General features: G+C 34.7%; 1 protein-coding gene across 1 annotated transcript; it reads right to left on the bottom strand.

Annotated features, from left to right (window-relative positions):
• Window positions 1-55428: 55428 nt before the first annotated feature.
• Window positions 55429-105027, bottom strand: EMC2 (ER membrane protein complex subunit 2). The gene is made up of 11 exons (XM_069466093.1): window positions 104978-105027; window positions 91780-91893; window positions 90218-90282; window positions 88175-88260; window positions 85389-85446; window positions 73270-73355; window positions 73059-73118; window positions 67434-67515; window positions 66484-66594; window positions 64262-64366; window positions 55429-55920 (listed from the first exon to the last, which is right to left on the bottom strand). Exons 1-11 carry the CDS (start codon window positions 105015-105017, stop codon window positions 55834-55836), a joined length of 894 nt encoding a protein of 297 aa, XP_069322194.1. The 5' UTR covers window positions 105018-105027; the 3' UTR covers window positions 55429-55833.
• Window positions 105028-144179: the final 39152 nt, after the last annotated feature.

A 144179-nucleotide genomic window follows, 5' to 3' on the forward strand; every position in this document is an offset into this window, starting at 1 on the left:
ACCAAGTAACAATGAGATTTTATTACACAAGAAAAGGTCCAGAACAGCTGTTCACATATTTGTAACAGAGTTTGGAAATACTTTATTACTAAGGCTTAGTCTGAGTCTTCTTTGGAATCCAAACGCTTCATGTGTTTGCTGGACTATAATAGCTCTGCCATTAATCCTACTTTGCTTTTGCCTTCCACCTACTTTTCCAGTCATCCACATAGGAGCAGTTAGGAGTTTGTTTGCCTGATCTTGAAATGAGGGAATTAGCAGGAAGCAGATAATTTGTGGGATGGGTAATGGTAGCAACCCACTAGATGAGGTCCAAACGGAATCTTCCTCCTATCACGCAATTGGGTAGGGGCCTTGTAGCTTGCGTGTGGTCAAACCCTTAGGAGGGGCTCTTCCAGGAAATCTAGGTTTCACTCGTAAGAATAAAACCTCAAGGCACTCTGTCTTCATTGCTAACAGTCTCCCTTTGGGTGAACTTTCTGTGCTTCACCAGGGTGGTCTTCTTGGCCTCCTTTATGTCTCTTTCTTACTCGGCCGTTACGGGAGCAGTTCTCATCATGCAATTATTACATTTACTGAATTGTAGATTGCTATGAGATGTGAACTCTTCCAACTTGTACCGAATTCAAATGAGTTGAACAATAGCTGCGATTCCTATAAAAGAATACAGTGCAAAGAGGCACAGAATTAATTATAGAAAACAGAGCCCAAAGAACCTCTCTCTCACAGTCCTATGACAGATATTGAAAAACTTTCAGTAAACATAGACAAAGCCCTCTATGTTTCAGAGTTAATGAAGTAAAGTAGCATTTCTGCTGCTCATTCCAAGATGACAATAACACCCTAGTAACAGTTGCAGATACAGAAACCCCAGGCTTCCATGGAGCCTTGAGCCATGCTTGTGAAGCTAGGCTAAAAAAAAAAAAAAAAAAAAGTATATAGCTGAAATACTGATCATTATATTCAATGGTAAAAATAGAAAGCTTATTGAAAATATTCAAAGTTAATTCAAAGAGATTTTCACTTTAAGTTTTCTATCTTGGACAATAGTACCATTGGAGTAAGATAAATATCCTTATTCTGGAAGTAGACAGCTAAGTGGATTGGCACCAAATTTTGTACATGAATCTCTACTATGTACAGGAAAGAGATTCAATATAACTCATGGTTTTCAAACTGAGTTTTTAAGAAACGCAAGAGTCCAATGGGCATATTTCCCAGTTTCTCTAAATGTTTGAATAGAACTTAATTTTATAAACATAATTTATACAATTTTTTAGATTGTAGTAAAAATCTATTGTTTATATATCAGATTTTGAAACATTGGAGGCCAGCAGTCCTAAACTTGCTAGATTAATTATAGTCAAAGTAGAATTCTTTCATAGGACATTTTTTCATGGAAAGAGCTTTCACTGAATGACTTGATTTGTGCTATAGAATCTTTACATCATTGTAATAGCTAACATTTGCGGAGTATTTACTGAGTGCCTGATACTTGAGCTAGTCATTTTACATGAGATGATTTAATGCCCACCATAACCCTATGACATAGACACTATTTTGTGATGGAGTAAATGAAGCTTAAGATAGAACAGACAATGGGCCTAAAGTAAATAATGAAGCCAAGATTGGCACCTAAAGAGTCTGACTTCAGGGGCCAAGCCCTTAGCCACTACCCCAGACTGCCCCTAAAGATACCTATATGACAAAATTCAGCAAATCTGGCACAGACTAAATGAATATCACAAATTCTTATAGTCTGTGGTAATAGAGGGATTTTTTTCACCCTAATTTATCTACTTGTAATTAGATTGGCTAAAGAACCTTGGTATTTTTCACATAATAAATCACTTTTCATCCTCAGAGATGGCCAGAGCACTCTGCCTCTCATGCATAATGCATGATTACGAAGAAAGTAGAGGAATTATTTTAAGATATCATTCTTTGTACTTCTTCATTCATTAGCTGAACATTATTAATTTTCATATTATTTATGCTCATGATATTGTTTTCATTGCTGAAAAAAATGAGCCATTTTGTGATTGTACTCAACTGCAAGATCCAGTAAGGAATGTTCTTGATATAATAACAACATGGAAATTATATTTTTAAAAATAAAATACAATAGCCCATGTTTTTTAGGCTGCCTAGGCTAATGAAAATGCCTTGATTTTAGTCCAGCCAGGCTATATCACTGGCAGCTCTAGAATTAGTTTACCTTTTTCCTCAGAAGCTTTAACTTATCACTTTCTGCAATCTACTATCTGGGGAGTCAAGAATACAAACTGCATTTCATATCCCTTACACCTCAAGTTTATCTCTGCCATTTAGATGATGTGATATTCTGCCAAAATTGCAGAATTTAAACACATTCAGCAGCCCAGGTTCAAGTAGCTAATTTTCTCTAAGAGGTTCTTTTTTTTTTTTTTTGCATTTTTTTTTTGTGCTTTTTTTTTTTTTAACATCAGACATCAGCAAGACATCGTTGTACAAACATAAACTGTTAAAGAGAGTTTTCAGATTTCAATGACATCATTTTTATGCACCACTTAGAAGGTTTTGTTTATTTTTAAAAATCATTTTACTTGTATTCTGATAACCAATCATGTGGTTTTAAGTACCCAGTTCAGAGTCTAAAATGGACAATACTTATTAAATGTTTTATTCACATAAAACTAGATCTTTAAAGGATTTATTTGTCTATGAATAGGATTTCTTTGTGTCCTTACCTTGGAAAGGTGGTAAGAGTATCCCTAAAAATTCTAGTTTTCATTTACTTTGAGTTCCACAAAATTTCCAGAAACCAGAAACTTCAAAATGTGATCTTTGAATTATTAACCCACAATAGGAAGAAATGTGGTTTTTGAGTAGACATAAGGCCCATAAGAGCAAAGCCATTGTAGGACTTGAAGTTTATTTTCTCTAAAGACCTAACAAAACTCAAAATTACATAAACATAGCCTTTTTTAAGAGCTGACGGTATTGTTTTAACTTCAGCATCAGCGCCAATACTTACTAAGTGCACTAACCATTTCTTTCTTGTGCTCTTCTCTTTGCCCTTCCTGTTTTCTGACCCTCATCTGACAACTGATATCAGATCTCTTATCCTGCAACAAATTCCCTCAGTACATTGTACTAACCCAAGACAAGCGGATCCGCCAATTGTTTCCTGTGCTTGGTACCAGACAAAGCATAGTCTTTTGATTCAAGTGAGAAAAGTAAAAGCTTTTTGCAAAATGAATTTCCCTTTCAAACTAATTTCAAAGAAATTTTACAACAGTCTAATGCTAAAGAGAAAATGTATTTTGATGTTTAGTGAGTAAGAAAACTCAGATCCAGTTAGGGTGGAATGAAACCCCATTGCTCTTTTCTCTACCTCTCCTCCTACCAATTGATCCCAAAGGCAGGTCCATTCATGAGAAGTGGGCAGCAAAGCAAGTTAAATAAAGCCCCACTTTTCCAGCCAGAAGACCAGCAATGGGAACTCACCCTCAACTTGCATGTGCCTGGATTGGATCTTAAACAGCATAACAAATACTGTGAGACTGGCCATTGGGTTTTGTGTTCGTAGGACAGATCAGAACAGAACTGCAAAGACTCTGAAAATGAGACTGATATTGAAACCACAATACACAGAAGGCTGAACAAAAATTGTGAGTTAAATCCAATTGGGTCAACTGCCTGCTAAAACAAAAATATCAACATTCTCCATACAATTTAAAAAAAAACCAAGAGTCTCATAATGTAACATTCAAAATATCCAGGATATAATCTAAAATTATTTGGTATATAAAGAACTGGGAAATCTCAACCTTCATGGAAAAAAGACAAATAATAGACACCAACACTGGAATGACACAGATATTGAAATTATCTGACGAAGTCTTTATAGCAGCTATTATAAAAATGTTCCAACAAATAAGAGAGAGCACGCTAGAAATGAAAACAGAGACAAAATTCTCAGCAGAAAAGAGGAAGTTACTGGGAAACAATAACAGAAGCTCAGGGTTTTATAGTGATATACTAAAAGATCTAATCCTTGTGCCATTGTAATACCAAAGAAGAAGAGAAAGAATCCAGTGCTAAAAAAATTTTTGAAGATATAATGGCTGAAAACTTTCAAAACATGGTAAACTACATAGACATACACATTCAAGAAGCTTAGTGAACGTGAACCCCAAAAAAGAGAAACTCAGAGAAATCCATGCTTAGGAACCTCATAAGCAAACTGCTGAAAATTAAACCAAAGAAAACTTTTGAAAGCAATCAGAGTAAATGACACATTATGTATAAGGAAACAATTCAAATTAATCAGAAACCATAGTTGAAGAACATTTTTAAAGAGCTAAAAGAAAAGCACCATTAACCCAGGACACTATACTGTATATAGTGAATATAGCCTTCAGGAATATTCACTTCAGAACATACTTTCTCAGCAGGAGGAAAACTAAGAGAATACATTGTCAGCAAACCTGCTCCAAAGTAATTGATAAGGGATATTTTACTGATGGAAAAGAAAAGGATAGCAGAAGGAAATTTGGAACATCAGGAATAAAGGAAAAGTATTAGAAATGATAAATATCTATGTAAATATATTATTCTCAGTAAATATGTTGTTCTTTCCTCTCATGTTTTTTAATTATTATTGTAGGCAGCCTTCTCAAATGGCTCCAAATGTGGTCCCTCCTTCCTGGAATTCATGCCCTTGTGTGATTCCCTCTCCTTGAATGTGGGTTAGATCTGGTAACTTGATTCTAACAAACACAGATTAAGTATCTGTAATTTGGAAATTCAAAATCTGAAATGCTCCAAAATTTAGAACTTTTTAAGCATAGACATGATGCCACAAGTGGAAAATTCTACACCTGACCTCATGTGATGGGTTGCAGTCAAAACATTGTTTCATGAACAAAATTATTTAAAATATTGCATAAAACTACCTTCAGGCTATGTGTATAAGGTATATATGAAATATAAATGAATTTCAGATTTGACTTGGGTCCCATCCCCAAGAAATCTCATTATGTATACGTGAGTATTCCAAAATCTGAAAAAATCTGAAATCTGAAGCACTGGTACTCCCAAGCATTTCAGATAAGGGATACTCAATCTATAGAATACTGCAAAACTGTCACTTCCATGGTTAGATTGTTAAAGGTTGTGACCCCCATCTTTTTTTCACCCAGCTGTATCATTTTGCATTCCCACTAGCAATATGGGAGAGTTCCAGTTGCTCCACATCTTTGTCAGCACTTGAAATTATCAGTATTTTAAATATTAGCTATTCTATAATAATAGGTGTGTATCTCACTTTGATTTTAAAACAAAGATACAAAGTACAGCTGCTCTGTAAAAGTTTGGCAATGTCTTATAAAATTAAATATACACTTACAGTATGGCCTAGTGATCCTACTCCTGTCTATTTACTTTAAAGAAAGAAAACATCTGTTCACACAAAAACCTATATACAAATTCTAATAGTAGTTCTATCCATAGTTGCCAATAATTGGAAACAATTGTTATCCTTGAACAAGTGAATGGGTAAACAAATTGTGATACATTTATATAATGGAATATTATTCAGTAATAAAAGGAATGAATTATTTAAATATGCAATGATATAGATGAATTTCAAAGGTGCTATTATCAGTAAAAGAAGCCAGTCTTGAAAAGTGACATACTCTGTGATTCCATTTACATGGCCATCTCAAATACTAGTGGCAGAGAACATATCAGTGGTCATGAGGGGTTAGTGGGAAGAGGGTGCAACTAGCATGAGGAAGAGTCTTGGGATGAGAGAATGTTCTGCGTCCGGATTGCAGTGGTAGTTACAGAATCTACACGTGTTAAATTTATAGAACTACATACCAAAAGAAAGTCAACATTACTGTATGTTAAGTCACAAAATATTATTTTTAAAAACTTAAAAAGTATGATCTTTGTCTCAAAAAGCTTATAGGCAGGAAGACATTAAAGAATACCCAAAACACTAGTAAAATGCTTTCTACCAAGTCGGTGCTCAAAAACTAATCAAGGGGAAACATTATACATGCCTTTAACGCAAACAAAATTACTTATTTCCACTCTGCTAAGAAAGAGAATTTTTATGCTCTTCTTCTTTGCGCCAGGGATCTTCCTGCTCCAACTCCTACTCCCTCCACACTCTTTAAATTAGGCATTGGTCTCCGTTACCCCAAGGAAAGGGAAATCCCATCAGAAATAGAAAGAAAAATAGGTTAATTATTGGTTTGGGAGCATCAAGAACTCAAGCTCTGACACTGAAGAAATTTCTGGGGTAATTTAACTAAACTAGATTTTTATCTTGCCACCACATAACAACACTGTCCTCCATCTCTGCCCCTCTCCAAGAAAGAAAATCCCCCTGTACTGACCTGGAACAGCTCCACAGTGCATATTTCAGTTCCCAATCTCTAAGTGGAAGAATCAGGCTACCTTTTAAATAGTTATGAAGATTTCCCCTTGGCTTTAACTTGGTTCTCTTTTCTTCTTTTTCTTTTCTTTTTTTGTTGGGGTGTAAGAAAGAATTTCTCCTAAAAATGGCAATGTTTTGCTTTTCCTAATTAGACAAGAAGGAAGGAAGGAAGGAAGGCAGGCAGGCAGGGAGGAAAGAGAAGAGAAAAACTAACTGCTTTTCTCAGGTTCTAAAACTTCTAACTAAACTTCTCAAGAGGTTTCTTTGTTGTTTTGTTTGGTTGGGTTTTTTCTACATGTTGTTTCAATTCCTCATTTCCTATTTATTCTTCTAACCTCTTAAATTCAGTTTCTACCTTCATCACTTCACCAAAAGAGCTTTTGCTAAGGTCACCAAATTCATTCCCTGCTACAAAAACTGTGGATGTGTTTCGGTCCTCACCTACTACCACATGTGTTAATCATCTCTTCTTTTGAAATGTTGTCTTACCACAGTCACTGGTTTTGCTCATCTATCTCTGGTCTTTCCTTTGCAGGTACATGCTATTCCACCCAGCCAGCTATCAAAGGTTGGACTTCCCCAAGCCTGGGTAATAGACAATGTTTTTGTCTCACACTCTACGTTTTTCCAAGAAAATGACATTCATGTCCATAGCTTTCATCACCATGTATACAAGTCTATGATCACTCTACCAAATTTATATCTCTAGCCTAGGACTATTCTCTGAACTTTATATCTTTATTTTCAACTTCCTATCCTATATATCTATTTGGAAATCTCAAACTCAGCATATCCAAACTTGGCATATCCAAGTTGAGCATATACAAAAACCAGTGTATTGATCTATCCCTAAAATATGATTCTACTTCTGTTTCCCCCATCTCAGTGAAACTTACAGAGCTAAGAGTTCTTTTTGAACCTTCTTCACCTTATGACTCATACCCAGTTCATCACAAAGTTCCACTGACTTTTCACCCTCTTGATTGTTACTGGTCTACTCTAAGAATAACCAATTTTTACCTGGACTACTGCAATAACTTCCTAACTGATCTCCCTATATTCATCTATCTGGCCTTTTTCTAATCTGTTCTCTGTACTAGAGTAACTGTGATTTTTTTCAAAATGGAACTGTAGTTATTTTCTGCCCACCATTCCAAGCTATCCTCATTCCATCTAGCTGAGCCCAGGGTTGCCAATGGACACATACTGGTCCAGGTGACTGTGATTGCATATATATGTAAGTGAAAATACATAAGAAAGACCTACATGAGTAAGTCTGAGAATGTGTCTGATGATATATCCCTAATCATGTTTCAAAGCCCCCCAAAAAGCTCCTAGGCTTGTTCACTATTTGAAATCATTTGTGCCTTTTCATAGGAAATGTCACTTGTGTGACATTCTTTCCATTCATCACTTTCCATTCTTATTTTTATCTTTCTGTGGTACACAGAAGTCTTGAATTACAGAGGACTTTGCCTTTTGAGAGCAGCATGGTAGAGCACGAAGAGCTCAGATCAGGGAGTCAAACAGATATGGATTTAAAGCACAGCTTTGCAATTAATTATTATTATCATTTTAGCCTCTATTTCCTTTTAAAATGAACACATCTCATAAATTTCTTTTGAGAATTTGGTAAGTACTATGCAAAGACTCTAACATGTCATCTGACATGCAGTAGGTGGCCAGTGAATGTTTTTTCCTTCCTACCTGGATGGATGGTGCCAAAGTATTCTATGCCAAAGAAAACCTCAAAATCATTTGCAAATTTCTCCATAGCTTAAGTTTGCTTCACAGACACTTGGAAGTGAGTGTTGAGTGAAAATTTTATTTGTGTTGCTTCTTTTTAGCTAGCATATATTGAGTACTTCCTATGTGCTAGGCTTCATGCTATGCAATTTACATTTATTATTTAATCACTGCAAATCCTGTATGATATATTATACTATCCCATTTTACAGCTAAAACTGCCAGAGCTAAAATTTTGAACACAGGCCAACTGACACCAGAGCTTATAATTTTATCTGTAGGATTCTGACCTCTATCATTGAGAGACCCAATCCAGAAAACTAAGAGGAGAACTGGTGCCTTTGATCACATAAGTTTCATCAGGGACCTATAGAATACTTTACTTCATTTTACTAAAATCCAGAGCCAGGAAACTTGACCACATGAACTTCTTTGCATGAAGCAACTTCACTTTACTACACTACATGGCAGTTCTATGCTTAGAAACCAAAAACGTGCTTTATTTGTCAATGTTTGATAGTACTCAAATAATCTTTCTGAAAGTATAGCATTTAATACCTCTTTCTGACAGTATTAAACACCAATACTCTAAAGGATTATTCCTGCAATATTACAGACAGGAATTTGGCAAGAAGAAAGAATTTTAATTGTGATCTTTATAAAATCAAGAATAGTTTAGGGACCTTATTTTGACAGCACCATGTAAGAAAGTATGTAAGCCTCTATCTTTGACAATACTAAATAGATTTCCAAATAAACTATCTCTGAAAGGAAAGTTTGAACTGCAGAAAATATTCAACATGTATAGGGGACCGTGCATCCGTAATAGTTATGCAATATGATATGTACTAAGTTCACATATAGGGAAACATTTATTTTTCCCCAAGGCTGACTAAGGGTTGAAATCAATCCCAGAAGGGAGCTCTATAGCAGTACCCAAAGAAAAACACATGTTTGTCTGACAGCCTACAAAGAAATCCGTAGGAAAATATAAGAGATATATCTGGAACATCAGCTTACAAATCTGACTGCATTTCATAGAATTGATAAAGGTTTAGATTCACAAACAATATGAAAACTACAGGGTACCTATAGTTAAATAGAATTGCTGCTTTGCTGTATTGGTTCTTGCTAACCCTGGACTGCAGTTCTGTGAAATATAATAAATATGGGTGGAATCTACTAATGTTTTGTGTAAGTGTACCCAGAGGGAGTAATCTGAGGGCAATGGTTTTGCTAGCTTAAATGACATCATTTTATCATTTGAAATAGTGAAGATGTATTAAATTATACTTAATAAGCTTGTATAATGCTAAATATATGGTAGGTGCTCGGTGGAACTGAGTCAATTGACCAATGTTTCTTACAGTGCTAATGACGTTTTTAAGAGGGCAGAGTTTAGCTAATGAACTTCTCCGTCTTTCTGCTTTATGCTTTCAAATGACCAACTTTCATCTTCAAAACAACCTTCAGCTAAAATATAATCAAATCCATTTTTAAAAGACAATTAAGAGTACAATAAAATGCCAAGATTGATGGACTTTAAATAAAAGAGCTATTATTTCTAAATATATCAGTCACACCAAAACTTTTTAATAAAATACCTTTGTATCTAACTTTGACATAATTAGAGCTTGTGAAGAGAGTTAGAGCTTCTTAATTCAATTCCTACATACTACAAAGGCCCTCTCTCACAACATAAAATGATATAACCATGCATTGATGTGGTAGACACATCCTAAGGTGATCCCCAGTGGGTCATGCCTTTGAATAATCCTTTCCCATTCCAGGTGGGGGGAATCTGTAAACTTGCTTCTAACCAATAGAAGCCAGCAGATTTTCCCTTCATTTGGTTACTATTATCTGCTGAAGGTAATGGGATGTTTTTCTCATGATTGTATTATGTTATTAAATCCATTTCCCAGGACTGATGCAACAAAGTTTCACAAATTTGACCTTTTAAAAAAAACCAGAAATTTATTCTCTCACAATTTTGGAGGCAAGAAATCTGAAATCAAGGTGTCTATGGGTCCATGCTCTCCCTGAAGGCTCTAGAGAAAAAATCCTTCCTTACCTCTTCTAGCTTCTGGTGGTTGCCAACAATCCTTAGTGTTCCTCGGCTTGCACTAGCCTAACTCCAATCTCTGCCTCCATTGCCATATGGCTATCTTCCCTCTGTGTGTTTGTGTGTATCTGTTTTCTTTTCTTATAAGGGCACCAGCACCAGTCATTGGATTAGGGCCTACCCTACTCCAGTAGGACCTCATCTTAACTAATTCCGTCTGCAAAGACCCTGTTTCCAAATATAGTCAGATTGGTTCCAGGTGGACATGAATTGGGTGGGGAGAGGCACTGTTCAACCCAGTATGGTTATATAAGGCTACATAAGTTATATAAAGGAGAGACTATCCCTTGTTGAGTTACAAGAAGTAAGCTTCTAGGCTTTGAGAGGACTTGTGAGGGGACCACATAGCAAGAAATTTTAGGTCACCTCTAAGAGCCGAAAGCTGCCTGCTCCTGGCTGACAGCCAGCAAGAAAATGAGGGCCTCTGTTCTACAACAACAGGAAAATGAATTCTGCCAACAACCTGAGCTTGAAAAAGACCAAGCTCCAGCAAGGAATGCAACACACTGACACCTTGACTGTGGCTTTGTGAGACCCTGAGCAGAGGACCCAGCTCAACCATGGTTGGGACTCCTTACCCCACAGAAGCCATGAGGTAACAAATGTGCAGTATTGTGTGGTACGAAATTTGTGGAATTTTGTTATACAACATAGAAAATCTAATATAATTGGTATAGTGTTTTAAAAGTTTCAATCACTGTACCTCATTTATACTTTCCAAAGCCAAATCCAAAGGTATTTCTTCAGCTCTGAGTTAGCATTTTAGTGTAGTCACATGGACTATTGGGAATAACCAATAAAACATGAGTGTGCTTAGCAAAATCATAGAATTATAGTACTCAGAAGAACCTCAGAGATCATATATTCCAATCCTCCATTATACAAATAAAGAAACTGAACCATGGATATAGAAACTGATTCTCTTGATCAGAGAGATAGCAAGTAGACAAGGCAAACATAGGTTTCCTGGGATCCAGTCCTACATTTTTTCAATATTGTAGATCCTCATCAACACACTGGGTCACTTTGAGATCCCTAATGCAAAATTACAGAAAAGCTGAAAATAAATCACTGACTTTTAAAAATGCATATAAGTTATACAGCTTAATAAATGTCAATATGCACAATTAGCACTAATTAGCTCCTAGAAAAGTGCTGGTCACATTTCATTTACCAACTAAATGTTTGATAAATAAAAAAATAATATAATGTTTTCATATGCGATCACCATTATGAAACCTAAAAGACAGAAGCCCTTCCCCATGTATCTTGATCTGAAGGCAGCACAGCCCTGTGGGCAAAAGCCATGGCCATGCAGTCAGTACCCCCTGAGTTTGGAAGCAAGCTCTAACATTTATTCACTTATAAACTTGAGAGATTTCCTCAAAATGAAGGTGATAAAAATGAGCTCCCATTGTTCTGTTTAGGTTCAAACAAAATAACAGAGGTAAAATGCCCGGCATTTACAAGGTGCTCAATAAATGTTAATCTATTTCCATTTGCTGATGAATTTGTTTTGAAATGGAGAACAGATTTTCCACTATTCAGATGTTTCTCTGACTATAATCTGTGTTATGGGCATTTAATACAAATCTACCTTTAATTCTACATTAAGTGAAATTTTCTTTGAAAACAATTTTCTTTTGTAAGGATTAATCTTCTTGGTTCTAACTATTCATCCTTCATCCCCTCAAAAATCTCAGGAGAAAAAAAAAAAAGCCCAAAAAGTCTAGGGAAGAAAAAATTTCATTTAACTAGGCCTGAATTTATTGACACTTAGGAACCACACACACATGCAGAAAAATCAGCAGCTTGAAGATTCTTAAATTAATCATTGATTAGGAGTTTACATAATTTAGAGGTAGTAATCTAAAACCTGTTTCAAATTAGATGAGAGCAGAAAAGTGATGTGGAAGTAGTTACTGCTAAACTGGAATTCTTCTGATTGCACTATTTATCAGGTAGTATTTCAGATAATTAAATAAAACTATGAGTAACATGAAAGATTATAGTTATGGTTCATTTTTGCATGAGTCTGTTGATACTTAGAAATTATGTGCAGGCAGAGTTGGAAAAATTCCAACATGGACCATAGTGAATTAGGCAACAGCTGGTGAAGAAGGTTTAGTTTATAGGGACTGTCCTGACAGCTGGAGAAAAGTGATATGTGGTTCTTACTAAATGTTACATTAAAAATTAGCAGTAAAATAATTACAAGTTAATTAGAAATTTAATGTCTTGATTTTAAAGCTTAAACAATCTTTCTTGGAGCCATTTTGAGGCCATTGTAAAGTTCTTTAATCTCTGCTCAAGAAAATTTATTTTCTAGCAGGTGTGCCTTAAAGCTAAAAAAGTAGACATAACTTAAAATCAGTTCCATGAGTTTCAAGCACTTCCACATGTTTTAAAAAATAGTCATTTCAACGTTGCTTGAAACCCAAGAAAGGTCATGGGGAGAGGAGCTGTGAATACCTTAATCCTGCAAATCGCATGACACATGGCATGATGCAATGGGGTTTGAAGCCAGAAGGCTTGGGTTCAAGCCTCTGCTCTGCTAATTACTAACTAGTAGGTTTAGGGCAGAATTCATACCCCTTTTCAAACTTTATTTTCGTAACCAGCTTGAGAATCATAGCACCTACCTTCCAAACTATTGAAAAGTGATCTATGTATAGTACCTAGGTAAACAGACTCGTAGTTCCCAAACTGTGCACCAAGGCACCCCAGTGCACTGCAGTATACTTACAGGGGTACCATGGGATATTTTAAAGTTTTAAAGGAAATACAGCAATACTCAAAATCTGTCAGCCATTCTGCAATCTACTAGCTGAAGGTAGTTTGCAGCTTCAACATTAGATCATATAACATTCCTTTTGGTGATGTCACATTGTTGCAAAGCTGAGTTTTGGTGGTTGCTGAATAAAAAGCAAATAAGCATGAAAATCAGTGTAGAACAGGAACTGAGGGTGGTTATATCCAACCTGATTCCAGGGTCTGAGAGGTGCATGCGTGGTGCCCAAGAGGCCCACACATCTCAATAATGAAGTAAATAACTGTGCTTAAGCCTAAAATAAACATATTTTTTTAAATTATTTTTATTTTTTTTAAACATCTACTAAGTTGTCAGTATATAAATACATTTTAAGACCTAGTTTAGACCTAGTTGCTGAATCCACAGCATTGTTAATTAATATTTATTTTGACCTAGGAATCCATTCTAAAAGCACTGAGATATTAAGAGTGCCATGAATTGAAAAAGTTTGGGAACTTTGGCAGAAGGGAATAAATATTAGTTTCCTCTCAGACTTGATGTTCTTTGTCATGATTGACCCTTGCCTTCAAAATTCACTGGCAATGCTCACTGCTATTCTTAGCCTATGCAGTTTGGCAGGACCATGTGATTAGCTCTGGCCAGTAGGATTTGAAGATGTAATGAACTCTCTGTTCACTCATTCTCCTACCAAGGTGTCTTACTGATGTGAGGAGATGAGGGAGCCACAGGACCTAAGTAGCCTCAATGGTCAAGTTATCATATGGAAAACATGTTTTTCTGGAGAGTCACCTGGACCCACTGAGTTAAGCCAAAGAGATTTGGAGGTCTGTTTGCTCTGAATCACATAGGCTCATCCTATCTTGACTAATACTCAAACTTGTTTCTTTCTACTGTCCTCTCCACCATTCTCCTAAATATGATTTTCTTACTTTGATTATGGCTGGTTCTAAAACATAATTAGGAAATAACCAGTATTGTAGAAAATGTGGCCTGCATAATAGACACCTGAATGGTGAAAAACTCAAAGAATAGTTATGAACAGCATCAACTGAAACAAGCTGATCACAGTGTGATGCCCCATATCACAAATTAGAGTCAACAGCACACTCATGCAGTCAATGCTGAGCCGTGGTTTACATCTTAAGGTTAAAAAGAAAATTGCAAATGTTTTAACAGGATAAGGAATATATACAGTAAGGTAAAGCCACTATTATATAAAATGTAGGAACTAAGGGTTCAATAACAAGGTATTTTCTATATTCATGGAAATTTTGCCTTACATTTTAAATAGGAAAGCAATTCTAACATGCATGCATTTCCACGGTGGGGAGACTTCTGATTGGGCTAGAGGGTGTAGAGGAAATCGTCTCTTCCAGTGGTTATAGAATGAGATTAGAAGGAGGAAGATTTAAAAAAAAAAAAGTAGACATACTTTGAAAGGAAAATTTTTAAAAATTCCTCCACACTTCAGATATTAAAAAAAAAGATAAGACTAACTAGGAGGAAATCAAGAAAAGGAGAACTGAATTCATTGATTACTCAATGTTTATTGTATATCTCAATGTGCTTTCCATAAAAGCTACCAGGTAACTGGAATTTGGTATCTACTGAGCAAGTGGCATCTGTTGCCTATTATCAGGAGTAGAAATCCAAGCACTTCTGCCCATTGTATGTTGGTATTAGAGTCTCCAAGGAAAATACAACGAAGTCAAGCACTACATGGAACAATAGTCTCCTTGCATAGAGAAAAGACAGAGCAAGATCAGCTTCAGTAGTGGATGTCAGTCCCCCATGGCCAGTTGGTCCCTCCCAGCAGCTGACACAAGGAAATTAACCTGCATGCACCCCACTTGTGCTGCAGCAGAAAAACATCATCCCCTCCCTGCATGGGACAGATGTAATAGTGAGGTTGGCCAAGTGCCATACGACAACACATGCTTGAGCAGAACAAAGGAGAGCACATTAAGTCTGAAACAGGAAAGTTATTCCCATACCAGGTGACAAGACCAGCACATTATCTCTTGGTGAGGTAGTGTTCCAGTTCCAAAGACCACGCTTATGTAAGGAGAGTGGATTGAAAGACTGTCCTCAGGATGATAGAGCATAGTATCTTAGCAGAATGCATAATATATCTGAGTAGCTGGAGTATAGACTACTTTTTAAAGAATGAAACAGTGGGAGGTATAGGACATGAGGAGGAATGTTGGGAAGAGGAAAATAAATCCATAGAATTGAGCTGGGATTAGATTATTGATTAGAGAAAAAATATATAGAATAGTTAGTCTTTGTTTCCAATATTTATCCAGTCTTAGACTTATGGTAGGTATCCATTATGTTAATTGAATGAATTAACCTCCTTTGTCTTGTAAACTGGGTAGCCATCATAATTTTAAATGAAGAGGCATTTAATGATCATATCCAAAAGCAGTGACAAAGCATTACTACTGAAAGAGAACAATTTAGTCACATTGCCTACAGTTAGTAGACAGGTTAGGGGAGGTGACGGTCTAAACTAACTATTAACTCACAAATTTTAAGAAAACAGTAGGAGCAGAAGTCAGATTATAGACAAAAATACAACTTTTTAAACTCATGACCGAAAGGAGAGACAACTTCAATTAGCTTGGCATCAGCTTATGAGGTATGATTTAAGAGATGCTAGGAAAGCACTTTTCCAACTATATACCTTAAAAAGAAATTTCCAAATGGCACCCATAGGTCATTATCTAAGATCCCCTCTGCTATGCATTGCTACTTTGAGTCATAAACGTTTTTCCTTTTCAAGGATCTACCTAATAAAATGCAATTACTCCTGAAAATAGTAATACCTTAAACTCTCTCTGAAGTGTTAGTTGACAAGGATTTAACAGAGAAATGTTCTTGCTTAATGAAACACCAGAAGAGTCTTGGTGTTCTACAAGTAGAATAACAAAGGAAAGGGACTATTAAATGGAGACCTAAGAGGCCTCAAAGAAATAAGCCTCCTATTTGATGGTTAGAGTGTTGCTAGGCTGTCTTTCTGTTGGCTGCCTCTGCCAAAACTTTTTTTTTTTTTTAACTATTTCAGGAAATAGGATAGTTAAAAAATATGTAAGTATGTAGAAGTGGATTGTGGATTTCTTAAAAGTACATAGTAACTGTTGTAAAGTTTCTGAGATGTTAATAGTTGCTTATTGCTATCCAGAATATCAGTAAAATCTTAAGCTACTGCCTTCACTTTGATTACATCAAACATGCTTTTCTGGCACCAACAAAGAGTACTTTTTACACATCTACTACTCTTCACAGCAGGACAGATCCATAATGAGGCTCTTCAACCGATTAACAGCTGTTTTCCAGGTTAACAAATTAATTCATCATTTACTGAGCACTTACTATGTATCTAGCATATAGCAAAATAGTGTTTGAGGTAAGAAAAAGAAGAATCAGAGTTAGGTATTATTTTCATTAAAATGTAAGTCTGTGACATGGAAACATGTGACAAGTGATTGTATTAAACACAAACTAGTTTGGCTCCAAGTCTGCCATAACATTCAGCTCATTAGAAACAAAAATGCCACAGAGGGAATAAAAATTCTCTGGCAGGCAATACACTAAGATAGTTTCTCCACCAAGGCAAATTCTCATGAATATCAACTAGGGAAGAGAAAGAGAGAATACAATAAATGTATCATCTGTTTTGTTTATTTTTTTAAATCTGTCACAAAGTTTCATTTAGCTTCACTATGATGTCTTTACATTTCGGAAGCAAATGAGAATATGCTTATGTTTGAGGCTACTACAAAATGATAGTTCCTTATTCTAAGCACTTTCAACTATTAATCAATTATAATATTACTTTATAAAAGATTTAAAAAAACAATAATTTTCTTTTACTTCATAAGTACATATCTACTTATATCTCTGATTTTTCTTTTTCTTTTCATCTTTCCTCTTTTTTTATAATTATAAAATGCTTGAATTAAGCTATGAAGCTAAAAGTGCTCTAAAAAACCAAGTTCATTTAAATTTTTTTAAATACCTGAAGGCAGGGATTATGTTTTTTCATGGCTAGCAAACGTATTTGTTGGATGGATGGATAAATGGAGAGTTTTATTCTATCACATTATCAATAAAGTGGAGAATCTGATAAATCTATATCTACCACTGATTTAAAAAATGGAATCTTAATTCAAATTTCACAATTCCAAATTTTAAGTCTAATATCTTGTACAAGAGAAGTAACTGGCCCAGTGATTATTTACAAGCTTCTTTACACCATCAGAAAGAATCACCACTAACAAACTTGGAGAAAGGAACACATGCAGTGTGGAGATCCTATATACAACCTGCATGGAGCTCCTTGAATATCAGCTATACTGCAAAACAAACAAACAAACAAACAAAAAAAACGAAAAAACCTTGAATTGCTGTCATGTACAATGTGGTAATGCCTAGAAAAATTTAAGACTTTTTATTATTCTTTGTCCCAGAAATTCTACTTCTAGGAAGTTATCCTAATAAAGTAGTCGTGGATGTGAGCAAAGATGTATTTACAATCATAGTCATTACAGTAATGTCTACTGAAAAGTTGAAAACTCAAATGTCCATCAATAGGGTATGATTCAATACACTATTATATCCTCACATGGGTGAACATTATATGTCCAACAAAAATTAATATGGAAAAATATTAAGTGATGAAAATATTCACAACAAATTGTGAAGTTAAAAAATCCAAAAGTTTAAACAGTATATATGGTATAACAAATTTTCTTTAAAGAAATATAGCTATAGATAGAGGCATAGATAGATATGAGCAGAATAAAGACTTGAAGGACCACCCTAGTCACAGTTATCATTCATCTGTTCCATTGTAATCACCTCCTAACTGTTCTTCATCTACCCTTGACTTCTAAAAATCCTTTTTCCTCTAGACTACAATCATATAGTTTCAAAATGCAAATCCTATCATGTCAATCCTATCATGTTTAACCCCAGTTAAAAACACTTAAAAGTAGCTGGGCACAGTGGTGCACGCCAGTAATTCCAGCTACTCATGAGGCTGAGGTAGGAAGATCACTTGAGCCCAGGAGTTCAAGACAAACCTAGGCAACATAATGAAATCCCATCACACGCACACACACACACACACACACACACAAAACAAAAAAAAAAACTAAAAACAAACTTAAAAGTGTCTTCTACTTTAAAGAACGATCTCCTTCTTGCAAATTATTCTTTGCCTTGTTCCTGTTTTCTCTCTCTCTCTCTCTTTCTCCCTCTCTCCCTCTCCATTGTCTGCCTTCCTAACAACTGCATCTGAAAATTCAGTTCAAGTAGACACAAGTGAGGTATTCTTATCTTCCTGGAACTTGGCATTGGCTTCATCATCCCTAACTGTACAGTAAAAGAAACTCCAAAAATCCATTCTTCAGGAGGAATTTATATTTTTTATCACTTTAAGAAACAGGCAAAGGGCTTTTCAATCATCCCTGAAGCAAGGTCTTGGCTAGAGAATAAACAAAAACTCACAAATGCAGTTGGCCTCTCTCTGAAGGGTTTCTCTGTCAAGCTGTTCAGCCTACCAGAACAAGAGCAGGGCTGCCACCCTTCAGGTATAGAAAGTGGAGGGTCTCCCTTTTGGTATCTATCCCTGAATCAGGGTCATAGAAGAATGTTGCTAATTAGCAACACTCACAGCCTTTCCTTAGCACATCCATCACTCACACCAACTGTGTGTCTGTGGGAAAGTCCTTTAACTTATCAGTACCTCAGTTTTCTGTGCTATTAAATGAAAGTTGAATTCAGTCATCTATTTCGACATTTCGCCCTGACAGCTGTACCTCTAAGACTTGCTAGCCTTGATGTTTACCTTAATTTGGTTTCACTTGTGTACAAAATTGGAAGTGAAAGCTACACCTTGGTTTGTCCTAAAAACAGATTTGTCCAATAGATGCCAGAAAGAAAAGATTGTTGTGAGAAATATACACCACATGGCATTGACAGACAAGGCAAAGCATTTAGCCAAACACATTTAAATCCACAGGCCAAATCGAGGCAGCTCAAATGTTTCATGAATTTCAGTGGCTGGATGAAACTCTGAACTTGTAAGGGCTATGTGTATGTGTGAATGTGTGTGCATAAACTTCTTGCAAAGGAAACCCCCAAAAGCACAAACAATCCCCCTTGTTTGCCCAAGGCCTAGACTGAATATGGCTTTAGGGAGATAACTTCAACAAGCTGTGGAATGGGGCAACTCAGGAGGCTGATAGGCTAATAGACCCTAATCCTCACAATACCCCACATTAAAATTCCATTGAAAAGGCACTCATAAAAGGGAAATAACACATCCTGCAGGGAGAAACCAAGGTAGACAGTGAACTCTTTCCCCCATAATTTTTCTTACTAGTCTCTCTGATTTTACAGCATGATATGTTCTGAACCTTTTAGCAAAATGGTGGTTTCTCATTTCAGCCTAACTGCTGCTAATCTGTTCCAAATGTTAACGTTGCAAGTAAGGTCTGGTAACCATCGCTGTATTGAGTTGATAATAGGAATAGAGCTGATCACCATCTGGTTTGGTTCAGAGTACAACTTGCTGCCTAATATTGCAGAATTTGAGTTGGAAGTCCCCTGCATTTCATGAATGCCGCAAAAAAGAATTTAAACAAACAGCACTCCCCAATAGGCATGTGTCCTTATTTATTGCTCTATAGGTTTGCTAAATATGGAATATCACATTACTAATTTTGGCAAATTCCAGGGTACATAAACAGGCCAAAACCTCTTAACATAAATTATGCCAGAGCTGCCTAATGATAATTTAAAAAATTCATGGTGCTGGTTTTCCAGAGTTATGACAGAAAACCATTTTAGAAATAAGGAACAAAATTTGAAACTGGTTTCTTGTTGCATGCCTTCCTTACCAGTGCTGCTGTTGCAGATCTATGAAAATATACTCTATTCTACCACATTATGAATAAATTGGAAAATCTGATTTCTCTAGAACTACCAGTGATTTTTAAAATGGATTCTTGACTCAAAAGGAAACATTTCACAAGTCCTTTCCAATTCCAAAATTCTCTCAAGTATTACAATAATTCTGACAAAAATCTAACTTTTTACAAAGGAACTTTCTTCTAATTATATTAAATTATTACTGGATACAACATTCTCTAAAGAGCTTAGGAGTCCAGACAACGAATATTTAATGACAAGGACCATGTTGATCACATTCTCATTATATTACCAGTGCTTTAAATTATTCCTGGCACATAGTAGGTATTTATTTAATGAATGACGCCCAAGAGACCTATATGGAAAGTAACAAGGCTTTGGATAACAATTTCCTATTTGCTTGAAAGTTCTACTCTTTAACCAGGAGCATTTGTAAAAGGTAATCAGAGACTGTGAAGGTTCCATAAACATTGTAGTAGCATGCAATGCCTTTTCAAGTATAACTTCTGTACTGGCAGGAGACCGCAATTTCCTGAATATTAGTTGTTCATTTATTTAGGGATGCATGCCCAAAATACAAAAGCATGCAGAGGCATAGTAAGGGATCTAGCCCTCCTTGACAGACTTTTTCATGTAGTTGTCAGTATATAGATTACCTCAAGGCACCCCCTCTACTGCAAGGAAACAATATAATTTAGGCATGTCTTTCTCAATTAAGAAAGCCTTCAGGAATTCTTTCTGACACTTTTGCTCTAGGCTACAATTTTTAACTATATTAATAATTGTGAAATTTTAGTTTGACAAAGTATACTTTCTAATGTGTCCCTATTCAGTACTTGTAAATATCTAAAGGCCAATTCCTTTGGGTTAAATAACTTAAATGTAAACACAGATTTGCAAGGCTGGAGTAGCAGTTATCTAATCCAACTCTCTGCATCCATTCGTAGGCAGAACTGTGAGAAAAAGTGTCAAAGAAGACACAGATTTATTGCTCTTGGTTTTAAAGACCTCCCAACTAGATTTTAAGGATATCCACTGAATGACCTTCCAAGAATCCTCTCGGAATCAGGCAGTTCTTTAAACTCCATTTTCCTTCTACACCTTCTGGCCTCCCTGTCTGCTACAAGAACAGCTCTCATCTCCTAGCCAAAAAGCTAATGTCTGTGAACTACGAATGGCTTTTTTTTTTTTAACAGTATGATTTCCAAGGTTGAGACAAAAGAGCAAATTTATCTCCCTGTTCCTTTCTCTCCCCTTCCTTTTCAATCTTCACACTCTCTTCTTTTCAGGTTCTTACATCAGATTTCAGAAGCCTATTATATGTTTGCCTTGTCACCCATCTGATATAACTCTGCAGAGAGAAAAAAGGTGCCTCTGTGGCACAATATAACTTGTGCCAATAAATCCCCACAGTATCAAGAAAATTCCTTTGTACCGTGATGAAGACGCCTTCTAACAGCCAAGAAAGGAAACACCAATCCGCATGTGTACCTTAAAAGAAACTTCATGTACTTTGTTTTTCCTTTCCATCTGACAGCCCTGCAAATTGGGAAGCTAAGCAGAATTGGGTTTCCTTAGTACTTGGAAAGGAGACAGTTTGAGAATACCCAGTACTGTAAGTTTTCTCTCCTCCCACCACCATTACCCTCACCGCACCTGTCCAGAGCAGTGTGGTGGTAGAGAAAGCATATTAAATTCCAGAACTTTCTATGAATTACAAACCCTCACTGGGCTCAATTCTCAGGACATATTTTTTAAGTCTCTTTCCAGCTTTAAAAATCTAAAATTGATTTTCATAATAAATGTCTATTTAGCCATAATGGTTGGAAATCGGTTACTAAATTTGAAGAAGTAAAGTTAAATGTATGCTACATTGAAAATACTCTGAACTTAACATTTTGCTTTTTTCCCTTGCATTATTTTGCTCTGCTACTCCAATGACCAAATTGTTTTTTCCCTCCATTCTGTTTACATAAGTTCTATTTCATCCTCATGACCTAACTCAAGTCTAACATTCTGCTTGAAGCCTAATTATTACAACCCCCATTAAACTCTCTATCCTCTGAATATTGTACTCATAGTTCCTACAGTACCATTCTGGGTTTAATTATTCTCTATTTTTTGTGTGTGTTAGTCTTACCCTCCCAACGAGATTGTCAACACCTTAAAAAAAGTTAAACTACTCCGAATTTTGGTACTACTTCTTCTTTCGTCATTTACTAGCTGATCTTGAGCAGGTTCTTGAAATTTACTGAACCTGAATTTCCTTATCTCTAAAACCGAGCTAAAAATGCCAAGCTTACTTGGTTGTTGGGACAGCATGGATAATCAATAAATTAAACTTGTTAGCAGATCAATAGTTCCTTAATGGTCTGTATAGTATTTTTAAGTACTTCAGGATCATCACTACAAAAATCAGTTTCCACTGGACAGCATTTTAGACCTAAGGATAGAATAGTAAGATGATTTAGTACTGACCTTACTTTAGATGTTGATTAAAAAAAAAATCCCTATTAACAGTTACTCTTGCTTTTTCTCTGTTCCTCTTAAATAAAAGGAGAGGACCAAAGAGAAATATGTGTGAGCTTTCATGGTTGTTTTTATTCAAAATAAAGTGGAATTTCCTATATCTTCATTTTATGAATTGAATATGTTTCCTGAAAATCCAGAAGAGGCAAAGAAGGCAATTGAGAGAATCTGCTATAGACAAGGGTTTAGCCCTCAGCCTTTTGATAAACCGTTCAAAGCAGGGTGAGCAGTAGCATCCTAAATATTGCCAAATAAACATTTTTAGAGCAGGCCAAAATATCACTCATGTTACCTATCTTTCTGCCTCATATAGTTTAGAATAGCCCCTTTGGGGGTTATGGGCTTTGCTCACTAGAAAATTTTTCCCATTTTTTCTTCTGAGAGTAACAGAACAAAAGCCATGGCAAGAAAGCTTAGTAAAAACCTGCTTATCTTTAAAGGCTAACAATAAGCTTTAAAGAAAAAGCATACAGGCTGAAAGGGTATTTTTATTTTTTTATTTATAAGCATATGAATTAAATCATTTTGGTGGCTAATGAAGGTTAACCCCCTCAGTATGTTCCTGTAGGAAGACCACAAAATAATCAGGCACTTTGTTGTTACCATCTCACATATACTACGCTGAAAGGACAACAGGTAACAAAACCAGGGACAGTTAGGGTGATTCTTCTTGAAGTACACCCCACAAGATTCAAGCCCTGAGTCAAGGAACTAAGTGCTTCTGTGACTCAGCAAGCACAGGAGGAAAGAGTGGGTAATGTGAGGAAATGACTCCGGAGGAACGATTTGTCAAGAATATGCTGGAAAAGTAATTCTCCAAAAAGGCTTAGCTTGGATCTGAATTTAGCTTGCATCTGAAAGGAGAAATTGCCCAGCATTTTCTGAATGCTAGCTCTGCTCCACTCGCAGTGCCAGCCTTCCTGTCTACACACCGTAGCTCAGGTTGGGGAAGACGGTCTTGAAAAAGTCATTCCTGCTCCTTTGATTTCATGTGGAAGCCTGGAGTCTAGAGCTCACTTAAAACAAAAAAATTCAGATCACCTGACCCTTGATTAGGAAGGGGATTAAAGGCACAGACAATCCAAAACTGTGATAGGGCAAAGGTCACTCATTGTTGGTACTTGCCAATGTGATCTTTCTTTAAACTCTGCCCCCTGTTCAACAACTTTCAATGGTTCCTTATGGCTAATGGATAACATCAAAATTTGGTAACATGATACATAAAACCTTTCACGATTTTCTTGCTGCCTAGTTTTCCAATTTCAGCTTTCACCACTTTCGCTCATATAACCTGCAATCTAGCCACACCCAAGTACCCGTACTTATCTGAACTCACCTACTCTTTTATATCTTTATCCTTTTTCTTAGAATATTCTATCTTTATACCACCATACTCTTCCTGAATTTGGCAGAGCTAATTTGCAATAAGACTCTCTCCTCCCCCCAAAAAGAATATAGCATATTTTATATATAACATAAAATAACATAAATTTATCCTTCTTTTATACATAAAACAACACACATCTATTATCTCTCTCATCAACAATCCAGAGGTAGGGTTGGCAGGACAGCTTTCTCATTCACAACACATAGCTCCCATGGTTCCGGGGCCAAGACAACTGTTCCAGTTTTCATCAAGTCGCAGCCAGTGGCAAATAGGAAAGAGGATATGAAGGTTGTCAGCTTCCCTTTTTAAGGGAGTGACTCAGAAGTTGCATAAATTAGTTCTAATATACGAGTGGTCAAAATTTAGTCACATGGATATCTCTAGTTGTGAGGGAAATTGGGAAATGTAGTCTCTAGCTAGGCCTCTTTGTGACCTCCTAAAAGTCTGGGGGTTTTGTTCCCAAAAGAAAAAAAACGATGAATTGAGGGGTAAAGAGCTGGATCTGCCACACTTCCTTGAAGACTGAGCACCATATTATGATTCATGTGAAGCCTTCAACCATCTAGGCAATTAAGACTGTGCGCATAACCACTGCAACCAGTAAATTGAATAGGAAAGATTTAGAGTACAACATCAAAAAGAATCCCCCACTATCCTTCAGTTCAGTGCGAGGGGGTGGAAAGAGGAAGGATTTAATACTTTCTTTATTCAGGATAAAAACCTGGATAGTACCTTCATGTTTATGTCTTCTGAACTCTTTTTGGAAATGGAATGTCATAGGCTTAAGGCTCAACTAACACAAACTTGGTTTAGAAGTAACAAGTGTCAGGTCAATATATTCACCAAACGCTTGTCTTCATCCAAGGTAAGAATTTCTGCCCACCTTCTCTATTTAGCCTTGGCTGCAGAGAGCATGTAGAAAAGGGGGCATAGCAAGCTTCCTATCCCATTCTTGCTCATTCTCTACACAACTCACCAGCTGTTTTTCCTGAGTCTACATCACAAATGCTGTCTTAATGTTTCATCTATTTCCTCTTTGAATTATGAAACCAATTTTTAGATATTTTATTTTATATCTTTATCTTGGTCTAGAAATTCATTTGGAATTTTATATCTACTATAGCTATTTTTAAAATATGTTGGTCTTCTCTGCTAGACCTGGAGCTCCCTGAGCTTCACTACTGTACCTCTAGTGACTAGCAAAGGATTTTTTTGAATGAATTCTCTGAACCTTCCAATATAGGTTTGGTTGTTCTTTCTGTGTATTTCTTAATACCTGGATATACTTACACCCATTGTAGCCTTTACTTCTGTATATTCTAATTGCCTGTTTACATGTCTTTCCCTCCCAAGCTTTATGAGGGCTGGTATTATCTTTTTGCATGTGCCTGGCACTTATAGTGCTCAATAAGTATTAATGAATAAACATAACTTCCTTATAAGAGGCATAGCTAAAAACTATCAGGCTGGGTGCCTCTCCTTAAGGAGTACCTTTTTATCGAAAAGACACTTTCCTTTTTAACTTCCTTCCTTAATCTTCAACCCTAGTATATGGCAATTTCACTATTGGCCTATTTAAAACTATAATCCTAGCATGGTAGATAACCGAAATGAATCATTATTAAAGCCTTCATTTCACCTTGAGAATTATACATCAAAGTATTAATCTAACATATGTAAAATGCTGCTGTCATATAATTTTCTACTATAGAATCATTTATACTAGCAAGAAGGGAGAGATATGGTTCACAGGATTATACAACAATAAATTTCAACTTATTAGGCAGCCTTTTAAAATAATGGTTATAAATGCTCTGCAATAGCATATGAAGTAACTTAAACATTTTTTTTAAGCACAGCAAAAAATTGAATATACACTAGAATCACAGCTATGCAAATATACATATATAGAGAAATAATTAGGAAAAAAACACAAATAATAATGGAAATTCTGTGACAACAGCATGATTGTGGGTAATCTTTACTTTGCTGGCAAACTTTCTGTAGTACTGCTAAATTAGTAATGTGTTATCGATTTGCTATTTTTAAAATTGCCTTTGAGAAAGATATTCAGCTGTCTATCTTTTGAGGTAACTATTTCAAGGTGAATAGAGCTTAAAAAGAGAATAGAAGTTGGAATGTTTGCATTTTCTTTCATTCAATACTTTGTTAGGTACTGAAGATTTGAGGATGAATTAGATATGGCCCCAACCTTTGAGGATGTTCAAATGTATAAGGGTCAAAGGCCTTTCAAATATACAGTTAATGATACAGTGTCATGAACCTAATTGTTAGTATCAATATGCAATATGACATTTTGAAAAGAGAGTGATTACGTTAAATCAGTCAAGGAAACCTTACTGAAGAGGTAGCATTTAAATAGGGCTTCGAAGAACAAGTGATGAACAAGTTCATCAGATAGAGGAGGGAAAACACAAGCAGATAGATGGAATCTGAAAACTCATAGCATATTACATTAGGCAATAGGTGTGGTGGTTGAAGTGATGGGAAACAAAAATGATAACTAGCGTATTAAGTGCTTGCCACGTGCTGAGTGCTTTACACAGATTATAGCTCTTTTAATCACCACAAAAGTTCTAGGAAACATAAATTATTATTGTTCTCATCATTACCATTTTATGAATATGGAAACTAATGTTAGTAAAGTTAGGAAACTTGTCTGAGCGAGTCGCACAGGAAGTGGTGAAGATGGAATTTGCATCCAGGCCTGTGTGACCCTAAAGCCCTATCCTTAACTACTAGCAATAACAGTACTGAGGCTAGAAAAGGCCTCAATGGCCCTATTAATAAAGTTAGACTTAATTCCATAATGCAAAATAATTAAAGATTCCTAGTACAAAATAATCAATGCAAAATAACCAAAGTTACCAGAAGTTACACTGGGAGGCTAGAGAGAGTGGAAGACCATTTGGGAGCATAACACAAAGGCTTAGTAAAGCTCCGAATCAAAAAAATGAGAAATGAATGGAGAAGAGAAATTCAAGAAGCATTTCAGAGGGAGAACTGCAGAACTTAATGACCATTAAAGAAAGAAAGGAGTCCAAAGTTTATACTTTGTTGACTGAAGGATAGTAAATCAATTAACCAAAAAAGGGAACACGGGTATGAGGGAATTTGATTGGGACAACTTGAATTTAAGATATTAGGAGTATATCCCCGTGAATATATTCAATAGGTGATTGTGGAGTGATGTCAGCAAGATGGCAGAATAGGTAGCAAAAGCTCTCATCCCTCCACAGAAACACCGATTTAACAATAATATATGGGCCAAACACTTTTATGAGAGTTCCAGAATCTAGTTAAGGAGTTGCAGTACCCAAGAAAAGCACAAAACCAAAAATAGCTGTAAACAGGTAGGGAGAGTAATTTTACTTTTCCTGCATGAACCCTTTCCCTAGCTGGCACAGCTAAGAACCAAAAGAGATCACCTGAGTTCACAATATGTCCCTCAGGGAGAAAGAGGAATGTATATCCAACAATCCAGGCCTTTCGGTGTGCTTCCCCAGGGACCAGTTTCTATCTTGCCTCACATGAAGTGCTGATAGAAGTGGCATAGTTTGAAAGTCTGAGGGCAGCTAAGAACAAATAAAAAGGGCAGGTAGCTTACTGTGGCCAACAAGGCTCTGCAAAATTGGGAGAAAGTGCACAACGTCAATTCTTCTCCCCCAGAAGGGACAGAGAGGAGTGGAGCGTACACATCCTTAGAAAAAGTTTGAGAGGGGCCACTGGATTTCCCCCAAATTTATCCTCCCTTACTTTCCCTCTTTTCTTCTCCCCTTAGGTTTCCTCAGACCTGTAACCAGCTTTCTCTTACTTTTTCCTTTGCTCTCTTTTAAACCATGCATTATAACTTTGCAACTAAAAAAAAAAAAAAAAAAAAGAGAGAGAAAAGAAAAGAAAAGGAAAAGGTTTGAGAGGTTTTTAGAATCTCTAGCTGAGCTGATTTGTGAAGGTATTTCCCTGTCAAAATCAGTCCAGAAAGACTAGGAGAGGTGGCTGATCCTTCAAATGTGCAGACATCCATGGAATATGGTGACTCAGGAAAATATGACATCACCAAAGGACCAAAATATATCTCCATAACTGACCCTAAAGAAGTGGAGATTGGCTGGGCATGGGGCTCATGCTCATAATCCCAGCACTTTGGGAGGCTGAGGTGAGAGGATTGATTCAGGCCAGGAATTCAAGACCAGTGTGAGCAACATAGCAAGACCCCATCTCTACAAAAAAAATTTTAGAAAAATTATCCAGGTATGGTGGCACCAGACTATAGTCCTAGCTACTTGGGAGGCTGAGATGGGAGGATAGCTTGAGCCCAGGAGTTTGAGGCTGTTTATAGTAATTTTTGATGAAGAGAAGTTCTTAATTTAATCTTGGGATTTATTAGGTCATTAAATATGAAATGTTTGATTTTGAATCAACAGTGTAGTTTATTATATCTCAAACAAGAAGCAGTACAATTAAGCAAAGTATGCATCTAAATTATCAACACAGTTTTGCCATCTTAATGGTAGCTTGTTTCTGCCATCAGCGAAGAAGCCTGGAGAGCAAGCGATGATGAAATTGCAAACAGCATGTTCCACAGCTTGTTGAGAATTGAATATTTTTCCTTGCAAGAAGTGGTCCAAAGCCTGGAAGAAGTAGTAGTCAGTTGGTGCAAGGTCTGGTGACTATGGTGGATGACAGTTTCCAAGTCCAACTGCCGTAGTTTGAGCAGTGTTGTTTTTGCAACATGTGGTCAGTGTTGTCTTACAAGAGAATTGGCCTGTCTCTATTGACCAATCTCAGCTACTTAATTGCATGCATCCTCATAATTTCATTCAATTGGTTGCAGTAGACATCTGCTGTAATCTATTGACCAGGTTTCAGAAAACTGTAGTGCATAATACCAGCTATAGACCACCAAACAGACACCGTCAGCTTTTTTTGATGAATATTCGATTTTGGACTGTGTTTTGGCACTTCGTCTTTATCCAACCATTGTGCTGAATGCTTGCAATTGTCAAAAAGAATCTATTTTTCATCACATATAACAATATGGTGTATAAATGGTTCACCTTTATGTCATGACAGCAAAGAAAGGCAATACTTCGAGATGATTTTTCTTCTGATGTTCATTTAATTCATGTGGAACCCATATATCCAGCTTCTTTACCTTGCCAATTTGTTTCAAATGGTCCAACATTGTTGAAATAGTAATGTTAAACCTTGCTGCTAACTCATACATAGGTTGAGATGGATTTGCTTCCACTACAGCTTTCAGCTCATCATTAACCTCTGTGGTCTCAGGCTGCCCATATGGCTCATTTTCAAGATAAAATCACCAGAACATTTAATAGTGAGTACAAGTAGTGTTTGTTTTTCCATTCTTGTGACTCAAATGGTACAAAAGCAATTCATGTAACCAAAATGTCTGTACCCCCATAACACTCTGAAATTAAAAAAAATAATAATAATTAAGTAAACTGCAAAAAAAAAAAAAAAAAAAATCACCAGAATGGAACTTCTCAAACCATTGATGTACTATATGTTCATTAGTCACATCCTTCCCAAACACTTCATTGATATATCAAGCTGTCTGTGCTGCATTGGTACCATGACAGAACTCATATTTGAAAATAATACAAATTTTGACTTATCCATGGTTTCACAAAAATTGCTCTAAAAAAATATGAAAGATAATCACAAGCCAAGATGTGCACTTGAAAGATTGAGGATGTGCCTTCACAACAAAAATAAAACAAGAAGTGTCAAAGTGAAATGTCAGAGATAGCAACTGTCAAACTTAGCACTTAAGGAAATTGGACCTTTCATACTTACTAACCTAATATTTGTCTTTCTTGATCTAAGATAAAGTTCTTCAATAATTCTGGGGGATTCTTTTCAAATACTGTCTTTTTCCCATTTGTTCTATAATTTCCTTCTAGAACTCTGTTAATTTTTTTTTTTATTTCAAAAAATTTAGAGGGTACAAGTGTTTTCCGTTACATGGATAAGTTGTAGCATGCTGAAGTCAGGGCTTTCAGTGTACCAATCACCAAAATCGTGTACATTGTTCTTGACAGGTAGATTTTTATCCCTTAGCCCTCACCCACTCCTCCTTCTTAGTTTCCAATGTCCATTATTGCTCTTTACCATATATATCCTTCATTTAGCTCCCACTTATAAGTGAGAACATATGGTATCTGTTTTGCTATTCCTGAGAGACTTCACTTAGCATAATAGTCTCCAGTTCCATCCAAGTTGCTGCAAATGACATTGTTTCATTCCTTTTTATGGCTGAGTGGTACTCCATGGTGTATATATACCACATTTTCTTTATAAACTCATCAGTTGATGGGCACTTAGTTTGATTCCATACATTTGCTATTGTGAATTGTGCTACAATAAACATTTGGGAGCATGTGTCTTTTTTATAAAATGACTTTTCCTTTGGGTAGATACCTAGTAGTGTAACTCTGGGTTGAATAATAGGTCTACTTTTAGTTCTTTGAAGAATCTCCGTACTGCCTTCCATAGCAGTTGTACAAGTTTACATTTCCACCAACAGCATATAGATGTACCTTTTTCACAGCCACCACAGCAACATCTATTGTTTTTTGACATGTTAATAATGGCGATTCTGACAGGAGTAAGGTGGTTTTAATTTGCATTTCCCTGATAATTAATGATGTTGAGCCTTTGGCCATACGTTTCTTGGCCATTTGTCCACCTTCTTTTGAGAAGAGTCTGTTCATATCATTTGCTCACTTTTTGATGGGGTTATTTGTTTTTTCTTGCTGATTTGTTTGAGTTCTCTGTAGATTATGGATATTAGCCCTTTGTTTAATATAGAGGTTATGAATATTTTCTCCCGTTTTGTAGGTTGATTATTTACTCTGTTGATTATTTTGTTTGCTGTGCAGAAATGTTTTAGTTTAAGTCCCATTTATTAATATTTATTTTTGTTATTGCTATATTTCCTTTTGGGATCTTACTCATAAATTCTTTGCATAGGCCAATGTCTAGGAGAGTTTTTCTTACATTTTCTTCTAGAATTTTTATGGTTTCACATCTTACATTTAAATCTTTAATACATCTTGAGTTAATTTTTGTATATGGTGAGAGATAGGGACCTAGTTTCATTCTTTTGCCTGCATGTGGCTATCCAATTTTCCCAGTATCATTATTGAACAGGATATCCTTTCCTCAGTGTATGTTTTTGTCCACTTTGTCAAAAATCAGTTGATCGTAGCTATATGTTTTTATTTCTGGGTCTCTATTCTGCTCCACTGGTCTATGTGTCTACCTTTATGCCAGTACCATCCTGTTTTGGTTACCATAGCCTTGCAGTATAATTTGAAGTCAGGTAATATGATATTTCAAGATTTGTTCTTTTTGCTTAGGATGAGTTTGTCTATTCAGGGTTTTTTTTTCTTTTTGTTCCATATGAAGTTTTGGATTATTTTTTCTAGATCCATGAGAAATGATGTTGGAATTTTTATAGAAATTGTGTTGAATCTGTAAATCACTTTGGGCAGTATGGACACTTTAACAATGTTGATTCTTCCAATCCATGAGCATGGAATGTTTTTCCATTTGTTTGTATCATCTATGACTTCATCTTTTGTAGTTCTCCTTGTAGAGATCTTCCACCTCCTTGATTTTAAGTATATTCCTAGGTATTTTATCTTCTTTGTAGCTACTGTAAATGGTATTGAGTTCTTGATTTGACTCTCAGTTTGACTGTTATTAGTATATAGAAATGTTAATGACTTGTACACATTAATTTCATAATCTGAAATTTTACTGAATTTATTTGTCAATTCTAGGAGTCTTTTGCTGCAGTTTTTAGGGTGTTCTAGGTATAAGATCATATCATTGGCAAATAGGGACAGCTAGACCTCCTCTTTCCTGATTTGGATGCCCTTTATTTCTCTTGCCTGATTGCTCTGGCTAAGACTTCCTGTACTATGTTGAATAGAAGTGACAACAGTGATCATCCTTGTCTTATTCCACTTCTTAGGGGGAATGCTTTCATCTCTTCTCCATTCAGTATGATGTTGACTGTGTGTTTGTCATATATGGCTTTTATTATTTTGAGATATGTTCCTTCTATGCCTGGTTTGCCAAGGGTTTTCATCATGAAAGGATGCTGGATTTTATTGAATGCTTTTTCTGCATCTATTGAGATGATCATATGGTCTTTATTTTTGCTTCTGTTTATGTGGTGAGTCACATTTATTGATTTACATATGTTGAACCATCCTTGCATCCCTTGGATGAAACGCTCTTAATCATGGTGAATTATCTTTTTGATGTGCTGCTGAATTTGATTTGCTAGTATTTTGTTGAGGATTTTTGCATCTATATTCCCAAGGGATATTGGTCTGTATTTTCCTTTTTGTTGTGTCCTTTCCAGGCTTAGGTATTAAGGTGATGTTGGTTTCATAGAATGAGTTAGGGAGAAATCCCTCCTTCTCAGTGTTACGGAATAATTTCTGTAGGATAGGTGCCAATTCTTCATTGTGGGTCTGGTAGAACTCAGGTATGAATTCATCTGGTCTGCGTCTTTCCTTGGTTAGGAGATTTTTTACTACTGTCTCAATCTTGTTGATAGTTACTGGTCTGTTCAGGGTTTCTATTTCTTCCTGATTCAGGCTTGGGAGATTGTGTGTTTCCAGGAATTTATCCATATCCTCTAGGATTTCTAGTTTTCATGAGCAAAGATTTTTTTGTAGTATTCATGAATTATATTTTGTATTTCTGTGGTATCAGTTGTAATGTCTTTTTTTCATTTCTGATTAAGGTTATTTGAGTCTTTTCTCTTCTATTTCTGATTAATCTGGGTAGTGGTCTATCAATTTTGTTTATCTTTTCAAAGAACCAACTTTTCATTCTGTTGATCCTTTGTATTGTTTTCTTGGTTTCCATTTCATTTAATTCTGCTCTGAGCTTCGTTATTTCTTTTCTTCTGCTGGTTTTGAGTTTGGTTTGTTCTTCTTTTTCTAGTTCAAATTGATAATTTGTGATCTTTCTGACTTTTTGCCGTAAACATTTAAGGCTATGAATTTTCCCCTTAGCCCTGCCTTTTCTGTATCCCATAGATTTTTAAAGCTTGTGTCCCCTTTGTTGTTTAGTTTGAAGAATCTTTTGATTTCCTTCTTGATTTCATCATTGACCCAATGATCACTCAGCTTCAGGTTAATTCCCATGACTTTGAGCAGGAACACCCAGGCCACAGCAGTGAGTTCAGGACCCATGGTCTACTGCTTTGCCCAGGTTCCCCCTGTAGCAGCGGCAGCAGGGGTGCATGTTACCTGCCCACTGTGTGCACACAAGTGCCAGGATTACTCTCTCCCTCCCCACACAGCAGGGGTAAGGGAGAGACAGCAGTCACAAATCTGCCCCCTGAGCAGAAGTAGCATTCTAGGGTTGAGATGTTGCAATGGCACCAGCTGCAGCACCCAGGGCTTGCAAACCAGCCATTCCTTCTCTTCAGAACATTGTAGCTGAACAGGCTCCAGTCAAGTCTCTGTATCAGTCCAGAGGCCTGCTGTGGTGGAGGGGCCCTTCCATTGCTCCAGTTGCAATATCCTCAGTAGAAGCATGCAGTCCAGGATTCTCTTCTCTGTCCCCTTCTCACATGTGGGAACCTTCCCTAATTACCTCCAGTCCTGCTCAACAGGTCATGCCATTTCTATCTTCTTTGCTTTACTCCCACCTCCTTTCCATGGATCCCCAGTGCTCTCTCTCATGTGATTGATCCAAACATGGGAATCTATTCACCACTTTCAATCCTCTCTGCATGAGCAGCATTATGCAGGCTGCTTCTAGTCTGCCATCTTGGCCCTACTCAAAAAGTATTTGAGACCACCTCCTTCCATTCTCCAGAACTATTAACTTCTCTATCAAAGGCTCATTGGTCTCTCTGGACTGTGTTTGGGATAATTTCTTTAGAAATTACTTCACCAATTCTCTTCTGCTATATCCAACCTTCTTGCTAATCTTCCCATTTGAGTTTTGAATTTGAATTATTAGTTTCTAGAAGTTCTATTAGTTATTCTTAGTATCCACTTGTTACTTATGTTTTTGAGGTTTTCTTTTATTTCTTAAATCTATTAAGTATGGCTATATATTGTCTGATAACTTCAATGTTTATCATTTTGGGGTCTATTGCTTTGGTTGATTCTTACGTGATGTCGTATTTCCTCTGGTGTTTTATGATTTTTGACTGCAAGTGTTCATTTTCCTTGGAATTCTATCTGTAGTGTGTGGTCGAGGCGTAAATTGAAACTGAATTCCTCCAAATGATTTTTATTTGTTTTTGCCAGTCCTCTGAGCACACTGTCATCCAGGAACATTCTAGGCTAAATTTTCTACTTGAAGTCCTCTTCAAATTCATTGAGGGCCAACTTGTGCTTATATATTTTCAAGGATGTTTTTAACTTTTTTTTCACATTCCTTGTCCTATTATTAATACAGGTAAATTTCCTTGGTGTTTCCTTCTTTGTTTCACTCTTACACATCTCAGCTTTATGTAGGGGTATCCTATTAGGTTTCCTACCATAAGTGGACTGGCAAAATGGAAACCCAGTATTTCAGGATTCAGCAGAAGTCCTCAGAACAAAAACTAGATTTGACAATCCTCTGTTATGGTTCCTGGTTTACTTTATTTTTAGAAATGGCTTTTTTTTTGCCAACTCATTATGTATTTAAAAATATGTTGATATGAATGTTTTATTTTATCCAGTATTTTTTATCCATTCAAAGGGTAACTTAGGGTATCTAATCTACAAAAATATACATCTAGATATCCATCTTCCTTTAGTGGTCAACACAACTTTCTTGCTTCCCACATTGTGGAAAACCTTCTGTTTTAACTCTGTTCTACTGCTTTAGGATCTCTAATGTACAGTCTACAGTTCTCTACTGTAGCTTAGTGTGCTTCTTTCCTATAGTAAAAAGCTAAAATTATTTACTTAAATACACGTAGTTAAAATGGGCTTATGTGGCTAGTCTGGCTCTACATGTGTACAGAAGTATTGTTTCCAGTTTTTTAAAAATGTGGTAAAAACACAGTAAATAGCTTCCAATAAACCAAAGATTGCTATATTTAGTTGGAACAAAAGGATTTTCAGGGTCTTTGAAGTACATAATGCTTTTCTTTATTTCCTGTGTGTTTTTTCAGATGCTCAATGTTGTTGGAAGACTGATTTTGGGATTTAAAAAATTACTGTACATTAGAAGCAATTTCAAACACTAGGGTTCTGTACATAGTTTTCATAAAAAGGTTTATTTATTTGAAATCAGATGCATTGGTTTAATCATAATAACTGATGTTTAGCAGTAAACACACGTATACATGTCCAAAGGTATGTATGAATTTCTGGTGACTGTTATTTCATTAAAGGAACTAAGTTCAGTCAACAACATGTTGTTGCTTCCTGTAATTAAGGCAAGGTTAAAGGTTAGGGAGATGGGAGGAAATTAAAATAAGAAAGAGGGAAAGTGAGGAGATGACCTGCCACTTGAAATGAGAAATACGATGTGGTTCTTCATGCCACTGAAAGCAGCAGTAATTCACCACGAATGTGATAGTAACTCTATCAACATGGGTACGGAGATGCTTTGTTTTTTGTGCAGAGTAAGGTTGGATGATTTTCCCAAATTTGGAGTATTACAGTAAAGAATTACTTTAAACATCACCAAAGGCTTTATATTCAGGTAGGATCACCAACAAATTCAAAACATTAAAAGCAAAACAATAATTTACATGTCTAGCCTAAAATTTTAGGTCAGAAAAAATATTTGTTCTTAATCCAGCTAGCTAGTAGATATTTCTCATCATTCTTATATTTTGAGATGAATAAAATAGTAGTGTGAAACTAAGAAATAACTTTTAAGTTCAATCAATAAAAACATGAGCTAAAAGTTCAAATGAACTGCCGAAGAGAACACACTTTTGTAGACTAGCTCAGACTCTACAAAGGAAAATTTATTATTACTTATATCATGCATTTAAAGTAAAGTTAGAAAGCTAATAAATTCATGGGTGTTAAAGCAATGAAGCAGAAATGCAACTGAAGGAAGAACTCTGCCACTATTCAAAAGATTACAGAAATTGATAATATGCTCCAATTTTTCTACTCTCTGAATAATTAGATAATGTAATTTTGCTCATCGTAGATCCACATGAACACGAACTTGTGCATTTAAGTACCACTGAGCTTCATCTTTGGCAAAAACTTTGGATTGGGCCATAGCTTTCTTCCCCCGAATAAATGTTTCTCCCTCAGTTAATCGTAAGAAAAAGAAAATGTAGAACTAGCCAGATGCTTCAATGATTAAGGAAATTGTTTTGGTGTAATCCAAAGAGGAAAAAAGCCAGGAAATTTGCAAACCTCAGGCCATTTTTAGACCACACCCAGTCTGCTTCATGTAGGCGGTGTGACTCCTGTTTGGCAACTTCTAAAACAGCTACATGCACCACGTAGGTTCAGCACTTCAGTCTTAAATATGTGTGGCCTGAGTTGGCTTGCACCAGCTGACTATCTTATTTCATGAAATCCAAATCAGCCATAATGTTAAACATCCTTCTAACTAAATCAAACTGAGTGCAAAACTGCCAGGCAAGCAAATGGCAGGAGAACAGGACTCCTAGCTTTAAAGATGCAAGAACTAGTTACTGATTCACGTTAAAGAAAAAACTGGATTTGTAATAAGTCTTCACTTGATTAAAGGGAAGCTGAATAATCCTGAGAATTTAGCAAACACCATAGCAAATCGGAGATGTGCTTACTGATTTAGGAAGAGGAAAATAATCAGTAACACTTAAAACACTTGGTAAGCTAGGAAGGTCATCTTTCACCATAGGTACAAATCAGATTCTACCTTGTATCTCAGGTTCAAAGGATTTTGGTACTGTTGAATTTCTTTCCTACTAATATGTTTGTTCATTGTGATTAACATTATGAAAAATATAGTGCTTTGTGGTATAAAATGTCTTCTATAAGCACTATAATTTCTGTTACAGAACAAAATATTTTATTTTTGCCATATGAGAAAGTATCCATGATTTGGGTTTGGGTTTTCTCCTCTACTTAGTGTACTTTGGAGTTGTTCTAACCTAAAAAGGTTTTTTTCCCTGCTGCTTTTGAAAGGCTTTGGGTATATGTAGAAGTGAAAGACTAGTATTTTTGAACATATGATAATTCAGGCCCTAAAAGACATTTACCTGTTCCAAAATCCCTTTGATATAATTTAGTGCTTTAGATTACTTGAATTTTTATGCAAAAAGAAAGTTTTAAATTAAAGTATCAAGAGAAGACAACAGAAAGGGGTACTAGTGCCTGCTCCCACTCAATAAAAATCCAGATCTTATTTTATATGTTCTTTAAAAACGAAGGTCTAATAAGTATAAAATAATATTTTCTATGGTAATATATTGACTACTTTTATTCAGTTTTAAAATCAAGACTCTGATGGAACACTATTTCTAACTTTTTCACTCCCCTGGCATATAACCAACTTGCTATTTTCCAAATGATACTTTGTTTCAGGGATCTGTTGCAATGTTAATAATCTTATTCATTTGAAACCATATAGAACTCAGGAAAATCAGCAAGAAAAATATCAAACAACCCTATCAAAAAGTGGGCAAAGGACATGAAAAGAAACTTTTCAAAAGAAAATAGACTAATGGCCAACAAACATATGAAAAAATGTCCAACATTTCTAATCATTAGGGAAATGCAAATCAAAACCACAATGAGATATCACTTACCTCCAGTGAGAATGGCCTTTATCAAAAAGTCCCAAAACAATAAATGTTGGTGTGGATGGGGAGAGATAGGAACACTCATACACTGCTGGTGGGACTGCAAACTAGTACAACCTCTATGGGAAGTAATATGGAGACACCTCAGAGAGCTACAAGTAGAACTACCATTTGATTCGGCAATCCCATTACTGGGCATCTACTCAAAAGAACGAAAGACATTCTATAAAAAAGACATCTGCACTAGAATATTTATAGTAGCACAATTTACAATTGCAAAGATGTGGAAACAACCCAAGTGCCCATCAATACATGAGTGAATTAATAAAATGTGGTATATGCATACCATGGAGTACTATTTAGGCACAAGAAATAGTGGTGACCTCTTCTTGTATTATCCTGGATAGAGCTGGAGCCCATTCTAATTGAAGTATCACAAGAATGGAAAAACAAGCACCACATGTACTCACCATCAAATTGGTATTAACCGATCAACACTTAAGTGCACATATAGTAGTAACATTCATCGAGTGTCAGGCAGATGGGGGGGGAGGAGAGGGTAGGTATATATACATTTAATGGGTGCAGTGTGCACCATCTGGGGGATGGACATGCTTGAAGCTCTGACTCGGATGGGGCAAAGGCAACATACGTAACCTAAACATCTGTACCCCTGTAATATGCTGAAATAAAAAAAATTTAAAAAAATAATAATCTTATTCATTTCCTTATCTCCAAGATTCAATAATTTACCAATGTTTTAAGTGTTGCATCAAAACCAAAACCAAAAATTAAATGAAACTTTATTAAGCTTGTAAAACAATAGTGTTATCATTTACAGATGTGCCACAAATTGTTCTTTGTTTTCTATGTTTTATTCAGTTTAATCTATCTGATACTATTCTAAGTGAAGTCAAATTTGAATGTTTACAAATAGAATTTCTATGAATTACCTTTCTAACAAATCTGGGAAGTGGCAATACCAAAGAAGAAGACGTCAATCATTTTTCAGTATGTATTTTCATATTATTGAATGGATTTTTGTATGAATATGTATATTCATATTATTGAATGGATTTTTCAAAATGTTTTACATGCCTTTCTGAAAAAGCATATACCATATGCCATAAAAACTGAATGTTAGAATTTTTTTTACACAGAAAAATATCTATATATCTGAAATGAGCTTCTTTATTAGAATCTCTAAATCAAAAATTGTGTTTCTTGATGCAAAATGGAAATGTTAAAAGAGATCTGAATCCCTTCTAAGTTCTCTAAGTAAAATTAATATGAGTATTCTTTCTTTTTCAAAACATCAACTAGAACTGAATCTAATGGCTAGAACCTTAACAATAGCTATATTTTAAATCACATTTTAGGAAAATACTTCCCCATGTCTATGTTTGCTACAAATACTAATAAACATTTATTCTTCCAAGCTAGTTTTAAAAATTTATCCAAATTTTATCTTATTTATGATTTTAGTTTGGAGGATGGATGCCATTCCATATACAACTAATTGGCTAATACTAAACTTCATAACTCCACGTAGCACTAATTTACAAAATAAATATTTAGAATTTATTTTCTAAAGTTGCTTTTCAAGCTCAATTTCAAAACCTTGTAATAAAAGCATGTGCCATCCCATGTCTATTTCCTATCAAGCATTATATCATGGAGGCAATAACACAAATGACTGAGAAAAATAGAATTTTTACTAAACTCCACTCTATCTCAAACCTATCACATCCAGCTCATCATCAAGTCTTACTATTTTTAAGTTTTAATACTTCTTAAATCTCTCCTCCCTTTTATCCCTACCATAGTTGTTTCCCCACACCCCTCTTACTGGGGCTAGTCTGCTTACTGTCTTTCTCTACCAGTTCAAGTCTGTTTTAGGTACATCAACTATGATGTCAGTAAGATAACGTTACTTCAATGTGGGCAGCACCTCAGTAGATTCCCATCATCCACAGGATAAAGTCCAAGCTCCACAGTATGACATACAAAGCTATTGGTAATCTAGCTACTTTCTGTTTCTTCATTTAAATTTCTATCACACCCTGCTTTTTAGTCAACAAATACTTATGGAACTATATTTTGCCTGGTGTCTTCTATGGATTACATGTTCATATACTTTGCCCATTTTCATTGATTTTTTTAAAATTCATAAATGTGCATTGAATTATACTCAGTACTTTTTCTTCATCTATTAAAATACCAGCATTAGAATATTTTTACATAATAAATTCTTTAAAATTTTAAGTTGTCATCAATTTTAAAATAGACCAAAATTTCTGTGGCCCCACTTACTCTAAAATTGTGTTTTTCAGTGGTGTTATTGACTCATGGCAGCTAAAATAGGGAGAGCCAGAGTAAAGGCGAGGTGGGAGGCACAATCTTCTCTTTGGACTTCAGAGGCAGACCTAGATGACTTATTTTCCACCCACCTTTGTTTTTCATTATTTAACATCCATGTTGTTTTTAGTAACTACCATCTTCAACTAATCAGTCCATCCATCTGTGGATCACCCCTCAGGGTGCCCATCATCCTTTGGATCTTCAATATCCATCAAGACCTTAAACTGATCATTCCAAGACCTTTTTGACCTGCAGTCAACATCAGTCATGCATTGCCAAGATCACAGTGTGGTCCCTACTCTACGCAAAACTCTGTGCAAAGCCTTAGGGATACAAGGAAAAAAGGAGCAATACACAACTCTTAACAGCATAATGCACAAGTCCAGTGTGAGAGATAAATGTGTCTTCTTGCCTCCATAGAATGTGGCTTTGCCCCTTCTGTATGCTAGAACCTGTCCTTCAAGACCTCTGCCAATTCCAGTGATATCTCATTTTGCTTATTCTCCCTGCTGTTACTAATGCAGAGCTCTATAAATTATTATATTTCCTTGGTTCTCCTTCCTTTACAATATTTTCATCTTCAACCCCCACCCCCAAATTTTTAATAAGCCTTAAATTGTGGCCCCCAACTTTCTGCTCTCCTCTCTATTTGCTGTTTTTCTTAAGAATTTCATGCAAGTCGATGTCCTCATCAGCTCCTATTTGGGCACTTCCCAAATAGTAATCCTCAAATATTCACAAAGTTCTTTGTGGGGGTGGGGAGGGTCACAATGTTAAAATTAATAATAGTATCTGTTTCTGTATTTTTTAATGCAAGTAAAAACTATTTTTAAAATATCCACCTAAAACGAAACTTCCGGAGAACCTGGGAGTGCAAGCACTATGACAGTAACAGTGACTTTAGAAATCAGAGGAAGGTGCTCCAGGTGGAGTTACTGACAGTTTGTAATCAACAGCGCACTACTGGTCATCATGATGGTATTCATCATTACTTAGTTTTAAATAAGCTATTTTTAGTTCCTTAATACCTAATTTATACCCATAAGCAGTCAATGGTTGAAGAAAGCACAAGAAAATGCTGAAACACATGATAATGAGGAGTACAAATAGGATAAATGTTCAAATTTGCCTCCAAATGATCTTCCTTAGATGTATTAGTTTAATCATAATTCTTTAAAACTTCATCATTATTTCTTGTACCTCACAAAAGGAAATTAATAAACTATAGTGACAAATTATGTCTAACTTGATTTTATTTCAACTGGGAGTAAAAGCTATACATCTCTAATGTGTTACTTGTAAAGCTATATGGAGCAACCATTTCTCTTATGTCATAATTTGAGAGTAAAATATAATAATTCTGAAAACCTTTTTCTAAATCACGTTGTTACATGATGCAAAAAAATTGGAAAATAATTTTTAAAATTCCCAACAGAGTTGGCAAGATCATATACTATTATTGAAAGAGATCATTCATCCAAAAAGGTTGGGAAAAAATGATATACATCAGTGATTCACAAAGTATTTCCTCAGAACAACACTTGCAGGGAATTCTTTAATTTTAAGAATAATGCTTTCATTGTTTTAGAAAAAAAATGATGCATATTTGGTTTAAAATGTGCCTGAAAATAAATAATTTAAGAAAAATTGAATGATTTTTAAATAAATGGAAAGCAATATTGAAATTCAGGTAATTCTTCACCTCCACATAAAATATGGCTGCTAAATAAAATATTTCTATAAAGGTAAGAAAAAAATTTTAAGAGTCTTTGATGTTGTTTTGCAACAATGTTTTAAAATTTGAACTCTCTCCTCACAATGAAAGATTACCACACTCTTCCTCATATCTACCTTGCCCCCTACTATAATTTTTGTTATATTTTTCTCTTTAGATCATCAAAGCTTAAATTTATGTTTTGTTCATTTATATTTTGTGAAAATAATTCCCAGTTGCTATAGTTCTATATTTTTAAATAGGAGTAATGAAAATATGGCACAAGCATTTAGATTAAATGCGTTACACAGAAATTCCTTATACATTTTAATATGCTAGAGAAATATTTGTCTCAGTATATTAATACTTCCCACTCTTCTTTCTCTCTACTCGCTTTTTTCAAATTCTCCATCCTACTAAGAAAGGTCTACTTACTGTGTCTCCAAAAGATGTTTTGGTTTCCCCTCTTTAAGGCCGATGCATAAGTTGTTCCCCCTACCTAGAATGCCAACTCTCTATCTAAAAATATCTAACTTTCAATGTCAAGACCAAGCATTTTCCTCTCTCATAAGTCTTTACAGAACCCTCCAACCTTCAGTGGTATTTTCTTCTGAAGATGTACATCACAAACATATTAAGTCACTAAGCAATTAAAAATCACACATATTGATACTGACCTACTGGAAAGCTATTGGCTGATTATACTATTCATAAAAGAATTTTCATTCTCATACATTGTCTTTCAAACTAAATTATAAGCTCTCTGAAGGCAAGATCTAAGTATTAGATTTTTGTCTCCACATTGCCTTCTGTTTTGTACATACCAGCACCACCAATGTATTCATTTTATAAGCTTCCAGCAACCAGGGAATATAATTGTGCACCATTGTTTGGGCATATACAATGTTCTAAGTTGTTAGTAGATATTTAACTAAACTTTGCCTCTGAGACTGCCAGTGTTTAAAAAATAAAAAGATATACACAAATTACAATGAACATGATCTACAAATTACAATGACTATAATTTAATATGTGAGCATTAAGGAGTTAATTCTTGGTTCTTAGTATTAAGAACTGATACTAAGAAGGTGCTTCTATGTTCTTAATTTTAAAAAGGTACTTCTTGGCATACCTAAAAATAATCTTTATGAACGTGAAATATTATAGATCAATGTGGATTAGAAGACTGGCTTGAACTAAATGTGTAGTAAATCCAAAACATACACTGAAAATTGTTTTTAAGAGGAAACACAAGATACTAATGAATTTATTTTTATTTTCTAATCTGTTTGTCTCATAAAAGTTGAGGGCAAAAAAATTTTAAATTAGTTCATTTAGATTTTCACTTATTTTAAGTAAACGAAAAGCTTGTATAATGGTATCAGTGATGATTGTTTTTCTTTTATTGAAACAGAACAACAAAAAAATCAAGCATCATTCTACATAGGTTAATTTTCCATATTGAAATTCCACTTGAAAAGTGTCATGTCAACTGATAAGGCATAATATTTAGTTTTTAACTTTTGTGTTTTAATATTGTTATACAAGTTTATTATACTGCAAATGTAGTCAGTTATATGTAGAGTACTTATGGCACACAACTGCAGTTGCATTTGATGTTCTTGGAATATATGGATGCAAGTAACAAGAAGCTACTGCTTCATTGCCAAGAAGTCAAGTTTAATTTGCTTTCTTTTCCCCTCTCTCTTCAACTGGCCAACATACAAGTTCCACTGCAAATGCAACAACCAGCAAACACAGATGCCATCATAAATATATAATGCTGCCAAGTAGGAAACCCTACATTGACAAATAACAGAACTCCCCATAGCAACTGGAAGATATTCTGGGCAGCATATTCTAAAGTCTTAAGGCTATATTATAAATGAAATGTATGCATCCCTTGTAACTGAAAAATAAGTTTTTGCTTTTTGAACACTGACATTTACTGTTACTCAGTGGCTAATTTTTCTGTCTAGTTCACAGTCTTAGTGGATTGAGAAATTTTATAAATCTTTCATTCTGAACTTCTGCAATACTTAACTACTGTCACAGAATTCCTGCTGAGGCTTAAATAAAATCTGCCATACTCAATTAAAAAAAAAATCACAAACAACTTTCCAACTTTGCTAACCAAATTCATAGTCGGATAACCTAATTTGAATGTTAAAGTTTAACAGCTGAATGACACTCCTCACCACCATCAGTTGGCTTTGAGACAAAATGTGAAATCAATAAATATTCATAAGCGTCCACTGTGGGACCAATATATGTTAGATGTTGTAGGGGAAAGGAAATTGAAGACAAGTCCCCTAATCGCCAGGAATTTTTCCTCTCATTTCTAGAAATCACTAATTCAAGACGCTGATAAATCAAAGCAGTATTTTGTTGGAGAATCTGATCTCTTGTGGACCATTTTATAAGAAACATCATTTGCCCACAATTGTTCCAAAATCTGAACACCCGAAAGTAAAAATTCCAAGAGTTATACACCAACAGATACACAAACCAGAAGAGAACAGGATCTTTTAACGCAAAGATAATATAGAGGTTCTTTACCTCTGCAAATAGCTTTGGTTTTAAATCCAAAAATATTTTGTACTGATTTTTATGAAATCTTTCCCTATCACAATCACTATGACATGTCAATGCTTTTTGACATTGCCTACAGGCCTCAGTATCTTATGCATTCTTTTCTCAATAAAGCTATTTAGGTCTATGAGTTTTAAAACCAGTTATTTCTAGTTTATCCCCCATCCAAGAAAAATGCATGTATCATGTCCACTGGAAAGCCATAAGAAGACAAATAGAAGGTTCTTTCACTCACATTTTATGAGCATTTGAAAAATGTTACCTATTGGAATGTTTATATCACTAGCATCAAAGCTTACTGAATGGTTATGTCGTCTAAAATTAAACTTAAAAATTCACTGAACACACCAAGGTTAATGCGCACTGTGTGTATTTATATATATAAAAGTGTACTATTTATATATCTTTCAAGTATTTCTATAAATATTTTAACTGGTACAGGTAATAACATATTAAAATTAGTCCTAATGTCACTGAATTGGGCTTTAAAAATTATAATTCCTGAATGTGATATGTAATTTATTTTACATGGGCATATCAGGTGAATTGCTTAATCTGGAACTATTAACAAAACTATTCTATAGCAATCTTAAGAAAGTTACATGCAAAAAACAAGAATATATACATGACATAATTCCATAATTACTGTAATATTTGGCCTGATTTTGGTTAAAATATGCCTATTTTTTGTAGTTTAAAATAATACCAAACCAGTCGGCAGTTTTTATGATCTAAAAATTTTAAAAACTCTAGGTGGCGTACTTCTACAAGCTTGTAGGAGGAAAATTACACAATTGAAAATTCAGCTCTGTATTATTTCTAATCAATGACTGTTAAAATTATGAGCTGAAAACTAGTCCACTGACATTTGAGATTTGTTAATAGAAAAATTAAGTACAAAATTAAAGCTATTAAAATTAGGATATAATTTAAACCACAAAATACTCCGTTTAGACTAATAAATATTTCCATGCGGGAAAAACTTTTTTAGAGATTCTCATGTAGAACAACGAAATATTTAGCAGTAGCCACTCCAAAATGAAAAGAAACAATATTGTATGAAGCTGTATTTACATGTTTAACTTTCATATTTTAAAAAAATCCTTCTCTTTCTAATATTTGTAAGACTGCATTTGTGCAGGCATCAGAGTCATTTCCAAACATACATATTTTGTTGCCCTTAATATTTAAAAACAATTCTGTATACATATAAGGACAACAATATTAAATATGCCAGGTGACCATCACGTACACTACCCAGATCCAGCCGGTGCCAAAGGGTGCATTCCTAAGTGCAGCTCTGTCTCTTGGGTGCCACTCGGGATGCAACCATTTGTTTGGCACCACATGTATTTCCTAACTGCTATTATAATATTTTTCTTAAATCATCATATCTATGGTGCTATTTGAAGTTCTTTTTGGTAAGACATTTTTAGATGTAGTATTTCTTCAATTGTTTTATGCGGAACCACCCAAATTTATTCCCTTCACAAGAACTATAGCCACATTTATCTGAGCAGTTTGTTTTTAATCAGAGTAAGTGGACCATTGGGGAATTACTAACCAATGGGGCTGTGTTGTCTCCTATCCTCTCTTGTCATACTAAGTATGACAGGTAGACCAGTATAGTGAAACTAGATCCAAAATCAGCTGTCATTTGAGCCCAACTCTTGAAACCACTGGCTATAGTTACCACTCTGGAGACCTTCAATTTAATTTTAAATAGATGTGATGTTGATGGCACACATTGCTACCTAGGGTTTTCAAAAGATGTGATACGCTCACACTTTCCCATAATTCTTACCCATATTTTCATGCAATATTTAAGTTGCCTAAAAAGGAATCCACAATTAAAGGAAATTCTTAGTATTATATCTCTCAAGTTAGTTGGGCATGAGCTCAGATTCCTTCAAAGTCACTAATCAATTCTATATTTGGAAAGATTCATCATTACTTGGACTTCCGCAGGTATATATTTCCCCAGTAGTGACTTATTTGCAAGATTAATGTCTCCAAGTTTATCGTTGGTGGCTACAGTTAGTTGAGGTAGAAGAATCTTTCAGAGATCTCAAGACTTGAAAATGAATTTTATGTTCTTATGATGTTTAAGTATGCTTATATGACTAGTAAGGATATAATTTACTCTATTGGAATTCACTCATTTGTGGCTGAAAGTAGTTTGTAGTAGTATGTTTCTAATTTAACTTTTTGGGCATCCAAAGCTTTCTAAATATTAATCAGGTTTTTTATATTAAGAAACAATGTGTATAAAAGTTTTAATATTATTTTTGCCTTCTACTATGCTCACTATAATACAAAGCTCATACTTTCTATACCCCATTGTGGTTTTTACAATTGGGTGCAAAAATACAAATAGACATATTTATTTACATATATATGTATATATGAACATATGTGTGTGCATATATATAGAGATGGATATAATTTCACTTTCTAAAGACCACCCCCTTCTCTTAAAAAATACAAAGTTAAAAAAAGAGCTATGGAGTGCAACTAATATAAATCAAATGAATTCAGCTTTATTCTAAAAAAGAAAATAACAGTGATAATTTTACCTGTGTACTAATTTTAAAATTTCAAAGAGAAAAATATTCCATTAAATATGCAAAACAAACATGTATACCTCAGTTCTTTATTATGACATCTAAAGAAAATAGGGTTGTTAAAAAATAGAATAAAAAAAGGGAAAAAGACATAAAGTGCAAGAGGGGATAACTCAAAGAATGCCAAACACAAACACAATGTAAGAAACAAAGGAAGTAACATGAAGATCTCCACAGAATCATTTGCTCCTTTCAATCACTGTTTTCAAATAAGAGTCTAGTCTACACCAATGGTTCTCAAATTTTAGTGGGCCTCAGGAATACCTGACAAGCTTGCTCAAATACAAATTGCTGGGCCCCATCCAAGTTTCTCATTTAGTAGATCTGGGGTAGGGCTCACCAATTTTCATTTCTAATAAGTTTTCAAGTGACCACACATTGAGAACCATTAACTACTAGACCTTTCTATAGCCCATCAATCTCTCTAAGCATTCACAATATCCTTAGGGTTGGGCAAAATTCTGGGGCTACTAAGAATGACTCCAGCTTACATTTCTCAAGGTAGTCAAATTGCTAAGTATTGCTTTTTCCTATCACTTACATGGTACATATGTGATCTCCTTGGCAGTGTTACCATATTGTTCATGACATGCAGATTAGATTTTTCGAAGTGACTTCCTGATTACAATTTCTTTTACCAGGGAACTAAGTGAAAAAGTGGAGGTAAGCTACTTTTGGAAGTAAGGTTTGTTAAATTATACCTAAACGTGCATAGTATTTTTAATTCTTCAAGTATGCACTCTATGCAGGCATCATGCTAGAAGTTGGAAAAACAATCCTGTACAAAAACAGGGTCTCTGCCCTAGTGGAATTTAAGAATCTACTGGGGGAGACAGATAATCACTTGAAAATATAATTAAAGTGATAAACACTCCAAATGAAAGGCACATGATACCTGTAATTTAAAAGTGTATGACAAACTGATTTACAGAATAGCTAAATGTTTTACATTTCTACTAGTAAAGTATGAAAGCCAGTCACTCTGCACAATCATCAGCACATGGTATTACGTTTTATTTTAGCTACTCTAATAGGTATTTAGTGGTATCCTCTCATAGCTTTAATTTGCACTTCTCTATTAATAGCTAATGATCTTGAATGTCTTTTCACGTGCTTATTCATGCAGCCTCTTTGGTAAATTGTTCAAGTCTTTTGCCCATCCACTAATTGGGTTATTTCTTCCTAATGAATTTTGAAAGTTCTTTATATATTCTATACATGAGTCTTCTGTTGAATATGTGTTTGCAACTATTTTCTGTTTATGGCTTGCCTTTTCATCCTCTTTAACAGGTCATTTGCAAAAAAGTTTTTATTTTTGACAAAATTCAACTTATTGCTTAGGAAACATTATCAGTTGGAGAATCTTGGCTTAACCCTTGCTCAGGATATCCTGTTTTCTTCTAAAAGTTTTAGTCCTACGTGTTACAGTAAGACTCATGACTCATTTAAATTTTTTATAAGATAGAAGGTCTAGGTTGAGGTTTTTCTTTCTTCACTATGACTTTCCAATTGTTCCAACATCATGTGTTGGATGTTCAATTGTTACAATTCCTCCATTTAATTGTTTATGTACCTTTGTCAAAAATTAGTTTTCCAAACTGGTATGGGTTTATTTCTGGACTCTATTCTGTTCCACTGATCTATGTTTCTATCACTGTACCAAAACCACACAATCAGTATCAATCCACATTGTCCTGCTTACTGTACTTATGTCTTAACATCCAGTAGTGCGATTCCTCCAACTTTATTGTTTTCAAATTGCTTAGGCTATTCTATATAGTTCCTTTGCCTTTTCATGTAATTTGGAATCAGCTTGTCTACCTACAAAGAATCATTTTGGGATTTTTCATAGGAGTTGTATTAAAACTTTAACTTAGGGGCAACTAATATTGTAATATGTTGACTATTTTAATCTATAAAAATAGCATTTCTCTATTTACTTAGGTTTTATTAGCATTTGTAGTTTTCATCAAACAGATCCTGTCTGTTTTGTTGGATTTCTACTTAGTATTACATTTTTTGACTATAAATGATGCATATATTGTTAGCATATAGAAATACAACTTGATTTTAGTGTGTTGACCTTGTATTCTGTGGTCTTGCTAAACTCACTTATTAGTTCCAATAAGTTCTTAGAAATTTCTTAGGCCTCTCTATGTAGACAATTGTGTTATGTGCAACTAGGGACAGTTGTATTTCTTTCTTCCCGATCTGCATTCCTTTTATTCCCTTTCTGTATGTTATTGCACTGGTTAAAATGTCAAGTACTGTGTTCAAAAGAAGTGGTAAGACTGCATATCCTTGCCTTGTTCCCAATCTTAGGATGAATGCTTGTCTTTCATCATTAAATACTAAGTTTTATAAATGTTCTTCATCAAGTTGAGGAAGTTTCCTTTTATTGCTGAGGTTTTGTTTTATATCACAAATGGGTGTTGTATTTTGTCAAATCTTTTTTTTGTGTGTTAGTTGATATAATCATTTTTTTTTAAACTTTCTTCCTAATATGATGGACTACATTGATTTTCAATATTGAATCAGACTTGCATTTCTGGAATAAACCCAACATGGTTGTGGTGTATTATTTTTATATATTCAATTTACTAATATTTTGTGTCTATGTTTATGAAAGTATTGGTCTGTAGTTCTCTTTTATTGTAATGTCTTTTTCTTATCTTCTTATTTTGGTATCAAGGTAATACTGGCATCATATAATGAGTTGGGAAGTGTTCCCTCCTCTTGTATTTTCTGGAAAGAATGTGCATAACTGGTGTTATTTATTCTTTAAATGTTCGGCAGTTTCTAATAAGGTTAACCAGCAATCACACTTCAGGTATTTATTCTAGGAAATACAAATTTTACGTTCATATGAAACTCACTACATATATGTTCACAGGAGCTTTATTTGCAATAGGCAAAAACTGAAAACTACTCAAATGTCCTTCCGTGATGAATGGATTTTGTGGTACATTCATACAATGGAATACTACTTAGCAATAAAATGAACAAACTACTGACACAAACAACATTGAGGATCTAAAGGGCAATAAGCTGAGTGAAAAAAGTCAGTCTCAAAGGGTTACATACTTTATGATTCCATTTATATAACATTCTTAAGTGACAAAATTGTAGTTATGGAGAACAAATCGGCGGATATCAAGCATTAGGGTTGGATGAGGGCGTAACTTTAAGGAGTAGCAAGAGGAAATTTCTTTGTAGTAATGTAAATTTCTGTATCCCTATTATGGTGATGGTCTACACATAACATTTCATAAATAGAAAAAAAGGCATATAAAAATTGTAAAATCTGAGTAAGATCTGTACCTGAGTTAATAGTACTGTTGCAATGTCAACTACCTAGTTTGACAATGTACCATGGTTACAACTTCTTGTGAGTCTTATCATGAGTCTTAAGGTATTTTGAAATATGATGCTATAAAAAAATTACAAGTAGGCAAAAAAAAAAAAAAAGTGTATGACCAAGGGTCCTGATCTTACTATTCTGAAAGAAGAGTCAAGAAAGGCTTTGTTCTATATAGAGGGAATGAGTTCAAAGTTTGTGGAAAGAGGAAGCATAACAACTTCATGAAATTTAAGTGCAGCAGAATTCAGAGACAGGGAGAGTAGAGAGAAAGTTTACAATCAAGGAAATCCTCCTTTTGGTTCTGATACTATACAGAACCTAATGGCTATGTTAAGAGCCAACAAATGGAAAACAGAAGAGTTTTAACAGAGCGGGTTGGAGGAGGGGAATGCAAAATGGCATTATTAGTGCTGTCTAGTCACATTCTGCTCTGGTGGAGAATGGATTGAGAGGAAGGGAGGTGGTAGAAAATCTAGCTATCAAGCTACTATAGCAGTTTAGGAGTTGGGTGATGGCGATGAAAATGGAGAAAAATGGACAGATCTGAGAGGAAAAATAGAACATAAAATAGATGGGACGTGGCTGTGGTTTAAAAGACTTAAAAGATTGGTAATGTGGAACTAAACTATTTTGAAGGAATAATGGAGGAATCTGAAGAATGAGATGGTAAGAACAGATACAAGTTTAGACATCTGGCAGTGAAAAAAGAGGAATAGGTTAGTAGAGGGAAGCGGCTTGTGGACATGAGGGAGGATATTTTAAGAAGTGGTGGTGACTTGAGCATATTTTAGTATTAGTAGGAAGAATCTAGTTCAAAGGAAAGAAGAGATGATGAAGAAACAGTGTAAGAAAGGGATGACGTGAAGTTTTGGTGAAAGCAGGACACTCTGTGGTAGAAGGAAATAACGGCAAGTTCAGGAAACTGAAGTATAGCTAAAAAGAAAATGAGGTGGACAGTGGTGGGAAATAACTCAGAAAAGGGTAGCCTACTTTCTTCTGTAGGAGAAAAGGTGGTGAAAGTTGGGTATAGAAATAGGACTGTGTGATATTGGATGTGTTTTTATCTGATGATCTCTCTTTTCTCTTTGAAACAGTAAGAGAGGTGTACTGGTTTGCAAGGGCTGCCACAACAAGACCAAAGCCTAGGTGTCTTAAACAACAAAAATTTGTTTCCTCACAGTTATAGAGGCTAGAAGTTTGAGATCAAGTTATTACCGTGACTGCTTTCTTCTGAGGACCCTCTCTTTGGCTTAGCTGGCCATCTTCTCTCTGTGTCTTCACCTTTCCTCCCAGTGTCTGTGTCCTCATCTCCTCTTCTTATAAGCACACCAGTTACAGGGGATTAGGGCCCGCCTTAATGACCTCATTTTAATTTAATTGCCTCATTAAAGAACCTACCTGATCATACTCTTAAGTACTGAGAGTCAGGATTTCAACATAAGAGTTTTAGGGGAACATAATTCAGCCCAAAACCAGAAGTTACTTGCTATAAGTGAGACAAAAGGTTCAATGTGAAAGAGGTTTAAAATAGTTGTAAATATTTTGAAACAGTTCTCATACTATTACATAAAATCACATCTTAAATGGGTAATTGAGTTTCAATTTAACTTAAAATAAAATTTTGACTTTTTTATTTGATTAAAAAATTATTTTAAAAATCAGAAAATCTGAATTTTAATCCTTCTTCTGCTAACAAGCTATGACCCCTGCATATATTTGGCTCATATTTTTGTCACTCTAAAATGGGTAGGAACAATGTATCTTTCTAGTGCTTACTAGAAAGAGCAGTTCCTTGGGAACCTCTGACATCCTGGTCCTAGATTCTGTTCTGTCACAGGTTAGTTTTCCTGAACCTCAGATTCCTCATCTTAAAATGGAGCACAACTAAATAATCTCCAAAGTCCCTTGTAAAATCCTATAGCTCTATGAGATGAAGTAACATGAAGTTACTTTGAGATTAAGTGGGCTGTGGTATTAGAAAAAAAAGATTCGTTGAAATATTTGCCAATAAAAAGTTGAATTGTATGCTTGTAGCATACCGAAACATTGGTCTTCCCTTTCCATTTTTTTCTACATTCTCTTCTGTCCCCAAATTAATATTATTATTATGGTTAAAGCTGTGTAAACACACCTCTCTTTCACCTTTACTGACTTAGAATGCTAAGTGCTAGGCTGCCATACGCTATTACTTCTTTTGTTATATGTAATTATCTGCTTGTTTTATTAAATGATTAAATTCTAGAATAGCATTTGGGACATGTCTACAGTAAGAGTTTTACATGTTAAATAAAAGTTGAATGATGGACATATTAGTCAGAAACATACATAAGCTGGGTATGGTGGCTCATGCACGTAATCCTAGCACTTTGGGAGGCCAAGGCCGGAGGATCACTTGAGGCCAGAAGTTTGAAACCAGCCTGAGCAACATAGTGTCTCTACAAAAAATAAACAAATTAGCCAGGTGTGGTGGTGTGTGCCTGTAGTACCAACTACTCAGGAGGCCGAGGCAGGAGGCTTGCTTAAGCCCAGGAGTTTGAAGTTGCAGTGAGCTATGATGACATCACTGCACTCTAGCCCGGGCAACAGAGTGAGACCATGTCTCAAAAAAAAAACAAAAACCAAACCAAACAAACAAACAAAAAAACATGACTAAGGTAATAGGAAAGTCTTAAACAGTTTATTTTTCTCATGTAATAATAAGTGCAGAGGTTGGCAATTGACCATGTTGGTTCGAGTGTTCAACAATGCCATCAGGGTCCCAGGTTCCTCTCTAATTCTTTGTCAGCTCTATCTTTGAAATGTAACCTTCATTGTCACATTTGCCATTTCATGGTTGTAAAATGACTGCCACACCTCTAGGCATCTTGTTGGCATTCAAGATGGCCAGAAAGAGGAGAAAAGGGCAAAAAGTGTCACCTTACAAAGCTTTGACTTTTTAAATTGAAAGGAAAGCCCTTCCCAGCAGGCTTCTGTTCATTTCATCAGCCTAAATATGTCATGTTCCACATGTTAGATCTATGTTGTCTAATAGGTAGCCACCAGTCACATGCGGCTATTTTAATTTTAAAACATTAAAAATTAAAATTTTTAGTTGCATCAGCCATATTTCAAGTGCTCAATAACCACATAAGGCTAGTAGCTATTACACTGGACAGAACATATAATTTATCTCTTTCACTGCAAAAAGTTCTGCCTTGGACTGATCAGACCCTAGGAAATGAAATCACCTCTTCTGTTTCAGATCAATCAAGATGCAGCCTCTGGGGTTGGGGTGAGGTCCTAATCTCTTTGAGGAAAAGGGATCTTTGCCACTATCTGATCAAAACAGGATACTGTTAACGAAGGAGAAATAGAGTTAATAGCAGTTGGATGGGCAATTGTCTGCCACATTGGGTATCATCAGTACATTTAAGCTGAAGTTTATAAATCATTACACATAGACAATGTGCTTAACAAATAAAATTTTTTGGCAAGAAGTTATTAAAAATTTTTTAAAAAGTGAAAGAAACTAAGGCAGGCAGCTATAGAAGGCACTGAATTACTTATTACACAAATATAATTGCTAAAGTAAACACTAATTTAGTAATTAATGGGGAAGAGGTTAGAGATGTAAAAGATAGTGGGACAATATGCAGGCACTATTTTCTTTAAAGAAAACATAAATTTGAAATGGCAGATCATGTTGAAAATGCAATTACTAATTTCATGCCCAGAAAGAGTGTATTTTTATGGTAACAAAGATTAGGGAAGAATTATTTTCACGAGAGGAGTTATTTCATGGAAGATATTAATCAGCTGCTCAATACCAACAGCAGAAAAAAATAAAAGACTGTAACATGAAAGATTTGACTAGATATGGAGAATAATTTACTAATAGTAAGAATTATTCATAAGGTCAAAAGATGCTAATATTGACAATAGTTTTCTTTCTGAAGACTTGCAGGTTGTCAACTCCTCACAATCCCCCACTTGCCCAACACAGCAAAGACAAATCTGCACAAGCCTCTGTGTATTGTTAATAAAAATAAACTAAATTTATATATATATAACAAATGAACACTAAGAATAAATATTTGTCCTGAATGAACAATTGCTGGTTTTAAAAACTAATTTGTGTCTAAATAAAGTTTAACTTTCAAAGACCTTTCTATTCTATTGAAACATGCAAAAGCTTGTTGAAGATAGTATAATGATCATTATGAAAAGAGAAAAATAGTAAGAAATACCAATTATAATGAAAGAGGTGATCGGACATGAGAATTATAATAATTTGTCTCTAAAGCCAGCTTAGGCCAGGCGCGGTGGCTCACGCCTGTAATCCTAGCACTCTGGGAGGCCGAGGTGGGCGGATCGTTTGAGCTCAGGAGTTCGAGACCAGCCTGAGCAAGAGCGAGACCCCATCTCTACTAAAAATAGAAAGAAATTATATGGACAGCTAAAAATATATATAGAAAAAATTAGCCGGGCATGGTGGCGCAAGCCTGTAGTCCCAGCTACTCGGGAGGCTGAGACAGGAGGATCCCTTGAGCTCAGGAGTTTGAGGTTGCTGTGAGCTAGGCTGACGCCACGGCACTCACTCTAGCCTGGGCAACAGAGTGAGACTCTGTCTCAAAAAAAAAAAAATAAAAAAATAAAAAATAAATAAAGCCAGCTTAGATTTTTTCATTTTTTCAAAAATTGAAAATAAATCAGCCACTACAACTCTTTTAATCCCCACTCTCTATGATCTTTAAATATTCTTTTATGTACTTTACCATTAAAAAGTTCAATAACTATAACCTGCATAAAGGTTAAATTTTAAGTGTTTTAACACAAATTAACCTTAGGGCATTTTATAGGTAAAAATCTCAATTATGTCCTATGTCAAAACAAAAATTTTTACAAAGAGATATTACTGAACTTTGGAAAATGACATGTTTTAAGCAAGATTTATCAGAATAACATTATAGCAGATAAAACAATTCAAATAGCCCACTGGAATCCAGAGCAAAATTCAACCTGACAGTACAAACAAAGTCAAAAAATTTGTTTCTGTCAGCTGTGTATCCTGTGTATTTCCTATCACCAGTGAGAAAGAAATTGAGTTCTAAAATAATATATTCACTATGAATACAACAAAATGGAGCTAGAATCTTCATATGCAAGTTTAATAAATCATCATGGTTTATTTAACAAGGTTATTTCTACATCAGAGTTATTATATTTCATATATATGTGTGTGTGTGTGATATGAAGAGACTGATGTACAATCAATAAGTCTTAAATCTCTCTTCCATGGCTTTCCCCCATCTTTCTGCTTAGCAGTTAAAAGGCATTTTTAGGTTTATATAAACACATTCTTTACAACTGCCTTCTTACCAGAAAATTACTGTAGCATATAAATAGCATGGGGCATTTATTAAATAAGTCACAGGCCATTAAGTTCAATTGTGCGGTTGTGAAATCTAACGTCAAAGAGTTTTTGAAACCTTAAGACTGGGTGATCTGCAATGTTTCCAACATGTCTTCGACTGCCTTAAGAGAGTATTTGGTTTCCTTCTTACTTCGACCTGCAAACTAATTAAAAAAAAAAAAAAAAAAAAAAGCTCAATTAGGCTCAATTTCAGTGGCAGGTTCAAAATCACAATCTTAACCTCACATTGTAATGAAACTTAACATTAACTATTTTATCACTAGCATGAAATCAAGTTAAGTTCTTTTGTTTCAATAAGAATAAAATTTGGGGTTTTAAGGACAATTTTATTAATATTTCATCTTCATTTGAAGTATACAAAGATTTCACTGCATACTTGGCCAATTTAAGTAGTATGATAATCTATAAAGTTATAGATTTGATTTTAAAACTATCCTATTTAAACCTGAATACATTTATGAAATAAAAAGTATAATTTTTAAATGAAATTTAACATATTTATATAGGAATGTAAATCATTTCTACTTATCTGGTCTCTGAACAGATTTTTAAATTTCAAACAAAGATATAAATGAAAGTGTTTTTTAAAAAATATTTTAAAGTTGCAAGTAATCTCTAAAATTATTTAAAGTAGGTCATAATTTTTTTAGGATTCCAGATTGCTGCCTAATGATATTATGCTTCTGCAAAGAGTTGTCAAGTAAAACTCTGTGCTCTAGAACCTGGATGAGTCAAAAACAAAACAAAACAAAACAATGCTACATATTAAAATGATATAAACATGTTTTAAAGTATGCAAAGTTACAATTTGCTTTATAAAACTAAACTGGGACTGAACTTTACAATGAAAACAAAATATAATGTGCAAGTATATACACAAAATGTATACTATCTTTGTATATTTAAAAGAAAATTCATGGCATATTAAGTTCAATGTAGTATACATAATCAGTGGGGGAAACACTGTTGAATACCCCATGCTGATTTCAAAATGAGTTTTCTCACTGGACTGACAATTCCCATCATTTATCAGTCTGATTTAACACAACAGATTTACTAGATAAGTGTTCCTTGTGTGGGTGGGGCAAAGTTTATTACGTCTATATTACCTGTTTTCTCCCTTGTTAAAGAAGTGATTAAAGTGTATTAGCAACATCTAGTATTTTTAAGTTAACATCTAACCACTCAATACATTTTCAAGTGACTTATTCCTTCAAATAGCAATTCTGTCTTAAGTACTTAGTAGTTGATTTATGACGTGTTTCTTCTCTTTTCTAATTAACTTAATTTGGCAAACTTCTCATGACCTGTTCAGAAAGATCAAGTGATCAAGCACAGGTAACATCATAGAAGCCACAGGCTTCAGGAATTAGTAACCTGCCTCTGACCCGCTGGCTACAGCTTAACATTATGATTCCCTTACTTCCTAACCCAAACCATTAGCTTCTGTGGTTGAATTTTGAATTGACACAGTAAATAAAGGGTGTTTCTAGCAGAAATGCCATGGAAGAAGAAAAGTTTATAAAAATCAAGATCACCCTGTCTTTCATAAGGCATCAGTAATTTAAGGAATTCAAATGTTAAAAATATGTTATAATTACAAAATATGGTAAAAGCAATAACACATTTAAACCTTTGTATTTCCATAATTTCCCTTGGGGAGTGAAGGATGTGGGGCATGCTTATTACTTCTATTATCCAGTTGATAAATTCACTTTCACAAGGATTTACCAAGAACAAAAAGCCTTTTCTTTTACCACTGCCTATCCAAGGTAAACAGGAATGGTCCTAATCAGATACTTAAAGGTTTAATTCTAAAAAAACCTTTGATGGGTTGGGGGAGGGGTACAAAAATAGGATACCACATAGTAACATTTATTCTAATGTTTTTAAATAGCAAAGTAAAAATGAAAAAATTTGTACCACTGAAGTCATAACATACCTTAAAATATAGCATTTTTCTTGGTTTGTACTTAAACATAATAAAAATAATAGGGGGTGCAATTTTTAAAAATTAGCTAATTAAAAAAAAAAAAATCACCTAAGATGGTGTCAACACTACTGACAAGCAGTGTAATTCAGAATAAACCAAACTAATTTACTTGTGTCAGAACAAATAAAAAGGAAGTTGGAAATATAAATCCATCACTTCAAATTTTACCTGACATGCAATTATTTTGTCTATTCCAGAATTATATGGTAATTTAACTGATTAAGTTGGAATCATAGTTTTTCCTCAAATCATGATTTAATTTTCTATTTCCCCAAAGGATACCAACACAATCACTACTGCAATCATAAATAACACATGGATCACTAGCACAGACAGATTTAACAGTGTACCAAAGAAGCATTTATCTGGAAAATTATTGTGAGTGGGTTCACATTAAAATTTTTCATGAGCATTAATCAAATGTGCCTGCCTCTACTGAACATGCTAAACCAATTACCTAACTGAAGAGCAAGTAGAAGCCATATTCTGTTTCATTATTAAGTGGAAACAAAGAAAGAAAAGCAGTTCTTAAAACCTAATTGTCTCCAATTCATAAATATATCTAGAAAAGTAACATAAGGAATATTTATTATATACTATATACTAGCCTATATGCTTAGATATGAGTCATGAAGTTTTCAATTAGATCCCAGAGATTTACCTAATTAAAAAGTGTCAATCTCTGAAAGTTATACTTTTCTATATTATTCACAAATTCTGTATTTTTGTTTTCATACAGTGAGATTTTCCTTAAGTAAATTATTCTTTCATAATTCTCTGTTAGATCTAAAAGAAAAGTTACCAGAAAGAACACAAAAACAGCCAAATAATAAAAACTTGCTTATCAATTTCAGAGGCCAATGTTACTGCAATAACTGCGATACACTGGGCTAAAATTTACCTTCACATAATTTGTGGAAAATAATATGGATAGAGAAAGTAATAGGATAAGTGAAATGGAATGGTAGATGAATAAATCTCAGAAACATCATGCTGAGTGAAAGAATCCAGACACAGAAGAGCATATAACCTACGATCTCATTTATATAAAGTTCCAGTACAGACAAACTAATGTTTGGTGATAAAAATCACATCAGTGCTTGCCTGCCTCCCAGTGAAGAGGGTGGGGATTGACTGCAAAGTAGCAGAGGAAATTTTCTGGGGTGATGGAAATGCTGTGCATCTTGAGTGGGGTGATGGTGAGAGGGGTGTATACAAATGTGTGTATTTTATTGCATGTAAATTATACTTCAATAAAATTGATGAAAATAAACTAAAACAAAAGGATAGGACTTATGAAGTTACACAAGAGTGTAATAAATTGCCAAATGATCACGTTTCTCTTCCCATTGACAGGTGAAGCATTACATTCCTTGAATCTGGGTTGACTATGAGGCTTGCTTTGGCCACTGGGATAATAGCAAAATGTGATACAACTAGATGCTTAAAAAACATGTGAACATTGGAGTTTGGCTGTTTGCTACTCTTGGAACCCTGAGATCACCATGTGAATAAGTCCAAGTTAGACTGCTGAAAGAGAGACACAAGGCCCAGCACCTGCAGCTGACAAAAAGTCAACTGTCAAGCTGTTGTCTGAGTGAGGCCATTGACCACCAGCATACCGCAAAAACATGAATAAGCCCAGGCAACACTAGTGGAATTACTCAACTGATCTCAAGCTAAACTGCCTACGAACAGAATCATAAGAAAATAAATTGGTATTTTAAACCACTAAGTTAGCGATGGTAATGGGTACAAATATTGATGGAATCTGATTCATAGGAAAAAAACACAGAACCTCTGTAGAGAAAGCAGTGAATACAAATGCTTCAAAAGCATCAAGAGATTTTATTCTAAACCTTTTACTGGTATCAAGAGATAAAAATAAATTTTGCATGAGAGGTGATTCCCAGTTGAGAAGTATTAAAAGTTGCTATACAGAAACTTAGCATGACCAACTGAGAGGTTTATTATCTTCCTGGAGTGGTATCCAAAATGAATGAGAAACTGTTAAGAAAAATTCCTTGTATTATCCTTTCCTAGGGAGTGAAGAAAAGGCAAATCACACCTTCAATAAAGATGTGGAAAACATTGCTGAGTACTATGGAGTTTACGATACCCAACTCAAAAGACTGAAGAGCACAAGTGATGCTACCAGAGCTCTTACCAAAAACATTGAGTCTTTATCAAATAAGACTTTATGAAAAGGAAATGGATCTAATAACATACCAAAAAAAAGAGAATGAGAATGGTAGGGAGGGCAAATGTTATCAAAGAACAGAATTTGATCCTAGGAACAATGGGTTAAAATACTGAAATGATAGATTCATGTCCAGTGGTAAAGTATATCTCATAAGTCAGGGAAGGACATGTTTGCCTAGAGATCTAATCAAGGGGGCTTTGTATCACTGAAGGGATGGGGAGAAAGAAAAAAAAAAAAAAAAACCCAAACAAAACAAAACTCTTGAGGTCAGTTACTATTGAGAGATTTCAGCCTGAAATGAAGAGAAACGTATGGGGGTAGGATATCAGTTGTTCACATAAGAAAATAATTGAGGAGGGAGTTAGACTCTGTAATGACAGTTTAAGATACATTTATACCTAACATAATCTTTATAGAGGCAGTGTGTATTGTGACCCTTAAGGGTACCAACTCTGGAGTCAGACTGCCTGTGTCTGAAAACAGGTCTGTCAACAGCCAGCTGTGCCACTTTGGGAAAGTTATTTAATCTTTCCATGCTTTAAATTCCTCATGTCTAAAACATGAAAAGTGCCTAGCTCATAATAAATTCTTTATAAATGTTTGCTATTATAATGATTATTGTTATTATTGCAAGGATCAGAGCAAGCATAATAAATGTACAGCATGTGATTAATAAACACAATGCAACATGTATTACTGCAATTTGGTGAAAATTACGCTTTAACTCTTTTAATTCACAGAATAATTTTATTATGTTCGTCCTGCAAAAGAAAAGCTAGGCCCAATGTAAGAAGTTATGTAATTTATCCAGATTGCATATCAGAGCTAAATTATGATTCCAGACAACATGGATCTAGCATCTGTGATCTCCTCTGAACTACTACATTGAATTAGCTTCCATGGAACAGGGCTTATGATAGAATACAGAGAGGGACAGAAACACTGGATATCCACATGGGGAGAAATTGACCCCTACTTTACACCATACATAAAAATCAATTCCAAGCGCATTACTGACAGTCTGAAAAGAAAAAGAACGGAAATTCTAAAGACGCAAGATTGTCTTTATGATCATGGAGTAGCAAAAGATTTCTTAAACAGAACACAAAAAACACAAACCATAAAGAAAATGATGGATAAATCTGAACACATTTAACTTGAGCACCTCTATTTATCAAAATCATGTGACAGTGAAAGCAAGTAAGGAGTTAAGAGATATTTGCTACACATATAACATAAAAAAGAGCTCATAACTAGAAAACTTAAAAAAATTAAGAGTCATACAAACCAATGAGAAAGAGATTTCATGAAAGAGGATATCCAAATGACCAATAAACATATGGAAGTGTTCAAACTCACTGATCATCAAGGACAAGCAAAATAAAACCATGAAATGCCAATATACCAACACCAGAACGGCTGTAATGACAAAGACTGACAGAAACAAGTGTTGAGGAAGAAGTGGAACTATTAGAACTCTCAAATACTGCTGTTGGGAGTAAACAACTGATTTGCCTTTATCTACTAAAGTTAAATATATACACATTCTATGCCCCAGTATTTCCGCTCAAAGGTATATGCTCATCTGAAGTGCATGTACATGTATAGCAAAAGACCTGTATGGCAATATTCAGTGTAGCATTATTCACAATAGCCTCAAATAGGAAATAACACAAATGCTCAACAACCGACTAAATTGTAATATGTTCATACAATAGACTACAGTACAATGAAAATGAATGAACTATAGACATATACAATGATAAATCTCATAAGCTAACAGTGAGTGAAATATGCCAGACAAGAATAAATACATACCATATCATTCCATAAACTATAGGGTCAGTACTCTTGAGGAAGATAGAAGTAGACATTGACAGGATATACCAAGAGGATTAGGGGATGTTATGTTTATATTAAATTTATTAGCCTGGATACACTTACCTTGTATTATTCATTGACATGCACACTTATAACTTGGGTTCTTTTTTCTGTGTATGTTTATAACTGAATAAAAATAGTCATAATGTGTCAAAAAAAACACTCTCTGAGCAGCTAGTTGTTTCTCACAAATATCTTAAAACGATGCAATGTGCAATATAAGACTTGTTATATTATACAAGTCTTATCTTTAAATCACACCCTCCCCAATTCTACTCTATGTGGAACCCCATTACAGATCTCAGCTATCCCAAACTGCATTTTAAGAAGCAAAGCCTAGCTAATACTTTTATATATTCTGGCTTACGATATGCCAACAGAACTAAAATGCTCTATAATAGATAACAAAAATACACAAAGGTGACGACTTTCAATGATGTGACTGTGGAGGCACTAAATTTTTTTAATCTCCCCAATCTTCTCCAACAAGGAGTATAAAAACAAAAACGAAAACAGCACCAAAACCAACATAACAGAAAACAGGCCTACAGATGATACCGTCAAAAAAATTAGATTAGCAATTTTCTAAAATCCTAGAATGTGATTATGTCACCAATAGCAGGACCTACAAAAGATCAATAGCTGTTTGGTAGGAGCAACAGGATATGATAGTGCACTACCTACACTACTCTGCAAGAAACCAAAAATAAAAAAAAAATGAACTAATACTTGATCCCTCAAACAAAAGGATCTGAGTTGATAAATCTGCAAAAGGCCTACAAAACTGAGAAAGTCTTCACAGGTTCCAAAACAGAGAGAAGTGTAAAAATCGTATGCAAATGTGAAATGAAATAAATCTAACCACCTAATACCTAAAAATTTCTGAAATATTCAGCAAACATTCTCTTCCAGAAAGACAAAAAAACCTCACACCCTGAAGGAAAATTATTGCAAACTGAAAGGGAAAGATGGTTCAGATAAGAGAGGATGAGGAAGGGGGTGATGCCCAGGGACAGTAAACCTAGAAGAAAACAAAATGAACAACAAAAACATCATAACAATAATATGTATATATAGATTTAAAGCTGAGAGCAACACCTCAGAATTCAAAATCTTTAGAGCTCTAGAGGTAGAACATAGGGCTGGGGCCAGAAAACCTTTTTGAGTAAGACTTAGTTCTGAAAAAGACTAGCTATACAGACAGGTTATATCTGAGTTCTCAGTAACAAAAAGCAGCAAGTGACTAAAAAGTCAAGCTGGGAAAGCTACCCTATCCTATCTTCAACTTCTCCCACTCCATAACCATCTCCTCCTAATAGTCCAGGAAAAATACCTGGAACAAGAAAAAGAACATGAACCCACTCCATCAAAAATTACTATGGAGAAAAAAAGAATAAAATAAAATACAGAAGAGGACAGAAATGGAAAGAAAATGAATAGAGGAAATTATAAGTATACAATATAATTGGAGGTCTAAAAAAGAACACTTAGGCGAACCAAAAAAAAAATAATTCTAAAAGCAACTTTTCTCACCTGAGAGGACTAAATCTACATACTAAATGGGTGTATTGTATATTTGGGACAACTAACTCAAGAATAATCAATAACACATATCACATAGTAAGACTATTGGATTTAAAAGGTAAAGAAAAAATTTGTTTGGGTAACCAGACAAAGAGTCTAAGTCACTTATGAGAGAAAGAAAATCAGGATGGCATCAGACTTCTTGACAGCAATATTTTATCCTAAAAAACAATGGAACAACATATTTAAGATGAGTAAAGTTTAAGCCAAAGTGCATATATTCAAATTGTCTTTTAAATATAAAGGTTATAGATGAATAGTTATAAACATGCAAGATGTAAGAGGATGTTTTCCATGAGCAAATTTCCCATGAAAAAAATTTCCTGAAAAATCTTCCTAGGAACAAGCTTCAGAAAACTAAGAAGTGAATGGAGAAGTTTCTATATAAGATCTGAAGTATAAGCAAACTGCACAAACTTTGCTATATAGTTTGATTAGTTTACTTTTATGCTTTTCTAACCTTGAGATACCTACGATTAATAATACACTCACCTACTCAACCTGCTTCTGAAATCCATCATGCAATTTATTTATCTTTTCTAGGTTTTTAGAATTACTTTACATTTGAAAAATGCAGAAACACTGAGATTTCCAGATAGTAAGGTTAATTATGAGACAATAATACTAACAGATTTCTTTTGGGTAAAAAAAAAAAAAGTGGTCCTAAAACTATAAATTAATTCTACACAAATAAATCACATTTGATAAAGGCCCTAAAGTATGAAAGTCCAATGCTAGACATGTGACTTTGTAGTTTGTAGAAATGAAAATAACTAAGAAATATATTAACTGACCTATGTGATAACAAATTATCAATACTAACCTGATAAGCTCTGTTTATTTGACTAGCTGCCCAACTAGCATATTTCATGTTGTCCTTTTTCGTTTTTGCACTTGCTTTTGGATTAGAAGCAATATGACTTGCTGACTAAAAGCAAAAAAGAAACATCAAAAACAAAATTCCTTTTTTTTAGTCAAGATAATCGAAAACACAAAGTTGAATGAAGTTAGTGTTTAAAATGAAAATATATTTTAAAATATATAACCCAAAGTAATGGAAAGAGAAAGGAAATATTTTAAATAATATCTAAAATTATTTAAGTACATATCTATTATGATAGCTCTTAAAGGTAAAATCCCATACCATTTAAATAAAGTAAAGAAGCAAGCCATGGAAGAACACTTTATAAACCAAAAGCACTTTACCACTGTAGGATATTGTTGATACTATTCATTGTTATTGAATTACATTAGCTTTCCAATGCTGGAATTACAGAATTTTTGAATATAATAGAAAAAAAACCTCAAATATAATTTACCCCAAGTTCCTACATTAATAGGTGAAAAAACTAAGTCCAATAGTAGTTAAGTCCAAGTGACTTAACTTGACCAAAGCAAGTTAATGGAAGTCTTTGAAATAAAGGAGATTCTCCTTATCTCTAATCCATTTCTCTTTTCATTATACCAAAAGTTTTCAAACTGTTTCACAGAACTGATTAGCCACTGCAATTTGATCCACCTTCTCCTTTTTAAAAATGTACTTAAATGAGGGATTCTTAATTGGAGATGCATTAAAGAGTATGTAAACCCCCAAAATCTCATGCTAATTTTTAAATATATGTTTGTATTTCTAGGGAGAGAAAGATACAACTTTTTTCTCATTCTTAAATATATCTTACTCTTAAAAGGATCTATGTGATTAAAAACAAGCTTGTCTTTCATTTATACCTAGCCTGTGCTACAGGCCATTTCACCTGTGTTTCCTCATTTGCCAAAGAGGAATCTATATGCCAAAATCTGATTTTTATACCTCTAAGTCTTTAATGTCACCTTTTTGGTATGAATTTCAGTAAACGCAGCAGTTAAGAGAAAAATTCTGGAGTCAACTGCCTGGGCTGGAATGCCAGCTCAATCACTTAAGAGCTCTGTGTCTATCTTTGGACAAATTAATTGAATCTCTGTGTCTCAGTCTCACCATCTGTGAAATAGTCACATTACGAGTAACTACTCAAATTTGAGTAACTACTCAAATAACCAATGTGAGGATTTAATGATTTACACAAAAAATAGAGCTCAGACACACTGCCTGGCATATGAAGTGCTATGTAGAAATTATCATTATTAATAATTTGTTGTTATATAGTTTTAAAGATGAGTATTTAATTTATTTGGCAAAGAGATGCCACTACTATACTATACTCCAAGCCACTGCAACTGGCTCTGGTAGAATCCAGGAAAATTTTCTTGAAATTTCTTTGAACCATTTTCTAACCATATTTTGCCTATATGTATTTAATTTATGTTTCTTCCTATCCTCCATTTCTTCAATCAATTTTTTTCACTGAATCCAAACAGTAAGATACTCATGAAAAAGTCCGTAAGACTAAGATAAATCAAAATTTCAAAGAACTAACTGACCACTAAAGTTTATTTTCCCAGCCTTTCTGATTGCAGAGAGTTGTTCATTTTATATATATTTTAAAGGTCAGCAAATTCTTCCTCTATTTCACACAGCTCTTCTTAATTGACTTTTCTAAGCTCTTCCTTTCACAAACATAAACAACAGATACTTCCATACTTTCCACAATTTCCAAACTGTTCTTCTACACCATAAAAAATGTTTTAATTTGACATATTAGAGATTTTATTTCTAATATGTCTTTTATCAGTATAGTTTAAAAATATCTGATACAAGTCTAATTTAGGAAAGAAATACAATAATGTTGGGCATAAATCCAAGAATATCAAAACAATTAAAATACATAATATGGTTTTGTATCTGTTACTATTTAATTTTATAAGGGCAGATTTCAATTCTGATATGATAAAAGATATTTTACAATGAAATGTCAAACAGCTAGGATGTATTAACATTCAAAATTAAAACTGCCTTACAACTTATTGCTCATAATTAACTAGGGAAAAAAAATCATATGCTCATCAATAAAATACAAAAAACAAGAGGGGAGTGATTGAAGGGAATAGTTAAATGGATTTTAAGTTACAGATTTTAAAAAATAATATTAAACATGTACCTCAACTCACCATGTAAAGCCCAAACAAAGCTCTCATATTTCTGTTGTTCAGTTTCAATGCCTGTGCAAAGTACTTTCTTGAAAGTTCGAGGTTTTCAAGTCCACCTTGGGTATATTTAACCTGTTAAAAATTGCAGAGTGCTGAAACCTGTTTATTTTACTACCTTGAAATATAGCATGGTTTCATCATACCATAGGCATTAAGTAATCGAAACAGATACTCTGTAAACAAATACAAGATGTTAAAAGAATTCATTTAAGGTTGTTAAAGCTAATCTAAAATTTAAAACATAACCTCCCCCAAAAAGCTATTTATTTCATGAACACTAATATCACTGAGTAGTTTTTAAAACAAAAATGTTGCCACAATAAAAAAGTCAGTATAATTTCTATTTCAGCTGCCTTGGAAATGCTTCACTTCATGTTGTATTTTCTATTACTAGCATTAGAAATATAGTCTTGGATATTGAATTGTCCTTTTACATGTGAACTGGCATTCCTTAATAATGAAGTCCTTCTAACCTATAGCATTCAACCGTACTGGTATTCTTAATGGTAAGCAAATTAAATAAATACTTCCAACATCCAAAAATATTGGCTTTAATATAAATTTTCTAGAATATGGATTTTAAAATCGTAATTACTATAAATGTCTCACAAGCCATTAAATGGTGACAAATGTGGCACAATTAATTTATATTTAGGAAAGTAAACAGTATATAAGTATAAAAATACAAATAATTTCAGTTTTAAATAGGACTTTGAATTTAAAAAATCAGTATTTCCATTGCAATATTAAAAATTTAAAACTTTTACTCCCACAACTGAACAGTCATCAGCTGTTTTAAAGATTTATATACTTGCCTAACATGAAGGAAATATTCTTATTCCATAATATAATAATACCGAACAGCAACAAAAATAAAATCACATACCATTGCTGTTTCTGAAAACACTTACTTCAGCATACTGTTGACAGTATAAGTGGTTGTGAGGATTAGTCATCATAAGCTCCTCTAAACAAAAGGCTGCTTTTGCATAGCTGAAAATATCAAGAGGAAAAATTAATTTTAAAAGTCATAAATTTTATCTTATACTTCAAAATAATTTAAAAACAATATTAGTGGTGTTTAACATTTTATTCCCAAAACAATTTAAATGGCTGTACTAATAAAGTGCCTGTCATCCTGAATTCATAAATACCAGTAACATTACATTTTTTAATGAAATGAATAAACATAGGTTTAACTTCTAAAGCAGCCTATAAACAATCAATAAATATTACATTTTAAAAATTAGGTCATTACTATGACATCCAAACATCATTAATAACATAGGCTTCAAGACTTTAGATCACGTTACATAAAAAATAACTTCTAGAAGTTCACTGATCATTAAATAATATATTCAAATAGCTAAAGCGTAAGGAGGAAATAAACATCTTATTACATATTCTCTATTCACTAAAAATCCTTCACAGGCATATATTCACCAATATATTCTATTACAAAGACTTCTCATTACTTAACTGTCAAATATCAAATTATAATGAAGTTATACATTTCTAAACACATGAAAAATAGGTCAGGTTAGTTTTGATATACACTCTACTACTATTAAATCATATGGTAGAAAAAGCAAAACAAAAATCTTACTGAAAATATAAGGTGAGAACTGCCAGAAAGTATCTGGAAAAGCAGCTTTAAACCACGTGACTATAATTCACATTAATATATTTTAAATATTTAATGTGAATATCCAAAAGAATACAGGTGTTGCAAGATTTATTCCCAGAGAGGAAGTGATGTCACTACCCACTGAAAAGGGCTACCTAAATCTGGCATTTGTTACCAATATACAAAGGTACCTACCTTTACACTAATGCTTGATAGACTTACTTTTTAAAATATACATATTCCAGTTTTACACATGTATATCGACTAATAGCTAATTTTTATTAAGTGCTTATATGTCATGTACTGCTCTAAGTATGTTATGAGTATTAACTAATTCAATCCCACCAAAACCCTGGGAACATCAACATTCTATAGCAGAGAACACTAAGGCACAGACATGTAAACTGAATCCAGGCTGTGCCACTGCAGAGAGCTTGCACTCTTAAGCACTATGTATGTTGCCTATATGCATCACACACCACAATGATAAACTGTAGTAGTGGTAATGATGACAGTGATGAAGATGTCAATGGTAACATAAAAAAGTGTGTACAGTTGTCAAAAGGGCCTAAGGAAAAAGTACACCCTGCAGACTACCCAAGAATTATACCATTTTAGATCTATGAAGGACCTTATATACAGATTCCTATCCAAAAACATGCAGCTATTTAGCCCGTTCCATTTTTACATCCAAAACCTAGCATTGGTTCTTGACACATGATAGGTATTTAATAAATGATTAAACAAATCAATGAGCAAATGATTGAATAAATGCCTAGAACAAAAGTATTATGACTACCTAGCTAGTAACTATTTCTCACTCTAAAAGCGGAAAGCTGTCTCTACTTTAAATAATCAACTTTATCAAAAGACAGTCCTCTTCTAAATGTGTTCCTTTAACTACGATGATACCAAACACTCATACTGAGGCTAAGAATAAAAGTTCTTATAGATTTAAATGGGTTTAGCACAACTGTGACTCTGGTTCTTATACAGCATAAAGCACAATCAAATGGGCAGTGGGTAGGAGTTATTGCTGCACAACGAACACCAAGACATTTTCTCAAAAATCAATTGACATCATATATAAGAAAAGGATCCCTTCCAATTTTACAAAATATAAAATCAAATTAATTTTGTGGATAAAATATAGGATTGAATAAACTTAGAGCTAGAAGGAGCTCAAGAAATGGTCTAGTTCTAGTCCAGCCATTCTTAGTGAGGGTTGTTCAAGAGTATTAAGCCACACAGAAAGTGACTATTTCCTCAATTCTGCCAAGGATAGTGTATGTACCATTTTAGGTTCATAAAGAAGCTAACTTATTATATACAATGATTCAATGATACTAAGATTAGAGAAGTAAAAATAATTTCAATCTATTTAAAATTGAATTAACAATTATTACATGATTTGCTTTTGTGCAGTTTGAGTCAATTATTATATTATGCTAGAGTCAGTACTAGAACTAAAGTTTTATTTTGTGCCTCACAAAAGTATATAACCAAAGGCTACAGTATTTGTTCCTACATTGTTTTACCAATATCATGATTTTTCCTTACAGAATTTTGATAATTCCCTTTGATGTAGAATTTTATAATAAGGTTGGACCTACAAAAGGATCCATAATCACAATCATAATAATGTGTAAGACTTGCTGATATAGTATCTAGTTTGAATTTTACAAATCAAGTAAAAAAAAATTAAGTCTTTGATCACGTGAATTTATTTTTGCTTATACATTGAGTACCTCTCATCTGAAATGACCAGAAGTGTTTCAGATTTTAGATTTTTTTTTATTTTGAAATAAATATTTTTGTTATCTTACTGACTGAAAAGCCAAAATCCAAAATGCTCCAATGAGCATTTCCTTTGAGCATCCTCAAATTCTGGAGCATTTCAAATTTCAGATTTTCAGATTAGGGATACTTAACCTGTAATATGTATTGGTAGTGCTGACACATAAATTATAACTGTAATTTTTTATATTTAGAACAAGTACAATTTCTCAATATGGTTAATGGGTGTGATATACACCACTGGAATAAATAAAGACAAACTATAATTTATAAATCAGAATCAAATTTAAATAAAAGTAACTTAATGATATAAAAAATTATGTTGCAGAATTCTTTATCACCTTTTCCCTTTAATAAAAACACTAAATAGGGCTATATGAACATTCTATTATGGAAATTTATTTGGGGTCAAATATTCTAGATGTAGGCCCCCAATGCTGCCTGGGACCTATTATACTTTAACAAGCTTATAATTGTTCACATGCAGAAAAGAATACCAAATGTTAAATATATCTAGCATTTTCTAAACTGCTACATTTTTGCCACTGCATTCCCTAAACTGGTGCTGACATCCCACAATACTTTTAACACTCCACCAAAAAATTTCTATCTACTACAATGACTTGCTCCAAAAAAGTCAAAGTAATCAAATGAACTGATTCTAATTTTCACAGTTTCAAAAAAATTTGGACATATTTATTTTGACTCACCCTAAATCTAAATACTTCTTCTAAGTATTCAATTAGAAAAAAATAAATGGTCATTTTATAACTAGCTTTAAGACCAAAAACAGTGTTGTGATACTAGATAAATGAGTAGGATGACCTCAGTGATCATTTCTTCTAAAAAGACATTATTTTTCAAGTGCTTTTGTATTTTTGTATTTCTTGATTTCTTGGGATTTTCAGTTCATTTCTGAAGTGTACATTCAACTCTATTTCAATAAACTCTTTAGATACAAAACAAAGCAAAATTGAATGTGATCCTACCTGATGAAACAATAAATTTAATGATAGGTTAAAAATAAAGTATACCCTAAATTTGATGACTAAATATTAGAAATTCATGCAAAAAATAAAACTGCAAATGAAATAGAAAAATAGATGATATATTTATATAGTTCTTAGAGGACAGAAGACATGAAAGTGATAAAAATTGATATATCTGATTTTCTGAAAATGTAAGCTTTCCATAATTTAAAAAGGTCTGTATTAAAAAGGCACATAACAAGCAAAGATACATTTCTGACAAATGGTTGATCTCCTTTATATAAAAAGCTCTTAAAAATGAAAAAAAAAGTATAACCAGTTTTCACCTATCAAATTTGCAAAGATTAAAAACAATCATAGTACCTAGTGTTCTTAAAGGGGTACTCTAATAATTGCTGGTGTGAAAGTAAATTGCTATTACCATTCTAGGGAACAATTAGGAACTATTTATCAAGACCACAGAAAATATGCATATCATTTAATCAAGTAATTCTATTTCTAAGAATTTAGCCCAAGGAAACAAAGATGATCACTACAACATTACAGTGAAAATGTAAAATAACTTCCATATCCCCCTAGGAAACTGGTTAAAAATACTAGTAGGGTAAATTGATATAAAGAAACAATATAAAGCCATTAAAAACACACTGTAGAATGTTTACAGTGATAAGAAATTTTTGACAAAATATAAGAGAAAGCAAAAGCTACAAAAGATAATTTTATCTTGGGTTTTTAGGAGGTATGGAAGAACAAAAATCAAATATAAACTATAATTTAGGATGATGGAATTACATGTAATTTTTGTTTTGGTCTTTATACTTCATGGGGTTTCCCAAATTTTCTACATTAGGTATTTCTTTAACCTTAAAAAAAAAATTTCCTTAATGATATGAAATATTTTTAAATGCTTTTATAGTCAGAAAAATCTTTACAAGGTATGAAAAAATTTTAAATCACTATCACCTATTTTAGAAACAAAATAAAGCTAATATTACTTTTATTTTACTGCACTCTGAAAATTCAGTTTCATGTTATTTAAGTATTATATACTGTCTCACATGCATAAGAGAATATTTACATATGTCTACATACAACCGTACGTACATCTATACTAAACGTGAATCAGAAAATAATTTCCTAACTGAACATAGAGAATCTAATGGCCACAGTATACCAGAGAATCGAAAAATTATTACCAGAATATAGCACAAATTAAATAACAGCTATCACTTTTATTGCAGCTTCCACTTTAATTAGAATTACACAAATAACCACCTCAATCATCTATTTTACATTATATATGTATTTTTTCACAGACAACAGAGAAGTGTCTTCATTCTAGTTCATTTCCTGTGTCAGCTGTTTGTAGTATGAGAAGAGGTTATTCATGCACAATAAGAAAATGTGCGTGAGAATCTGATTCTATTCCATCAAAAAGAAGGAAAAGAAACAATGTAATATACTTCAGATTCAAAAGAACTAAGAGAAAAAAGAAAAAAAAAGTTATGCCTCTAGATGGAGGTTAGCATTAATTCTGTGATATTAGAAAACTTGCACTAAGACTCTGGACTAATCCTCTCACACTGGGATTTCCTCCTGTCACTACAGCAATAAAAAAGCTAACAAAAACATTAAATATCCAATAAGCAAGTTCCTACAGCATTCAACATTCTTGATTATTCTCGGTTTTCTACCCAGGCAACAGAATGCTTCACTTTAGAAGAGTTGATTCTCTTAGTACTAAAGCTAATACATGCATACAATTGACAGAATTTTTAAACAGCAGGGAGTATAATGCTCTTTGTATATAAGAACAATTTGAACTCTAAAAAATTCACAATTTTGATTCACCAAAATAACCTTAGCTTGGCAAATGCAGGCCTTTATAATTTCAAAGAATACCATCTGTATTTGAAAGAAAAACTTACTTCTCAAATAAAAACAATTTAGCAAAACATAAATGACCTAGTTAAAGCTACTCACAAATTATGACCAACAAATTGTCGATTTGTTATTTTTCATTTAATTGATGATTTATTGTTTCTCATTTGGAAACCACTATATCTTGTGAACTTTGAGAAAAATTGCACTCTTAGCAAAATTTTGTGTGTTTAACAACTTACTCATGTTCATTGATGTAAAGTTCTGCAAGTTCATGCCAGGCTTCTTGGTCTCCAACAAATCTGGTGGTAGGACAGGGGAAAAAAAGTAAGTGTGTAGATATTCTATAAATGAACAGCATGGAGACAAACAGGAAAATCAAATGCAAATTCCATTTTAATTAAAAAAGATTTATCAGAATAACAAAACACAATCCTCTTGTAAAACACTCACTGTTCCAGATACTCATTGAGTTCCCGAATGGCCTCCACATTTTTCCCCTGGGCTTTTCGAATGGCAATCTTACGCTTTCTTGCAGCCTATGGGTTGACATTAATAAAGGATTAGGCCCTCACGATTCCTTGGGTTTTTGTAAAGAAGGTAATTTGACTGTGCAAATTATTATTTCAATGCCAGTGAAATTCCATTGTAGAACTACTGCTTAGTGGGAGTTTATAAACATGCCCCATGACATCCCACTGGGGAATTCAAACATTCCTCTAACAATCACATATGCTTTACTTTTGATGCACACAATGTATGCATCGTTTCATCCAAATAAATAACTATCCAGATTCTGATAATTACAAGCCAGCAGGGAATCCTAATCTTTATCCAACTTAAAGTCCTTCACTATGTCCCATTCATAAGATCTGTATCTTGAGAGGTAGAGGGATAGTAGAGATTAGGAAAAAAATCTCACCATGGCCACTTGAATATCATTATACAAATATGGCTTCTGACAACTTTTTTCACAATTTTAAGAGAAAAATCTACCTGTGAGTCTTTCAAAAGAAAAGTACAGGTCCTGAAAGAAATATTTTATAATAAGCAAAACATTTGAAACTTGCATTTTAAAGTTACTTAAATGACAAATATAAAAATCAATGTGATTTATTTATGCATTCATCAAATATGTATCAGACTTCTATTGTTTGCCAGGTACTGTGTTAGACAATGAAAAAATAAGAATAAAAAAGAAATAGATAATTCCTTGCAAGAGCTCAGTCTCATGACAAAGGCACATCAAGTAAAAACTTTAATGCTCTAAGCAGCAATGATAGAGATATCTAGGGTGTCATGATAACAAGGAGGAGATCCTGACACAGACTGAGGCACAGTGGAGGAAGTGGAAGAACAGGAAGCAAAGAGGGTCCCAGATGTGATACTTGTACTGAAACAGAAAGGGTGGTTACACATTAAGAAGACAGAACAGGAAGATATGTGTGGACATTATATAATATAGTAGGGACACATGAGCAAAGGCATAGGAGAAGGCAGCACTGTGTATAATCAAGACTACAAGTTTGAGGCTGAAGTGAACAGTCAGGGACTGGATAACATTGTATAAATTATTATATTTATGTCCCTCCATCTCTGCTTAATTCAAACACAGAAGGGAAACAATAAAACACCCTATAACTGGGTAAAGGTAAGCTTATTATGAACATGGTTTCATATAATACACACTCTACAAGCTGCAGACAGAAGTAAAATGGATGGGGCCTCTCTAGAGTAATAGAAGCTACATGGTCTGGGGTGGGTAGTGAGTGGTTTGGCTCTAAAGAAGTCAAAGTGAAAAGTTTAGAGAAATCAAGAGACTCTCCAATAAATTAGGGCAAGAGCAATACTTATAATAATTGTGATAATATTTTGGTAATAGAAATGATATTTTAAGAATGTATATCTTTGATTATTTGGGTCATGTCAAAGGCCTAGAACAATGCTTGCCAAACAGCAGGCACACTCAAATATAAAAAGCACCACAAAATGTAAAGTTTACAAACTCTTAAGAATTCAGAAAATAAGTAAAAGTAAAGCTCTGAAAGTAACTCAAACCCTAAAGGTAGAACATTAGACTTGGGAGCCTTGTCCCAACTACTTCCAAAAATATTTATAAACAAGGGATAAATTAACATATAACCAAGAAACTGATTTCTTTGGGGCATATAATATCTGATCCAGCACCATTTGAAACATAATTTATTCTCTTCATTTTTCATGACACTACTTCTACCAGCAATGTGATAGAGCAAAAAGAATCTAGGTTTTGAAATCAAAAAGACAAGAAGTTGAAAACCAACTCTTGTTACTTAATCAGCATTTTTAACCTCTCCAAAGGTCAGTAATACCATCTATCTCCAAGTATCAAGGCAGAGCAATTAACATGTTACCTATCTTCCCTTTTTTTTTTTTAAAACCTTCAGTTCTATACTTAACATTTAGGTGTTAAGCCTTGCCACAAAGCTCTAAGAGATCTTTAAAGGACTGGCACAGACTCCCTTGTTTTATATTTATATCTCCTCCCAATCCTTAAAGACTTGCAACAGCTGAGATGAGATACTAAGTTGCAGTGAAAACTTGTAGAACATTTTGAATTCAAATGTCACAAATCAGACAAAAAGTCAAAGTATAACTATAAATACCAATTAACACATCTTTAGTCTTAGTATTAATAAGAAGGGTGATATGAACACTGTAATGGGCACTGCCATGTACAATATAAGTTTCATGAAGAGGGTACTGAAAACAACTGACTTTGTTAAACTCATTTTTTTCAGTTATTTGACAACAGAACATTCCTCTACTGTTGAACACGTACTAAATTTTTTTGGTCAGCAGCATTCTGCAGAAGACAGTTTGTAAAGCACTGCCCTAGAGTGTTTTCAAAGACAATTAGTCTTTTAAAATGACTTTTAAAGGATAATACTTTTGTAAATGATAGGGAAATAAAGGTGTAATCAACTTAAATGTATCAAGAAAGGTAGAATTAGGAGATCCAAAATTTCTGATTTCCATCCCAGATTCTTCTACAAGACTTCCTGAAAGGAAGCTGAAATATTACAAATTAAATAATGTGTTACTGTTATTTTGAATAATGCGAATCTGTGATGGGAGTAATGTCATAATTTTGTAAGAATTATGTAAAACAGAAATTTAGCATTAACTTTGGAATAGCCAATTTTAAAAACTAAGAGTTTTTCCACCTAACAAAAACTTCACTGAAGTACAATAAAAGATTTTAAATACAAGGCTTTCTTAATCAATTTGGGAAGTATGCCCCACTCTATTATATGAACAACGTCATGTAAAATCTAAGATATAGCATTTTAGGTCCTAATATTCTAAAGTTTAAAACAAACTTTTAAGTGGTAACCATTCAGCTATGAAAAACCAATCCTCCTTTAAGCTGCCATATGTGGCAGCTTAAAAAAAAACCTACTCAGCAATCACTACTATATGAGCATAGGTATATTATTAAGTCATATACTTTTTACTAAATAACAGCCCTGTCCAGGTTATTTCTTTTAAAGAAAAATAATACCTCATTGGGGCATAAGTACCAATCTTTATTGTGATCATTTTAAATTAGTATTAAACAGGGACTTAATTTTTGACCAAAATAAAGTAACAGGGACCAAATTTACTCCTCCTGCCTTAAGGTACTGGACAGCAGGCAATGAAGGACAATGATCCCTGAGAAGTGGGAAACAAACCAGGTAAGCTCTATTTTTATTGCCCTGGCTCACTGCCTTAAGGAAGTTTCAAGGGTGCTGTGCAGGAGGGGAAAACCAGATTGAGCCCAGAGAACTCCCTGAGTTCAGGAGAAGGAGCTAAGAGTCCAGGAAGATCCAAGAGGCAGAGTACCACAGAAGAATAAAAATACAGAATAAGGACTCTGGAGGTCTGCAGAGGGTTCCCCTTGAATACTCAGCTTTGTACTGATTAGTGTATGCAGGTGAGGAAACTATTCAAGGCCAGGGAAAGAACCACCAGAAAAGTTTAGGGGACACAGTGCCCAGCTGTGCCCCTGCTACCAGCCAGAGTGGAAAATGGCAGGATTCATTGGGCATTGGATAGAGTACTCAGAAGGTTCGTCACCACAATAATGGCAAATAATTAGCCTCAAACACTATTCTGATCAGGCTGGGAAACTTTTGAGGATGATGGTTTTGTTCGCTACCTTGATTGTAGTGGTAATGGTTTCATTGGTATATACAAATGTCAAAACTTATCAAATTATACACCTTAAATTTGTGCTGTTTATTCTGTCAATTGTATGCCAAAACAGTTTAAAAAAAAACAGCATAGACTAAATGTTAAGTAAAGTCTTGAATATTTATCTACTTTAATTTTGCATTTCTTTCTTGTACTTCTTTTCCCGTAAAATATGCCAAGTTTGAAATTTTTCTAAATATCTTGTTTGGATCAATCTTAGCAAAAGTCAATTTAAGTCTTAAAAAATGAAAACTGTTCTACATTTTATAAGTGATTTTAACATTTGGAGTTAAAATTTCTATTATAAAATGTGACACTTCAAAAAGTACTCCTCATGATACGGGATAAATTATAAAAGAAAAGCCATTTAAAATCTAAAAGTTTTGTCATCTGCTTCAAAGTATATCTAAATTTTTAAATAAACACAGAATATATAACGTATCATGTAAAATATACAACCAATTATAATAAGAAAGATACTGGTGCAAAAAATTAAGATGAAAACAGAAACACACATCTCAGTTTTTGCACATCCACAAAGAACAGTACTAGACACTGAAGGAAGCAGATGATCAGTAACCACCTACAGAATAAATGAATATGTCACAAATTTTACAGCTGGAAAGAACCTAAGGGGTAGGCAGTGATAATTAAATCTCTTCATTTTACACAGACAAAAACCAAAGCCTTCGGCTCCTGAATCTATATACTTATTTTTTCTGCTATAGTCTCTTACTCTCTGTACACTTAGTATTCAGCTGTCCAATTCCTTATTCATATGTCTAACTGTGAACAAAAAGTCAAGCAGCATGTCCCCCAAAAGCCACATAAAACCCTGGGTTTCGAATGATTACCAGGCAACCCGAATAAGGTTCAAAAAAGGATGCTCTTGCCTTTTGGATCTTACCCAGAGCACACAAAAAGGCTTATAAAAAAGATAAATTTCCTTCTATCATACCTTCCCTAGTATAATATTCTATAAAGCAAAAATTATGCTTAGGAGATTTTAAAAAATAAAAACAAGTTATTAGACTTCACATACTCTTTGACAGTGGCAAGTACAATGTAGTTATATAACTAAATTTACATAATGAAATTTCTGTAGAGGGGACAACCTAGTTGCCCACGTATATTAATTAGCTAGTCCCAGTTACATTCATTACCATTGCTTCTTTCTTTCTTCATGGATTAATAGTCTTTAGCTCTGGCATCAAACTGCCTATCCAGAGTTTCTTACTAACTGTATAATCTTGGGCAAGTCACTTAACTTCTCTGTAATCTTGTTTGCCCATAAAATAAAGACAATATCTGACAGGATTGTAGTGATACTTAATAAGATACATACATAAAGTACTTAGCTCAGTGATGGACCATAGTAAATATTCAATAAACATTACCTGTCATCATCATCACTTCCTCAATTCTATCACTCTTTCCACCCCGTCCTCATATTTATCATAGTCTCTGCTTTGTATTATTAACAGAGAGCTGCAGCTTTATTCTAAGTCAGTTGTAAAGCAGGAAAAAATCTAGATGATCATAAAAGCAGTTCTTTGAACATGCTTTACTCAGATCAAAAGTTTTTTTAAAAAAATTCACAAAATCAAAGCACATTAAATAATTTTATTATCCCTTAATCAATGCTAACTATTGCATTTTTCCCTCTCAAAAGTTTAGAAGATTTTTAGCCTACATCACTTCAAATAATTTCTCTGCTGCCCTAATTGATGTTCTGAATAAGCAATCTGGAGGCATTAAGAAATGCAATAGGGCCGGGCGCGGTGGCTCACGCCTGTAATCCTAGCACTCTGGGAGGCCGAGGTGGGCGGATCATTTGAGCTCAGGAGTTCGAGACCAGCCTGAGCAAGAGCGAGACCCCATCTCTACTAAAAATAGAAAGAAATTATATGGACAGCTAAAAATATATATAGAAAAAATTAGCCGGGCATGGTGGTGCATGCCTGTAGTCCCAGCTACTTGGGAGGCTGAGACAGGAGGATTGCTTGAGCTCAGGAGTTTGAGGTTGCTGTGAGCTAGGCTGACGCCACGGCACTCACTCTAGCCTGGGCAACAGAGTGAGACTCTGTCTCAAAAAAAAAAAAAAAAAAAAAAAAAGAAATGCAATAGTTCTGGAAAACCCATGTATGATAGTGAGAACCACTCTACTAAAAGAATAGCATACACCACAAACAATTTACTTCATTATTCAAAAGTAAATCAACTCGTCAACAACACAGATCCTAATCTGTTTTTTTCAATGAACATCAAATAAGACTCAATCCCTAGTCTCAGAGAATTCACATTTTCTAGGTGAAGTATATATAACTACAATATAAATAAACCCAAGAAGGAACACTTGGGTACAGTATCTTTTAAATTTCAGAGGGAGCATTAAGGTTATTGTGATTTTTACTGAAACAATCAAAGGGGAGGCAGCTACAGAGGAGCTGGACCCAAGGGAAGACGAGAATTTGCCCAGTTATGCTCCTATAGGATTTTTCCAACCAAAGCTATATACAGTAATGCCAAACAATAAACAGGAACTTATACAATTCATTTCAAACTTTTAAGGATCATGAATAAATCTTCATCAAATTGGCTACATGCTTTCTGTAATGTTACATACAATGGGCTAGCTAGCAATTTTTCCTGAAAGACAAGTAGTATCTTAAAAAAAAAAAAAAAAAATAGGCTACTTGGGGAAGAGCTACTGCATAGAAAAGGATTAAAGGATTAAGGTCTACCAGCAAAATATAATCTAGAATCCCCCCATAACCCCTCCAGATTTAGGGACCCAGAAAGAAATGGATAGTTGGTCAGCAAAGGGAAAGCAGAGTTTCAGGTTCTCCTGCCTCTAAGGCTATGCCCACAACCTGAAAATGTGAGCTTTTAAGAACATCTTTACTTTTGGTACACAGGTAATTATATCTAATTCCAAAATAAGACTTCAAATATTTGACATATCATACTAGGCAGAGTTCAAAATTCAGGGAAAAACCTGACCTTTCTGAAATTTGAAATCAATTAAAATACAATAGTGATTGGACTTTTTTTCTGAAAGACATTCATTCAACAACTATTCATTGAAAGTCTACCAAATGCTGGCCACTGTTCTATGCAAAGGACAAAATTGGGGTCAGAATAAAAAGTCACAGTGAGCCTAGTCCAATACTTGCCTCTGATAGCCTAGAGACTAAAATTATTATACTTGAGAGCTATTCTTCTTGAACAACATATTTGCATCTAAGTTTTAATTGCTTGTACATTCCTATTAAAAAATATACTTTTATTCATCTCCCTATCCTCTCCAATTCCACTTGTCTTAGTTTTAGATCCCCATGATCTCTGGCCTAAGAACAACCTCCAAATTACTTCTCTCTTCTCACCTCCTTCAGACCATATCCCATATCCCTGACAAGTTATCTCTAAAAATATCTGATGGTATTTACCAAATCAAAATTTGACTTTACTCTCCATTCTCAAAGAATAAAAATTAGAATTCTGAAGTATAACTGGTCACAAATGTAGATCCTCTTGTTTCACCTCTAGGTACACTGTACAATGAACCAACTTAGTGGTATAAAATATCATTTTCCTCAGAGGTCAATCAGTGGAGGGAGAAGTTTAACTAGGCAGAGCACCAGAATTTCATCCTTTCTTCAACCAGAACAGAAATGAAATTTCATTTGAAAAAGATAGGAGACAGTTCAGAAAGAAAAATAAAAATAACTATTTAAGAATATTAAAAGATGTCCAACATTATACTAATATGCAAATTTTAACAAGGTAAGATTTTTAACCAATTATAGTTACAAAGATTAAAACAAAAAAGATCATAATGAACCATGTGGGAAGATCAGGCAAAGTGGCACTCTCATACACCACAGAAATGGGTATGGATGACCAAAAAGCCTTTTGGGGGGAAATTTAGTAATATCAATCAAAATTCAAAATGCATGGACTTCCTGACCCGGATATTTCACTTCTAAGGATTCATGCCACAATGACATCCACTGAAACCCTGTTTCTGAGAGGAAGATATCGGAATCAACCTAAGGGTTCACCAAAGGGGACTTAGTTAAAGAAACTTTTTTATCAAGACAATGGACTATATATCCACTCAATGTAATGCTATGTAGCTACTCAACAGAATAATATAAAGGATGTGCTAACATTGCATGACCTTTAAAATATATTGCTAAGTAGAATATGCCACATTTGCAATTCTAAGCATTTTCCCTGTCAAAAGGAATACACACACACAACGCACACCTATTTGTGCATGAAAAAATATCTCTGAGAACACATACAAATTGTTAACAGTATTTGCCTAAGGGAAGGAGGACTTGAGCTCATGGGTAGGAGGACAGACTTATTTTTTGCCATATATTAGTATTACTTCATTCTGTCTGTAGTTTTTAACATGAGTATATATTACTTTTTCAAAAGAATATTTCACAACTTTTAAAAATAGGTGGGGAGAAGGTATCTCATTTCACTACCACCCCCTCAAAAGAAAAATTTGAAAACTTCCATTCTAATCATCTTATTCTTTCTTTCCTAAGCAGGCCTTGCACTTTAATAATGCTAAGGCTTACTCATGCCATTGACTTGGGACACGTCTTTCTTCAGCCTACTGTCTTTGTTTCATTTAAGCCACATTCATCCTTCAAGGCCTACAAGGCTCAAAACTCATGCAGCAAGTCATCAAAGAATCAGAATTTAATAAATCTATTTCAAAGTCCACAATATGTTCATTACATCGTGTTGCCTCCTTAAAAGCAAAGTCAAGACGCTAATTCATCCTGTTCCCAGCACCAAGCACACTGCATGCACTTAACAAATGTTTTCTGAAAGAATGAATGCATGTGAGTAGGAAGGAGAGCCCCTTAAAACTTGAATGAACAACCTCATTTCTATACTAGATATCAAGGAACATAGAGGCTTAAGACAAAAGGGTCACATGATCACTTTTAGACAATGAGGAGAATAGTATAAAAGTATAAATTATAACTATGGATGAGGATGAAACTAGACTTTTCTGCCTTTGAGATAATACATTAAAGTTGTGAAAAAAGAACAGTGATGCCTTCTACACAGAAACTTAACTGTTACATATAAGGAAAGTCTCCTACTACACTTTATTAGATCTAGGTCTTATGTGGCTTTGTTTTCTCCTTCAACGTCCAGCATAGTGCTTTCTAAGGATACAGGAACAGAAACAGCATCTTTATTCTTAGTAACAGCAACACTTTGGCAGCTCATGAGAAGTACTTAATGTTTACAGAAGGAAATGAGGAACTGAGTGGAGATTAGAGAATGTTTGATGAAAGAATAATTTAGCAAAGCTGAATTTAGTCACCTTGTTCTAAAATGTTAACCTGGCCACTAAAGGATTTAGTTACAATAGGTTGAGTACCCCTTATCCAAAATACTTGGGACCAAAAGTGTTTCAGATTTTGATTTTTTCATATTTTGGAATATTTGCATATATGTAATGAGAGATACCATGGTGATGGGATCAAACTCTAAACATGAAATTCATTTATTTCCTATACACCATATACACATAGCCTGAAGGTAATTTTATACAATATTTTAAATAAGTTTGTACATAAAACAGAGTTTTGACTGCAACCCATTACATGTGGTCAAGTGTGGAATTTTCCATTTGTGGTGTCATGTTGGAACTCAAAAAGTTTTAGATTTTGGAGCATTTCAGATTTCAAATTTTTGGATTAGGGATGCTCTCAACCTATACCACCTCATACATGTTCTATGGCGGGAACCATCTGGATTTCTTTCTTTTTTTTTTTGGAGACAGGATCTTGCTCTGTCACCCTGGGTAGAGTGCAGTGATGTCATCACAGCTCACTGCAATCTCCAACTCCTGGGCTCAAGTGATCCTCCTGCCTCAGCCTCCCAAGTAGCTGGGACTACAGGCACATGCCACTATGCCCGGCTCATTTTTTCCTATTTTTTTGTAGAGATGGCGGTCTTGCTGTTGCACAGGCTAGTCTCGAACTCCTGAGCTCAAGTGATCCTTCCACTTCAGCCTCTCAGAGTACTAAGATTACAGGCATGAGCCTGGCCTCTGGATTTCTCTTTTAGCCAGCCTTAAAAGTCATAAAAAAGCTATAAAATATGGAAGGTAATACTACAAAGACAGAATAATATTTAATTACATATTATCTTACATCCTAAAGTGAAATAACTTATAAAAAACATCCCCAACTTAAACTGAGAAGTAAAATATTTGACTCCTAGTTTCAAAACAAAAATGACTTAAATTACTAGCTATTGATTTTTAACCTGGTATGAGAAAAATATATAAAACTCAGAAACTCTTTTCAGAAATTTGATTTCATTTTTTTCAATCTATGGTTAAGTGGAAAACTAGTATCTCTGCAGTAAAGCCTTATAATTGAAGTAGGTACATGAGAAAATCTTAAGGGAAAAAATGGTGCTTTTTATAAGAAATTGTTTTATTAAGACAGATGGTAAGCTATTAGGACAGTTAAGATTAGAAAATTATTTCAATTAATAAAATGTGGTATATGTATACCATATAGTACTACTCAGCCATAAAAAACAACAGTGAATTAATACCTCTTATATTAACCTGAATGGAACTGGAGACCATTATTCTAAATGAAGTATCACAAGAATGGAAAAACAAACACCACACGTACTCAACATTAAATTGGAATTAATCAATCAACACTTATGTGTACATAGGAAATAACATTCATTAGAAATCAAGCAGGTAGGAGGGGGAAAGAGGGGACAGGTAAATTCACACCTATCGGGTACAATGCAACTATCTGGGTGATGGCACACTTACAGCTTTGACTGATATGGTACAAAAGCAGTTCATGTACCCAAAATGTTTGCACCCTCATAATATTCTGAAATAAAATTTAAAAACAAATTCAATGTGCTGAGAACATGCCTCCAAGTCAATGAATGTTTACATATCAAAAAAAAAAATTATTTCAAAACTTTCCAATTTTAACTTTCTCTTTATTGGTAGTATCTAGATAGACTAATGGAAGCTATTTCTTATTTTTGCTTTTCATTATAGGAGGTTTGCAACTATCAAAACTTTTCCCTGAACCTTCTGCATTCTGAGAATCCTCACAAAATAATGAAACCTTTCCATACAAATATCTGCCCAAGAAAAGCCCCCAAAACCCTAGGAAGTTTCCAGAAAAAATCTCCCTGAGGTGGGATAATACTAACAGTAAGAATCTATCATTTAAGCAACATACCAACTACTACAATACATAACTACAAAATATCAAAAGAAATACGCAGAGATGGGTATTTATGACTAATGTCTGGGATCAGTGTGCTCTAGAAACTATATATTTCAATATTAAATAATTTCCTGAGCTAGTAGAATTTACTTAAAATTAATCAATTTACTATTGTTCAATTATTAAGCATTTTACATCTTAGAATCCAGGGTTATACCTTATCATTTTTTAAAATCTGTATTTAAAGAATTACTTGCCAAGTAAGAGAAAACCTTCATGTATCTGTACTGTATTTCTATAACAATTTCTCCTTTTATAAAAGGAAAAAAAAATCTGATTTCTAGTTAAAAATTTTAAAAATATTTATTTTCTTTTAGCAGGCATATGTATGCCTAGAAATAATTACATAAAACATTAAAATGCTATATTATCTAAAGTCTCTATATAATGTTTTATTTAGTAAAAGGAAGTCTGAGGAAGCTATTATGCCTATATAATAAACTAAAATTTTCTCAACATTTGAAAAACTACTACTATATAGGTATCTTTAGAACAAATATATTGTCCAATAAACCCTATTTGTTCAAACTCAAAATAAATTAAAGGTGTGTGTACACACACACACACAAAGGTGTCTGTATACATGTGCACATATTCTTCTTATTCATGTATCAGGAGAAAAAAAGCAAACACAAAGTAAAATACCTTCATTAATTCCTAAGTCATTATCAAGTTGACTTCTTTCATTTTTCATTGAGACAACTAAAATTAACTACACAAACTAAACAAGTTAGTATTTCATAAATTTCAAAATATTACAAAACACTGAGCTCTCCTGGGCTTTCATGTAAGCATACAGTCTACCTTTCCAAATTTTAACTAGCTTCTTTTCTAGTAAGATATTTTCTAAAAGTGAATTTTATTGGATAGTCATAAATCTATTTAAAATAAAATGTGACCCATCATGAACTATTTAAAATAAAAAATAAAACCTGGTTCCTCATGTATGTTTCCATTATTTCCTCTATGAATTATTAATAATTTCATCTTTTAAATTAAACTCTAGATCATATTCCAGACAATCTGCAAACTTACAGTGTTAGTTGGATCTTCTTGTAAAATTCGATCATATAGCTGTATTGCATCATCATATCTATTTTCAAAAAAAAAAAAAAACATCAGGAATCATTACCTTAAAAATATAATGATAAATAGTTAATACAGAGAAAGATTAAAGAATAAAATGGCAGGGCTTTATATGCATTTATAATTGCTATCTAAATCTTCTCATCTTCATTTAACAGTAAAAGTTTACTATAGTCTTACTTTTTTAAGGAAAACAAGTTATGTATAAAGTACATAGAGAAAAACTATTTCAAAAATATGCTGATTCAATTTGGCCAAAATATGAAGTAAAAACTAGCCACACAGGTTGAAGAGACAGAACAAGCATCAGAACCAGACTCAGATATGGCAGAAATGTTGGCATTTATAGGCTGGGAATTTAAACAACTATGTGTATGTTTATGGCTCTAATGGAAAAAGTGAACAAGAAAAATGGGTAATGTAAACAGAGATGGAAACTCAAAAAAAGAATCAAAAGAAAATGCTAGAAATCAAAAACAATGTAACAGAAATGAAGAATGCCTTTGATGGCTTATCGATAAACTAGACATGACCCAAAAAGAACCACTGAGCTTGAAGAAAAGAACCACTGAGCTCGAAGAAATATCAAGAAAATCTTATAAATCTAAAATGCAAAGAGAAAAGACAGTAAAACAATAGAACAAAAAAAAAATGTAGCATATGTGTAATGGGAGTAATAGAAGGAAAAGAAATAGAGAAAGGGACATAAGAAATGTTCTAAATCATAAGGGTTGAGAAGTTTCCAAATTTATGACATAAAACTACAGATCCAGGAAGCTCTAAGAACATCAAGAAGGATAAATACCAAAAAAATCAACACCTACATATATCACATTCAAACTCTAGAAAATCCAAGACAGAAAATCTTGTAAGAAGACAGAGAAAAAAACACCTTATTGACGTAGGCTCGAGGATAAGAATTATATCAGACTTCTCTTCAGAAACTACACAAGTAAGAAAAGAGTGTAATGAACTATTTAAAGTGTTCTAAGAGAAACCACCACCCTGGAATTCTGTACCCTAAGAAATCGTCCATATCAAAAGTGAGCGAGAAATATGAACTCCCTGACAAACAAAAAATTGAAAAAATTTGCTGACAGTAGACCTGCAAGAAATGCTATAAGCTGCTCTTCGGAGAAAAACAAAATTATACTGGTCAGAAACTTTGATCTATATAAAGAAAGGAAGAGTAGTAGAAAATGAATAAATGAAGGTAAAATAGAATCTTCTATTTTTCTTATTCTTAATTGATCAGATAACATTTGTTCAAAACAGTAATAGTAACAGCATATTCAGGGATTATAGTTTACGGATAAGTGAAATGAATAAAGGCAATGTTATAAATGACAAAAGGGAGGAATTGAAAAATATTCTTTTGTAAGGTATTTGCACTACCTGTGAAGCAGTATAGTGTTATTTGAAAGTGGAGTTGGATTAGTTATAAATGTATATTGCAAAGTGAAGGACAACCATTAAAAAAATTCAAAAAGAAGTATAAAGTATAACTAATACACTGAGAGAGAAAAAATGAAATCCCATAAAATGCTCAATTAAACCAGGGAAGGAAGAAAAGAGAAACAACAAAAGATAGAAAAAAGAAAGAACACGAGCAATCAAAAGAAAACTGTTACAAATATAGTAGATATTAAACCAATTATATCAATAATCACTTTAAATGTGAATGGTCTAAATACAACAATTAAAAGACAAAGACTATCAAAGTGGATTAAAAATCATGACCCAATTAAATGTCTACATAAAACTCACTCTCACTATAAAGATACAACAAATTAAAAGTAAAGGGATGGAGAAAGATATGCTGTAATACTAATCAAAAAACTGTGGTAGCTTTATTAATTTCAGACAAAGCAGACTTCAAAGCAAGGAAAATTACCAGGGATAAATAATTTTATAAAGGGGTCATTTTCAAGAAAACATAACAATCCTTAATACATATGAGATTAACAGGATCAAAATACATGAGGTAAAAACTAAGAGAACTGCAAGGAGAAACAGGTGAATTCACTATTAGAGACTTCCACACTCTGTTATCAGTCATTGACAGACATAATAGACAGATAATCAGTAAAGACATAGTTGGACTGGACAGCACAATCATCCATGAAGAAGTACTGAAAATAAAATTTTAAAAGCAATGGCAAACAGAAAAATGGTCTGAAAGCATTCTCACAAATCAAAAAGAAAAATAATTAACTTAAAATGGTCCTAGCTTCTAGAAAAAAATAGGGAATATCATTGAGATGTTGTAGTGGGAAAAGAAGTCTCATACAAAAATCAATAACCATAAAAGAAAAATTGATAAACTGAACTTCATCAAAATTAAAAACTTCTATGTTTCCAAAGGTACCATTTAAAAAATAAATACCCAAGGCAGAGAATAGGGGAAAATATTCACAGCACATGTATCAGACAAAGCTCTTTTACCCGGAATATATAAAGAACTACAAATCAACATCAAAAAAAGGTAAAACAACCCTATTTTAAAAATGGGCAAGGATAAAAAAGATACTTAAAAAAGAAGTTATTTAAATATTCAAAAAGCCATGAAAAGGTTTTCAACCTCATTAGTCATCAAGAAATACAAATTAAAGCCATGGGATATTAGTTCACATGCTAGAATGCTTAGAATCAAAAATGATTAACACCACCAAGATTAACAGGCTTCATGTTTGTCATTTTTAAATTGCATCACACTGTTCACAAGATTTGTTTACCTTTCCATGGCTTCAAATCTCATGCCCGTTAATCGTTTGACTCTGTGACTGCCAGGAAACTGTCTTCTTAACTCTTGAAGACAAAACTGAAAAAATAATTGGTAAAAAAGATTTGAAAAGTGGTAATTATATTATATACACTAAATGGACTATAAAGAATGACCTATAAAGTCTTCAATGTATCTTTTTGAATAATTTCATTAGCGTGATCTAATAACATGAAGTGAAATTAATCAGTAATGAATAATAGGGTAAAAGAAGAAATATGAAATTACAATGAAGGCAACAATCAGTTCTTAGAAACTGACCATGCTCTTAACCAGGAAAACGCACAGATTGTGAGATCCACTAATAACTCTTCAAATACTGTTATCATGTTATTTCTCCTTAAAACTGTCTCCATAATGTGTCTGGCCCCTACTTAAATGCCAAAATCAGCTTCCTGGCTTTTTCTTCCTAATTAGAATATAAGCATTCTACCGTGATTTTTGGTATTCATCTCAAGTCCCTTGTAAATAAAATTGCCCTGTTAAAATTATATATTAATCAGTCATTCTTTTAATACACATATCCTGACTCAGAGTCAGAAAATACAGGCACCAAATCTATGGAGTACCAATTTCTTTGGACAGGTATCCATAATTTGCACATCAGCTCGACTAAATAAGCAGTTATTTATTGAGTATCTATATTCTCAGTAACATATGAGGGATTATAAGAGTCTTGGAAGTGCTAGAAATGTCAAAGATTATGCAAATGATCCATTCAAGCACTCTAAAGCATTAGTAACCAAAAAGATGCCTTTAATTAGTGATGAAACTATTAATTATTAATAAAATAAATTTTAATATCTGAAAACATAGCTTCAAAGTCTATGGCTGAAAATTTGCCACACTACGAAAAATATTCACGTTAGTCAAAAGTAAAGGTATGTTCATTTACTTCTTTGACATCATACAAAATCATATTAGTTGGCCAATCATTACTTGTTCAATCAAGCTAACTGTATAAAAAATCTGAACCATTAAAAAAAACACTGCTACAAAAAAAAAGTTATTGTCTAATTTGATCTACTGCTTTATCTATTAATATTATCTAATTTGACTGCCTACTTTATCAAATGGCATTTGGCAACTTCAAAAAGAAAAATCAGAATTTCTCTCAAGATATAAAGCCACCTCTGTGGATATTTAAAAGACTATGTCTCATAGGTTCTGAAGGTAACCCAACAAAGGTTTTGTGAATGTTTTTACCCCTACTACCTATACTGGAATTACGTGTATAGCCAACCCAAGGTGATTACCTTGAAAAGAACAATACCAATTCAGACGTGAATGTTCTCCTGGGATTTCTATTTTTTGTTTTTGTGTTTTCTTTTGGTTTAAATGAGCAGGCAGCATAGAGTAGCACTTAAGAATTCAGGATAGGAACAACAGAACAGAAGCCTCTGCCTCCTGATTTATTAAATAATATGATGATAACATCAAACACAAATCAAATCAAGAAATAATTGTGAAGACTAAACAAAAGCAGGATGTAAAGAAATTAGCAAGTGCCCTGCACATGGGAGTCCAAAACTATAGCTATCATTGTAATTTTATTTCAAAAGTAGTATTAGTATTTTAAGTCATGTTCCTTACATGTCAGGATTTTCTAATAATTTTAACATATAACGGTACTTAACACAATATACTATGAAAGTCATTCAATAATCCCCAAAATAAAATTGTTTTAAACTCTTATCTTTTTTATTTTAAACTCTGTAATATAGCATAAATCACCTATTAAGTAGAAAAACTTCAACTAATTTAGTCTCCTCAATAAAAGTGGGATACTAAATAATACTTCTCAAGGTTATCAAAAAGATTTAAGAAGATATTATATCCCAAAAGTATCTAGTTAGTACTACTCGCTACTAAGAATAACATTCAAAGCCAGCTTTGGAAAGTAATCAATATAGGGCATACACTAAGTCTTAACTTTGTATATAATTCACAAAGCAAATTAAATATAAGATGAAATATAATTACTTTAAATACCTACCAATGCCAAGTCATCCCGACCATAGTCTAGAGCTGCAATCATCACCTGTTCATATATGATCCAAACTAAACACACAAAAAGGGAGAAAAAACTGAATTTAATATAAAAATCTCCCAAACAGAAATTAGATTAAGAAATTCTTCTAGTTTCTGACATTTCAGAGAATATTACTTATAACTGAAAATTGAGTTTATTATATTTCTGGAATTAAGAAAAGGAATCATTCTTACATGCTTTCAGTAATGTAAAATATTTTAATCTCTTATAAGGTAAAAATCTCCAATTATTAGGTCTTTAAATATGAAATGTCTGATTTTACACTATCTCAAACAACAGGCAGTACAATTAATCAAAGTATGTGTCTAAATCATAGACACAGTTTTGCCACCTTTACAGTAGCTTGCTTATGCCAGCAGCGAAGAAGCCTAGAGAGCCAGTGGCAAGGAAATCACGAAAGGCATTTTCACACCTTGTTGAGAATTGAATACTTTTCCTTGAAAGAAGTGCTCCAAAGCCTGGAAGAAGTGATAGTCAGTGGTAGTCAGCAAGATATTTTGCACTGTCTTTCAGCATTTCATCTTTATCCAACCATTGTGCCAAACACTTGCAATTATCAAAAAGATCCATTTTTCATCACACATAACAATACAGTGTAGAAATGGTTCACCTTTATGTTGCGACAGCAAAGAAAGGCAAGTTCCGAGACAACTTCTCTTCTGATGCTCATTCAATTCATGTGGTACCCATCTATCCAGGTTCTTTACCTTGATGATTTGTTTCAAGTAGTCTGGTATTGTTGGAATAGTAATGTCAAACCTTGCTGCTAATTCACGCATAGGTTGAGATGGATTCACTTCCATACGGCTTTCAGTTCATCATTATCCACCTTGGTCTCAGGTCGCCCCCATGGCTCATTTTCAAGATTAAAATCAGCAGAATGGAACTCCTCAAACCATCAAGGTACTGTCTGTTCATTAGCCACATCCTTCCCAAACACTTTGTTGATATTTTGAGCTGCCTGCACTGCACTAATTCCATGATGGAACTCATATTCAAAAATAACATGAATTTTTGACTTATCCATGGTTTCACAAAAATTGCTCTAAAAAAAATTGAAAGATAATCACAAGCCAAAATATGTGTTTTAAAGAATGAGGATGTACCTTCACAATTAAAAAAAAAAAAAACAAACAAACAAGAAGTGTCAAAGTGAAATGTCAGAGATATTGACTGTCTACTTGAGGAAATTAGACATTCCATACTAAATAACCTAATATTTAATATCTTTACTGTTCTAAAAGATTCTTTATGAAATATATTTTGGCCAGATATTTGCCAGCCCTATGAGCTTTAAAACAAAAATGCCTATTTATTTTATAACTACCAAGTAATTAGAAATCCTCAAAATAAAGTATCGTTAAACTTGTTGGGATAAAAAGCCACAGAGAAGATTCATACAATCAGTAAAAAAAAATAACTGAAAAGACAGTTTTTGAAAAACCAAAGAACCATAAGTGAGACATGTGCTGAGCCTCAATGTAATAAATTAACTAACAACTTACTATCATCTCCAAGCTTAGAAGCATATTCATTAATTAATTCTTCTCCAACTTCCACAATTTGCTCACTATTTCGTGAGTTTTCTTCTCTCCATTTTCTCATTTTATCTCGCATTTCTGAAAAAAATAATAAAATAAGCATGTTCTTTATGTATATATACACACACAAATAACTGATAGATGTCAAAAAATTGACACGACAAAATCAACTTTTTAGGTAAAGAAAATAAACTCACATTAATGTAGAAGTCTATGATATCTCAAAGTTAATAAGGTAGAAAATCAACAGAACAGGAGCAATAAATCCTTTACTGCGGTCCCCAACCCCAAGGTCATGGCCTGGTACTGGTCCAGTGGCTGTTAGGAAATGGGCTGCACTGCAGGAAGTGAGTGGTCAGTGAGCAAGGGGAACCTTCATCTGTATTTCCAGCCATTCCCCATCACTCGCATCACCGCCTGAGCTCTGCCTCCCCCACGCACCCCACCCTCATCTGTGGAAAAATTGTCTTCCATGAAACCAGTCCCTGGTGCCAAAAAGGTTGGGTACCACTGCTTTAGAAGACCGAAACAGCATTACAAGCGATATTACAACTATCTTTAAAAGTAATGAATGGTATGGGTCTGCTATAAAGATCTTCTATCTCTTTAAGTAACTATGGGTGTTAAATTCTGACGGACCACAGACTACTTTCAGAGTTTAATAAAAGCTAAGGATTATTTTCCCCCCAAAAATGCATAAAATTATATAGTCACGTGTCAATTAACAACGGGGATATGTTCTGACAAATGCTCCATTAGGTGATTTTGTCACTGTGTGGACATCACAGTGTGTACCTACACAAACCTAGATGGTACAGCCTACTACTCACCTAGGCTGTATGTTACACCCTATTACTTCAGGCTACAAACTTGTACAGTATGTTAATATACTCAATACTGTAGGCAATTATAACGCAATGGTATTTGCATATCCATACAAATCTAAACACAGAAAAGGTACAGAAAAGATAAAGTATCATTATAACTGTCATATATGCAGTCCATCATTGACCAAAAACATCATTTCTACATACAGTATAACTTGTTTTAGTCTAGTGCTATCATCCTGTGTCCTTAAGAACGAGGAGTCATATGGAAGAAAGGAGATACAGATAAAAAAGAAAAGGAATTCGAATAAATCTTCCGTAATTTTGAATTTGAAGTATCAATATGAACTCTTCAAGTATTTTGTCTTTAAATACACACACATTTCCTAGCTATGGCAAATCCACTAATACTGTGCATGCATAGCACCAAGATTGTGATCTTGAAATACCGTTTCTCACTAAAAGAAATGTGGACTTCTTAGAGAAACAGCTGAGTTCAGGTAAGTGGCAAGAAATGTATGCTGATGTTGGAACATCTTGTTATACCCAACAGCAAACACGACTGAGAGAGTCAGATCAAAAAGACTCAGGAACCAACCTGAAGAGCTTCTACTGGTCAAAGAAGTGACAATTTTAATTTGAATAATGGTATTACTGCAATCACTGAAAACCCATCAAATATATTTAAATCTATGAGTTCATAATGACATATATATATAAAAATAAAATAGTCACCTTCAGAGGACATGAAGGAACCAATTTTGAAAATGGGCAAAAAATATGTATCCTGTTTTTCCCACATGTACCAACATGTAACCAAATAATAGTGGACTCTTTATATTAGGAGTCCAACTAACAGACGAAAAAGAATAGGTAAAATTAGAATTTTACAATTTTGCAAACTCAACAGATTAAAACAGGCAGTAAGCATCAATAGCTGCTAACAAAGCTGCTATAAAAGAGACAGCCAGATACTATGTGCCTCCTATAATCCTGACAGAAAGATTAAATGAAGACTGATACACTCTCTGAATCCAGCTGCCAATTTTCAAGAAATACAGAGGACAGAGCAACATACTGAATTGCATTATGAAAATGTAATCGGGACAATCCCGACAGTGGCAAACTCTACAGGTCAAATAGCCCAAGTTCTTCAACAGATAAATTTGGAGAAACAGAAAGGAATGGAATGGGAATCTAAAAGAAGTCTCAAACATTTTGAAAACTGCGGACTAAAGTATAGCTGGTGTCTAGGGAACAGATTTGGATAATCTACTTTAAAATGCAAAGAGGTGATTACTAGAAAAGTCGGAATAATGTTTACTGATGGAAAAAGAGAGGTAGTTATAATTGAAGTGGGGTATCTAGAGGGAACTTTTGGGAGGCATGGCAAAGTCCTATTTCTGGACCTGGGTGATGGTTTCAGAAGTGTGTTCACTTTGTAATAAATAATTAGTTGTAAATTTGTTTTGTGTGGTTTTCTCTTTCCATTTTATTTTACAATAAAAAGATATTTAAAAAAAGAAAGAAAGGAGGAGGAAAATCCTTTAAAATATAGATAGAAGAAAATCTTTGTCTTTTACCAAATAAAACATTGGGAGGTTCAAAAATATTTATTAATAGGTTAAGTAGCAATCTATTTTCCTTAACATCTGACACAGAAGTTTAATAACCAAACAGTTTTACAATACAGAGCTTATATTTGCCAGAAATGATCTCAAATCTATCATAAAATCATTACTGTGTAATATTTTGAATTCTGAATGTCAATAAAAACCAGCATGGGAATATATTTCATCTGACATGCTAAAAACACATTGTTCTTGACATGAAAATCCCAAGAAACAAAGTTGCACTGCAAAAACATCAGTACATACAAATGCTTCCAGACAATGGCAGCTTAAAAACACAAAAAACCCCAAACCACTCCAACCTTTATCCCATTAATTAACTCACCAAATTTTATAGCTTGCATAAAGTTTTAATCATAAATAATCATAAAAGAATGTAGTAACACTGTTACTCATTTAATTAGTGATATAAGACCAATGCTGGAAAAAAAAATTCTATTCACTTAGACAGCAAACAGAAAAAAAAAGTACTATTTTATTCAAATCCAATCATAAATATCTGACTAAAATAATACTCTCTTAAAACTGAGGTTGGCTAAACAGGATTAAGAAAATGTAGGTCTATAAAGCTGTTGGGTTGACTGCGTAAACCCTGGTGGTTTTATGTAATCCCAATTTTTATCCATAGTTCAGCAAATAAATTTTTACAAAGAATATATATATTATCTTTAAAGACTCAGCTGTGGTTCTCAGACTCATTCAAACCACATCCCCTATACCATAGCACACTTACCCTATCTGAAGTCCACATTCTCTTTCAATCTGGCATATTATTAAGTGGAAGAAGGGCCTTGGGAATATGAAATCGTTAAGAGTTTTTACAGATCTGTTCTACGATACTGTACCACCTGCCTATATCCTAACACCCAAATCAGGAAATGGTAGTCCAGACAAATTGTTATAGTTCAAATTATCAAGAATTACCATTTAATCTATTACATAAATTCTTAACTTGTTTTGGAATGGGACTTTTCAGATATATCCTTTAAAAAGCAGTAGAATCCTGCCCATAAACTAAAGATACAAATCAAAAGGGAGAAACTGGTTCGCATTTCCTTTTTTGTCAAATACGTCCTTCATCACCAGTCTTGGGTTTTCCATCAGTCTCCTCTTACTTATTTATAGTCAAGGTATATTATTGGAAAATCTGATTTTGAAAACATTCTCCTTTTATCTATTGATATATCCCTATGACTTTCACTCAATCATTCAAAAACATATCAATACACTATTGCAATAACATATGCTAAAAATATAAAAATGAAAAAGAATCATTTTTCTGAGCTCATGAACTAACAGAAAAATTATAAACAACTGCAAAATAATGTGATAAAATCTATGCTAACAATATGTTCAAAACACTAAAACAGCAAAGAGAAAGATTAATTCTACCTGGCAGAAGAGAGTGTTAAAGAAGGCATTTGTAATATAGGAATTAAGCCCTAAGGATGAAAGGGTATTAGAAAAAGTTTAGGGCAAAGGAGCACAGGCAATGGTGGAGGGATGAAGTATCTAATGTCCTTGGGGATTGGGAAATTGCCCGAGTTAGGAGGAGAGGGAAAAGGAATGCAAATCCATCCATTGCACGATGGATCAAAGGTTAATTCTTCATTGACTGTTACTCAAAAAAGGATGAAAAACACATTTCTCTGTCAAAGACTACTCCCAGGGACCCCAAATAAAAACATGAAGGATTCCCGCCCAGAGGAGGGAAAATCAGAAAAGGAAAGCACTTATAGGGGAAGTAAATAGCTCTTTCACCCAAATATTCCCCTATTTATCCATGCTTCAAATTTTAAAAGAAAATCAAATTGAGTATAATTTGTACTTCAAGATATTTTTAAGGTATAAAATAAAAGTAAAAATATTATCTATATATTCTTATACCTCCAAAGGTATTTTCAAGTATTATCCACACTTCAATATTTCCTCAAAACTCTTTTCATTCCCCAAAGATTTTTCCACTGTTTCAAAATTTCCATGCTTAATATTTTTATTTTCTTTCTTCAGTTTTCTCTTCTACCCTTATAGCATACAGTAGTTAAGAATGGAGATGCCAAATTGAAACCACTTAAGGTCAAATTGAAGCTCTGCCAGTTTCTGGTAGTGTGGTATCGACTGAGTTAATCACTTTGCCCTTTAACGTTTTTATCTAAAAAATGGAGACGAAAATAATAATACCAATATCATTGTTGTGGTATGCATTATGAGTCAATATATGTGTTTAGAACAGTACCTGGCACAACATGTACTCAAAAAATTTTAGCTATTATTAATACTTTACCCTCTATTTCCTTTCCGGAGCACTGTGAATTCTCTTTTGTTCTCTGAACCAAGAGGTTTTGAAGCTTCTCCCCAGTAGTACACCCTATAAAAGCAAATGCCATTTACCTTTTTCTAATCCCACTATCTCTGGCTTTGCTCTTCGCATTGCATTCAGAGCAGATTTAAAGCAGAGGTCAATAAACTACAGCCCCAGGACCAAATTCTGTAGCTACTTGTTTTGTAAGTGAAGTTTTATCAGAACACACCCACCTCTATATGTTTAGGTAATATCTACAGCTATTTTTGTACTACAAAGGCAGAGGAATACTTAAGACAAACCATATGGCACAAAAAGCCAAAATATTTACTATCTGGTCCTTTACAGGAAAAAAAAAATGCCAACCCTGACTTAGAGCATAACATGGCAAGAAGGGCATAGGATCTCAAGTTAAAAGACCAAGGTTTAAATACCAACTCTGCCACACTAGTCAGCATGGTGATCTTGGACATGTCCACTTAACATTTCTAACCTCAACTATAAATTATAGTTGTCCTTCGGTATCAGCAGAGGATTGGTTCCAGGACCCCTTTGGATAGCAAAGTCCAAGGATGCTCAAGTCTCTTATACAAAATGGTATAGTATCTGCATATAACTTACACACATCCTTCTCATACTTTAAATAAATCATCACTATATTACCTAATACACTGTTATTGCTATGCAAAAGTTGTTACACTATACTGTTTATTTCCATTTTTATTGTTGTATTATTTTATATATACATATATTTAAATATTTTCCATCCACAATTGGTTGTACCTTTGGATGTGGAACCCATGAATATAGAGTGCTAACTATATCACAAACTTGTCTTATAGGTCTCTTATGAAAATTATATAAAGCAAAATCTGGACCCTTCAGATGTTGCTTGTATGGTACAATAGTTTGGGTCTTTTTGCTTGTTTTTAAGCTGATGTTGATTACTGTTAAGTAGGACATGCACTCACCGGTTCTTTATAGGCAGCACTACTGTCTTCCACCCAACATCACACATTTTCTTCATCTGCTTGGCCCCTGAATTTAGGACTTCTAATATTAGATGATTTATGTAAAGCACTTCATAAAATGTAAAGTGCTACAAAAATTTTAATTACTTTTATTTTTAAGAAAAATAACATAACTTTCAGCCTCTAGAAAGAAATACGGCTCTTTCCTCATTCTTTCCTCAAAGGTGGCTTAACACTTTTCATTTTACCCTAACTCACCCCACAAAAGGCATGCTCCTCAAAGCCAACGTCATTTTATTATCGACTGCTTAAGTAAGCTGCTTACTGCTTGTTCGTACATTTTATTAACTACTGTGAAAGCCCCTGGGATGAGCTAAAGGTCAATGGTTAAGAGAATGGCTATGATTACTCCATTTATTTTTTCCATGAGGACTAGGTATCACTATATTGAGTCGGCTTCTGAAAGATGGAAAAACATGCCTGCTACTTTCTCTGACTCCTTTAGTCCAAAACTCCTTCCTCCAATCCTATATTTTCTCCACTTCACTTTATTATATATCCTGAAATACCATTTACATGAACCAGCATACTTCTTTAAAAGGTCAATACCTGTGGGATAATGAATTTTAAATTATTCAGAGTCCCACATACTTCTCTAGTCAGATTGGTTGTGGATGTTGAAAGAAGCTATTCTGCAAGAAAAGGCCACTTGATTTGAAAAAAGAAAGGGTTATTTTATTTTAATGCACACAGAACACCAGAAGTGTTTTTCAAACTATGTATTACAGACTGTGTATTAGTTGGGTGTGCAATCAGCTTAGTGGATTTCTTCCAGCATTTGGGAGGAAAAAATGAACAGAACAGAATGCACTGCTCATACTAAGAGTATCTTCGAAATTAAACTTTGGTTTCTGTTTATACACACTCTCAAACATTCATGTATAAATATACTTAATTGAGCATGAGTTAATTTATAAAAGGTATTTCTTATTGTGGATTGAAAGAACACTTGTACAAAAGAGGATATAATTTTTTAAAGCATAACTTCTAAGAAGAACAATCTAAAATACAGTTACAAACATTATACTAAAATGTAATAGCTGTACAAAAAACAAGGAATATTGTTTATGTATGAAAATATAACTTTTGCAAAATAAGCAGAATTTTACCTATGAACACCTTCAACTATACTTACATAGCTGACCCTGCCACACTCTGCATGCTATCATAAATACCATGGAAAATTATTTGCCACACATTAATATTTTCAGAAATGCCTTAAATATATTCATCTAAAAATTAACTAGTAAAAATAAAATTATCTCTTGAAGAAAACATGTTTTCACTTTTGATAGTCCATTCCCTCAAAGTCACAACATCAGAAAACCAAAGTCACTGTCTTTTCCTAAAAACGTGGTTTCCCGTGCCAGTGCCACATTTCTGTTAGTTCCAACTTCTGTTAATGCTACCTGAGATTCCAATTTTGACTATTATTTTTGACCCCTCCTTTGGTATCTAATTTCTATGAACTCTTTGGAAATATTACTAAGATTTACACCTTCCACTCTATTTCCACTGCTATTATCCAAGCTCAGGCTCTCATCACCCCATGCTAAAATTGCCAGGATAGCATCCAAACTGGATTCTCTACTCAAACTCAATCTGCAAATCACTACCAGATATTTTTTAAAAGGTTTATTTCATTAGACAATTTAAATTCTTAAAATACCCAGTGATTCCTACTACCTTTTGGGCAGTATAGTACAATGATTGGAACCACGGTCTTTAGAGTTATTCCTCATTCAACTAGTACTTACTGGATGCTTTCTACATGCCAGGCCTGATCTGGGTGCTGAGGATAAAGAAAGAAAGAAGATAAAGTCCCTGTACTCATAAAGTTCACATTCCAGTAGAGTAAAAAAAAGACAAACCACATAATTTCAGATAGTGATAATTCCTATGAAAAAAATTAAAGGACCATAGGATAAAGTCAAGAGATTGGGAGGACAGAGGACCCTTTGCAAAGGGTGGGTCAGTGAAGACTTCTCTAAGAAGGTACTTTTTAAGCTGAGGGAAGAATGAAAAGGAGTCAGCCATAAACACAAATCTCTAACTTCTTGAGACAAACTATCTCAGCATGTTCCAAGAATAACAGAATGGCAGCCTAGGTGGAGGAACTTGACGCGCTAATAACTGAGCCAAGGACAGCAGCATAAGTGCACCTCAAATCTCAACACTCCTTTTTACTAGCTATGGGATACTGAAAAGCCACTTCACCTCTCTAGTTTCCTTCCTCACCTATAAAATGGAAATAAGGAAAGTCTACTTCATAGGATACATGTGAAGATAAAGTGAGATAATGTATACAAAATGTTTAGTAGACTATTTTCATCATTATTACCATTACTATAGATCTACTGGATCAAACACGAAAAACAAACTTCATATCATAGCATTCACTCATTGACCAAACAAGCATTTACGGAAAGCTTGTTTTCTCTCACCACTATTCTGGTCAATGGAAGGACTGAGAAGACGACCTGTGTGTGTAAAGAATGTAAAAAAGTAATTTAAATATGAATGAGAATACTAAGGTACAATAAAAATTCTCTTAATCATCCTCCAGTTAGAATCAACTCAAAGAATTTCTTTATGCAAAATACACTAATTATGCCCACAACACTTTAGAAGCTCTTGGCTAATAAGCCTCATCAGCTAGCTCTTGGTTAATTGTTTCCATCAGTTATTACAATTCAAAAATTCAACTGTTTAGATCCAAACCAGTTCATGCCAGTTCAACTTAATGTAATTATACAGTATAATTAAATAATATAAGCCAAGGAAAACTTGAAGGCTAAAAGATAGATTTATTTCTACGAAACAAAGCTGGATGTTTTAAAAGGACTCCATAAAAGTACTAAATAATTAGCTCTGAAAAACTGTCATATTAATTATGGGGACTTAATTAAAAATATTCTGAGGAAAACAATAAAAATTTAAAAGACTTATGCACCAAAGCTGCTATAGCAGGGTCTTTTAACATGAAGTGGGGTCCTGTTAAAGAAAGCAAAACTGAAAATGGTTTATTTAATACGACAAGACATTTCAATCAGGGGATTCCTATCAAAAAAAGCCCTCTCCTATATCAACATGTACACTCATAAATTTTAAGTTTAATGAAAGGAGTCACTGAATCTTTTTTTTAAAATTAGAGTGGATCTCAACTATATACAAAATAAAGGACAAGCTCCTTAGTCTAGCATTCAAGGCACCAACCTACTTTTCTAGCTCTTACCATTCAAAAATGATCTTTCCAAAATATATACTTAATTGAAACCTGATTATTATCTATTTCCCATACATATCTGTACTTTCTAGACTTCAAAGTTTCAAAGACCTACATCTTATAGGATGAGCAGGAATTGTCTTACGAATGGGGGCAGATACATGGTGCCATCTACTTTTCTAGGGAAAATGCAGAAAAAAGTGGTTGACATTGTTGGCGTTGGAGGCAGAAGGCAGATAATGAGTTAGTTCAGTTTTGAGTTTTATTAATTGTGGAACATCCAGTACATATGACCTGAAGATCATTGCAAATACAGATCTTCAGTCTAGAAGTGAAATCTCAGGGTATGTTCCATGAAATCTGGGACCTTGCCTGTCTTGTTCAGAATTGTATCCTCAGGAACTAGAACAGTACAAGTACAAAGTACTCAAATATATGTTTTACTTACTTGTTATTTAGCATATAAGTTGATAGTCAAAGCTGGGTGTGGATGAGACTGCCCACAGAAGACATTTAACCTTTTTTAGATCTCTTCAAAGCTGAAGAGATCTTTGAACTATCTTTTCCAAGAAATATACACGTTTACAAATACAATCAATTTTGCACATTATTTCATGGAGTTCACAGATCACATAACTTATGCCTGCACCAATCAAAAGTCTACTCATAAAGAGGGCTACGGAAAGAACCACTAAAGACACCAAAAATATAAGGAGCAAATGGATGTAGAGGATTCAGCAAAGGAAAGGTATGAAAAGTAAAAAGAGAACCTCAAAGAATGTTATTAAGAAATCCAAGAAAAAATATTTCATAGAAAGAGTGATCTACAATAGCAAAGGTAGTACAGATACACAAAACACTTATGATAGAGTTGGCATTAGGACTCCCTAGAGACCTTAGAGGAGTGGTAGGGCATGGAAACCAAATTGTGGTTGCTTAAAGGACTGCATAAAAAGGAAGTTGGGGCAGTGAACATAACTAAAACTCTCTCAAATATTTCTCATAAATTTTTTTCAACAAATACTCACTTAGTGCCTACTATATGCCAGGCATTATGCAAAACATCCTATCCATGTCCTGCCCAAATAGCATATTCTCAAGAAACTTGACTATACTCTCCCTACAACTCTAAATTCTCTTTCCCACCTTCAAACTCCTAAATAGTAATTCCCATATGTAATAAGCACCAATAACTTTCAACTGGGCAAATAAATAAACCACATATTCTACTTTTTCTATAGAGCCTAATAGAGATTTGTATAGGTCTTTTATAAACAGGTGATAAATTTTCCTAGCACAAGAATTACCGTACTCTTTTAACTAAGTCATGGTACTATTTGGTGGAATTCCTAAGGACACAGCTCTAGCAGTCCTCCCACCCTGAAAAAAATCTAAACGAAACACTATCCCTGAGAATCCTCTCATCTCCTATATCCTAAAAATCTGTTATCATAAGTCTGAAATAAAAATCTAGAATACTATTTTCTTAAAAATCCCTTAAAATAGAATTTTAATTATGGAAAGGTCTAAACCTTCATTTTACTAATGAGCAAACTGTATCCTATTAGTTGAGTTGCCTAATTTCATCAGAGACACTAAAAGAAACGATTCTAACACTAGAAAAATGATTCATAGTTATAATCTTTTGACAATTTATTAGTGTTTATTATTAAGCCCACTGGCAATTCATTTAGTCAACAAATAATTACCAGGTTCCAGTGATGTGACGCTGAACAAAATAAGTCTGGTCTCTTCCATTCTAGGAAAGACAAATTAAAACTTAACACCACTGGGCAAGTGTTTCAATAGTATTTAATAATTGAAAGACCAGTTTTTGTTTTGTTGCTTGTTTTATTTTGTTTGGGTTTTTCCTTTTTTCCTATTTCTCTTTTTAAATTTTGGTAGAAGGATGGGGAAGGTGGGGGGAGGAGGGAGGTAGAGTGGTCCAGGAAGGCTCTCTGCAGTACATGACCTTTGAGGGGAGTTCTGAGAAATGCTAAAATTTAATGGCAGGAAGTGCAATGGAAGGAGGGAAGAACACTCCTAGTAAAAGGAATAGCATGTGTCCAGCCCTAAGACAAGAAGTAGAGCAATTTAAGGAATTCAACAAGGCCAGCACAGCCAGCTCATAAAGTGAGGGTGAGAATGGCTCAAGATAAAGCTGAAGACATGGGCAAAAGCCAAAACATACAGGGGAGGGACATAATCATATTAGTGTTAACTAAAAATAACACATCCTTTTATATAAACAATACTTAGTTTACAAAGCACTTTTAACATGTTTTCTCTTTTGTTCCTCAACAAACTTGTGAAGTAGTTATTATTTATTATTCCAAATCTAATCATATCACTCCTCTTTAGAATACCCATAGGGTAAGGTCCAAGTTACTTAAATCATCCTGTCTGCTAGTAGTTACACACCTACTTGTTGTCCTTCAAGATGATACTATCATCTAGAAAAGCTATATTGAACATACCTTCATAATAGCACTTCCTAAAAATTATAAAATATTTAAAACTTTTTAAAAAACATTAACAGCCACACAACTGCTATCCAGCTTAAGGAACACACCCTAACACAAGCCTTTTAAATCTATTACATTTATAGGATTATTTTCTCCATTAGACTGTGAACTCCTTGCAAGTAGGGGCTGTGTGTTACTTAACTTGATATGCAAGATCTTGCACTAAGCACTTAACACTTTAGTGTAATGGATTCCCCCAATACAGGTAGAAATACTGAAGTTCACAGTGTGCTAAAGACCAAAAAGCCAACAGATCATTGAACTCAGTTCAAGTATAAAGGAATTTTGCTTTTCCCCTTACATGTATGCAACTCTATAATACTTGAGAAATTTATTCACCATCAAATAGTAAATATAACTTTCAGTCCCCATGTTATCAAGTCATTATTTAAACATCACACAAAGGCATTCATTGAACACATAAGCTATTAAAGTCTACTGCAATACGCTAGCTAAATTCTGGGAATATGAATTTTAATTACACAAATTCCATGCCTCAAAGAAACCCAAGTTTCTTCTCTTAAGCATGCCTCCCACTTAAGTTTTTGAGAAGGGAAAAAAAAAACTCTTACAGAATTCGATCAAGGTTTGGCTGCTTCCAGATTTAAAGAACACACTCCACTCTACATCAACCAAGGATACGGTAAGTCCACATATCACACATGAGCGCATGCCCCAAAGTTAACCAGCTATTTTACGCCTCGGAAAAGGAATTACTAGTAGGGAGTAAGAAGGAAGTTCTGGGCCTGGCACGGTCACAGCACTTTAGGAGGCCAAGGTGGGAGGGTCGCTTGAAGCCTGGAGTTCGACACCAGCCTGGGCAACATACCCAGACCTGTATCTACCAAAAAAAAAATTTCTTTTAACCAGCCAGGTGTAGTAGTAATCCCTGCTACTCAGGAGGCTGAGGCAGGTGGATCGCTTGAGCCCAGGAGTTCAAGGCTTCAGTGAGCTACGATCCTGCCACCGCACGCCAACCTGGGCGACAGAGGGATACCCTATTTCTAAAAAACAAAAATTAGGAAGTTGTGTTGTACGTGTAAATGTGTTTTGAGAAGGAGCGGGACAGAGAAAAGTCAAAAAACGGAGAAATTGGAAACCTGGTTTTGATGAGAGAACGAAAGGTAAAGTGACATGTAAGAGAAGCAGATTTGTTCACGACTCTTCTGCACTGCTTTTCTGAGCTTTTCTGCCCAGTGCTGTAACCTTTACACAGTACTTAGCATAAGGCCTTACAGACCCTGTATTTCTTGGCTCCAAAGCAGCTTCGGCAACCACCTATCCCGCCTCCTCTACGCCTCCCAGCAAAAACAGGAAGACTGTGACAGCCCCAGCCCCAGGTCCCTCTAGCCTCATAAACGGAAGCTGCCCTGGGCAGTTTAATTAGCGCGGAGGTAGGTCGGTCAGTCTATCAAAGAGCAGACACGGTGGAGAAGCGGCAGAGTTCGTGGCCGGGCCAAGGAGGGGGTCAGTCTCAGCCTCCACCTGAGCTTGACCTGTCCAGCGAGAACTCCGGTGCCGAAAAGAAACTAGAGAATTCAGCTCTCTGAGGGCAGCGGGTATTCCTGAACCGTTTCCCAGGGCTTTTGGTCTTCCCGCACCCGCCCCACCCGAAGTTACCTTCCCAAGTGACATCGTAAAGCTCTGAAACCTTCGCCATCTTCCCAGAACCCAGAGGCAGCAGGGTGAGAGGGCGGGGATACGCGGTCACGTGACTCGCGACCGGGCCGTGGCGAATTACGAAGCTCTTTTTCATTGGCCAAGAGACCAGACGGGGCGGTATCCGTCACGCACGTGCACGGGCCTCTGCGGAGGGGCTTTCGGGGAAGGGGGCGGCGCTCGCTGGGCTGTACGCGGCGCTCTCGGGAGCTGAGGACGCTCCAGCGGTCGGCGGGGTGGCGGAGCTGCCTCGTGGTGAGGTGTGTTTTATACCGTGGATTTTTAACACTTGCCGGGTTTTTAATTTTTTTCTACATAGGTGTATTCATTCTCCTCACATTCCCCACTCAACATCCTGTTCTCTTCGTGGCCTGCCGCGGCGCAACATTCTCCCCAATTCCCTTACTTGTGCCCAACTTTACTGCTTTCCTAAAGGGATTTGCTTTCCATTTACTTTTTAATGTTTGACTAAACTAATAAGCTTCAAAATTTTTATCATATCTCTTTGAGGGACTAAATGGGACTCTCCCTTTGCGCTTTTATGTTCCTGTGGCCGAGGACTTCCCAATGTGCACATAAATGCCCTCATGCCCACCCATACCCTTAGTTAACCATCCTGCATGTAATTACTTTATCCCTGTCTACCTGCCACACTATTCCTAAGAGCAGTCAATGTGTAAGCGCTCATAACCAGAGAATAAATGTGCGAATGAGACTCTCACAGCCCCTAAACTTCGCGCCTCCCGTTTACTCCTGAGTGGGTGGGTACCTCCTTCCCCACCCTGTCCCACCAGACTAATTGCTTTTAGGAAGCTTTGGACCTAGTCTAGAGCTGAGAAGAAAGAGCTGGACTGCAAGCAAAAAATTTGAGGGCTGTAAGTATATATTTAATGTTTAAAGCAATGAGAACATGAGATTGTAGAGGGGGATATGTGAAGTGAGGAAAGAAGGCTAAAAATAATCTCTGCAATACAACCATAGTTAAGGGTCAGTGAAGAAGAGGCCTTCAAGAAAAAAGAGTCATGTCCCACAAGCCAAGACCCTGGAGTGGGTTTTTTATTATTTTTCCCAGCTTATCGAGTTGTAATTGATAAATAAAAATTATATATTCAAACCTTATGTATTTAAGGTATTCAAAGTGATGATTTGATATACATTGTGAAATTATTACCACAGTCAAGCTAATTAACACATCCATTCCTTCACATAGTTACCATTTGTGTGGGAGAGAGGTAGTAAGGAACATGTAAGATCTCTCTTAGCAAATTTCACGTATACAATACAGAATTGCTAACTATAGTCATCATGCTGTACATTATTAGATCTCCAGAACGTATTTATCTTAAAACCAAAAGTTTGTACAATTTGACCAAATCTCCCCATTAGCCACCTCCTAGTCCCTGGCAACCACAGCTTGTTTTTTGTCTTAAAAACAACAACAACAACAAAAAAAAAAAAAAAAAAAAACCTGTCAATGCTGACTGCCACAAAGAAGTCAACTAATGACAAAAGACTAGTGAATTTGTACACTTGGATTAGGTTCTGAATGAGTTACATTTTACATTGTCACACAATATGCTTACGTATATTTTAAACTGAAACAAAATTTATAAACTAGTTTTACCATGTGTTTTGTCTTCTATATTTTCTATTCAAATTTTGTCAAATCCATTTTATTTACTAAAAATACTGTTGTGACATACTAATGGAGTCATGCCTCATAGTTCCAGTGGACATCATATGTATTTCCTAATCTGAGGCCCTACAGTGAAAGGATTTGCCCAAGTTCTTAGCACTAGTAACAAAGATAGGTGATTCATATAGAGATAAGTTGTTTAGATCATAGGTGAAAGATTAAATATTTATGAGAAAAAAATATATTTAAGGGAAAGTTTGTCACCAGTAGTAGTCTTTGAAGTGGGGAAAGTGTTCATAGATTGTAACATTTCAAATGTCTAATAAAATTTGCCTTCCTCAGGCACACTCAGGAAAAAACAGTTTGTCGGTGGCAAAAATTCCATATTCTTTTTTAACATAGTACACTGTATAATTAGAACTGTAAATAAGAAATACCTTCTGTAGATAAAACTGTAACCCTAAAAACATAAACATCAACCTTACCTTCTGTAATTCCACCTTTTACAAGGTGTTCTCAAAGTTTTGCCTGTCACTCTGTTGTTCATTTGAAAAATTCTGTACGTGTTTAAAATATTTAACCCAGGTTTTCTGATTGCATACTTCCCAGTATTGGTGACAAATACAAAGAAAATGTCCAGGCAAACAAATATTAGTTTTTGTTTGTATTAGTACCCACATTATGAATAAAATGTGTCAGACACCATGGGAAACATTATCTCATTTAATAATCTCAACAACACAATGAAAAAGGCACATGAATATGGTCCTTGTTATGACTTTTTTATGTGAAGCTAAATTGTGATTTTGGTTTTTTTCATCTAAGATTATGTTTGAACAGTTAGAATGTTAATAAATCAGAATAAACTAGAGTCAGACAGGAATAACTTTGAATAAGCCCACATTTTCTTTGAGGTGGGATAAAGTTCGATTATTCATCAAGCCATATTGGCCTACAGAGCCGAGTACATCTCTTTTATGGTTTACTTAATCTAATTAATATTTTCAGACAGTATGAAAGACTAAAGCAACTTCTTAAATTTAATAAACTTTATGGCATTTATAAAATATACATTAACAGGATAGAGCATAATACCATTTTAATTGATTTTGCAATATTGAGCATCTTCATCAAATATTTTATTTGGAATCTACTGTCTGCTTTGTCCTGTCTTAATCATAGTGAATTAAAGTATCCCACACTATTTAGCAGAGCTTATAACTCCTATTTTCTATGACAATTTTCCATCAAAGTAAATTGGTCTCACTACAACTCTCATATAAAATTTGCCATAGCTTTTAAATCATGTTATTGTTTCTGATTAGTGGATCATAACCATAATTCCTTTTTATTTAAGGGAAAATATTACTTAATCTTCATTCCATGTCAGTAGATTTTCACTGTGGCACATCTTGTTTGGAAGGAAATTTTCCTTGAAGTTTTATTTACCAAAAGCCAGATTAACATGTAGTTGTTTTAGGAATCTACTAAACATTGTTTTTATTGCATTTTAAAAGATTATGTAATTAATATGTTCATTCCCCCCAAACACAAGACCGTATGACCCCTTTGCTGGCACAACTGTGGCATTTAGGTGCCTCTAGTTTTTCCAAGTTTGCTGTCATTTGTGATATGTATGTTTTTAAATGTGCCAGCCATTCATTTTATACCCAGTTATATTATTTTAGAAAGCAAAGGAGAGTCTCTGGGAAACATTTCCGGTGAGATCACTTTGGTTCTTTCATAGTAGAATTCACAAACTGATAATTACCCCTTTGCGCCATGGTTGTAACAGCAAAGAGGAAAGTACATCCAGAAAGAGTACACTCAGAGAATTTCTCCCACATGGGCAATAAATTAGAGCTGTTCCTTTTTGAGATTTATAACTATACTTAAGAGTCCACATTTTCAAACAATTTTTTAATTTAATTTCCCCAAATTTCATTTTCTGATACACACATACATCTGTGTCAATGTAAATCCCTTGGGCAAAAATGTATTTTCATAAACATCTCTTTTGGGTAGCAAATATCCAAGAGTCCCTCAGTACTATTCCTGTGCTCTGATGGTCCCTGAAGACCATCTAGGTTCTACTTTCTGCAGTAAGACTATAGCTAAATTCTTTACTTGAAAAATGTTCAAAAAAATATTTATTCACAATAAATAAATCACATTATGGCAAACTCATGCAAAAATATTATTACATCACAGGTGTGTTATAAGTACATTTGCTGTTACAGATGTAATTTTCATTTTTGAATAGTCTCTCTCGTGGTTTGGTAGCATCACTTTAGCTACAAGTGACTAAATCATTCTCTCAGACCTATAGTTCTGAACTATCTTACCCTGGTCACCAGGCCAAATGTCATTTACTGGTCATCTTTTTTTTTCCCTACGGTCATGCTCACCACACTAAGCTAAATTGGCTTAAGGCTAATAGCCACATTGGGCATAAAGTGGCCATCTCATCTTTCAGATCACAAATTGTTACTAGCCTCCAAGTGGAGGTTTTTCCAAGTTCTTGGTGTTCATCAGGGAAAAGAATTTCGTACATACCACTTACTTTACTGAAAGTCAGAGCACCAGGGAGGAAAGTAGTGGGCAGGCTCAAGAGCAGCTACACTGGGAGAAAGTGGTTTTAGGTCTTTTATAGTCTTACTAATTGAGGAGAGGAATAGTCAAGGCTAAGGGGTTGGGTTTTACTAAGAATTTGGGTCATAATTCCTAGAATTGGGTTCCTTCCCATTTTCATACTTTATATGGTTGTCTCAGAACTATCATGGTGAGTTCAAGGGTAGAGAAATTTTAAAACCGCAATGTAAATGATATTGTAATTAGCCAGAGTTCATATAAGGTGGTAGAAATAGCTGACAAGCTGGTTGAAGCTGGTTCTTTCCTGGCCCCCTCTAGTTAGCTTCTGTTTTAAAAGTTGTTTATTTTAACCCCTGCACCTGATCTTGAAGCCTCTGCACGAGTCTCAGCCTTGTCTCCTAGTCTCTTACTCGAACAAAATCACGTTCTCTTTTGCACATAGGAGGGCATATTTAGTGAATTTCATGGATTTATTGGGCAAAAAGACTAGTTTCCTGGCAAAAATTCTCTAAGAAAACTCCCTAATCCCTTCCATCAACTCTGTGTATGACTACCTCACTCCTGTGGAAACAGCACGATCTCAATTTTTTAAAAAAATTTATGTAACAATTTTTAAAATTTTACTTAAAATTATTTTTCTTTAATCTGTGAGGTAAGGAACAATATAGATGTTTCAAAAGCAGCCTCTGAATTCAAATTGCTGCCACCTCCCTAAAAATTCTTTTAGCACTGTAATATTTTAATTTCCTTCTGTTTATTATGTTTCTATTACACATTTCTTTTTGGATCTTTAAATAATGAGCTTGAACATTTGTCCAGTGGAGGGTAGCGAGTGGGGGGAATAGGGAGGTGATTTCAGTTGATAATTGTTCTAGCAGTAGCAAGATTATGGAATTTTAAACATAACATCACTCTAATCATGAGAAAACATCAAACAAACTTAAATTGAGAGCCATTCTACAAAAATAACTGACTGGTACTCATCAGGGAGTGGCATTGGCATTATGTATTTCTCATCTAAGCTTTTAGACAAATGCTAAGTCTTAAGCAACCATTGGTAGTCCTATATATGGTGAAATTAAGAGAATAGACTTAAATTTATGAAAGAATCCCTAAAATAGTTTGTGTTAATTACAAATTGTACGTACCACGCCAAAGAGGCTATGGAACTTCTTTATGTTCTAGTCAACAGCAGTGAATTCTTTGCCAGCATACATGTACATTGCTCTCTTCTACAGGGCTTACTGGATTTTAATCCCAGGTTACACATTCTAGCTATGTAAATTAAGTAATTTTGAGCAAGTTATTTTAACTTCACTGAGCCCTAGTTTTCTCATATGTAATATGAGCATAGTAATACTTGCTGATTATAACAAGGATTACAAGTAAGAAATAGAAAATTCATCAAAGTCTGGCATAATAACATTTTAATGTTACATACTAGTTATTGAGTACTTAACTATGTACCGGGAACTGTACAAATTGCTCTTTCTAGATTATTTCATTTAATTACAACAACCTCACTTTACGGATGAGGGACCAGTTAGGAGAGGTTGAGTAACTCCTTCATATTGTAGGTTCTTTTTTTTTTTTTAAGTTATAAACAACAAATTTATTGCTCACAGTTCTGGAGTCTGGGAAGTCCAGATTAAGGTACCAGCATATTTGGTGTCTGGTGAGGCCTCCTTCCTCATAGATGGCACCTTCTGTGTGTCCTCACGTGACAGAAGGGCAAAGGGGCTGTAGGTTCTTAATAAATAGTAGCTGTGTCATTTTGGTCTGCTGGGAGGTGGACACTGAGATGGAGTTAGAAGTGCAGGAGATTCATGGGGAGCACTCTACATGAAAGATCAAAAGGGAAGGAGGCAAAATTGGATAGGAAGAGCTTGTAGACCATGATAACATATCTGATAACCTGTGAAAGCTAAGTGGCTAGGAAGCAAGATTGGGCAGTAAGAGCCTCAGACCATGATTTAGGTCTGACAAGTATCAGCCAACTAATTGAGAAGCTCCTAAGCAAAGATTGCTCATCATAGGAGTCCCACATTGGGCAGAAATGACTGGGCCTCGCATACTTTAATGGTCAGTTTTTGGCTGGGGACTTCCCAGAAGGACATGGCCTTGACTCAAAAGGTTTTAATACTTGGAGGTTGTCAGCTTCCTGTATTGCATGTAGCCGAACAGCAAATTCTTTTATGAAGGGAGACTCCAACAGTACACCTCATGGCTACCACAGTAGCCATTATTTTTATTTTTCCATTCTGGGTTTGCACAACCTCAATACCATTAGGTAAAGGATTATTGATGAGAGCTAGGGGTTTATGTTGTTCTGAAGTACTAGGTAGACTCAAAAGTCACTAGCTATTTGACACATGGAAATTGTATTTCAGCTCCACAGAATGTCTTTTTCTAGTATACAATAAATAGCTCAGCAGTGGTTGCCTTGTGTTGAAGAAAAGATGTGGTAGAATATATATAATCCACAGAGGCTTGTTTTTATGAGAAATAAATCAGGAATCATTCTTTTCTTGGGTGAAGATTAAGTTCTACTATTATTGATAAATTACCTAGAACTTTAAATTTCTTCCTTTTCTCACATGCCAAATATATCCAAGTAATTTAGAATTTTTAAAATGTCTTTCCAGGTGTAACAATATTACTCTGAAAACTGGCAGCATTTCTAAAATTCTAGAACTCAAGATCTCTATGAAGTCTTAGAAAATTCCAAAGACATTGCGCTCAGAATGCCCTTTGTTAATTCAGGGGCTAGCTGCCGTGCTATCATGGATGCTTGTGTGTTAATAAACTTAAGGCTAAATTTTATTAGTATTTCCCCCAACAATAGATAATTAATTGCAGGTGTGAAATATGAATGCTGCATAAATATACTGACCCTTACTGTCAACTTACTGTTCTCTCTTCTGAATGCCAATGCAGCCCTAGTTAGCATCTGCTGTGCTGCACAGATGCTCTTATGGGAAAGTATTTACAAGTGGTCCAAACTCTGAACTACCAGAAGGAAAGATATAATGAAATCATTACTTAATGGGAGGAGGCAGAGTGCTTCCCAGACTTACGTGAATAGCATTACTGAGGGGTTGCATCTTTCAAAGAATTGTAGCAACAGAAGAGGGCTGATGAAAAAGAAAATTTTGGCATTTATTTTCGGGAAACATTTACAAAGAACATAGTAGTCATGAATCTCAGTACACAAATTCCGGTGTGTAAGAACAAAATTTGCATTTTTATTAAACTCTTGTTTGAGGAACCACTCTTTGGGGAAGACAGTCAAATCTCAGTCAGTTTGGGGTTTGCCCCACCCTGCTGCCTCCACCTTTTTTCCAGACTACTCTGACTCATGTGTGAAAGTGACATTCAAAATATTTAACAAACTGTAGGGAAAGGTTACCAACTCTGGTGGGAGTCTTCATGATGGTCCCCAGTGATTTTCACTTCCTGGTTAGTACCTCCTATGTAATCCCTCCTACACTGAATAGGGATGACCTGTATTATCAGTGGGATATTTCAGAAATTATGGAGTATGACTTCCAAAGCTAGATTGTAATAGACATGTGGCTTTTGCCTTGTTCTGTTTTGGATCACTCGTTCTGGGGAAAAGTAATTGTTAATACCATGCCATGAGAATACTCAAGCAGCCCCACAGAGAAGTCCATGTAGCAAGGAACTGAAGCATCTTGCAACGTTCAGCATTCACTTGCCAACCACATGAGTGAGACATTTTAGGACTGATCCTCCAGCCCCAATCAAGACTGCAGACCCAACTGACATCTTGACTACAAACTCATGATATACCTTGAGCCAAAACAATCCAGCTAAGCCGCTTCCAAATTCCTGTTCCATAGAAATTGAGATTAAAAAAAATGCTTATTATTGCTTTAAGCTGCCAATTTTTGGAGTAAAGTGTTATTTGACAAGAGATGACTAATATACCAACCAATCAGAAGGGAAGCAGACACTGGCTTTATACTTAAGCTGAGTCCTAGAGACTTCTCTGCTATCCCAGGCATTAAATTAATCTTTCAGTTTGGGGAGGATGAGTGATTCTAGATAATGACTATTTATTAAATTTGGTTATTTATCAACCATTTCTACATCATTCGTGCTTATGCACCCTCAAGGCACCTGGTCTTCTAGTTAGCAGTATAGCCCTTGTTTTTCTCCATAAGTATCTCTAGGTATTGTGGCTCTCTTAACTACTTGTGGATCATGTAGGAATTTGAGGTTCCCTCACTAGCCACACCTACCACCTTTTTTTTTTTTTTTTTTCCCTGAATGCTCTCACCTCCATGAAACTCTGACTAAACATAGGACTTCTCTCCCTGGGAACCAGTCTGCTTTCATCAGTTCCCCTTGGGTCCCTCCTCTTCCTCTCTACCCCTCTCACCTCCACTTCTCATCCCTGTGAGAGCAATATTTCAGTCTCAGGGGAAGTTCCCCTTCATCCTCGGTGCTTTATTTTCTAGGCATTGTTTTACTTGTGACTTATCCAGAAGCATCTACATATACCCTCTTTGATGGGTTTTTGAAAACCAAAGCCAGAGAGGTGAGGTTTCCCCTTTCCTAGCTTTCTCCCCTGATACTCCCTCTGAAACAATGATCCAGAGCAAGAAAGAGGGTGAAAAAGTTTCTTTTTCAGAAGAGAGAGATAGATACAGAAAGCAAATATCACTTCTTATCTCAAAAATGTTATCCTCGGACCCTAAGACAAAACTTAGGTAGACAAATAAGAAAAAAAAAAATGTTATCCCACTACCCTGTATCTAGAGAAATGAATAGCTGCATACTAAAGAACTGTTGTTTGGGCAGGGATGATAACTTTCATCAAAATTCAGCAGATTCTATTTAAAGCCATTTACTCTAATAACATGATGATAAAGCACCTAGATACTGTGTAGGAGATACTTTGCTCATGAGGATGACATGCCCTGTGTTCTTTTTTTCTCTCTTTCCTAGAAATCCTTGCCTGACTTCCCCAGATTGGCATGAGGTGCCCTTCTCATATGCTCCAGTATTGCCTGCACATTCATCTCCCCAAAAGAACTTCTTCCACTCATTTGTAATTATGACTTATTTGTGTCTATCACTAAACACTAAGGTTTACTTGACACCTGTGTGTCATGTTCAGGATCTGTTCCCAGAGTATTTTAGTGTTTGTGGAAAGGCAGAAACGCCATTAAATCAGTGTTCACCAATTTGGGGCCTTTTATGAACCACTAAAATTTTAAGGAAAAAGGTGGAGAAAAAAATCAAATGTTTGCCAACTTTTTACTGGCTAAGTGAGGACATTAAATGTAACAAGTACAATTTTGGTTTCACATCATTTCATCTTGAAATTGCTAATATAACACCAAAGGAGTTGTAAGGATTCACTAAACAACAATCCCTGCAATAGAGTAAGTTTAACTTTTTTACCAGAGATCAGTGACAACTTCCACCTGGATTGGCACCACATAGCAGACACTTTAAGAACCACTGATAACTTTTTATATCCCTTCCAACAGATAAATCAGGGCAATATGAAATGGTAATTCACCTGTTTACAGGGTGGCAACTTCTGCATTTTAAATTTTTTTTAAAGAAACACTTCCAAATAACTAGAACTTGTTTCCTATCTTCATTATCTATGTCTTTAAAGAAAAAAAAGTCACTGAGCATCTTGGCACATGATTCTCAGCTGGGACTCATTATCCTCTTCAAGGTTTTTTTTTTCTCTCTTTCCTAGTAAATCTCTGAAGGAGTGAACATATTAGAAAGTAAGAACTACTGTAATTTTATTTTTAAAACATGTTTGGGGAAGGGTTGCTCCAGTCTGATCTAAGAAGAAAAATAAAATTATACTTGAAGTATCTCATGACGCAAAACATTTCTGGCAAATTTATTTTGGATATAGCTCTTGTCTCATAAATTCAGCAAAATTCATTTTGGTTAAATTTTACACTAAAGCAAAAAAAGTGTGTTATAGTTTTTCATTTCACAAATCACAAAAATTCTTCTTGATCTCAATGACAAAATAGTGAATATATAAAAAGCATTTTCGTTGGAAATACAGCAAAAGATACAGTTATATCTACAAATAAGTGTGGTTTTAGCAAATGGCAAAGACAATGAAGAAAACACAGAAGCAGTGTTTCTATTTTAAATTTCACTTATTTTGAGAACCCTTGGGATAAATTACAGCAGCCTTTGGGAAACCAGAACCATTAAAATTAGGAGATGGAAAAGATTAAATCAATGATGATGTAATCTAGACCCTTGATGATACAGGAGACTCCCTTAAAAATCTCGCCTGCGTGCAGTGTTGGTTGTAATGCTTTAGGCTGGGAGAAATTTCTGAATCTAGCTTGTGCCTGCACAAATCTATGCTTTCTCCTTATTTCTATTTTACTTTCTGTTGTAACTTCTTTGTTGTGCTTAGAAAAAAAGAAAGGAGGCCTTAATATTCTAGTTTCAGTCCATTTTTTTACAATAATAATACTGATTCAGCAGAAACTTTGGGAAAAAAGTGAAAAAAATACTAATATTGAAAGCAAAGCATAGTAAGGTCTGGGCATGCCTGTAATCCCAGCATTTTGGGAGGCTGAGGCAGGAGGATCATTTGAGGCCAGGAGTTTGAGACCAGCCTGAGCAACATAGTGAGACCTCGTATCTACAAATTTTTTTTTTTTTAATATTAGCCGGACATGCTGGCACACACTCGTAGTCCCAGCTACTTAGGAGGCTGAGGTGGGAGGATTGCTTGAGCCCAGGAGTTCGAGGCTGCAGTGAGCTATGATAATGCCACTGCACTCTGGCCTCGGAGACAGAGGGAGACCTCATCTCACAAAAAGTAAAGAAAAGAAAGAAAGAAAACAAAGCATGTTATCTGTTAAAAAAATAATTTTGCAGGTAAATTTCCCAGCTAAAGTTCTGCCTCTCAATAAAATAAACAGTATCTATATATAGGAAGAAAAATTCGAATCTCATGAATTACAGATCTCTATACATTGCAAACTCTCAAAAGGAATTATGCTTTTTTTTACATAATGTTTTTTGCCTCATCAGAATTCTTTGAAAATAAAAACGTTTAGTACATTTGACTCCAGTTTGAAATACACATGTATAATCAAACTTGTGAAAAGCAATCTATTTTAATGTATTGGTTGCCGTAATTAAGATACTAAATAATTTATTAATTTAAGGAATAATTAATTTAGTAGCCAGAAATGGTATTTATGATTGTTATTACTCTAACTTGTTTCAACATGCCTTTATAGGTCATAAAGTGTCATATTTGTGCTATATATTTTTAAAATAGTAATATAAACTGATCTTGCAGGTTTTCATTTAGTTCATAGACTAACAGTACCCTAAACCATTAATTTTGAGCACAAGTTTTCCCATTCTAAAAATGCTAGTAAATGAAAAACAAAAATGATACTGGTATCATTTTTTGAGAAGTGTTCGTGATAACAGTTAAATATTTTTGAACTATCAGGAGCTAAATTTGGTTTATTACTTATGAAAATGGTTATAACTGGCAGCATAATATCAATGAGTAGATATTCAAATGTCAACACAGACAAGATTATCAACCTGACCTGCACACTAAGCACAATTAACTGAAAAACAAAAGTTCAACTAAAGTACACTGTTCTGATTTTCAGAGTTCTCTAAAGTTTCAGAGTACAGTTATTTAACATCAGTTACATGAAGCTGACTTAAATAGGCAATTTTTAAACTTAGAAGAGATAATGTCTTAATTTAAGAAAGAAAAATTATATGCAATATTACTCAAAAAATATAAAAACTCTTTTACTAAAAGACTAAGGTAGCTGAGCTTCTAAAATATATCTTTGAACTATGAGTGGACAAACCTATGAGGAGACAGTTATTTTTAAAAAAATTGTCACTAAGGAATAGACACCCAAATGAAATTGTAGGCATGTAAATGATGATCTGAATAAATACATGACACAAAAATAAGGACATGCTGTTTCTCACAGTTATTGCCAAAAAGAAACTGTTGCATTAGATATTTTTTCAATTGCAGCTAATATATTAAAACACTGATAATTCTTTAGGATCCTAAAACTTTGACTTGATTTCTGGCTTTACCAGTTGTTGCCAATGAGACTGAGTTAAGTACTTGACTATTGCATTTGATAGAAAGTAATAATACCTACCCCTGAAGGCGCTTTTTTTTTTTTTTTTTTTTTTTTTTGAGACAGAGTCTCACTCTGTTGCCCAGGCTAGAGTGAGTGCCGTGGCGTCAGCCTAGCTCACAGCAACCTCAAACTCCTGAGCTCAAGCGATCCTCCTGTCTCAGCCTCCCGAGTAGCTGGGACTACAGGCATGCGCCACCATGCCCGGCTAATTTTTTTCTATATATATTTTTAGCTGTCCATATAATTTCTTTCTATTTTTAGTAGAGATGGGGTCTCGCTCTTGCTCAGGCTGGTCTCGAACTCCTGAGCTCAAACGATCCGCCCACCTCGGCCTCCCAGAGTGCTAGGATTACAGGCGTGAGCCACCACGCCCGGCCCCCTGAAGGCTCTTGAGAAGATAAATGTCTGTGAAAGAATAGCACAATACCTGACACATGAATAAAATAAATTTTAAGTGGCGAAAAATAATCACTGCAATGAAGTCATCATTGCATGGATGATTTCTGCATTCTTTCCCATTCATCATTCAGCTCTAGTACAAGATGATCTAGCAAACTGTGTAATATTTTCTTGGTGACACTTAAATAGAAGCCTGACATAGATTTGAAAATAGTATCTCAAGAAGCAAAGGTAATTTTTATTTGTTACATTTTTATCCAGACTTTACTAATCTGTCTACCTTAAATTTGTAAAATTTACAAACAGTTGTCTTGAATTTTCAGCCAGATATCCAGGAAGCCCAAATGGTTTCCTAATCTTAGAAACATCTACCTATTCTAAACTAACTTTTCTATGAAGAACTGGAATGAAATGAGGTTATAACCACACCTGTGTCATGTCTCTTCTCACACATAACCTAAAACTGAACCTCTTTTACCCATAAAAACACTGCTGATAAACCCTGCTAAGATACAGGTTTTTTTCCTCTCACTCTTTAGAATTTCCCCTTAATGTCCTTAGGGAAAAAGCCAAGATCTAAGTGTCATTTAACAATTTTAATTTTTAAAATTTTCTTTCAGCTTTAAAAGGAAATGAAGGAAATTTTCAAGAAATGAACATATGGGAGATTTTTGGGGGACTAACACGCAGTTCAAACATCTTGCATTTTAGAACCTAATATATTTCTTCTAGCCTATCATTCATTATGCTAATCCTATTCCTTATTGCTTACCTACATACTATCTAAAATAGATGGGGATGTAAGAATTGCTTCCACATAGTTGGAAATATAATCTTTTAATCCTTTAATAGGAAAAGCAACAGTAACATGAACAATAAGTTCTGGAAAACTCTTCCCATGACAGGGTCTCTTTTCATACCCACTGGCAGCCATAATGAAAATCAAGTAATTGCCAGGGAATCATATTGGCCTAAAATACTGGTCAATTGTGGAAATGTCTCTAGGAAAAACAAATAGGACTGGGAGGTTTCCTGTAGTAACCATAATTTAGAATTTCAGTGCATACATGTGAAAAAAATTATTCAAGAATAAGAAGAGAGAGAGACATACATTCTCTTTTACACTTTTCACATTTCACCACCTCATTTGGAATCCCTATCAATCACTTCATATTTATTGAATGTCCACTTTGTTGGAGGAACCAGGCTAGGGATGGAAAGAAACTTTTTGAGTCCTTATTAAGAGAACTGAAAAGGTAAAGCCAAATCTGTTAGTCAGTTTGCCTGTTTGTCAACTTCTCTCCTTCCACAGTCCCTGCTGAGTACAAGTATCAGGTCTTATGACATACACACACACACACACACACACACACACACACACAGAACCGATTGGATCAATTGTAGGCACCTGACTCAAACTGAACCAGATTCTTTTTTCCAAGCATTTAGAATTGGAACTTAGAATGGGAGAAAATGTTTGCTCTCTACACATCTGATAAAGGGTTGATGACAAGAATCTATCTAGAACTCAAAAAGATCAACAAGAAAAAAATAAAACATCCCCATCAACAAATGGGCAAAGGACATGAACAGAAACTTTTCAAAAGAAGACAGAATAATGGCCAGCAAGCATATAAAACAATGCTCAACGTCTCTAATCATTAGGGAAATGCAAATCAAAACCACAATGAGATATCACCTAACTCCAGTAAGATTGGTCTTTATCAAAAAATCCCAAAGCAACAAATGCTGGCGAGAATGTGGAGAGATGGGAACACTCTTACACTGCTGGTGAACTGCAAATTAGTGCAACCTTTGTGGAAAAGAATCTGGAGATACCTCAAAGAGCTATAAGTGGAACTACCATTTGATCCAGCAATACCACCATTAGGCATCTACCCAAAGGAACAAAAGTCATTCTATAATAAAAACATCTGCACTCAAATGTTTATGGCAGCACAATTCAGTATAGCAAGGATGTGGAAACAACCCAAGTGCCCGTCAATCCATGAATGGATTATTAAAATGTATATGTATACAATGGAATACTACTCAGTTATAAGAAACGATGCTGATCTAGCACCTCTCATATTTTCCTGGATAGAGCATGAGCCCATCCTCCAAAGTGAGGTATCACAAGAATGGAAGAATAGGCACCACATGTACTTGCCATCAAACTGGCACTGACTGATCAACAGCAAGGTGCTCACACAGTAGTAATATTCTTTGGGAGTAGGGGGTTTGGGGGTGAGTAAACTCACAACTAATAGTGAGCATTGCAGTGGGGGGAAGGGCACATCTCAAATCATGGTTGGGATGTGGCAAAGTCATAACATGTAACCAAAATGTTTGTACGCCCATAATTTCATGAAATAAAAAAAGTATTTGCAAAGTACATAATTTATTGATACTTTACCTGCTCCTTATTGTGAAACATAGGAAAGAAGACCAATGTATTTTATTTAGCCTAAATATAACAAATGCCAAGTATTACCTCCCTCTATATTGTTTACCCCAGGGTATTATATTATCCTGGGGTATATTATTACATGGGCTAAAATAACATATAGGGAGATAATCCTGTAAATAATATATATAGACTAGAAAGAGTATTATCCTGGCATAACCTTGTTCATGGAATGCCCTTACGAGTTACACTGGTTACTTTTTTCTTGGTTAAGAGAAACCAGTAAAGAGGCTTGGAATGTCTGCTATGGATCCAAGTTATTTCTGAAATTTGAAATAGTGTTGCAGCATGCTGGAATTGCTTCAGTTCAGAAGGGTTCCTTGGACTGAAAGTAAGAAAGCCACAAAGCCATTATTTTGTTATGTATAAAAATATGTACAGTAATAAAACAAAAAGGAGTTTATTTACTTTAAAATAATAAATGCATGTCAAAGATAAAATATAAATCTAAGAAAAATAGCAGTAATAAATAAGCATAAGCTGTTTTTGTAAACATATATTCTACCTTCTCTTTTGTTCCTATTTGTAAGTTGTTTGTGCTCCTATCTAAGGCCAGCGTTTGCAGTTTTTCACTAGACTCAAAGCCCTTTAATCAGCTCAGGCCATCATTCCAGCAATTCTTTTTTCTCCTGCTTCGTTTCCCTTTCTCCTGGATCATAAGCATAAAAACATGTTGTGGTTTCTTCCATCAGAATTTTGTATGCCCCATTCTCCAGATATGTCTTGTCAAGGACACAAATGACCTTCACCTTTCTAAATCCAGTAATTTATTTTTTATCCTCATCTTATTTGACCTATGAGCAGCATTTTAAACAGTGGCTTCCAGGACACTCATTCTCTTGGTTTTCCTCCTGCCCTACTGGCCACTTCTCAAACTGTTTTATTGGTTCCTCCATGTATCTTTGGCCTGGCAACATTAGAATGCAACAAAGCTGAGTCATTGAACATTTTCTTTATGCTCACTCTGGGTAATCTCATCCAGTTCCATAGCTTTTAATGCCATCTATCTGCTGATGACTTCTAAGTTTGCATACCCAGCGTAGACCTCTCCTCTGATTTCAGCACTCACGTATCTAACTGCCTACTTGACGTCCCAATTGAACATCTGATAAGCATTTCATACTTAACATGATTAAAATTAAACTCCTGATATTCCATTCGTTCAGCCCCATCTAACCCAGCTTCTCCCGTAATCTCCCCTTCCTCAGTATTGGCAACTCCATCCTTTCAGGTGTTCAGGCCAAAATCCTTATTGTCTGTCTTTCTCTCACACCCCACACTTAATCTGTCAGCAAATACTGTTGGGTTTGAAATATATCCAGATTTTAACCACTTCTCACCACCTCTGTTTCTAACCTAAATTATTTCAACGGCCTTCTTACTGGTTCCTGCTTAACCCTTGTCCTATCATAGTCAATATAAAAGCCAGAGTGGGTCTTTTAAAAGATAGATTAGATCACATCATTTCTTTACTCAAAAATCCTCCAACAGCTTCTATCTCATTCTGAATATAAGGCCTTACAGCAACCTGCTACTCTAATATCTTGTTATTCCTATTGCCTATTCCTCTCCTCTCATTCCTTCTGTGCCAGCCCCCCAGCCTCCTTGTTCTGGCCTCTTGTTCATGAAACATGCAAGAAATGGTTCTACCTTAAAGTTTTTGCCCTGCCTAAAAGATCACTTTCCCACATCCTTTCACCTTCTTGCTGTCCCCCTCTCTTCCCTGTCCCCTGCCCCTCAGTCATTCCATGGCTTGCTCCCTCTCTTGTTTCAGGTCTTTGCTCCAATGTTCTCAGAGCTTCCCTGACAATCCTATTTAGAATATTCTAACTCTCCCTCCACCCAACTCTTGGCCAATTAGTATGCCCTTTTCTGCTCTGTTATTCCATAAGGCTTCTCACTATTTAATATAATGCAGTTTTAGTTTAGTTTTATATTCTGTGTGACCCCTCACTAGAATATAAGCCCAAAAAGGAGATTATTGTTTGTTTTGTTCGCTATTGTATCCCCCCCCCCCCAGCCTAGAACAGTTCCTGGCACGTGGTAGGCTCTCAGTAAATATTTTTCAAATAAGTTAACATATATACTGATACACTTTATTTTTAACCTACACATTGCTAGATTTTAAATAACAGGAGTCTACTTTTAATTTGATAAATTGTAGCCAATTTATTTTGTCTTTTTCTTTCTCTTACCTATAACATATTCATAGGTTTTCTGTTTAATCATAGGATAATAGATTTTAGAGCTAGGAGGGACATTTTTTTTAAGACTTTATCTTTTAGAGCAGTTTTAGGTTCACAGCAAATTTGAGGGGAATGTACAGAGATTGCCTACATGCCCCTCCCACACACATAGCCTCCCTCGTTATCAACATCCCTCACCAGAGTGGTACATTTGTTATAATCAATGAACTTGGAGGGACGTTTTAAGGTGAAGAAAATTGCTTGGTCACCATAGACTATTTCACCTCTTTGGAACTCAGTTTCCTCATTTGTAATTGAATTTGTAAATCCGGCTCATCTTTTAAATCAACATTCAGTTTGTGTGCCACAATATCAAGAAGGTATATATTTAGTTTTTGTCCATTATACCCCCAAATCAATAGCTTTTGCTGGAACTATTGAAGTAATTTCCTATTAAGGAAAATCTCCTGGTAGTTCAAGAGGTATAGAGAAGGAGAATGAGGGAGTTCAGGCTAGATGTCTTTATTTTGTTAGTAAAGCAGGAGATCTGGTCTTTAACTGAAAATGAGAGGGATAAGAATAGAAATAAGCATTTGGGAAGAATAGAAAAGATGTAGAATGATGTAAACAGTAGGTAGAGAATTTACTAAGAGTTACTTTTGTTAAATGTATACAATCATGCAAATACTTTGGGGGGGTAAAAATCTAAGTATTTAAATACTAATTGGAAATTACAACAGTTCTTTTTTTTTTTTTAAAGGCAGAATTTCACACTGTTGCCCTGGGTAGAGTGCAGCAGTGGTGTCGCTCACCACAGCTTCGAACTCCTGGGCTCAGGTGATCCTCCTGCCTCAGTCTCCGGGGTAGCTGAACTACCATGATGTCTAGAGCGCCCTGATGTCTGGCTAGTTTCTCTATTTTTTTAGTAAAGATGGAGTCTCACTCTTGCTCAGGCTGGTCTCGAACTTCTGAGCTCTAGTGATCCTCCCACCTCAGCCTCCCAGAGTACTAGGATTACAGGCATGAGCCACCGTGCCTAGCCCTATAAAAGTTCTTTATAAGAGAAATACAAATAAAAAAAATTTAAAAAACATTTAAAGAAATGGTACATCTAAATAACTTTGATAATATTAAAAGAACTTCATTTTTTTTAAAACTATCCTTAACTTTATAACATACTTTTGTATCAAAAGATACTGAGCCGTTAGTCTTATAAAGTCTTTCATATGATTTGACACTTAGGGCTTTGGAAGGAACTGAATTTTTTCTGGGCCTTAGAAATAATTGCAGTTTCTTGAAATTCTATTATAAAAATTCTCTCTGGTCTGCCTATTCCCAAAATCTGAAATTATGAACATTTAGTTCTCCACGAATTTGTTTATTTGTTCATTCATCCAAGCAGCTTTTGAGAATCTCCTGCCTGTTGAACACTGCAGAGAACTATAAGGAATGAAAATGTATAAATATTGTGATATGTATTGTACTAGTAATTTAAGAAGGATTCTTATCTGGAACTGCACTTAGATGTTTTCTTCACAAAACCCAGAAAGAACCCCTTGTTCTACCTCACTCACAATGTCCACTCAGAGTTCAACCAGTATCAAATTTACCTCTTAAATATTTCTGTCTTGTGTCTCCTCTTTTCCATGTCCATTAATACTACCAAGTTAACACTATAGTAACTTCCCTCCTCAAACTCCATAAAGGCCTCCTGGTTTCTGTGTTTTAGTTTTCTCTCTCTCCAAATCTCCACATTGCAATTAGAATAGCCTTATGAAATCCAAACCTGATGTCGTCCCTCCATTAAAATCTCCACAAAATCTTCACATTACAACAGTGCTCAACGACTTGAATTTTCTCCTGTGCTGTACATGCTTTTCCTTCTGCTGCAGTGTTCCTCTCTCCCCCCACATTCTACACCTCCCTAAAGTCATTCTGTGCTAACATGCCTAGTTCAGGTACCACCTCAAGGAACGTTTCTTTGAGCCGTTCCTTGCCTGCCCCTCTGAGTTAGAACTCTATCTCCCGCTTGAGTGCTTCCATATCACTGTATAAACACCTCTAGGATTCCATTCATTATGCTAAATTTTCAATAACAGTTGACTTGCCTATCTCCCACATTTATTTCTGAGCAACCCAAAGGCCAGAAATAAGTCTTTTACCTCTATTCTCAACAGCTCTTCCAGCATCAAATAAATGGTAGACATTCCTTTAATGTGAACACATTTCTCTTGGGCACTGTTCTACACTGCTTCTCCATAGGTTGTACTCAAACACATAGAATATTATGCCTCTATTATATCTACAATCCTAAAAATTACTTAAACTTTCCTTTTTTATAATCATCAGTTTCTTATGTTGCCTATTTATATGTACTGTAGCAGTTAATATCATTTGAATTGACATTTCAGAGTTATAATATAGTAGAGCACTATAGAGACTTCTACAGGATGATAAAGGAAGTAGAAAAAATTTTCAATAACAAATAATTTTAGAAAACTGTGAATTAAAAAACATTTAAACCTGTTTCTTACTGAAGTATTTCTGAACAAGTTCTCTCCATCCTCTTTGTAATCATTCCCCTATCCCTATCCCCAGCCCTTGGCAAATATTGATCAGATTTCTGGCCCTGTAACTTTTCCTTTTCCAGACTTTCATACAGTTATACAGTTTATAGCTTTTGCATCTGATTTCTCTTACTTAGCATAATATTTCTAGATTCATCTTGATGTTACATGTATCAGTAATTAATTCCTTGTTATTGCTAAGTGGCATTAAGTTACATGAATGTACCACAACCTGTTTATGCTTTCAGCAGTTGGAAGGTTGTTTCTAGTTTATGAATATTATGAATAAAGCTGCTATGAATATTCATAAACAGATCTCTGTATAGACATATATTTTCTTTGCCTTTGGAAAATGCCTAGGAGTGGGATTGCTCGGTCATATGGTAATTGTTTGAAAAGTCTATTTTCCCACTGAATTTGCTTGGTACTTTTGTAAATGAAGTTTCATTTATTTATTTATTTTATCTTTTGGACAATACCACACTGATTACTATAACTTTACGACATTACGATATTGAAATCAGGTAACGTGAGCCCTCCAACTTTGTTCTTTTCCAAAATGGTTTTGGCTCCTCAAGGTCCTTTGCATTTCTGTACAGATTTTAAAATCAGCTTGTTAATTTCTACAGAAAAGCCTGCTGGGATTTTGTTGAGTCTAGAGATAAATTCAGGGAAAAATGACATCTTAATAATATTGACTACATGTACTCACTATTAAATTGGAAGTAACCAATGAGTACATATGTGCACAGAGGGAAATAAAACTCAGTGGAAAGTAACCAGAGGAGATGAGGGGAGGGGAATAAACCAACCTAATGGGTACTATGAACACTATTAGGATTTGGGTGATGGGCACAACTACAGCCAGGACTCAGGCATTACAAAAATGATCCATGTAACCTAAAACATTTGTTTCCCTTAATATTTTGAAATAAAAAAGATAAACAAATGAAAAAACAATATTGTTGAAATTGCAATTTATGAACATGGTACATGTCTCCACTTATTTAGGTGTTCTTTAATTTTTCTAATTAATATTTTGTAGTTTTCAGCATATAAATCTTACATATTTTCAAAAGATATATCTTAAGTGTTTTATGCTATTTAAAATGGTTTCTTTTAAATTTCAACTTCCAATTGTTTATTATAATATTTAGAAATGTCATTGATTTTTGTAATTAATATTCTGTCCTGCAACCTTACTAAACTGACTTATTAGTTCTAGTACATTGGGGTTTTGGGGGTTTTTGTTTTTCTGTGTACACTCTGCAGGATTTTCTATATTGATGATCATGTCATCTACAAATAAAGAAAGTTTCACTTCCTTTCCAATCTGGATTAATTGGGGTTGTTGTTGTTGCTGCTGCTGCTGCCACCAGCTAGACTCTCCAGGACAGTGTTGAACAGAAGTACTTAAGGGAATAGCTTTGCCTTGTTTTTGATCTTAGGGGGGAAGATTTCAGTCTTTCACCATTAAATATGATAGATAACTATAGGTTTTTCATAAATTCCCTTTATGAGGTTGAGGGAGTACCCTTCTATTCTTAGTCTGCTGAGAGATTTTATCATGAATGAATGTTGAATTTTGCCAAATTATTTTTCTATATGTATTGAAAAGATCATATTGGTTTTCTTATTCAGCTAATTGATATGCTGAATCCTTATATCCTTTATAAAATATATTTTAAATCTCCAAAAAGAGATATAGATTTCCACAACAAGGCCCTCTTTTTCAATGGACATTTTTTAGAACTAATAATCTATGGAACATACTGGAAAATGCTGATATATAGAATAAATGTATAACATAGGTAAAATCCTTTTTTTCTTAAATCATAGGATTATTAATGTGGAGTAACTGGCCGGGCATGGTGGCTCATGTCTGTAATCCCAGCACTTTGGAAAGACAAGGTGGAGGATTGCTTGAGGCCAGGAGTTCAAAATCAGCCAGGGCAACATAGTGAGACCCCTGTCTCTTAAAAAAAAATTAGTCAAGTGTGATGGCACACACCTGTAGTCCTAGCTGCTTGGGAGGCTGAGGCAGGAGGATCACTTGAGCCCAGGAATTTGAGGTTACAGTGAGCTATAATCGCACCACTGCATTCCAGCCTGGGTGACAGAGAGAGACCCTGTTTCTAAAAAGAAAAAAAAATGAGGGGTAGACAACATAATATAGATAAAGCACATAGCTGACAGCCATGCATATAATAAATGCTGAAGGGAAATTCAAACATTAAAAGCTAATTCAACTATTAATTTGAACATGAATTCTACATGAATTTATTGCATGCTTACTTTTTCAGTAAGAGCACTGTTGGTGGTATTGTAAGTATTATTAATATGAAATTAAAACAACTTGTACAAGATGTGATTAAGATACTTTTGGGTTTCTTTATCCTAAAAGGAAAATGGATGCATATTCTCTCAGAATTATAAAGAACAGTTGTCTTCACAGCTCAGATTCAGCAGATTTTAACCTTACCCTGCAGAGAGGCCTGATTGCATTAAATGTTCCTCAGCACCAACATGACTATTATTATTTTAAAGGTTGGAAATGGCTTTTATGAAATTTCTTCCACATAAATAGGAAAAGGGGTAAACATACATGCTTTATGACCTAGCCTTTTTCATAAGGAGTAAGAAGACAGTTAATTCTTTCAAGCTCTCATGTGTCCCATCATACATGTAGGAAGGCTTCAACTATATGGGAAGCCTTGGAGATCATAATCTGGTCTTTAACCATAACTTGTTGCAGAGGAAATAAAAACATTTCTGTGGACTCCGTGGAAAGCAAGGATATGATTTGATAACCACACACACACAAACACTATAAAAGTAAATGCGGCTTTACTTTACATTTTATTTTTCACTCAGAGAGTCCCAAACTTAGTGTCTGCACTGGTGTTATACAACCACAAATAACTTTACTGATCAATTACAGACTAGGTTTTCATTTTCCTAATGTAGTTGGTTTGTTCCTTTTAGTGTAAGAATTCTCAGGAAAGGAGAAGAACCAGCAAATTGCAAGTGACATACCAAATATCTCTTTCCTGTTACAAGTTTTTGCTTTAAAACTAAGTAATTATGTGGTTCTAATGATTCACTGTCCCTGGGACAATACTTTCCTGACATTTCAGAACAGCAGTTTATAATAATGCTTACATATGGGTTTGATATTGTATGTTGTTAAAAGAATCAGCAGGTCTAGACTGGAGTTTATGTTTTAAGTTAATGGTAATGATCTGCTGTATTCCAAACAGAGAGGCATGTGATTGAGCTCATACCTTAAAGCAAGTATAATTGGGTATTAGGAAGTAGCCACACTGCCTATACTATGGGGTGGCTATGGGGGTACGGGGGGGAGAAAAGAAAAGATTCATCAGGCCTTTGATCCCTAACTCTAGGAATGCATAAAGTACCTAGATTAATAAACAGCTATGTAGTTAGTGGGTGTGATTCTGCCTCAGAGTGGTCACAAAGGCCTGAGGACCAGCCTTAAAATCAGGAAACCTAGTTTCAAGCCCCACTAATGTCACTTATCTTAGGTAAATTTACTAATTTTCTGAGGTTTTGCATCTTAATCTTAACTCATAGGCTTATGGTGAAACTGTAAAGATAACAGGCAAAATAATTTATAAACCATAAAACACTATCATATTGGTAGCTTATGCTTAAATGCAAAAACTTAGAAATAATCACTATACTCATTTTTAATAATATTCAAAGATAAGAGTCAATTTGTTTTCAATTTTTGTTTATCCATGATCTCAATGACTGCAAAACTATTTCTTTGAAGTATATTGATATTTTCTGAATTATATAGTTGATGTTATGAATCTATATCTTCTAACATTGTTATTTTCCCTCCTTGTGGTTATAAGCACTTAGAGCCTAGTCCACTGGCATCTGGCCAGTCTCCCCAGGTCTTAAAAATAATTGTTAGTGGCTTATGATGACTTCAGCTAATTCCTTAAGAAACCTAAGAGGAAAGAATTGGAATTTACGAATTGGAAACTTTTCAGTTTAGAAAAATATCTATTTTCTCATATATTTTAGTGCAATCTTTTGGTCTTTTATCCACTTATAGCCACCCAGAAGAATTGGATCACAAATGAATTTTTCTAAGATAGATTAAAAGTAAATAACTCTTCAAAATACTCATTGAGATAGCTGAGATATTCTTTTTATTTTCTTTCTCTTAATATATTTAATAAATATCTTTCTATTTATTTCCTTTTTCCACATAATTATAGCTCATTTCTTTGTGACTTCTTGTTTGAATCCTACAGGGGTATCCTAAGATACTTTCAAGAGTCTTTAAAAACATTATTCCACATGGATATTTTAAAGAAAAATAAAACCCAGAAAATTAAAGACAAAGCTTTTTGAGTTTCTTTAAATCTTGGCTTCCAAGTGCCATTATACTCTATGCCTGGTTTAACTTATAACTTATAAAATTCATAATTTTCTGTTCATCTGACTTTTAAGTCAATGCTTTTAATGTGCTATTTTTTTAAGTACTGCTGTGAGGGTGTTTCTGTTGACCTCACGAAGCAATGACCCTTTTCATTGAATTAAGAACTCTTTGAGTAGGGTTATTCTGAATTTAAAAAATATTATCTTAAGAAGATCCTTTACCAATTTTTTAAGACAGAGGACTGCTTTCCAATTACCATGTTATTATATACTGGGCATGCAAAATGCCATCTTTTATTGCACAGTCATGTGGATTTTAAAATTTAATTAGTGAAATTTAATTAAATGAGAGTGCATAGCTTGTATTAACGTTTTGGATAACTCATCTAATCAGTGAGATATTCTTAGACAAATGTTTTTGTTTTTATTATGTCTAATTAAAATGTTTAATGGTTAGCTATAAGACACATGTCAAAGGTTTCATTCACATTAATAACTCTGCCTCAAGTAATTTCATTTGCTTTTGGTAAATGTGGCTGCTCTTATTTCACTCTATGCAAGCTTTTGGTTTTCATTTCCTATTTCATAAACTGATTTCAGTATTCTTACATTTCTTTTTTCTCCAGTCTTTCCTTCCCCACATAGAAATTCCAAGACAAAGAACTCATGCTTTACTCTTTTTTTTAAGATATGATTTTCCTTTATTTGTTGTTTTTTTCCAATAGATCTAGGAAGCCCAAGTGGTTTTTTGATATATGGATGGATTGTATAGTGGTGAAGTCAGAGCTTTTAGTGTACTGTCACCCAAACAGTATACATTATACCCAAGAAGTAATTTTTGATCCCCCCAGCCTCTCCCCTTCTAAGTCTCCAAAGTCAATTTTTACCACTCTGTGTGGCCATGTATACCCATCACTTAGCTCCCCACTTATAAGTTAGTATATGCAGTATTTGTTTTTCTATTCCTGAGATACCTCACTTAGGAAAATAGCCTCCAGCTCCATCTAGTTGCTGTGAAAGACATTATTTCATTCTTTATGGCTTTTTAATGGCTGAGTAGTATTTTATGGTGTATATATATATATATACACACACACACACACATCACATTTTCTTTATCCACTCATCAGTGGCACTTAGGTTGATTCCATATCTTCGCAATTGTGCTGAGGCAAACATACAGCTTTACTCTTAACTTTCCCTAAATGAAGACATTGGCCTAAAATATCAGATAATATAATCAAAAGTAATGAAATGATAATATCATTAGAGGTGTTGCAGGTATTACATAGGCTTAGAAATCTTAAATAATCATTAATGCAGCAAATAAATGTCAGAACCAGTACTCAAATCCAGGTCTTGAGACTCCTAGACCTTTGCTTAAATTCCCTCCCCACGTCCCTTAAAAAAGAAACCCTTATTCTTTTCTTATCAAATATGTAATACATACTCATTTTTAAACCTTAGAAATTAGATAAGCAAAAAGAAGAATATAATAGTAAATCATAACCAGTGTTAACTTCCTGGTGTATACATTTCTTGATCAATGCTGTCCAATACAGTAGCCAGTAGCCTTACATGGTATTTAAATTAAAATTAAATAAAATTAAAAATTCATTTCCTTAGTTGCTTCAACCACACTTTAAGTGCTCAACAGCCAAGAGGGGCTAGAGACCACTGTATTGCATTCCTTCATCATAGAAAATTCTATTGAACAGTGCTATAAATGTAGACTTTTTATGCATAAAGAAGTGCATACACACATGTACACAGAGGTATATGCAGGTGACCCTTGAACAATACAGGTTTGAACTGGGAAGGTCCACTTATGTGCAGATTTTTTTTAAGAAGTTATATCAAATGTGTTTGCTTCTCCTGCCTTTCCTTGCGCTGTCTCCACCTCTTCTGCCTCTGTCACCACTAAGAAAACAAGAGCAACCTCTCCCCTTCCTCCTTCTCAGCCTACTCATTGTGAAGATTATGAGGATTGGCTGGGTGTAGTGACTCACGCCTGTAATCCTAGCATTCTGGGAGGCTGAGGCGGGAGGATCACTTGAGCTCAGGAGTTCGATACCACCCTGAGCAAGAGTGAGACCCCATCTCTACTAAAAATAGAAAAAATTAGCTGGGCGTTGTGGTGCATGCCTGTAGTCTCAGCTACTGGGGAGGCTGAGGCAGGAGGATCCCTTGAGTTCAAGGTTACTGTGAGCTACGCTGATGCCATGGCACTCTAGGGCAACAGAGGTGAGACTCTGTCTCAAAAAGAAAAAAGAAGATTATGAGATTGAAGACCTTTATGATGATCCGCATTCATTAATGAGTAGTAGATATATTTTCTCTTTCTTATGATTTTCTTGACAACATTTTATTTTCTCTACCTTACTTTATTGTAAGAATAGAGTATATAATACTTATACAAATTACTTGTTAATCAGCTGTTTATGTTATCAGTAAGGCTTCCAGTCAACCAATAGGCTTTTAGTAGTTAAATTCTGGGGGAATCAAAAGTTATATGTGGGTTTTTGACTTCAAGGGGGGGTTGGTTCCCCTAACCAACCATGTATTCAAGGGTCATTTGAATACATGTATAAATGCATATTTTAAAACTATAAATAGGTGATCCTACACATAATATTTTTAATTAGACATTTTTCACTGAACATGTTATAAACATTTCCCATGTTAACATATGTTATTTGCATGATCACTTTAAAGCATAAATTGTTCATTGTACCTATATACCATAATATATTTAACCGAACTCTTCTTTTTGTACTTTTAGAAAATTGCTATTATTTTAACAGGATAAACAATGCTGCAGTGGACTTCCCTGTATATACAACTTTATATTTTTATCTAATTATTTCCCTAGGATGAAACTCTAGAAGTGGATTTTTTAAGACAAAAAGATGTACACAATTTTAAGGCATTTGCTATAAAGACCAAATCGTCCTGCAGGAAGAAAATGTAATAATATACATCTTCACCAGCAGTGTGAGAACTGCCTGTTAATCCCTACCCTTACTAACATGGTGTTAGTTTATTTGCTTTTTAAATTCATAAAAACTTTATGTACTTTATTCTTGGCCTATCAGTTTCCTCACAAGTTTTATATTTAAGAAGTAGTATACCAAGTAACTAAATTGCGTAGAAAAAAGTGTGAGCTAAATGAGAAAAAAATTAAAATTTAATTTAAAATTATATATGCACATATAATTATTTATAATATATAAAACTTGAATTATATGTATATTTATATATAATTATATGAATATAAAATATAAATATAAAAGTATATTAAATTATACATATATATTTATATTCATGTCTGCACACATGTCAACATTTATAATTAGGAATAACTTTCACTTAATATTTTAATAGGCACATTATTTTCTGCAAAACATCTTAATTATGACAAATTTGTCACCACACAGTCCATTTTGAAGCCACAATAATACATTCCAGGGTGTGTTATGCTGGGAAATTGCCATTCTAGGAAGAATGATGTCACTTGGCCTTTAAGTTGGTGTGTCAGAACATGCTCAAGGAAAGTAATATCTAATCAGAAGGCATGTATTACAATGGCTGCTTAATTGTAATTCATTACATTTTAGTTCCAATAGCATCTATTTATTCTGTGAGATTTTTTAAACACTGTGTTCTCTAAGAAGATTTTCACCAGTCATTAAATTTGACTTCTTTAAAGTACCAAAACCTTCACAACCTTAACAACAAGGATACAAAAAAAAAAAAAATCTCAAGTACCAAAATGTAAAATATATACCTTAAGCTATAAAACAAACAGAAATGAAGCCCTTTTCTAATTGTGGTAGAATCTGGTTGGTTCTGGTTCCCATGCCTAGTAAGTGATGATCTCTGCCCTCTTTGAGCTTCTCCATTCTTAGATTACGTGTTCTATACCTGTCCTTATCCTATCACATGACTGTAAGTGGTTCTATTTCTATACATTATGTTAGCTCAAATTAGTTTCTCATATGATTTAATCATCACTGGAAAGCCTTGAGGGAATGGAATACAAGACAGGTAAAGGCTGATGAGAAAATAGAGGCTAAGGGCCCTTAAAGGGCAGAGCTCTATAGTAGCAGTGAGGTCATTAGGGTAGGGGAGGAGAGAGCTAGGTCAAAAAAGACAAATTAATATTTTCATATTAAACTTCCCCACCTGTGAGATGTAGATTGAAAGGTATTATAGTTTTCTTTGCATTTAGTTTGAGAAGTTTTGGGGAGAAGGTGAGATTTGGGGGTGGTTTCATGAAGAAAGGAAAGTATATCAGGTAAGAAAAAATGTAGGAAGAGGGAGGATATTCCAAGAAAAGAGATTAGAAGGTATGCTCAATACGCTTGAAGTTGCAACATAATCACTTGGAAAGGAAATGAATATTTATGTACAATATCTGTATTTTCAATTGTAACACCAAGGTGGGTAAGATGAGTTTTCATAAAGAAAGGCAAAAGGTAATTTTTTGCTTATCAATGAGATCACTAATATGTTAACTCTTAGGACCAAGATGAAATTCAGCACTTTACCAAAATAGAACTGTTGTTTGAAAACTTAAATTATAGCTCAGTCATTCTTATTGATGGTTAAGAACTTCATCTCCAGAGTTGTTTTCTGATATAGATCAATAGCAATTTGTTAAAGACAAATTATAAAAGATTCCAGACACTGTAGTTATTGATTGTACATGTATTAATATTTTTAAAAGCCTGTATACAATAAGTGATTAGTAGCAGTCATATAAGATAAAAGTATATATTACCTTTCAGGGCACAGGTTTAAAATTTATCATTTCTTTGATTTATGGTTTATTTAATTGGGTTTATTTAATTGTTTTTACTCCATTTTTGCTAATATATTCTCTAAGTATAGACTATGAAGAAACCCTGGAATGCTAAGTAATCTTTCCACGTGCACTTAATTAGTGTGATTTCTAGAAATTGCACAAGAGAATGTGATGTCCTTTTAAGTAAAGCAATCTCTCGGAGGGAAAAAGGCATGAAAACATGCAATTGAGAATAATTGGAATATGGATTTGTGTTGTTATGATAATGATGCCATAAGTAGATGATGAGGACATTAACATTAGATTCAGAGTGTAAGAAGAGCATATACTGCCTGTCCCACTAATAAATCACTTAGAGAGGAATTTTAAGTTTATAAAAGTTTGATATTTGAGAATGGCATATAAATTATCCTCTCAAGCTGTTTTTCCAAAATTAACAGTGTGCCTGATATTTCTTTTGAGAAAATAAACTGTATCTGGAATTTAAAATTCTACAATTCCACAACTTATTTAAATATATTGCTATAGAAACTGCCATCATAGAAACCTTTGTTCCTTTAAAAAGAATTGGAAATAATTGAGCAAAATTTCACCCATCCTCATGCAGTTTACCAATTTTGGATTGGCAGTAAATTTCTTCATGACCCTGAGTAATTCAAGTAAATACAGAGACTGGACATAGTGGCTCTCACCTTTAGTTTCAGCTACTTGGGAGGCTGGGACCTAGAAGTTCAAGTCCAGCCTGGGCAACATAACAAGACCTTGTCTCTGAAAAAAAAAAAAATACAAAAAACAAAGGTGCAAATACTAGGGGAGAGGGATTAGAAAAGGGATAACCTTAAAGAAAGTCTTCAGAGAGGCCATGAGGCCTAACCACAGTTTTAGACAATGAATGAGAGATTGTCAGGTAGACAGTAATAAAATAAAACTAGGCTTTCCTATTGGACCCTGTTCTAAGTGCTGCATATGTAACTACTTTAATCCTCAGGGGTATATAAGGTAACAAATATAGTTTGAGGGATAAGACACCTAGGGCACCTGACTAAAGTCTCTCAGCTGGCAGACAGAGAAGCTAAAAGTCAATGCCAGAAAGTCTAATTCTGAGTCTCTAATAGAGGCAGGAGGATGGCCTGTAGTCTCTCCCTGCCTTTAGCTCACCCTGTGGAGAATGGTCAAATTAATTAAAGCTCTCCATCTCCACTTCACCCTTCATTTACACTTTCCATGCTCCATTCATCAATTCATCTACAACAATCAATACTTTTCAGTCTATTTTCTTTTAATATGTCATCTATGGATAAACTGAAACTTCTTCAGAACTTTAGGAAGAAAGCATTTTCCTCAAAGCCCTTTTCTTTTTAAAAAGCTCTTATACATCAAAAGCTTCCATTTCATAGTTGCTATCGGAGAAATAGATCCTTCTCTGTTCCCTGCATTCATGCTCCAGGAATCCTCACCCTCCCTGAGACAATGAAGGCATCTAGTTGAAGAAGGAGTATAGCACAACTAGGAAGTGTGGGAAAACACAAGCACATTTATAGAATTTAAAATATAAATTCTAAATGTAAAATAAATTCTCAAATATAAAAAGAAATAAGCAACATACAGTTGACCTCGAACGACATGGGTTTGAACTGCACGGATTTTTTCTGACCAAATGTGGCAGGTGGTGAGATGCGAAACCTGCCTACTTGGAGGGCTGGGTTCCACGAGGCCAACTGCAGGACTTGGTTATGTGGATCTGGGAATGGGGGAGTGTGTTTCTGGGGCGAATAACCAGAGAATACCCAGGGACGACAGTAGAAAAAAATCCGGGTGATCAGAAAAAGCATATGGGAAAAGAGACATTAGGAAGGTGGTCGGGGAAAGCCTTTGAGAGGGTGGTCTTTGCACCTTGTCCCAAGAGTTGAGGATGGGCAATCCAGGGGAATAGCTGCAGGAAAAAAAGAGCAGTCCAGGCTTTAGTTCCTCCAAGGACCTGAAAGAAGACTGTGAGCCATGGCAAGAGGATGTCAAGAGTTGGAAAGAAATCATCAGGCAGAAATCATCCTTTCAGACCATGGTAAGGAATTTGAATTTTACCATTTCTGAGAGAAATGGAAGCCAATGAAGAAATTTAACTAGAAAAGAAGCATGATCTCATTCATATATATATATATATATATACCACACACACACATATATTTTTAAAGTAGGACCCTGTGAGTAATGGATTCTAAAATGGATGTGTGACACCCAAGTGGAGATGTAAAAGGCATTTTGAGTGTAGGTGAGTGGTCTGTGCTAGAGACCAATTTAGAGCCCTGTAAGTGGTTAAGACGACCCGGAAAAAGAGACTAGACAGAGAAAAGAAGATGATCCAGGACTAATTCCTGAAGCTTTCCAAATTCAAGAGCTTTAGTAGAGGAAGAGTAGCTAGTGAGGTCAAAGCAAAACAGTCTTTGGCCAGCCAAGACTTAGTTGTCAGGAAGCATGGAGGGCTGATGCCCCTGTCTTTTGAGCTTTCATGCTTATCTAATCTACTGTCATTAAATTTGACTTTGTCAATATGAGATTTTAATTTGAGCTGTGTTTTTGTCTTGTAAAATACTGAGCAAATGTGGATTGGATTGGATTAATGGTATTAGTGATCATCTTTTGGCCAGTACAGATGAGTATATATTAAGGAATGTATTAGAGAGGCAGGGCTACACTGTATATGAAATGTTTTTTTATATGTCCAAATCTTGAAAATGATGATTCTGACATTAAAGACATCTATTGTATTAAATTGAAATTAGTAAGAGTGTCAGTTATTCTTGACATTATATAATATTTTATATCTTAGCAAAAGATATAAACTATTCACAATATAACCACAGTCTTTCTAGAAAGATTCTATGTCTGGTTGTCCAATTACTCTAGTCCACCCAAACTTTGACAATTTTCCCCTCAAGCTAAGTTTTATTACTCTTTCAAAAAGTTTATTGTTTTAAAGTTAGATTTAATGTGGGATAAACTGTATCAAATAAAACAGAAGAACACAAGCAGCAAAAGTAGTTTCATTTGGTGGATAAATATCAGCATAGAAAAAGCAATATATTATCCTGTCTCATTTTTTTAAATTTCTATATCAAATTAAGTTGGATAAAAAGTTCCAATTTTTCTTCAGGCAAAATTTTGTTTTCATAAGCAGCAGTTTTCACTTAATACAAAATAACCCTGTGGCAAATGCCCAGATTTTGTATTAACACGTGTAATTTTCCAGAAGAAATGTCAAGTTCTATTGCTGGCTCTTTACTATGAATTGATTAGATGCAGTGTCAGGGTTCTATTAAGAACATCTGAAGTGACGAATGCCTAGAAAAGTGGGTACATCAGTGGTAACATTAATATTTTGTTTTGAGGAGGGACTGATTTTTGCTAAAGCTGCACATTTCTCTGGGCTTGAATGAAGCAGATAGAATTTCAGGCTGAGTGATGAAGTACAAACACTTGCATTCAGATTCTTTGCTATTTTACACACGTATACATGGCTGTCAAGGGAGTTTCTGGTTCCTCGTGATATTCATTAGCTTTGTGGGTCTCTTAAATCATCCAGCTGTATCATATAGTAATAGATGTGTACATCCAATTCTGACACCTCCTGGTCATCCTACATTGCCCATGGGTCACATTTGTCAAAGTTAGTCTTTTTTGACCTGGAGTCTTGTCTTCTTCAGTGCTAAAGCAATAGCCATATTGTTTTTACAGTACCTGATTACATTTGAATTTTATACTGGAATACTTACTCTTCCTCCTTTCATTGTAAAATTGTCCAAGATTTACAATTTCATTGTGAAATTTTCCAAAATTTTCCATTGGTAAAGCAACCAATGGTATTTATCCTTTTAAGTCATAAACCAGCATAAAATGACTGCTTTCATTATAAATTAAGCTTCCATCTGATTTCTAGTTGCAATGGCCGCAATTTAAAGTTTAATATATACTCACAACTCAGAATTAATCTTCCTTTTATCTCTTCTCTTTTTTTCATCACAGTCACAGATGGAAAAGTTGATTCCCCATTTTTTTAAACATATCTGCATATGGGTATGCTGCCTCTCCTGTTTTTTTTTCCTCCCTATGAAAAAAAATCCTTATATTTACCTTATCTTCCACATGGATTACTACAGTATTTTCCATGATACTAGCTTGATTGTTCATTTAATATCAAGTATTTGGTGAGCATTCACTATGTGCCAAACACTGCGCTAGACCTGGGGATAGAACTATAAACAAGTTAGACTTCCTCTTGTTGTGGAGCTTGTAGTTTCATAGGGGAAACGGATGGCCAATTGCATTCTAGGATAGTAAGTGCTACAATGGTGGAAATGCAGGGTTCCAGGTGAACATATAGAGGGAATTTTTTAAACAATCTTTTCTCTCATATAGGGATCAAATTCAGTAGCTCTATTGTATCACTTAATCAATACCCACCATTGCTTTTCTGTAATAACTTTGCTTTTGAGCAAAATTTTACCTTCTTTCTAGTTAAAAGTAGCATTTCAGTTTTTTAAAGTCACTTCTCCTGTGGGATAGTTGGCTTTTCTATGTACAGATTCACTAGTGTGAAACACTTTTCCTCTGTACCAACTGCCAAGTGACCTGATGCTCTGTCATTCTTCAAATTTCTTCATCCTTTGGCTGATGCTTATAGTAGTTTCTCCTTGGACTGTGAACAGCCTTTCCTAAAATGTCATGAGATACCAGCTTTCCAAAGGCTCACCTGATCTTTAAGGACTCACTCAACATTCAGAGCCATTATGTCTGATGTTCTTCATTATTTACTACCAGTGTATGCCCATTTGTGGCCCAGTAGACAGAGACACAATACTCTTTTTTTATCCTTATGACTTCTTTATCTCACAGCACTGGGCAAATGAGTATTTCAGGTTATGAAATAGTCCTTCGAGGTAACAGTGATATAGGCTGTAGACTGTATTTGCTAATATCTTCATTGATTTTAAAAACACAGCCACTTATTGAATCATTTTCTGTATCAAATACTTCTAAAAACATTATCATAGTAAACATACAATTTAGGTATTAGTATCCATATATTTTAGAAAAAGATAATGAGTCTCACATTATATAACTTATCACTCAGCTAGCAAGGGACAGAGAGAACTCAGGATGTGAGCCCAGGTCCTTGGGCTCCTTTACATTATACTAACTCCTGTGTTAGATAGTCTTAGGTTTGCCCAGGCCCTCCAACCACTGGAACTAAGGCTTGCAATGTCTTAGGTGCCCCTTTTTCCCAGTGGTTGGGATATGCAATTAGTATTTTACCTACTTGAATCCAGAACATCCAAGATACAACCTAGGATACTTACATATGACTAAATTGTGGTAAATTCCTTGACTCCATCATGGATTTTAACAAATGGCCTAGACTACCAGTCTCTTCTTCCTGGTGCCTCCCCTTTATCCTCACCCCCTTAGGACCACTTACCTGACTCTAACGTCACTAAGGGCTATACCAATATATATACATGACACCAGCCACCATAAGCCACTTTCCAAATTAGGTTCACTGAATATCCACTTGAATCATACCCAGGCCCCAGTTGCCATGTTTGGTGTGATTTTGACTCATGTCCCCTTCCTTTGGGACCTGTCCTTTAGCTAGCCCTATTTATTCTGATCTTGTTTTCTATTTCTTCCCGGTCTGCTACTGAAATAATTACACAACCTTTGCCAAGCTTCTTGAGGTCTTAACTGGAAGTAATAAAGGAAATGTATAGCTTTCTTCAGGCTTTATTTTGTTGCTCAGATTTTATTACTTTTTTTTTTTTTTTTTACTTCTCCACTTTTTAATGGACACTTCCTTCACATTTACACTAAACTAATGTTTCTGAAGTTTCACTTCCATCTTGTTATGTGTAGGAAATTTTTAGAGTCTCCTATTACCTAAATGTTACTAGTCTGATGCAGAGTTCATTACAATTTGGTCAGAACTAAATATAGTTCAGTCAGGCAAGTATATTCCCTACTTTCTCCCACCCCAGCTCATCTGAAAACCTTTTCTCATCTCACTACCCTTACCCTGAATGCTCTCTCTTAATCTCTCACCTGCTTATCTAGTTTCACCCATCACTTAAAGGCCTGGTTTTATCTCCACTCAGAAGTGCCTCCCTCTCTGTGATCAAAACACACTAATCTCCCCGCATAGAACTTATTATCTATGTTCCTTCTTGAAACGTACAGCTTCTTAAAACATAAATTGAACCAAGCTAAGACTTTTCAATGGCTTTCCATTGAATTTAGATCAAAATCCACCCTCCATTCCATTGACTTCAAAGCTGGGTATAATCAGACCCCTGCCTACCTCTTCTTTATCAAGCCCTACTTAATCAGTTCTTTCATTAACAAATAAAACAGAGATTCAGAATTCCAAGAGAAAGAAGCCAGCCTTTCAATTTTATTGAAAGGTTTTCAATAAAATTCCTTTTATTATTTTATCCAAGTTAATGTTGAGTAATAAGATTTTACCCACAGAGTTCCTCAGACCTCAACCTGTAATATTTCTTCCTTTATTTCAGAAGTCTAGAGAGTTGCAATTGCTGTTCCTACGGCACTCCTCCCCACACCGAAGAAAGGAAGATAAAATAAGATTCATATATGATTAAGGTATGTGAACATGGTTGCTAACTTCTTCCAAAGGCAGGGATGAAGTACAGCCTCACCCTTTCTTTTATGATTCTTGTGAATGATAGTGTTGACGTCCAATTACAATGTTTCTTATTTGGGACACTGAGAGGTGGACTTTCACCATTTTCTAACTTCATAAAAATACAAATCAAGAATATATACTGTTTTGGACAGATAATGGGATATAAGAATTTTATAGAACTACAAATGATGTTTCTTCATTGACTGTAATTTTTATAAGTTATTTCTTCGAATGCAATGGTTGGATCCTATTCTACTTGTATTACTGTGTTCTAAGAACCAAGGTCAATTTTTTAATTCCATCACTTCCCCTGTTAAGAAAGAGATATAGTATGGCAAATACTCAAAAATCTTCATTTGCAAACAGAATATACCAAGAGTCTTTTGCTTCATCTCATGTCTCTGGTCCCTTACTGTATTTACCCACACTGGCTTCCTATCTGTTGCTCAAACGGCCAAGCTATTTCCCACTTTAGGCCTTTACGTGTCTGCCCAGAACATATTTCTTTTCATCTCTTTTCACGGCTGTCTCTTCTTTCAGGTGTGTCACCTTCTCAAATCTTGACTACTCCCCAATCTAAAAGAGGTTTCTTTTTTAATCTTTGTCTTATCAACCTGAGAGTTTCTTTTACAGAACTCTTTATAAGGCTTAATTTTTCTGTTTGTTGACTTATTTAATTTTTAAATTTCTTCCCCATTGGACTATAGGCTCCAAGACAGCTGATCATGTTGTTTTTTTTAATGGTAGGATATCCAATGCCTAGTCCAATGCTTGGCACAAAGGTCACAATTGATCAATATTTGTTAAATGAATACTTCCCATTTTTCAATTTTAAGAGAATTGTTATTTTTATGTACCTATGTTTTATTCCTCAATTACACTGTAATATCTTTAAGGAAAGAGAAATATCTTAAGCATTTTGCCTCTTAGTAAATATTTATTGAATGAATTTATTTATTTATTTATTCATTTATTTTCATTTTTCAGAATTACAGTTCTTCATTTACTCTTTTAAATCTGTACTTCAAAACAGTGTTGGTTGACATTTTGGGGGAGCCCTTTAAAAATTAATCTAACTAACATGGGAAGATCGAGGTGTTTTAGAGCTTGAAGTTCATACAATTTGGACAGATATTTTGAAAGAAAAAAAGATAATAGATACAAATCAGGTACTGGCTCTTGGAAGGGACCTGTGTAAATGAAAGGAGCCTAAAACTCAAGCTTTGTTTAGCTCTGCTATGCATCAGCCTCTGTTCACTGGACAGAAATCTTGATTGCTGCACATTTCTTCTCACACTTATGTCCAGAATTTGCAACACGTACATTTGAGCCACATTGATCTCACAGATTATGCTGTCTGACCCTAGATGCAGTCCCACCCTTGCTTCACACTCCTGTTATTCCTGTTTATTGCATTCAACTAAATGCCAACTGGATATCAGTATGAGAGGCCAGCCTCCCCATGACAGCTGTAAGTACACTGATACTAATCCCATGATGTCAGTAGTTATGTTGGCATTGCTCTAGCTTCATATTGGCCTGAAAATCTCATTCTTCCTCGCTTTCAGAAATTTTGCTCAAAGTCTCAAGTCTGCTTTTTTTTTTCCTCCCTTAACTGTCACTCTAAATCAGGAATTGGCATCTATTTTATTGACACCAGTAACTTTTTTTTTTTCTGTTTCTTTTTTCTCACAGAAGTTAGATTTTTAAAGAGTGAGGGTAAGGCAAATGCAAAGCAGCCACCACACTGTCCATTTGACGTGTTTTATTTCTCAGCTACTCTATTTGCAATACTTAAAGGCAGTTTCAGTTTTACTGATGAGGTCATAAAGTTAAGGGAAAAAAATGGGAATATACTAAATATGTCACTAAGAATTAGAGTTTCTCAAATAAAATTTCCTTGCAGCAGCAGAAGGGCAGCCCTCTGCCCCGCTGCCCATATTTTAGGCCAGTGAATTATTGGCTTTCACAGTGAGCTGAGTTCAGTGGGTCTGGAGACGATCTGCCAGCTGTGAGGCAATGTTTAGGTTAAAAGATCTGTCTCAGAGATTGGGAATGCTGAAACACGGGTAAAGAAAATAAATGTCCTGAGGGACATTAACATAGACAGAGCATATTTATCCCATATGAACACCTTGCTTGCCTGGAGAAATCCAGATATTTAACCTCTGAGGTGGCAGTTGAAGCAGAGAGAAATGGAAGTGATGACAAGAAAGAGAGAGAAGGGAGGGAAACAGCTGGTGTGCTTAAGGGATTGTGATTTTTTTTTTTTTTCTAGAGGAGTCCCAGGTAACGAACCACACACTGGGGCTCTGTTAGTGTATTCAACATTGAGTCACTATTGGTATTTTGCTTAACAATAGGAAAACAGCAATGAGTGGGACAGAGCCCCTGACGTTAAGGAACATACAGTACAGCAGGAAAGAAACATGCTTAAAATATGATACACTAGTGGTTTATACCCAATAGTAGTGGTCACACAAAGAAGTAACTTTTGGTTGGGGATCAGGGAAGAGAAGCACCTGAGCTACAAGTGGCAGACACTGTTCATTGCTAAGTTGATCCTACTGGTGACCCTCTGGGAGATACCTCAGAAATGTTCCACTGATGAACAAACCAAGGTATTTACCCACCACCTCCTATTTTCATTGGTTGAGCATTCCTCCTGGTAGAGCAAGCTCCAATGGGCAGAGAACACACTCAGGTAGACTGAAACAGGAAGCCATGGGTATGTGCGGAAACTATCTACAGGAGTCCTTCAGAGTAGACCTCGGGGTACGGTTGGGGCACCCATGCCATCTACTGGAGCTGTCTATTCAACAGCTATCCTTACTTTCATTCAATTCACTTTTAATAGAATTTTCATTTTGTTCAGGCTTTTGGAAGTCTAATAACCAATGGGCCCCTCTCTGGCCCCTGAGAGCGAATGTTGATTAGTGTAAAACAGTCATGAATATTCCATTTCTCTTGTCAGTGATAGTTTTAAGCATGAAATACTGGCTAACAAAATTTAATGGGGTGCTTGCTGGGAGCCTTCTGGAATTTTTTTTCTCAATTTTAAAATGAGACAGAGGCAGGGATTCATTTCTTTTCTGCTGCTTGATGTGGATTTGTGAGAGTGTGATGCTTAGAGCTTGGCAGCCATCTAGCAACCATGATAGAAAGGCCTACAGATAATAGACAGCATATTGAGGATGACAGAGGGGAAAGAAGGAAAAAACCCAAATCCTTCAT

Source organism: Eulemur rufifrons, chromosome 3, assembly GCF_041146395.1.
Source record: "Eulemur rufifrons isolate Redbay chromosome 3, OSU_ERuf_1, whole genome shotgun sequence".
Lineage (NCBI taxonomy): Eukaryota > Metazoa > Chordata > Mammalia > Primates > Lemuridae > Eulemur > Eulemur rufifrons.

What these genes read in the sequence shown, in the direction of transcription:
- EMC2 (XM_069466093.1), bottom strand. Translation starts at nt 105,017, where the DNA reads ATGGCGAAGGTTTCAGAGCTTTACGATGTCACTTGGGAAG. An exon ending in CTTTACATCAATGAACATGA is followed by an intron (nt 67,516 to 73,058) that starts GTAAGTTGTTAA and finishes TGATATTTTCAG; the next exon opens with CTATGCAAAAGCAGCCTTTT. An exon ending in AAATAAACAGAGCTTATCAG is followed by an intron (nt 55,921 to 64,261) that starts GTTAGTATTGAT and finishes TTTTTTAATTAG; the next exon opens with TTTGCAGGTCGAAGTAAGAA.